Raw genomic sequence first — 144,179 nt, 5'->3', positions numbered from 1 at the left:
TGCTTTGAAGATATCCTTTCAAACCCTGCGTCCTTCTTTATTGGCCACATAGCTTGTGCAGTCCAGTTCCCCAACCAGGGATTGAACTTGTGGCCCCTACAATAGAAGTCTGGAGTCCTAACAACTGGACCACTAGGGAATTCCTTAACCACATGTACTTTTTAACACCTTCCCTTGACTGTAATTTATTTAATTTGGTCACCTGGGTTTGCACATTCAGACTCAGGGCAGGTTCAGCATTTTTGGCTGTGGTTTTCAATCACTCCTTGCCCTGTCAACACCTCTCCTCTTCTCTCTTCCATGCAGTTTCTCTGCATTTGCCTTTCTTCACAGCAAAGCCTGGCAATGAAGTGGGGATGGGAGTGAGCAAAAGAGGACAGATGCTAGGATTTAAGGATTAAAGGGCAAATGCTAGAATTGAAGAAATATAATGATTTAAATATATGAAATTTTCTTTTGAATTCTTCATGACCTACTAGCTAAAGGAATTTTCATTTGAATGTTTAATAGAGAGGATACTTACTGTTATGCAATGAACACCTATCTCTCTTCAAAATACATATATTGTAATCCTACCCACAAGGTGATGGTACTGGGAGATGGAGAGTTTGGGAGTTGATTAGGTCACGAGGGAGAAGTCCTCATGAATGGGATTAGTGCCCTTATAAAAAAGACTCCAGACTGGGGGAAGACCAAGTGTTATGGAGGCACAGAAAATAACCATTGTATAAGTTCCTTTTTTTGTTTCAAATGATAATAAGCTAGTTTAAAGCAAAACAAAACAAATGACAGCCTCCAGAGAGCTCCCTTTCCTTTCTCCATGGGAGGATATAAGGACAAGTGGGCAGTCTGCAACCCAGATGATGGCCTTATCAGAAACAAAAGATGCTGGCACTCTGATTTCAGATTTCCAGCCTCCAGGAGTGTGAGAAAATTTCTGTTGTTTATAAGCCACCCAGTCTGTTATAATTGCTTATAGCAGCCTGATCTAAGACACCTAGTTTCTTGCAAATGGCATTTGAAGCTAAAAGTTAAAGTTCCAAGGTCTCTGTTTATATATATCACATTCTACAATTTTTCAGTCATATTAGTTTTATTGTTATCCATAGTGACCAACAAGAGTTATGGACTCATCCTTTTTTTTCACTGACAGTTCAAACAGTGTGTCAGGAAAACTGTCTCCTGAGTGGATTGTGTACATCCCTCAACTGCGGACGATTCTGATTATCACCTCGAGTGGTGGTATGGTTGACTTGTCCTTTGACACCATTAATTTTCAGATCATCTCTAGTGCACCATGAAGATGATGAAAGCCTAAAAGCTTGAAGCCACACTGTACATGACTTCAGGGCCGTAAGCAAGTCATGTTAATGACTGTACAGTCTGTCAAGCATTCCAATACTAGCAAAGATCTTCATATTTTTATTGCCAACTATTTAATAGGAAATAGGATGAAAAGGGTCACAAGATCGTTCACAAAGTCCATTATGAAAATCTTAATCTTAACCACTTTGGAGATATTTTTTGTTCCTAGTGTTACTTTGTTGTTGTTGTTGTTGTTGTTTCAAATAAATGCTTCTCCCATTTCTGTCCTCTGTACGACTTTTGTTCCAACTCTCTCCTTTTAAAAGTGGTTCTCAATACATCCCTACTCCTCTTTCAACTTACATCAATAATTTAAGAAGTGGATTTCTTTTAGCTCTATAAACTGAAAGTGAAATTATATCAATTGTTGGCCCATGAAACATTCCCTTGTGTGCTTAGAGAGTTTTAATGTAAGAAGGAATTGAAGTTTCAGAATTTCAAAAGTTATCTTTGTGCATTAGCATCTGCCTTCCAGATCCTTTATTTTCAATGTTTCATACACTAACTTTCTTGATGGTTTATTTAAGATTACTCATCACTGTGGCCCTCTGGTCTCAAACTTAGATCTTCTGTCTTATTTTTCTAATCTTCTGCTCCATTGGCTCTTTAAGTTGTTTCTTGTCATTGGTTACTCCAGAATCTATATTCTTGTTTTGAGATTAAGTGTTAGCTAAGAGTTCTGTATGGTTTAGAAAATTATCCCAACTCTGCCATTTGTCAATTCATTAATGCAACTTTTATTAATCAAAGTGATGTAGCATTAACGGATAGAAACAGAGGATGCAGTCATAATAGCTACTCTAAGGAAAACCAATCCAGGAGACTAGAGAAAAAATATTAGAATACTACAGAGAGAGCTATCATTGAGGTGTGGACAAGGTAGTGTGCAATGGCAGAGAAGGTGCAGCAAAAAGATAACCTAAGTTAGCCAGAGGGGGTCAGGTGAGCAATCAGACAGCTCACAATGGACGTGGCTTTTGAACTGAGTCATGAAAAATCAGTATGATTTCAATAATAAAGTCCTTTATCCATCTACTAACATTTTACCTTTGGCAAAGATCTCTCATCTTAAAACATCATTTTTTTTTTTAATCCCATATGTCTTTCTCCTGTGACCATCCTATTTCACTTTGTCTCATCAGGACTCACCTTCTTGGGAAAACGGTTTATATCTGCACTTTCAATTTTCTTAACAACCAGTCACTCATCCATCACAGCTATCCAGTCTGTGCTCTGGCCACTGCACAAAAAACTACCTGTCAGCTCTCATAGATGACATCCTAATTGCCAAATTCAATGGCAACATTTCTCTCCTCTTTCATTTGACCTTTCTGTATCATCTGGCATAGGTTATCATTTCCTTTCGTGAAACTGTCATCTGTTAACTTTCTTGCTATCACTTTCTCTAATTTTCCCCATTTCTGGAGGGTCATGTGAAAAGTTTTCTTTAGGCAATTTCTCTTCCTCCTCATACTACTGCTGCTGCTGCTGCTGCTAAGTTGCTTCAGTCGTGTCTGACTCTGTGCAACCCCATAGACAGTAGCCCACCAGGCTCCTCTGTCCCTGGGGTTCTCCAGGCAAAAACACTGGAATGGGTTGCCATTTCCTTCTCTGATGTATGAAAGTGAAAAGTCAAAGTGAAGTCACTCAGTAGTGTCCAACTCTTAGCGACCCCATGGACTGCAACCAACCAGGCTCCTCTGTCCATGGGATTTTCCAGGCAAGAGTACTGGAGTGGGGTGCCATTGCCTTCTCTGTCTCATACTACTAAAGCTAGATAAACCTTAGCTTTTAGAAGACAGAGCTAGGGTTCCCTTGATTCACTAATTTGATACTTTAGTAACAGCTAAGTATATGATACAAATCTGTAGAAATGAGGACTGAACTTGTATTTCTCTGGTCTGGAAAGTCAGTCTGTAGAGATATCATAATTCTGATACCAGTTGATCCATATGTAGTGTCTATAAGGGATCTACCCTAAGTAAGATTCTAAGAATAAAGAGAATGTGTACATTACTAGTTAACAGATTATATGCCAATATCAATTAGGGGTTATATTTCTTTTTTCCTTCCTCTATTAATATTCATGGCTGCCTTCTCGGTTGGGCAGAGATAATCTTATTTTGGCTTATCTATCTATATTTGCTTTTGTTAAATCCATTGGCTCTTTGGGTTTTTTCTGTTTGCAATATTTCCAGCAGTAACTGTAAACTCAATTCCTGTACAGTCTTCAATCATGTAATATTTCCTTCTTCTGTGTCACTAAGAATGGTGTTGAATTAGAACAGGATGATGATCCATCCTAATAGAGCCTCATTAGACATTTCTCCCAAATTTGGGTGAGCCTGTTATTAAGTCCCCAGAGACCCAGCATCCTCTTACCCACATTTCATCAATAACTACTTTAACCAGATGGTCATTATTTTCAAATTTCCCACATTTCTTTCCTTCATTTTTCTCTTTAAAAAACAGCCATCTATAACCCATTATCAAAGGCTCATTGATTTTTATGTCCCTCCCTATTTGTTAGCAGGCCTTTATTTTCTCTGCCTTCCTTTTTCTTTCAATATTTAGAAACTCAGTAACTCAGTCGGTGTGTTCTCCTCTGCCAGTCCTCCTCTCTGGAAGTTTCTTTTCTCTGATGCTATTTTTCATTTTTTAACAGCCTTTTGTTTATTCATGTATTTAGTAACTTCCATGGCAGACACTAAACTGTTGGAAGGTAAGAAAAGTATGTTTTCTATGCTTTTAAAGTGAGTGCTTTATAAATTATGCCTTTTTTGAGGTGATAATGGCTGATAATCAAAAACATCTTCCATGAAATTATTCCCCTATGTTCTTCAGCCTTTGGTATCTCTTATTTTCAGCAGTATTAGCAAACTAGTGTGATAGGGAAGGGGTTGGAAGAGCTGAGAATATTTAGCTGTAAGAGTCCATTTTAGAACTTTGCTTTTTCTTTTCATCTTGCTATTGCAACAAAGATTACAGCCACTGGTAATCATGTACCTAGTGAAAGTGAAAGTGCAACTCACTCAGTCGTATCCAACTCTTTGCTATCCCATGGACTATACAGCCCATGGAATTCTCCAGGCCAGAATACTGGAGAGGGGAGCCTTTCCCTTATTCAGGGAATCTTCCCAACCCAGGGATTGAAACAAGGTCTCCCTCATTGCAGGCAGACTCTTTACCAGCTGAACCACAAGGAAATCTTAAGAAGACTGGAGTGCATAGCCTATCCCTTCTCCAGGGGATCTTCCCAACCCAGGAATCAAACCAGGGTCTCCTACATTGCAGGATGATGCTTTACCAACTGAAATACCAGGGAAGCCCAATCATGTACCTAAGTGCTGCAGAAAATCTTCTCCACATAACCAGCTCCATCTGCTCTATTTCAAACTTATACAATTTTCATTTTGCCTCTTGAAATATTTTAAATGCTATTATCTTTTATTTAGGAATTTTTTTAAGTGAAGGGCACTACTGCATACATTAAATAAACCAATACTTATAGGAATACACCAAAAGGATGTTGTAGGAAAATATGGATTCTTCAATGAATTATTGCATGCCTCTAACCTGCTCGGAGATACCAAGAGAACATTTCATGCAAAGAGGGGCTCGATAAAGGACAGAAATGGTATGGACCTAACAGAAGCAGGAGATATTAAGAAGAGATGGGATGAATACACAGAAGAACTGTACAAAAAAGATCTTCACAACCCGGATAATCACGATGGTGTGATCACTCATCTAGAGCCAGACATCCTGGAATGTGAAGTCAAGTGGGCCTTAAAAAGCATCACTATGGACAAAGCTAGTGGAGGTGATGGAATTCCAGTAGAGCTATTTCAAATCCTGAAAGATGATGCTGTGAAAGTGCTGCACTCAATATGCCAACAAATTTGGAAAACTCAGCAGTGGCCACAGGACTGGAAAAGGTCAGTTTTCATTCCAATCCCAAAGAAAGGCAATACCAAAGAATGCTCAGACTACCACACAGTTGCACTCATCTCATATGCTAATAAAGTAATGCTCAAATTCTCCAAGCCAGGCTTCAGCAATACGTGAACCGTGAAATTCCAGATGTTCAAGCTGGTTTTAGAAAAGGCAGAGGAACCAGAGATCAAATTGCCAACATCTACTGCATCATGGAAAAAGCAAGAGAGTTCCAGAAACACATCTATTTCTGGTTTATTGACTATGCCAAAGCCTTTGACTGTGTGGATCACAATAAACTGTGGAAAATTCTGAAAGAGATGGGAATACCAGACCACCTGACCTGCCTCTTGAACAATCTGTATGCAGGCCAGGAAGCAACAGTTAGAAGTGGACATGGAACAACAGACTGGTTTCCAATAGAAAAAGGAGTGCGTCAAGGCTGTATATTGTCACCCTGCTTATTTAACTTCTATGCAGAGTACATCATGAGAAACGCTGGACTGGAAGAAAAACAAGCTGGAATCAAGATTGCCGGGAGAAATATCAATAACCTCAGATATGCAGATGACACCACCCTTATGGCAGAAAGTGAAGAGGAACCCAAAAGCCTCTTGATGAAAGTAAAAGAAGAGAGTGAAAAACTTGGCTTAAAGCTCACCAATCAGAAAACGAAGATCACGGGATCCGGTTCCATCACTTCATGGGAAATAGATGGGGAAACAGTGGAAACAGTGTCAGACTTTATTTTGGGGGGCTCCAAAATCACTGCAGATGGTGATTGCAGCCATGAAATTAAAATACGCTTACTCCTTGGAAGAAAAGTTATGACCAACCTAGATAGCATATTCAAAAGCAAAGACATTACTTTGCTGACTAAGGTCCATCTAGTCAAGGCTATGGTTTTTCCAGTGGTCATGTATGGATGTGAGAGTCGGACTGTGAAGAAGGCTGAGTGCTGAAGAATTGACACTTTTGAACTGTGGTGTTGGAGAAGACTCGAGAGTCCCTTGGACTGCAAGGAGATCCAACCAGTCCATTCTGAAGGAGATCAACCCTGAGATTTCTTTGGAAGGAATGATGCTAAAGCTGCAACTCCAGTACTTTGGCCACCTCATGTGAAGAGTTGACTCATTGGAAAAGACTTTGATGCTCGGAGGGATTGGGGGCAGGAGAAGAAGGGGATGACAGAGGATAGATGGCTGGATGGCATCACTGACTTAATGGATGCAAGTCTGAGTGAACTCCAGGAGTAGGTGATGGACAGGGAGGCCTGGTGTGCTGCGATTCATGGGGTCACAAAGAGTCGGACATGACTGAGTGACTGACCTGAACTGTACTGAACTGAACCTGCTCAGATGGTAAATAATCTACCTGCACTGTGGGAGACCTGGGTTTGATCCCTGGATTAGGAAGATCCCCTGGAGAAGGGAAAGGCTACCTACTCCAGTATTCTGACCTGGAGAATTCCATGGGCTGTATAGTCCAGGGGGTCACAAAGAGTTGGTTACAACTGAGTGACTTTCACTTTCATTGACTTTTATTTGAACTTAATATGAGAAAAGGGGCTTCCTTGGTGGCTGAGAGGTTAAAGCATCTGCCCACAATGCGGGAGACCTGGGTTCGATCCCTGGATCAGGGAAGATCCCCTGGAGAAGGAAATGGCAACCCACTTCAGTATTCTTGCCTGGAGAATCCCATGGACGGAGGAGCCTGGTAGGCTACAGTCCATGGGGTCGCAAAGAGTCAGACACAACTGAGCGACTTCACAAATAGAAGTCTTTCCTACAATATTGGGCTTCCTAGGTGACTCAGTGGTAAAGAATCCTCCTGCCAATGCAGGAGACCCAGGTTAGATCTCTGAATCAGGAAGATACCCTGGAGAAAGGAATGGCTACACACTCCAGTATTCTTGCTTGGAGAATTCCATGGGTCGAGGAGTCCCCGGGGTCTCAAACAGTTGGATATGATCAAATGTTTAACTTTTTCACTCTCACTTTTTTTTCTTACAATATTAAAATGTGAAGGGAAGAATCAAATCATACAGCTCTATAAAGATTATACTCAGAATTCTGATTTAAAATTAAATGACAGTATAAATATATTTTATTTGTATCTACTAAATAAGGGACACTTCAGTTTATTTTTCCCCGTACTCTGAAACATTATATAGGCCTTATTATAAATACTTCCTGTTTCTGTATGAAAAATGTGAAATTAACTGTGAGCTAGTAGTATTATATTGACTGCCCTCTTTTGTTCCCCTCTTTGAGCATTCTCTTTATGGTTCTCAGTATTTGCTGATTACATCTATTCTGTTACTCTTCAGGGGTATTAGAGAACTTCTCATCTCACAGTCCCATTAAGGAAAATTTTCCTAAGAAGGGAATGTGAATGTATACATGGAAGTTTGAAAAATTAAGTCAAGCCCAGCCTTAAAAAACTACTCCCACACACATTATCTCTATTACCTCTATTTTTGAATTTTCACATACTTTTTTTTTTTTCTCATTTTGGGAATAGATGTTTTTCTGGAATTATCTATCCATTCTTTTGGTTCTTGTCACCTTCAGAATCTAAAGATGGAGAAACTGATACCAGAATTTCTATCTCACAGTAAGACTTGAAAATTCATGGGAATATATTAAATAATTGCTTTCATATACTGAACAATAACAGGTAGAACAGGACTGTGGCTCTGAAAGAAAGGTCCAGACAGAGTGCATCCTCTGATGACCATGGCTTTCAGTCTGAATCGACTCCTTGGACTCTGGCACAGGGAGTGGTACTCAAGGATATCGCAGGAAGAAGGCTTCTTTGAATACACAGAGATCAGACACTGGGGAAGCTGGAAACAGTGGTGCACAAGGACAGAGGGAATGGATATATATACCAATATATACTGTGGTTGTCTCTAGTCTCTGAATACCAATCTGTGAAAACATTGGTTCCGGGAGGACCTACGCAACTTGGCTTTATTAGAAACATGCTAGTTCCAGGAAAACTGACATGGAACAATCATCAGGAAACTAAATTTAAATCATTTCCAGATCTCAAAAGGGCTTAAAGATATCTGAGTGCCGATAAATCTATAATGGAGAGACCTTGTTAAACACTGGCATTAAGCAGGGAGACAAGAAGGGCCACACTTCAGTGGCAGGGATCAACCAGCCCTGGAGTAAAAACTACTGAAGACAAGCTCTGGTAAAGTCTAAAATAAATAAGCCTATCAATAAGCAAACTGAACTGGCTGATAAAAGACAATTCTATTCCAGATGGAATTAGCAGACTAAACTTTAGAACAGTATCAAAGATCAATGAACAGGAAGCCACTGAGATAGAAATCATCACACTGAGCTATTCACTTGAGAGGGGGGAAAAAGCCTGAAATATATAAACAGAAGCTTTGAGACCTGTGGGATCTTATCAAGGTGGATAGAATTGGAGTTCCAGAAAGTAGAGGGTGCAGAAACAAAGTTGAGTAAATAAGGGTCATTTTTTTTTCAAGATTAGATGAAAAACTTTAACTTAGATATCTAAGATATTTAGTCACATGCATTCTGTCAATGTGATGGAATTTACACTCCTTTAGCATTCTAGGAAAATATCTGTAAACATAAGATCAATGTATAAAAATCCACCATATTTTTATATACTGGCAATGAAACTTTGTTAACTGAATGATTTAAACATACCACTTATAGTAGCTTACAATAACATGAAAAGGTGAGATACAAGTTAAAATTACAGGTGCCAGACCTGTACAATAAAACAACACAATGTTGTTGAGATATATCAAAGAAGACCCAAAGATACACCATGGTTGTTAGTTAAGATGTTTACTTCCTCCAAAAAGATGAGCTCATAGAAATTATATTTAAAATGCCAACAGGTTTTTAAAATTGTAATTAACTAACTATAATTATTTAATTATATTTTAAATATTTAAATGTTTTAATTGAATATATTTACTTATATTAATTAATAATTAATTCATTATATTTTGTAGAGTAAGGGAGTAGGGCTTCCCAGGTCACTCAGTGATAAAGGATCCACCTGCCAACACAGGAGACATGCGTTTGATCCCTGGGTGGGAAAATCCCCTGGAGAAGGGAATGGCTACTCACTCCAGTATTTTTGCCTGGAAAGCCCAATGGACAAAGGAGCCTGGTGGGCTATACTTCACCGCATTACAAAAGCAGGACACAACTCAGGGACTAAACAACAATGGAGGAAACGAGTAGAAAATGAGCAGCTGATTCTAAAAGTTGTATATTCAAAACTAGGTCACAGGAACAAAAGCTGTCCACTGTAAGAACTGATGAGGGAAAGGTCAGGTCAGCATAGGCATCTTAATATATTTAATTTACATTTCTAGAAGCTGTGGAAAGAATGGTAATAAAACTTTCTAGATATCTGCAGATAATTTTTAAATATTCATTTACTATCGGAGACCATTTTCCACATTCATAATTATCTTTGCATATTTTTAAGCATAAGCCTCTGTAACAAGCACTGTACATGGAGAAATATGATACACAAATGGGAATATAAACTCTGAATATTTCCAATTTGTCCATTTTAAAGGGTCTATATAGTGCTATATGTAAAGCTATTTACTTTATTCCCAATGAATGTGACATTAATATTTCTATTTTAATAAAAATCATTTGTATGTGGGCAAATCATTCTTTCAGTTCCTATAAAGACTACAATCTCAAGACCAAATATTACTTATAAGTAACAGTAAGCTAATATGCGCTTCCCAGGTGGTGCTACTGGTGCAGAGCCTGTCTAACAATGCAGGAGACACAAGAGATGTGGGTTTAATCCCTGGGTGGGGAAGACCAATCCCTGGAGGAGGGCATGGCAACCCACTCCAGTATTCTTGCCTGGAGAATCCCATGGACAGAGGAGCCTGGTGTGCTGTCGGCTAGGGTTGCAAAGAATCAGATGTGCCTGAAGGAATTGAGTACATATGCATTAAGCTAACACACCACCAATTTACACTTGGATATTGTTCTAGAAATGTCTTTTGTTGGCTTACTTTTGATTCACAAGGAGAAACTTGGATTTGCAGTGTTAGATGTTTGAAGGAGACAGAAACTTAAATATTCATCTACTGAAGTAACAAGATAACAATCAGAAAATTTTCTAAAATATTTCCAGTAAATTATGTCTACATAACGAAAACAATACATAGATATTACTTTACAGCTTTAAAACCAGTAGACTAGAAATATGAGTCCCTATATACTACCTGCCCACCTAACCTTGACCAAGTAAAATTGTTTTATTTATACTTGAATTTACAAAAGCATTCTGCGATTCACTCCTTTGTTTGACCTGTATGATTTAATATTTTTCCCAGTAGCAATTATTTCCTTTGACTGGAAACAAAATGAATTAATTATTTTGGATGCCCTGCTATAAAAATCTATATTTATTTCTGACTATTGGGAATAGAGAAAAAATCATAGCGTCGTCTGTTTTTTTTGAATCAGTAATGAATAATTAGGCAGAATCTCTGAATTAGCTCAGAAATATTTTTCACTGTTATAATGTAATTAGACATATCTTAGGAGTATATCAACCTTTAAATTATTTATATTATTTTATTGCATGTACAAAACTGGCCTTGTTTCTCAGATATTAGCTTTTGAATTATCAGATTTGTGGATCTAATTGTAAAGTCCAATTATTCATAATTATACAAATTCCCACTGAATTCATTATATTTTATTAAATGTTTATAACTGAAGAAACAAAACTGAAAATTGTCTTCTTTTAAGGTAGTGCTTTCAAAAACCATTAATCAGTATATTATATTATAAATGACACTAGCAAATAGAGACTGTAAGTAAGAACAATAATTTGTTTTCCATTGGATATTTCATATTTTGATGAAATAGAATGAGAGCTCTGTCAAATTACATTATAGGAATCAAACAGTGTCTATTAGATGTTAGTCTACATTTTGTGAAATTATTTGGCTAACATTGTTAAGTTTACTACTATCATGTTTTAAGAACTAAGAAAAAGCATAACAGTTCAGAAAGAAATGTTATAGGTTGATTTTTAGAAAAGATGATGTGTGGATATGTGTGTCCTTCTGGGTATTCATTCATTCGTTGCTGTTCAGTCCCTCAGTTGTGTCTTTAATAGCTTTACGACTCTTTACGACCCCAAGGCCTGTAGCCCTGACAGGCTCCTCTTTCCATGGGATTTCCCAGGCGACAATACTGGAGTGGTTGCCATTTCCTTCTCCAGGGGATCTTCCTGACCCAGAGATTGAACGTGTATCTCTTGTGTTTCCTGCATTGGCAGGTGGATTCTCTACCACTGAGGCACATGGGAAGCCTCATTCATTCATTGATGGCTATTAAATATGTCCAAAGTATCACTGGTTCATTAAAGAGGTTATGCAGATAAGCATCCTTCCCACAAAAACCTTATAGAAAGTATATTAGTTTTTTTTTTAACAGAAGAAATATCATCAAATAAAAATTATTTACACAGAATTGCATAAAGAGTAAATGTCAGGAACAGGATTTGACACTGGGCATGTTTGCAATGTCAAACTGAGCTTAAAATCTTAAATTACACTCTTTGGATAATTCTTTTATCCCAAGTTTTCCTCCCCTAATCAGGTCAGTTCAGTTCAGTCGCTCACTCGTGTCCAGTTCTTTGTGACCCCATGAATGGCGGCACGCCAGGCCTCCCTGTCCATCACCAACTCCAGGAGTTCACTCAAACTCATGTCCATCAAGTCGGTGATGCCATCCAGCCATCTCAGTTTCCTCCTGCCCTCAATCCCTCCCAGGATCAGGGTCTTCCAATGAGTCAGCCTTCACCTGAGGTGGCCAAATATTGGAGTTTCAGCTTCAGCACCAGTCCTTCCAATGAACATCCAGGACTGATCTCCTTTAGGATGGACTGGTTGGAACTCCTTGCAGTCCAAGGGACTCTCAAGATTCTTCTCCAGCACCACAGTTCAAAAGCATCAATTCTTTGGCACTCAGCTTTCTTCACAGTCCAACTCTCACATGCATATATGACCACTGGAAAAACCATAGCCTTGACTAGATGGACTTTCGTTGGCAAAGTAATGTCTCTGCTTTTCAATATGCTATCTAGGTTGCTCATAACTTTCCTTCCAAGGAGTAAGCATCTTTTAATTTCATGGCTGCAGTCACCATCTTTAGTGATTTTGGAGCCCCCAAAAATAAAGTCTGACACTGTTTCCACTGTTTCCCCATCTATTTCCCATGAAGTGATGGGACCAGATGCCATGATCTTCATTTTCTGAATGTTGGGCTTTAAGCCAACTTTTTTACTCTCCTCTTTCACTTTCATCAAGAGGCTCTTTAGTTCCTCTTCACTTTCTGCCATAAGAGTGGTGTCATCTGCATATCTGAGGTTATTGATATTTCTCCTGGCAACCTTGATTCCAGCTTATGCTTCTTCCAGCCCAGCATTTCTCATGATGTACTCTGCATATAAGTTAAATAAGTGGGGTGACAATTTACAGCCTTGAAAAAACAATAAAATTTTGCCAGATTCAATCTGAGCTAATAACTCGAAGAGGAGGCAGGTCAGACCATCACCAAATATTAGTAACATGTATAGACAGTATAAATATTATGTACACTTGGATTTTAAAATTCATTTAGTAAATATTTGCTGAATACCTGCTATGTACAAGGCATTTATGAAATATAGTAAATATTTTAAAGTATTTATAGTTAATATATGGATCATATTTTAGTTAGCTAAAACTTTCAAGAACATTAAAATGATGTAAAATAGTTAAGAAACCTTTCTCTTTCCTTGTCTCTTACAGCCATTTCCACACTGGAGGAAACCAGACATAAAATTTTGGTGTATATTATTCCAACTGCTTTCTGTAGTTTTACCACCACAGAAACAATATTTGCATTCATTTAACATTTACACTGAATTTATATGCATATATATATGCATACACAAATGAAATCATTAAATAAAATCATGTTTTATTTTGTTTGGTTTTCTGAGGCTTGCTTTTTCTACTTAAAATACACCCTTGCTGTCTTTCCATGTCAGTACATAGAGTCTATCATTATTTTAAACTTACTGTTTTTAACAGCTTCATTGTAACCTTCTATGAGAGTATGTCAGAATGTTTCCAATTTTTCACTATTCAGTATGGGGCTGAAATGTACATGCTCATTACCTGGTGACTACAATTCTTACTTCATAGATTCCTGGGGTTTGACCAATGTCACTGGCAGGACACACAACCCACACCTGGAAGAAGGCTCTCAGAAAACATGAGAAATTTCCCACAAACGAACTCTGAGTACTGCAAGTCCACACAAGAACGAAGCTAGTTCTAAAATCATCATGCACAAAAATGCAGCTAGCCATGAGTACTGTTATCTCTTTTTCTAATTTACCCAGGAAACCTGACCAGAACCATTATCTAAAGTAAGTCAGTTTCTGCATCATGGCTCCTCTGTATTTTGTATGTGGTTGTAAAGTACTGGCCACATAACTTGCTCCTTTTTTTTTTATCTTTTAGACAATTCTTCTCTATTCCTTCTCCTAACCTATTGCATTATTCAGGGTGAGAGTTGCCTTCTTTATCTGAGTTTCCCAAACACTAGGAATAGTGCCTGTGCATAGTGGTTCTCACAAAACGACTGAATGGTTGTTGAATGAATGTGTGTTACAGTCACCAATTCTTTAAATTATTTTTATGAAAAGGAATATAGTACTTTAATATTATGCAAAACTATAATAATTTGGTTAATCATCAACATTTGATCTATCTATACACATTTAGAAAGTTGGTAACAACCTGAATCAAATTCATTGTTTTCCTTTTCCCAGGAATAAACACATCGCTTATGCTTGTGAAACAAACTATGTGTTATGGACAGAAAGAAGACACTTTGTAGTTTGCCAATGCTAGTGCATTGATATTTAGATACCATTGATCTATTGAATTCTGGCATACTACATTTCAGTTTCAACTCCTTTTTCTAAGTTTCCACCTCAGTTTCCTCAAGGCTCGGTTTTCTCTTCTTGAAAATGAATATAACTATACCTATCTAGTATGAGTAATGCATGTTTTATTTGAAATATAGCTGAATTGTATGTCATGTATCACAGTTTCTGACACTTAAAGGTTATAATATTTATATAAACACTGCTATTAATTAAAAATAGTATAGCATTATGGATAATAGTAGTAGGTTAGTAAAATTAAGAATAATACTTGTTAAGCATTATTGTTATTGTTAAGTATACATTAGTAGTTGTTCTAAGTTCTTTGCACATGTTAACTCATTCTGTCTTTATTATAACACTTTAAGGGTAGGCACTGCTGCTGCTGCTGCTGCTGCTGCTGCTGCTGCTGCTGCTGCTAGGTTGCTTCAGTTGTGTCCGACTCTGTGCGACCCCATAGATGGCAGCCCACCAGGCTCCCCCGTCCCTGGGATTCTCCAGGCAAGAACACTGGAGTGGGGTGCCATTTCATTCTCCAATGCGTGAAAGTGAAAAGTGAAAGTGCAGTAACTCAGTCGTGTCCAACTCTTTGCAACCCCATGGACTGCAGCCCACCAGGCTCCTCCGTCCATGGGATTTTCCAGGCCAGAGTACGGGAGTGGGGTGCCATTGCCTTCTCCGAGGTAGGCACTATCATACCCTTATTGTATAGATGAAATAACTAGGTCTCAAAGAAGTAAGTAAGTTGACCAAGATTATATAGTTAAGTGCAGAAACATTAAACAATAAGTGCAGGCTTCAAATTTAGGAATCAGGTACTGAAGAGGATATGGAAATAATGACTGTCATTGCTATGTGAACATTTCCAACTATTGCCCTTCAAGCTTAAAGGTAATTCAGTTAGGACCAACAAGGACCTATTATATAGCACAGGGAACTCTGCTGAATGGTATGTGGCAGCCTGGATGGGAGGGGAGTTTGGGGGAGAATAGATACATGTATATGTATGGCTGAGTCCCTTCACTGATCACCAGAAACTATCACAACATTGTTAATTGGTTATAACCTGCTACACAATAAAAAGTTCAAAAGAAAGAAAAACAAAAGTTATTCAGTTAGAAGGATTCTGTTACCTACTGTTTTTCAGGAAAAAAAAAAAAAGGTATAAAAAGCCTTAAAGAGATCCTCTAAACTTTATCTCAACATACATACAAACTTTAGTACATGTGCGATGATTTCCATATTCTCATTCTATGAAGGGCTTGATTGTAACGTGTAGTGTGTGCTGGTGCCAGACAATTTTCAGCTGAAAATCCCTCCAGAGGCAGCCTCAGCTGCAGAGAGCATACTCACCCAGGCTCCTCTTCCCCTTTGCCCGAGTAGCACAAATATAGGGGCTGATCCTTGTAGAATCGTTGTTCGCCTCCAGAGCTCCCTATGGAATCAGCCAAGGCTGTCATTAAGCCTGCATTGATAGCATCACTGGCTCAATGGATATAAGCTGGAGTAAACTCTGGGAATTGGTGATGGACAGGGAAGCCTGGTGTGCTGAAGTACACGAGGTTGCAAAGAGTCGGACACTGTTGAGCAACTGAACAGAACAGATAGCTCTCCTTCTCTTTCCGCCCAAGTGTTCCTTTTCTCACTTTTCCAAAGTTGGAAGACCCTACAAGCACCCGTTAATAAACATTCTGCACAGTGAGCTTTAAACATTGTGAGTCGTGCGTCTTGAAATAGGCTGACCCCTTGTCTTCAAAGTCAATATATTCTCCTAATTTTCTTCCCAGTCTCATCTTCCGTCACTGAAGTCTTAAATGTTGTTCTATATTAGGATTTATCCAAGACCCTCTCTACGCATGATCCTCCTAGGCCTGAATGAGTGAATCTTGTTCAAGTTCATGGTTTCAATTACCATGCACACACTGCTGAGCTGCAAAACTACATCTTCAAGCCACCATTTTCCTCCTGTTATCAATATCCACAAGTGGAACTCTACTGGCTCTACTGGCAAACTTTTTCTGTAGAGGGCCAAACAGTAAATATGTTAGGTTTTGTGTCATACAGTCATTGTTGCAACTACTCAAGTCTGCCATCAGAGCAGCCACAGACAGAAGGAAAAGGAACAGTTATGAATATATCTCAAAAAAAAAAAAACCACCTTATAAAACAAAAAACAGAGTGTAGGCTAGATTCTGTTTGTCAACACCTGAGCTAAATTATTAGTCTTCCCAAATTTTCCCTAACTTGTACTTCCTTCATATCTCAGCTTAGATATTAATTCTCTCTGGAGATCTCTATCTCTGCTTCCCCTCTGTATGTTTCCCTAGACTTCTTCTATCATACTTTAGTTATGTATTTACCTGTCGGCCACCCCATCAGCTTGTAAACGCCAACAGAATAACAAGCCAGCCTATCTTAATCATGTTTGTATCCCTAGGATTTGCAATGTTTGGGCCAAGGCAGCCGCTAACAAGTATATCCAAATGAATGAAAGCATATTAAAAATATGGATTTGGGAATAAGCTATATGTATTTAGGAGGAGGAATTGATGGGTATGGGTAGCTATTTGGTGTGAGATATGATTATATTTTCCTAGAATATACATAGAATCAGTAAATTATTTTGAAAACATTTGAGTCTCCCAAAACTTAAGGCTTCTAAGGTTTTAAACAACCTTAGGAATTATATACTGCAATGATGAACTGGAATCACATTTTATTTTAGCTCTGCATGATTGAAATGAGTAATGCACTTCCATCAGTACAGCATGTCTAATGAGTTTCCATTGTAGGTTGTAGGTTGGTGAACATAAAGGAAATTGGTCCCAAGACCTGCCTACCTGCCCAATTTGGACTCAGTCTAATTATCCCTCCTCATGCAACCCTTCTCACAGCCAAATGCCTCACTGCAATTACTCTCACAGGCATTTTTTTTTTTTCCTGCCTCTGAATCTTTTCATCTGTTATTATCACTCCCTGAAGTGACCCCTCCCTCTGTTCTTCATTTGGCTTCTTCCTTCTCAGACTTCAGGTTTCAGAGGTGCTTCCTCTGGTTAACTAATTACATGGATACTGAAGTTCTCACCTCTCTAACACCCTTTCACTGCACCAGATTCCTGTTTAGAATTAATTTTAAGCTGCTAACTGTTGTATTATGTGTTTACTCACTAAAAGGTAGTCTGTGATATGCTGGGTTTAAATTCCAGTTCACCAGCTACTGGAAATTGGCAATGCTACTGAAAACTCACGGGCCCCAGATTTTTCTGTAATGTGAAGACAATGATGTGCTTAACCACTCGGGTTTAGGTGAGAATTGCAAGAATTAAAGTCTTTTGAAATTTTTCTGGAAAATAACTCAATATAGATTAGCTATGTAAAGCACTAATGATGATTATTACTATTAATCACAGTATTGTTAAAAGTTATTATTGATATATTATTTATTAATGATCAACAAATATTAACAAAATATTATTATTAATACTATAACAAAATAGCTAGTATTTATGATTTATCTCCCTCATTGGACTAAACGGATCTGTTAGACAAGGACCATATGTGATTTTGTTCAAAGCTATATACCTAGTGACTGGCGCTGCAGTGACTGTTACGAGTGAGGCAGTCCTAGGAGGCGTCTCCCTTCTACCAGTGGTGAAAATCCTTGGGCTAGCCAGTGTCCAAGGCTCGACCAAAAAGGAAAAGCCTACAGATGATTATGTCTTGCTCAAGTCAGCAAGGGTGGAGTAGGAAATTGAACTTGAGATATGTATTCTGCCCAGGCTGGCCCTCTGCTAGTTCTATTTTACCAATGACTAAATATTTAGGAGATTTAGGAGATTTTTGACTGCCATGTAAAACTTACCATTTCTTTACCATTATTCATTGGCAGAGCAACTGTGCATAGACAGTCTTCATGTCATACATTGGTTCCACTAAAAAATTTGTTCCCATGTCTGTGTTTATGACCGCAGCTTTCAGGATCTGCCCCCACAGATGCCAAAATACTCTGATGCTCAAGGGCCTTATATGAAATGTATGCAATACAGTCATCCCTCTGTACCTGTGGGTTTCATATCCAGTGATTCAACAACCCACTGATCCACAGGAGGACATGGAGCTGGCAGATACAGAGCGCCAACTGTATGAAGCGGCTTTGATGAGCCACTGCTAGTGGCCACTATCAGAGGTAGGCCTCCACTAGCTTCTTCTGGTGTGAACATCTGTAGATCTATAAAATTTCACAAATAGTACTTAAAATTAAAAGTGAGGAAGAGAGCACTCATGGAGAGCGGGAACTGTGTAGTTCATATAAAACCAATAAAAACATTTCTAGTACTATGGGATGGATAGTTCAAACTACATATGAAATGATAAATATAAATGTGAAATATTCTACTGATGATAAAACAGGCACTTAATTCCTAAAAAAATTATTGTGAACATACTGCATAGATACCAGAGGAAAAACAGCTTATCTGTTTTGGAAAACAAGGCTGTTACATTTACTTTCAAGTATCCTGGTAAACAAACACTCAAGGTTACAACTTACAATGTATTTTTATGGTAACAGTATTTCCCATTAAGCCCAACACAATAAATCTTTTTAAGGCTTTTTTGGATGTATTTTCCTCTGAGCTGTATTTAGCCTTGAACAAGGCATCCTGATGAAAAAAAAAGAAATTGATGTTGAAAAACAAGAGCTTATGAAATCCCATTTTATCTACAAAGAGACAGCAGTGAAAAGGGAGAAAAAACTTATTACAACCAATGAAAAATTGTAAGTCCTTTGCTAATAAAAATTCCTTTTATTGTATTAACACACTGTCAGAACACATAAACCCATTTCATATAGCAATCAATTCTAAAACAATTACAAAGCTTGCAACACAGCTCTGGAAAAGATCTTAAGAGTTCTCCTGGATGAAAAATTCCCTAAAAATAACAGAACAACATTTTGAAGGGAAGAACCTAAGAATTACTTTTCCTATGGAAAATTATTAAAATATATATATATATATATTTAGGGCTTTTAAATAGCAAGTTAGAAAACTCTGATACACATAAAAATAGAGTTCATCTTTAACATTTAATATCCAGAGGTAATTTCTGAGTGCATGTGGGCGCACCATTATTTGTTCTTTCTTTATGCATGTGGCCACTGGGAGTTGCTTTAACTGACTTCTATTTCCTTTTCACATGCTCCTAACTTTTCTTTCCCTTCCCCTTCCTTTTCCATTTCCTTTCTGGCACTATGAGAGAGAGAGCTCCCTCACCTTGTATTTTTCCAGCCTCAGGCTAGAGTCGGTCATTTTTTCCTAAATGACCTTGCCTACACTTACTGGAGAATTGTGTCTGGAAGCTAAGAGCTGAGTGTTGGTTGTGCTTCTTGTTACTGAGATGCCATTATCTTTATTAGCCTCTCTCAGTGGACAGAATTAAAAAAGAAAAAATGAGTGTACACACAACCATACATATGCACACATCTAAAGTACCCAATGCTAATCCAGTACCTCAGGGTTCATTGTAGACCTCCTCTCTCACTTAGTTTTAATGGTTATTTTTCCTTTTTTTCTTTTAATCTGACAGTAAGAAACCTGGCTACTATAATCTGTAATCTACTGGTTTATTTGATCATCCCTAGAATACATGCGAGGCTTCCCAGGTGGTTCAATGGTAAAGAACCCACTTGCACTGCAGGAGATATGGGTTCAATCCCTGGGTTAGGAAAATCCCTTGGAGAAGGGAAGGGCAATCCACTCCAGTATTCTTGCCTGGGAAAATTACATGGACAGAGGAACATGGCAGGCTACAGTCTATACGGTAGTAAAGAGTTGGACATGACTGAGCTTGTATGCAGGAGAATACATGTCGTTTCAGAACTGCTAACCCATACTCTTGTGGGAATCAATTTAATAATTAATTTACACTATTTATATATAGTTCTCTTGTCAGTAGCCTTATTTAGTGAAAACATTGCTTCCAAAGTTACTTAAGTTAGTTTCTTCCCCTCCCCATTTCCTCCATTGAAGTCATACCATACAGTTATAAGGTGTTTAGATTTATATGTCACCACTATATTCAGCTTCCCTGGTGGCTCAAACAGTAAAGCGTCTGCCTGCAATGCGGGAGACCCGGGTTTGATTCCTGGGTCTGGAAGATCCCCTGGAGAAGGAAATGGCAATCCACTCCAGCACTTTTGCCTGGAAAATCCCATGGACGGAGGAGCCTGATAGGCTACAGTCCATGGGGTCACAAAGAGTCGGACACCACTGAGTGACTTCACTTTCACTATATGTATTCCATGCTAGGATCCCTTGACATACAGGTTGATGTTTTTAATTCTGCATACATTAAAGTCCTTTCTGCAAAGTTTTGACAAATGCAAGGAGTAATATACCCAGTAATCCAATTTCATACAGTATGGTTCCATAACCCTAAAAATTCCCCTTTGTAATCAATCTATTCTTCTCCACCAACTCCTCTGATGGTTTAGAAACTTATTAATTTTAGTTTTTTCCTGTTAAGAGTGGGGACAAAACTCTGTATTCTGACCCTCTTCAAACTGATTGCAGAAGTCTGGCCAACTGATTGCTGATAAAGGTTTCAAGGCAGTTCAATGGAAAATTATATTATCTTCAACAAATTATACTGGAAAAACTGGAAATCATATACGCTTTAAAACTAACCATTATTTCATACTATTTTCAAATGTTAACTCAAAATGGAATATAGATCTAAATGTTTATTCAGAAACTATAAAATTCTTAGAATACAATCATTAAAAGTTTGTCATAGACACTGTTTTCTCAGAACACAAATAAAAAAACCATAATATGTATCTATAGATATGTACAGATGGATAATTACATATCTATATCTGTAAACTTGATTTCATGAATCTGAAGTCTGTTGCTTTCTTAAATACATTATCATAAAAATGAAAAAACAAGACACAGATTAGGCGAAACCATTGATAAGACAGATCAGATCAAGAATGTGCATGCAGGCATAATATGTTAAGTACACACACAATGGCCAGTAAACACATGAAAAAAAATGCACAGTATTATTACATATGAGAGAAATCACAGAAAAAATCTCAATAAAATACCACTACGGACAGATTCAGTTCAGTTCAGGAGCTCAGTCGTGTCCAACTCTTTGAGACCCCATGAATTGCAGCACGCCAGGCCTCCCTGTCCATCACCAACTCCTGGAGTTCACCCAAACTCTTGCGCATCGAGTCAGTGATGCCATCCAGCCATCTCATCCTCTGTCATCTCCTTCTCCTCCTGTCCCAATCCCTCCCAGCATCAGAGTCTTTTCCAATGAGTCAACTCTTCACATGAGGTGGCCAAAGTACTGTAGTTTCAGCTTTAGCATCATTCCTTCCAAAGGACACCCAGGACTGATCTCCTTTAGAATGGACTGGTTGGGTCTCCTTGCAGTCCAAGGGACTCTCAAGAGTCTTCTCCAACACCACAGTTCAAAAGCATCAATTCTTTGGCACTCAGCTTTCTTCACAGCCCAACTTTCACATCCATACGTGACCACTGGAAAAACCATAGTCTTGACTAGACAGACCTTTGTTGGCAAAGTAATGTCTCTGCTTTTGAATATGCCATCTAGGTTGGTCATAACTTTCCTTCCAAGTAAGAGTCTTTTAATTTCATGGCTGCAGTCACCATTTGCAGTGAATTTGGAGCCTCCAAAAATAAAGTCTGATACTGTTTCCACTGTTTCCTTATCTATTTCCCATGAAGTGATGGGACTAGATGCCATGATCTTAGTTTTCTGAATGCTGAGCTTTAAGCCAACTTTTTCACTCTCCTCTTTCACTTTCATCAAGAGGCTTTTTAGTTCCTCTTCACTTTCTGCCATAAGGGTGGTGTTATCTACATATCTGCAGCTATTGATATTTCTCAATCTTGATTCCAGCTTGTGCTTCTTTCAGTCCAGCATTTCTCATAATGTACTCTGCATATAAGTTAAATAAGCATGGTGACAATATACAGCCTTGACGTACCCCTTTTCCTTTTTGGAACCAGTCTGTTGTTCCATGTTCAGTTCTAACTGTTGCTTCCTGACCTGCATACAGATTTCTCAAGAGGCAGGTCAGGTGGTCTGGTATTCCCATCTCTTTCAGAATTTTCCACAGTTTATTGTAATCCACAAAGTCAAAGGCTTTGGCATAGTCAATAAAGCAGAAATAGATATTTTTTCTGGAATTATCTTCCTTTTTCCATGATCCAGTGGATGTTGGCAATTTGATCTCTAAACAGATTAGAGTTATTAAAATTAACTTTAAAAACTCCTACATGCTTTCTGTTGTCAAGGATGTGGACCAACTTGAACTCTCATATACTGCTAGTAGAAATATAAGTGGTACAACCACGTTGGAAAATAACTTGGTAGCTATTAATACTTAAAAATTTAGACATGCACATACTATCATTCTTTGGTATTTACCTCAAACAAATGGAATTTATGTGTAGAAAGATGTATATATCAAAGCTCATAAAGCTTTCACTTCAAAAGTTCAAAGCTAGAAACAAAGTACCTATCGTAAGACCAATAGGTTAACTAATTGTGGTATATCCATACTTTTTTTTTTTTTTTTAAGAGCCAGGGGGTGGGGTGCACTATAAACCATTGATAACAATGGAAGCATCTCAAAATGTTTATTCTGATTGAAAGAAGTCAGAAAACAATGTATGTATTTTATATATATATTGGAGAAGGCGATGGCAATCCACTCCAGTATTCTTGCCTGGAAAGTCCCATGGACGGGGGAGCCTGATAGGCTGCAGTCCATGGGGTCGCGAGGATTCGGACACGACTGAGCGACTTCACTTTCACTTTTCACTTTCACGCGCTGGAGAAGGAAATAGCAACCCACTCCAGAGTTCTTGCCTGGAGAATCTCAGGGACGGGGGAGCCTAATGGCCTGCCGTCTATGGGGTCGCACAGAGTCGGACACAACTGAAGCAACTTAGCAGCAGCAGCACCTCATATACATGAGGTGAAGTCGCTCAGTCGTGTCCGACTCTTTGCGACCCGTGGACTGTAACCTACTAGGCTCCTCTGTCCATGGGATTCTCCAGGCAAGAATACTGGAGTGTGGATTGCCATTTCCTTCTCCAGGGGATCTTCCCAACCCAGGGATCGAACCCAGGTTTCCCGCATTGCAGGCAGACGCTTTAACCTCTGAGCCAACAGGGAAGCCCATACATATACATATACATATACATATACATATATATATATATATACACACACACACACACACATATATATACATGCCACACAATTGCATTTACAAACAATTCCTCAAAATGCAAACTAACCTGTAGCGACAGAAATGTATCAGTGTTTGCCTGAGGAAATTAGTGCTGAGTACAAAGAAGCTTTTGAGGGTGATAGAAATGTTTGCTATCTAGATTGTGGTGGCTTTACATATTATACACCTACATATCAATAAACTGTACAATTTTCTGTACTTCTAATATGCTTTATTAAAACTGTTCACATTAAACACTTTATTATAAACTTACCAAGTAAGCAATAGGTACTGGAGGGCAGAAGCTGGACCTCCAAAATCCCAGCGGCCCTTGGGGCCATCACCAAGATGGTGGCTCCCAGGTTCCGGTTCTTTACCCGTAGCAAGTGGTTTGGTGCCCAGAGCCCTACAGGAGTCTTGCCCCTGGGGTTGCGAGAGGCCCACTCTGGTGCTCAGGGGCTGCCAGCTGAGCAGGAGGCTCCTGTTCTACGATTTCTCCCCGAAAGGGGGACAAAGATGGAGCTCCCGGGGCTCCTTCCATGGTGGCAAGGACAACCGCGTTCTCCAGAGTCCCTCTCGGTCTAGCCCCCCGGCCTGCTGACTTGGTGCATCTTGCAGGTCCCCTGCTGGCACTGCTGGACCGGCTGCACTTCCAGCGAAGAGGCTGCTCAGTGACTGCTGGGGGCCGGAGCAGCCCGAACTTGGGGCGCTGGCTGCAGAGCGCATGGGAAGCTGAGTGCTGCGCCCAGCACTCCAGGACCCTGCGTCTCCTCAGCAGAAGCTCTGCCCTGATGGGCGGACCTAAGCAGCTTCGCAGAGCATGTCAGCTCGGCCTGATATCCAGTCCACCTGGTACCACTGCTGTCCTGAGCCGGGAGGGACAGACGTGTGTGCAGAAGCGTCAAGATGGGCTCCAGAGCCGGGAGTTTGCAGGAGTTCTTACACCTGATGCTCAGGTCAATGACTTCTGATGTGGGTTCGAGTGTTCTGGGTGCATCTGGTCAGCTGGGCCATATCGTATGCGGCGCAAATTCATCCACAGGTTGACTGGAAAAGCTGTGTTTGGAATCACTGTTACCCTATTTACAAGTACACGTGGATGCAAACTGGGAGAGTTCACTGGCAGTGCTGTTTGGCTAAACAGTTAAGACACTGCCCTTGGAATTGTATCAATTCTTTGTCGGGCAGTGAGTTGATTGGGTAAAACGTATCCGAAGCTCCTCACTTTAAAAATAAATATACTGGAGGTCACGTCTGATCAAAAGTTACAAGAGTTGTTTAAAGAAGTTTTCTCCAAAGAAGACATACAGATGGCTAACAAACACATGAGAAGATGCTCAACATCACTCATTATTAGAGAAATGCAAATCAAAACCACAATGAGGTACCACTTCACACCAGTCAGAATGGCTGCGATCCAAAAATCTGCAAGCAATAAATGCTGGAGAGGGTGTGGAGAAAAGGGAACCCTCCTACACTGTTGGTGGGAATGCAAACTAATACAGCCACTATGGAGAACAGTGTGGAGATTCCTTAAAAATTGCAAATAGAACTGCCTTATGACCCAGCAATCCCACTGCTGGGCATACACACCGAGGAAACCAGAATAGAAAGAGACACATGTACCCCAATGTTCATCGCAGCACTGTTTATAATAGCCAGGACATGGAAACAACCTAGATGTCCATCAGCAGAGGAATGGATAAGAAAGCTGTGGTACATATACACAATGGAGTATTACTCAGCCATTAAAAATAATACATTTGAATCAGTTCTGATGAGATAGATGAAACTGGAGCCGATTATACAGAGTGAAGTAAGCCAGAAAGAAAAACACCAGTACAGTATACTAACACATATATATGGAATTTAGAAAGATGGCAATGATGACCCTGTATGCAAGACAACAAAAAAGACACAGATGTGTATGGCGGACTTTTGGACTCAAAGGGAGAGGGAGAGGGTGGGATGATTTGGGAGAATGGCATTGAAACATGTATACTATCATGTGAGAATCGAATCGCCAGTCTATGTCCGATGCAGGATATAGGATGCTTGGGGCTGGTGCACGGAGATGACCCAGAGAGATGTTATGGGGAGGGAGGTGGGAGGGGGGTTCATGTTTGGGAACGCATGTACCCCCATGGTGGATTCATGTCAATGTATGGCAAAACCAATACAGTCAGTATTGTAAACTAAAATAAAGTAAAAATAAAAATTTAATAAAAGAAAAAAATTAATTAATTAATTAAAAAAAAAAGTTTGCATTTTCCGAATTAGTTCTTAAACTTGTGGCAAGATTCCTAGATACATGCTGCAGAACAAATACCGTTCTAGATGGTCTGGAGGGTAGGTGAAGTAGGTATTAATCGCAGACAAGTTACAAATCCGGAGAGTGTTTGAGTTGTTGGAACACATATGGACTTTCATTCCTAATGCTGGAAAAGGTATCATTACACCATACTATGGCTTCAGCTCTGATGAAAAATCCTGGTGGTTCAAACAAACATCCATCCTTCATTCTCCAGATGTAGGAAGGAACTTATACCTCTCCTTTTGCACATTAGAACAACAGAGAAGAGCGTAGACTCTAGGCTCCACACTGTAATTCATTAGTTTTGTAGGTTAATAAATAAGGTGTTTATGTGCTGATGGAGTATTTTATTTCCTGAAATGTAAACATCAGCTGCCATCAGTTCAGTTCAGTTCAGTTGCTCAGTTGTGTCCTGCTGTTTACGACCCCATGAATCACAGCACACCAGGCCTCCCTGTCCATCACCAACTCCCGGAGTTCACTCAAACTCATGTCCATCAAGTCAGTGATGCCATTCGGCCATCTCATCCTCTGTCGTCCCCTTCTTCTCCTGCCCTCAATCCCTTCCTGCATCAGGGTCTTTTCCAATGAGTCAACTCTAAAAATGAGTTGGTGAAAGTATTGGAATTTCAGCTTTAGCGTCAGTCCTTCCAATGAACACCCAGGTCTGGTCTCCTTTAGAATGGACTGGTTGGATCTCCTTGCAGTTGAAGGGACTCTCAAGAGTCTTCTCCAACACCACAGTTCAAAAGCATCAATTCTTCAGTGCTCAGCCTTCTTCACAGTCCAACTCTCACATCCATACATGACCAATGGAAAAACCATAGCCTTGACTAGACGGACCTTTGTTGGCAAAGTAATGTCTCTGCTTTTCAATATGCTATCTAGGTTGGTCATAACTTTCCTTCCAAGGAGTAAGCGTCTTTTAATTTCATGGCTGCACTCACCATCTGCAGTGATTTTGGAGCCCCTCAAAATAAAGTCTGGCACTGTTTCTGCTGTTTCCCCATCTATTTCCCATGAAGTGATGGGACCGGATCCCGTGATCTTCGTTTTCTGATTGGTGAGCTTTAAGCCAACTCTTTCACTCTCTTCTTTTACTTTCATCAAGAGGATTTTGGGTTCCTCTTCACTTTCTGCCATAAGGGTGGTGTCATCTGCATATCTGAGGTTATTGATATTTCTCCCGGCAATCTTGATTCCAGCTTGTGCTTCTTCCAGCCCAGCATTTCTTATGATGTACTCTGCATATAAGTTAAATAAGCAGGGTAAAAACATACAGCCTTGACCTACTCCTTTTCCTATTTGGAACCAGGCTGTTGTACCATGTCCATTTCTAACTGTTGCTTCCTGACCTGCATATAGGCTTCTCAAGAGGCAGGTCAGGTGGTCTGGTATTCCCATCTTTTTAAGAATTCTCCAAAATTTATTGTGATTCACACAGTCAAAAGCTTTGGCATAGTCAATGAATCAAAATAGATGTTTTTCTGGAACTCTCTTTCTTTTTTGATGATCCAGTCAATGTTGGCAATTTGATTTCTGCTTCCTCTGCCTTTTCTAAAACCAGCTTGAACATCTGGAAGTTCAACTACCATAAAAGACTATAATTTCCTGGGTTAATCTTTTTTTTTTTTTTTTTTGCACTTCACAAAAATTAAATGTATTTCCTCTCCCACCCTTCTTGCTCTAATTTTTGGAGTTGGAGGAACAATAGAAAAGAAGTAGTATGGGGACTGTGATTACTTTATATCAGGTATGTATCTCCCTGATCTCACCAGTGTTTTATTGCTGTTCTATAATAAAATTAATAGCTTCTCTAGGAGATCAGCCCTGGGATTTCTTTGGAAGGAATGATGCTAAAACTAAAACTCCAGTACTTTGGCCACCTCATGCGAAGAGCTGACTCATTGGAAAAGACTCTGATGCTGGGAGGGGTTGGGGGCAGGAGGAGAAGGGGACAACAGAGGATGATATGGCTGGATGGCATCACTGTCTCAGTGGACATGAGTCTGAGTGAACTCCAGGAACTGGTGATGGACAGGGAGGCCTGGTGTGCTATGATTCACGGGGTCGCAAAGAGTTGGACACGACTGAGCGACTGAATGGAACGGAATGTCCACATTAGGAATGCAAAATTTAGAATTTGGAACATGAATTTCTGATTTTTTTCATTATTTAGGAATTAAATATAGTTTTCCTTAAGAAGAAATCATAGTTGTCATTGAAAATTACAGTAGAAATAATTTGTCAAAGAAAAGAACAAAAATCATTACTTGACTTTTCATAAGTTTCTAATTCTGTTTTCCAGTCTCTCGCCTGTTTCAGTATAGTTAAATTTATTCATCACCATAAAAAAGAGGAAAGTATCCAGTGACAATGACTGAAGTATAAAATTCATGTCATTAAATCAATACCAACTTGGATACAATAGGTCAACTTTCCAAAAACTAATGTTACTCAAACTGAATAGTATAAATAAAATTAACAGATAGTAGTCTAGCTGTGGGACAGTATCGAGCTAGCTAATGCACAAGCTAGCTAATGTAGGCCTTCCCTGATGGCTCAGTGGTAAAGAAGCCCCCTACCAATGTAGGAGACAGGGGTTTGATCCCTGGGTTAGGAAGACCTCCTGGAGAAAGAAATGACCACCCATTCCAGTATTCTTGCTTGGGAAACCCTATGGACAGAGGAACCTGGCAAGTCTGTGTGGTCACAAAGAATTGGACGGGACTTAGTGACTAAACAAGAACAAATGCAGTTGTAATTAGAGTTTCAAAAGGAGAGTGGGAAAAAGGAAAAAAAGTGGGGGGCGGGATCAGAGGAAAAACAAAAATTACTTGTTTCAGTTGTTAAGTATTACAAAGAGAGAACTTGAGTGTTAAAGATGCTATGCTATACTCAGTCACGCAGACATGTCCAATACTTTGTAACCCAGGACTCCAGCCCTCTAGGCTCTTCTGCCCATGGGTTCTCCAGGCATAAACACCAGAGTGGGCTGCCATTTCCTCTTCAAGGGAATCTTCTGGATCCAGGGACTGAACCCTGGTCTTTGTGCCTCCTGCATTGGCAGGCAGATTCCTTACCACGATGCCTCCTGGGAAGTTCAGTATTAAAGTTAGTAAGTCTAACTAGTAAGTGTGATAAGTATTAGAACTAACGTATTACCTGCCTAAGCTGCTTTACTACCACACCTAATTCATCTTCAGAGGCATCTCCAATATTATTGCCTCCAGTCTCGCAATAGACATCAATGTCTGGTCATTGTTTTCATTCACTAATTTTACAATATGACACTGGTATCATTGCCCACTTAACAATTTACTGCAAGTTTTATATACATATCTGTTTCTGCCACTATAAAGCTAACTGGGATAGGGAGACTGTCTTGTTTAAGTTTATTTATCTAATATCTAGTACTGCGAACACTCATGGTTACTCTTAAATGCTTATTTGTCAAGTAGAAGAAAGAATATAAGATTCAAACTGATAAAACACAAAGAAGGAAAAATGCTGAGGACTTAATAGTATAAACCCCCAATGGATATGAGAAGCTACTGTATAAAGGAGAAACAGGGCAAATTATTATGTACCCTTTATACATTATTCCTGTGATCCCTTAAAATTGATTTAGGGTATCATGGAAAACAGTCCACATTTTGAGCTGTTGGAGAGCATGGCTTGTGAATCAGAACATATGGGTTGTTTAGTGTTTCTGTCTAAACATATGTTTCATTGGAGTTCATCTCTTTTTTCCTATCTGATAAGAAGTTAAATTGGTTAGCACGGGTCTCTCATCTATTATGTGGACTTTAATCTACTTTGGGGTTAAACTGTTTTGTCTTCTCATTTTAAAATAATTTAAAAGCAATTGTCTCTACTGTGCAATAGGACAGCTCACACATGGGAGCCTTGGTGACCCACAGAGAATGTAGTCGGTATCCTTGGAGGCTTCTCCACTTGGATAGGGATACCTCATGAATGTGGAGTCATTGTCTGAGATTTTCCTTTTGGGGGAGAGGAGCATGGTTTAAATGCCCCTGTTTGTCTTTTAGGGAATTCCCATGTCACGTACTTAGTTTCACTACAAAATGTGAGACTGGGATTTTTGGGGTGCATTACCATCTCTTGCTTCCTGTTTTGGGTAAACCACTACACCACACTTGGGCCATACATGCGTACCTTGCATGACGTGTACAGTTAAAAAAAGAAGGAGCATAAAATGGCCTGTTGGTGAGAATGCTAAGTATCAGGTGGAGTGGACTGCTTACCATTAGATGTTCTTCCAGCTCTAGAACTGTATGATGCTCAGGGATCAGGAATCTCAGTGAAATAATGGACATGCATGTGTGCTTACTTGCTCACTCATGTCCAACTTTTTGCAACCCCATGAACTGTAGCCCACCAGGCTCCTCTATCTGTGGGATCTCCTAGGCAAGAACACTGGAGTGCATTGCCATTCTCTTCTCCAGGGGATTGTCCCGACCCAGGGATCAAGCCCACATCTTCTGCATTGACAGGTGGATTCTTTACCTCTGTGCCACAGTGTCCCCAAATAATAATACTGACTGAACAATAATTTTTAGAGTACTAGTATCTAACACTAGTGGGCATTAGGAAGGATCACTATGAAGAAAGCTAGTGGAGGTGATGGAATTCCAGTTGAGCTGTTTCAAATCCTAAAAATTGATTCTGTGAAAGTGCTGAAGTCAATATACCAGCAAATTTGGAAAACTCAGCAGTGGCCACAGGACTGGAAAAGGTCAGTTTTCATTCCAATCCCAAGGAAAGGCAATGCCAAAGAATGCTCCAACTACTGCACAATTGCATTCATCTCACACGCTAGCAAAGTAATGTTCAAAATTTTCCAAGCCAGGCTTCAGCAGGATGTAAACCATGAACATTCAGATGTTCAAGCTGGGTTTATAAGAGGCACAGGAACCAGAGATCAAATTTCTAACATCTGCTGGATCATCGAAAAAGCAAGAGAGTTCCAGGAAAACATCTGCTTTTGCTTTATTCACTACACCAAAGCCTTTGACTGTGTGGATCAAAACAAACTGTGGAAAATTCTCCAAGAGATGGGAATACCAGACCACCTGACCTGCCTCCTGAGAAATCTGTATGCAGGTCAAGAAGCAACACTTAGAACTAGGCATAAAACAACAGACTGGTTCCCAACTGGGAAAGGAATACGTCAAGGCTGTATATTGTCACCCTGCTTATTTAACTTATATGCAGAGTACATCATGAGAAACGCTGGGCTGGAAGAAGCACAAGCTGGAATCAAGATCGCTGGGAGAAATATCAATAAACTCAGATATGCAAATGACACCACCCTTATGGCAGAAAGCGAAGAAGAACTAAAGAGCCTCTTGATGAAAGTGAAAGAGGAAAGTATAAATGTTGGCTTAAAGCTCAGCATTCAGAAAACTAAGATCATGGCATCTGGTCCCATCACCTCCATGGCAAATAGATGGGGAAACATTGCAAACAGTGACAGACTTTATTTTTTTGGGCTCCAAAATCACTGCAAATGGTAACTGCAGCCACGAAATTATAAGACACTTGCTCCTTGGAAGAAAAGTTATGACCAACATAGACAGCTTATTTAAAAGCAGAGACATTACTTTGCCAACAAAAGTCCATCTAGTCAAAGCTATGTTTTTTTCCAGTAGTCATGAATGGATGTGAGAGTTGGACTATTATTAAAAAAAAAAAAAAAAAAAAAAAAGAAAGCTGAGTGTCGAAGCATTGATGCTTTTTTTGAACTGTGGTGTTAAACAAGACTGTTGAGAACCCTTTGGACAGCAAGGATATTCAACCAGTCCATCCTAAAGGAAATCAGTTCTGAGCATCCATTGGAAGGACTGATGCTGAAATTGAAGCTCCAATGTTTTGGCCACCTGATGCAAAGAGCTGACTCATTTGAAAAGACCCTGATGCTGAAAACATTAAAGGGGGGAGGAGAAGGGGATGACAGAGGATGAGATGGTTGGATGGCATCACTGACTCAGTGACACGAGTTTGAGTAAACTCTGGGAGTTGGTGATGGGCAGGGAGTCCTGGTGTGCTGCAGTCCGTGAGGTTGCAAAGAGTCAGACACGACTGAGTGACCGAACTGAATTGAACTGAGTATCTAACACTTAGCGGCTAGAATTTTTTAAATGCTTTTAAATTCTAACAAAACATGTGCTTATGATACACTTTCTTTTTTCCCTCAACATAATGCTTGTGGCATGTATGTTTACTCTTCAGAGATTCCATGGAGACTTGGCATTATGGTTTATTTTCGCTTTGTTTGTTCCAATATTATATTTTTTCTTTTAGTAATTTTAGTTCTCCCAGGCAACACATTTATCACTTTATTCAAAAGTATAACTCTTGTGTTTAAAGCGATTGGTTGATTTTTTGCCATTATCTATGTGTCCAAGTACACCGGATACATCAGTCACCTTTCTAATGCGAACATTGCATGGGAGGATATAATTTACTAAATATTAAAGATCTTCATATATTTCTTCACATTGTATTGCTTAGAAACATAAATTCTAAAAGCCAGAGTGATTTATCTACTGGTCTCATTTTTTGTTAGTTGCTCAGTCGTGTCGGACTCATTGTGATCCCATGGACTACTAGGCTCCTCTGTCCATGGAATTTTCCAGGCAAGAATACTGAGTGGGTAGCTATTCCCTTTCTCCAGGGGATCTTTCTGCCCTGGGGATTGAACCAGGATCTTCCGTATGTCAGGTAGATTCTTTACCATCTGAGCCACCAGGGTATTAGGGAAGCGAGAGGAAAATGGCTTGTGCTGGATCTCACGCCATTTTGCAGCAGTCCTGGGGGTAGCTCGTTCCTTCTTCATGTCTCTTTTGCCATCACATATAAGTTTGGGTTTCCCTTTAGCCTTGTGGACCAAAGAAGACACTGTCTCTGTTCCCCCATTCACAGAATTGTTTGGATGAATAGGAAGCTTTCTTGGCAATGGGTGAACTCAGGCTTCTGTCTTTATCACAGAGAAATCTGCTTTTGCAAACTGCGAATCACTGTGAAGCAGCTGCTTGCACATGGAACACCTGGCTCGGTGTCTGTGCTTTGGCACCTTCTCCCCACCTCCAGTTGCAGTTCTAGTTAGGGCAACAGTTTTTGACTTTTAAAAAGGCAGCATGGTTCTATCCAGTAGCATCCTCCTCTTGGAGAGAAGTCCTTTTTTTGTACTCCCTGTGTTGTAACGTGTAAGAGCCTGTCTTTATGTTCTCTTTTGTCAAGTTGTAGCTAGCATCTAAAACAGCACTTACTCTTTCCTATAGTAAGCCCATCACTGTGGGAAAGACACACACAATTCACTTTTATCTCCCATTGGAAGAATATACCCTAGCAAACTGGCAATTGTTACAGTCTCACAACTTAGAGTTTTCAAGTAGCCTCACTATGACATGCCCTGTTTTGTTTTGGACACGGTGGATTGTCATCATAGTAATTCATACTGCAAAAGAAATCAACATTAAGTATAATATGGCCTAAATAGAATACGGAGTTTCTGCCGTCTGGAAACTTGTGTTTTTATGAATGCTACTGTCTAGCAGAAAACATATTATGCCACAAGGTATTCCAATTTTGCTATGAAAAGTTGATGAAATCAACTAGGTTGATGAAAATGTTATTTTTCATCACCAATTGAGGAAAATAGAACACACAGAGGGACTAAGCAAGTTTCATTGAAAAATCTCATTCAGAGTACAGAGTGTTGGTAGCTTTCATGTTTCCTTAAGGCAGAGGTTAATAAAATGTTATCATTTCTCTAAATGAGATTGACAAATGCAACAATTTCCCTTTTCATCATTTATTGTGTCTGGCTCTTTGCAACCCTATGGACTGTAGCTTGCCACGCTCCTCTATCCATGGACTTCTCCAGACAAGAATACTGCAGTGCGTAGCCATTCCCTTCTCTAGGGGATCTTCCCAACCCAAGGATCGAACCTGGGTCTCCCGCATTGCAGGCAGCTTCTTTACCATCTGAGCCATGAGGGGAGCCCAAAATCTATCCATACACATTTTCACTAGCATGATGGTGGTTAGTCAGTAAAGCAATTCAGATGTGCATTTTGAGGTTTTAGAAGCAAGGTTGGGATTTGAATATATGACTATATGTTTGATGATACTGTGTTGCTTAAAGATTGGATGAGTTCTCAAGTCCTATCCCGACAATTGCCTTTCTTCCAGTGACATCTTCAAGGGATTATATAAAAGGATAAGAGTGAGTGAGAACCAACGTGTGTTTTATTGTCAACTAGGTGGGTGCCAAATTCTAGGGAGCAGCCTGAGACACATGCTTTTAGGTTGGAGGCCAACATGGGCTACTAGTTCTGTTAAGGTTTAAGTCTCAATTTTGAAAAAGTATAGCCCTCTGGTTCCCTGCACCATCTTGGAACTTGAAGGAATCACCAGGGTGCTTAAGTGTTCAAATGGAGAAAAACAGTCAGAAATATCTTTCTTAGGATGGTAGACTTGTGTCAGCTTATCTCCATTTTTTTTTTAATGGGAATGGAGAGGAAAGAAACCATTGTTTTCTTTTTTTTCCATCGTTTTCTGTATGAAGGTCTTCTTGGGTCTTCACATCACATAAAGGGAGGCAATAGGTGGGTCAATAGGCAGTAAGAGGCTAGTAAATTCAGATGGTTTCTATACTTGGATATATATGACCTCAAATAATATTCCATATTCTGAAAAAATAGGTTAATGTTTTATCTATTTTAAGAAAATGCAGTAAAGGAATGCTATGTGGCAGAAGCTGATGGAGAGATGTTTTTCTGGAGTAGAGAGCCTCCGCATTCCTCCTATAGAACCACTTTGACTACCATACTAAAACTGATATTCAGAAGGAACATTTTGTTATTCCTTCCTTAGAATCATAGTAGTATAGTCATCTTACATTCTGTGTAGTGTACTTTGCTCATGAATAGGAGGTAGCTTCTGAGGATTTCTAAAATTGCATAAATACTTTAATGTTTCCAATAGTTTCCTTCCAACTCTTTGCTCTGCAGTTTACATTCATTGCCCTCAATTCTCTGTTACTTCTCTACATCACTAATAACTGGAAAAAGTAAAAAAAAAGAAGTTTGGAAGTCAATAGTACTAAATAACTCTCATGCAAAGCACAACTCTCTTCTATTTTACTAATAGAAGAACTTCTCAGATCTTTACACATATATTGTTTTATCTCAGTTTACACAGCAGTCTAACAATCAAGATTATCCAAGATCTCAGCCTGTGGGCAATTAGGATGAACAAATAAGAAAGGGGAGATATACAGAGTATTCAATAGGAATAGCAATGAGTAGCTTAATAGCTGGAAGATAAACCCATAAAAAGCACATGTAAGAATCCTAGAAATCATGGAGTTCAAGTCAGTTCCTATAGGAATAAACCGACCTGAGGAGCAATTGATTCCAGATTATCAGAGAGTTTGATATACCCAATATTGTCTTTAAAAACTCTGTAAAATCTGAAATACAAATACGTAATCATTTAATTTCACCTCTGTCTTAGAAACCACCTGCATGTAGAATCATATACTAATATTAAAAATAAAAATTATTAGTATATTGCAAGTGTTTCTTGCAATTTAAATATCAATTTTGAAAAAATATAGTCTTCTGGTTCCTCACACCATCTTGGAACTTGAAGGAATAGCCGGTATTATAAGTGTTCAAATGAAGAAAAACACAAGTCTACCAATATTTCATGGTATAAGGTTTAGTTATTTGCAACAAGTGTGGCTAACTCTTTAATTCATCATTCTAGATAGATGAGAAATTGTGTTTAAGAGTGAAAAAGGGTGCTTCAGAAGAATAATAATGAACATAGGGGCCTAACAAATAAGCCTTTGTTCTAATCCTGGCTTTGATACTAAAATCTTATGCATTTCAGCCTCTTTACCTAATATCATCTTTGCAAGCATTTAATGCTTATTCCCATCATTTAGAGTTATTTTGATCATTAAGTGATAATTACTAGAGGCTCTTTGGGCTGCCCACTGAGTAATCTAGAGTAGAGGAATAATAGCTCATGGATATAGCTTTTCCAATTTATCTCTAACTCAGTAATATAGGCCTTCAGAAGTAAGCCCTTAGAACCAATCTCATAAAAATCAACTTTCTTATTAGAGTGTCATGAACAAACACAAGGCCCTGAGAAACTGACTCTTCCTCTGGCACCCTCTGCTCTTGAGCCTCCAGCAGGCAGCAGCACCTCATGGCCCAGCACTGTCCAAGATGGAGGTTGCAGAGGACAGACACATGCAAGTTGGGAGACTCCTCTTTGGTAAGTGACTTGGAAAATGCTTATTTCCCAAATTCAGTCACTTATCCCAGGAAGGAGTCAGACTGAACCACAAGCCATCATCCAGGCAGATGGTGTCCCTGGTTGTGTGCACCAGCACAGCCTTGCATCGCGACTAAGACCCAGCTCTCTTAGCTCTTTTCCACTAGGTGTTTAGGCTACACTTCAGAACAAGCCAAGGTTTTTCCATCACAAACAATGTCTCTGAGAATGGGACATTACTTTCAATGTCCAAAACCAAAACATTTTCTCCATTCAGCTCCATTACTTTGCCTAATGCAACAATATTAGAAACAGCAGGAATTAAAACATTATTGCTATCAGTGATTCTTAGCAGTGCAAGGTTGTCAGTATTCATCTTGTTTGTTCTTGTCTTCCATAAAACACTTTGCACTTGTGCTTGCTTCTTTTGACATGTATTAAGGTGATAAAATAACAGGTAGTTTTTCAAATTTACCCAAGTTCCACGATACGTGTTAGATCATTTCTGTTTGACTATTAATTGTTTAAAATTGTCCTGTTTTCTTGCTGGATCGTCAAAGCAGGGTAGAGATTTACAGTGGGTACAGTTGGACCTGTTATGTAATTTTGCTTTTCGTCTTATTAAAGCCTCAGTTTTTAAAATAGAATCCAACAATTTCAGTCACATATTAATGTATTGCTTTATATCCTGGACATGCTTACAGAGCAGTTAACACACCCAAATGACTGTGTGTCTAACTTTCGGTCAAACACTGCTGTCAAAGTGACAGTTTTTCATTTGCAAAGTTAAGATGCCCCATTCTTAGACAAAGACCTTTATCTCAATTACAGGACAATGAGAGCTATTAGATTCAATCATACAGTATCCTGGTTGCTGAATATCAAAGTTAAAAAGCTAATTGAGTCACCTAAGGACACAGGCGTGAAAGCAAGGGGAAAACAGACTCAAGGATAAGCACATTGCAAATTCCAGAAAACTTCCAGCTTCTCAGAAGTGCTAAAATGCACATTAAGATAAGTGCTGTTAAAATATTGGGCTTTCCTGATAGCTCAGTAGGTAAAGAATCCACCTGCGTTGCAGGAGACCGTTCGATTCCTGGGTTGGGAAGATCCGCTGGAGAAGGGTTAAAATATTAAGCATAAATTTCTACCAACCTTCTTAAATCTACAGAGACATCATAGTAAAGGAAGGGCATGTATAAACCTCAGGAACAAAGGGTTCTCCATATTATTCTTTTCACTATCAATTTCTGTAATGCATATCATTGTAGATAAATTGGAATTAAAGAAAGAAAACACTATCTCAGTACTTCTACAATCCAGGAGTAGATATTCTTTGTTAATGTTTTGGCAAACAATGCTATTTGAGAGCTTATTTCTCATTTCTCATTTATACTTAAAAATTTGACATCTTTAGAAATATGTACATACATCATAATATTTTGCTATATATTACTTTGTCTTTTGTAAACATCATTAAATTTTTAAAAATTTCTTGAAACTATAATTTTATGTATTTGGAGAGTTATTTGTTCCACTGCTTTGCTAATATAAACCTAAGAATCCCTGTGCACGCATTGATATGCACAATATTTCTAGAACTATAATAATAGGTCAAAGAATATTAATATTTCAGGTTTTGGGGGCACATATTGGACTTTTTCTCTGGAGAGCTTATGTGCATTTATGTTTCCATTGGACAAAAAAAACTTTAAAACTTATTTACCTTCATTAGATCCTATTAACATTTCCTTAGACATTATTTTTTTTTAATCTTGGAGTTGCACTTTATGATTCATATTTTTTAAAACTTATTAAGATATGTTTTACAACCCAGTACTTGGTCCATGTTAGTGAATGTTCCAAAATATGTATCAGTTCAGTTAAGATCTATCTTTCAGTTGGGTCCGACTCTTTGCAACCCCATGGACTGAAACACAACAGGCTTCCCTGTCCATCACCAACTTCTGGAGCTTACTAGAACTCATGTCTATCGTGTAGACATGCCATCTATGGATGCCATCCATCTGTCTCAGCCTCTGTCATCCACTTCTCCTCCTGCCTTCAATATTTCACAGAATGAGGGTCTTTGCAAATGAGTCATTTCTTCGCATCAGGTGGCCAAAGTATTGGAGTTTCATCTTCAGCATCAGTCCTTCCAATGAACACTCAGGACTGATTTCCTTTAGGATGGACTTGTCGGATCTCCTTGCATTCCAAGTGACACTCAAGAGTCTTTTCCAACACCACTGTTCAAAAGTATCAATTCTTCTGCGCTCAGTTTGCTTTATAGTCCAACTCTCACATCTATACATGACCACTGGAAAAACCATAGCTTTGACTAGAGGGAATTTTGTTGGCAAAGTAATGTCTCTGCTTTTTAATATGCTGTCTAAGTTGGTCATAGCTTTTCTTCCAAGCAGTAAGCGTCTTTTAATTTCATGGCTGCAGTCACCATCTGCAGTGATTTTTGAGCCCCTCAAAAAATAAAGTCTGTCGCTGTTTCCCCATCTATTTGCCATGAAGTGATGGGACCAGATGACATGATATTAGTTTTCTGGATGTTGAGTTTTAAGCCAACATTTTCACTTTCTTCTTCTACTTTCATCAAGACACTCTTTAGTTCTTCTTTGCTTTCTGCCATAATGGTAGTGGTCATCTGCGTATCTGAGATTATTGATATTTCTCCAGGCAATCTTGATTCCAGCTTGTGATTCATCCAGCCCAGCATTTCACATGATGTATTATGCATATAAGTTAAATAATCAGGATGACAATATACAGCCTTGACCTACTCCTTTCCCAATTTGGAACCAGTCTGTTGTTCCATGTCCTGTTCTAACTATCGCTTCTTGTACTGCATACAGATTTCTCAGGAGGCAGGTCAGGTGGTCTGGTATTCCCATCTGTTGAAGAATTTTCCACAGTTTGTTTTGATCCACACAGTCAAAGGCTTTGGCATATTCAATAAAGCAGAAATAGATGTTTTTCTGGAACTCTCTTGCTTTTTCGATGATCCAACAGATGTTGCCTATTTGAACTCTGGTTCTTTTGCCTTGTTTAAATCCCATTTGAATATCTGGATGGTTCATATACTGTTGAAGCCTGACTTGGAGAATTTTGAGCATTACTTTGCTAGTGTGTGAGATGAGTGCAATTGTGCAATAGTTTGAACACTCTTTGGCATTGCCCTTCTTCGGGATTGGGATGAAAATATGTATACTAATTGCATTCCTTGATGGGAATTGTACAAGACTGTTGTTTCATATCCTCACCAGGGTTTAGTTTAACTGATTCTGGTGTATGCATAAAGGAATATCACTGTGGCCTTAATTTGTTTGCCTATCTTAGGTTACAGTTGTTTTTGAAAGCAGAGCCTAAGAAAATAACTTATATGCATGGTGCCATCCAAGAAATTAAGGATGAAGGACATTTGGGAGTGATTGAAAAATGAAAACTCAATGTCAGTGTGTGTTACAAAATCACCTCTGTGGGGAACTGGGGCTTGTTCAGGACCTTCTGAAGAGTGTAGAGAATGCCACTCAGTATTGTCTGCTCAAGGATCCATGAGAAGAACATTTATTCATTGACCTCTAGTCTTCCTTTGGCAGAGGGTTACTCCAGCCTCCTTGTACTTCCACACTTGCTCAGCAGGGTTTTACTAGCATTCATGACTTTGGAGTAACCCTCTGGTAGATGAAAACACATGACACCATCTTAAGGCATGATGCTGTCTAAGCAGGGTTGAAACACATGGATGAATTTAGTGATAAAGTAGGTAGGGAGGAACACAATGCAATTTCAATGATAAGTAATGAGTAAATCAAGTTCTGTGTTTATAGACTATCTTCTATAAAATGAAGCTTCTTGCATGTTGTTTATGATATCATTTCTGTGTCATTTACTTTTAATTTGTAGAAACATTTTATAAATTGCAGTTGTAAGCACTTTATCATTTACTCGTATTGCAAATATAATCTCTTCCTTTCACCTTGCCTTTCTATTTCTTATGAGTTTTCAGAACAGAAGATCCTGTTTTGATCTAGTCTAATTTATCAAGCTTTGTATTTGTAGTTACTTATTTTCATGTCCCACTTAAAGATTATTTTCCTATCAAATATTTATGGAAATATATTATTAATAGAAGGCTTTTGCTTGTCTTTTATGATTAGCTATACAATCCCCTTTTATTGATTTTTTAGGTATATCATAGACTACATGCAATATGTATATTACATATTAATATATAATGTTAGTTAATATTGCATGCTACATATCAATATGTAATATTAATTAATTTAATATTAACATTAATATTGCATGTGTTAATAATTAGTACATGCAATATATATATTACATATATACACATATATCTTCTGTTCAGATTCCTCCTTCTCCTTCTTTAGAGATCCCTTCTATATTTTCACCCCTGAATAAATGGTAGCCTTGAAATTAGTTATTTTCTGACAAGACCCAGATTTCCTTGCCACAATTATTTTGACTAAATTATTGCAGGCTTGTTCTAAATTATTGTTTGTTTGTTTGTTTTCTGGTAGTGGATGCTATAAAGCAAAAAGATTGGGTTCTACCAGTGGCTGTATTTTCCTTTGTGTTTAAGAGATAATGAGGAGAGAATTGAGGGTGCAGGGGAGGAAGGGAGAGGGAGAGAGAACTGGAAACATTCTAGTCCTAGATTTTCACATTACGAAGGTAACTGTCCTGCCTTTCCTCATATTTCATTCCTAAATTTTGTTAACCAGTGAATCCCCTTTCCACCTAATCTAGAGTTAGATTTCTATCAATTACAAGAGCAAGATTTCTGTGTGTTATTTTTTATTAAACAGAGTAGATTACTAGAAGTAAACACATTGCTTATAACACATTCACATTTTAAATTTATATTTTATAGCTAATGTCCTTCTAGAAGGTCTTTCATAATTTAATTTTAATCAATTGCATATGAGCAATTTTTTTCCTCTTACAGTTTCAACCACATACATTATTAGCTTTTTTCCTCTTTTATTTTTTCTAAAACTATTAGTCCTTTTAATCTGTGATTATTGCAACATTACCCATTGGTTCAATAAAGGTAGGAAGAAGCAGATGAGTCTTGGAGAAGAAGACAAACCAATGGCTAGAACTAAAGAACTGTCAGATTAGGGAAGGTCTTTTTGTTCCACAATCATTTTAATTTTCTTCCCTGACTTAAACAGTGAACTTTGAAAGTCTTTGGTCTAAAAATGAATGGAGGAGTGTGGTTACGACAGGTTGGGATTGAACAGTATGACTGTGCTGGTTCTCAGTGCTCCTCGTAGCATATCTGGAGAAGTATAGGGGCTGTTATACTCCCTTACGGTTACCAAAGCACAGTCAGTTTTTTAACATTTATGTAATACTTAAGAGATTTTGAAATTTTACAATGCTTATTTCATATAGAGATTTAAAAATAACTCCTGTCTCTCGTCTGATATATTTCCTCTCTGCTCAAGACTGTGGCTTCCCTGGTGGCTCAGTCAGTAAAGAATCTGCCTGCAATGCAGGAGACCACCTGCAGCACAGGAGACCTGGGTTCGATCCCTGGATTGGGAAGATCCCCTGGAGAAGGCAACCCACTCTAGGATTCTTGCCTCCAGGAATACCCCATGGACAAACGAGCCTGATGGGCTATAGCCCATGGGGTTGCAAGAGTCGGACACAAATTAGTGACTAAACTACCACCAAGATATGTTTTACATGCATAATTTTAATAAATGAATAGAATGCAGAGGGTTCGGTTGGTCTCATGGTTCAGTTCAGTTCAGTTCAGTCGCTCAGCCGTGTCCGACTGTTTGCAACCCCATGAATTACAGCACGCCAGGCCTCCGTGTCCATCATCATCTCCTGGAGTTCACTCAGACTCAACGTCCATCGAGTCGGTGATGCCATCCAGCCATCTCATCCTCTGTTGTCCCCTTTTCCCCCTGCCCCCAATTCCTCCCAGCATCAGAGTCTTTTCCAATGAGTCAACTTTTCGCATGAGGTGGCCAGAGTACTGGAGCTTCAGCTTTAGCATCATTCCTTCCAAAGAACACCCAGGGCTGATCTCCTTTAGAAGATCTCATAGGTCTCACAGTAGGCTCTGCTAATAAAGCATCTAAACAATTGCAAACATTAATTGAATGCCTGCATATTTAAATGGGCCACAGAATTGAAAATTGATAATTATAATGCTTTCACAATAGCACTAAGAAGTAAGCACTATTAATTTATTCCCCTTTTACAATATTCTTTTTTTTCAGCATTCTAGACTAACTTCATAGAAATAGATATTCACTTTACAACAATAGATAGAGAATCAGAAGTATCTGTGCTCTTGTCTGAGAAGGGAAGAATGAGGATATTAATTTCTATTAGAGATAGAAGAATGTCAAGTCTCTTATGACCCTGAAAATGTCAGGTAGGGACACTAAGAATGAAATATAGCACAGAACAGATCTGGGCAAGTGTCTTGGTGCAGAAGAAAGACATCTGATAAATGAGGTAGAAAAAGAAAATTATTTCTCAGGAATATGATATTCAACAGGTAGAGAATCCTGAGTTGAGAACCATAGGTCTTCTAGTTCGTTGAGAATTTTTGCACATGTTGGTTGGTTTTCTTTGCCGGCTCTTAAATTCATGTGTCAATGAACATGAATTTGAGCTAACTCAGGAAGGTAGTGAAGGACAGAGAAGCCTGGAATGCTGTAGTTCATGCGGTCAAAAAGAGTCTGACACAACTTATCGACTAAACAGCAACAAATTGATACATCTTTAAAATGAAGAGGGTAATGCATATTGTTTTAACTTAATGGGGGGAAACAAAAGTATATACATATAATTTAATCATTTATAAATGCAAAGCAGTGTGAACTAACAAGATGATGTTCAGTACTTAATTAGAAGATATTTCCTGACTTGGTAGTCTGGAGCTACGGATAATTAACAATTTCTGACAAGATAAACAGTATGATTCCGTGACTGTTAATTGAATTATGTCCATGTGTTTGTTACTTCCTTTTGTTTGTCTACATCAATTTAAGTTCACAATAATAGATACATTAAAACTCTTTACCACTCTGTGTCTGCTGGTTAAAGGTTTAATTAAGTCAGATTGAATGCAGTTCAATTAATGCTTTTTATCTGGCTGCTTGTTTGCTTGCAGGCATTTTTGCTAATGTTTGTAGTGAAACTGGATACTGCCTGTAGGTTTTAGGTATGGTGATAGCAGTCAGAACACTTGGACCCCTAGGTTCATTTCTGTCAATTAGTGGTATCTCACTGAGGCATACACTTGGGGCTATGGTAAAAAAAAAATAGAGTGAAAGAAAAACAAAAAACTAAAAAAATAGGAAAAGAATGAAGCTTCCAGCTTTCAATAAACAGTATTTCATACATAACCTGCCTTTATTATGGAAATCTGAGAGGGAGCAAAGAGGTTTGACTTTGAGATCTGAAGACTTAGGATGGTTTAATGGAATGGGAGGTACTCAATATAGGTCCTAAGATTCTCAAAATTCTGGAATCAGGTGGGGAAGCAGTGTATCAGTTTTTTATCATTTATCAAGTATGAATTCAAACGTAGCATTTTATATTCCACTTGAAATATTGAGTCAGTGTCAGCAGAGGAAAGAAAACCCAGTAATAACTTGGTCTTTTTTAAATTTCTTTAGAATGAATCTTTGGGTAGGTGCAGTAAATCGTTTCATGGCATATTTCATTGAGGGCACTTGAGTTTCAGTTTGTTTTATATAGTCATAACTTTTTGTAGCAGCCATAGGCCATGAGTCTTAGTCTTGACATGATGAGTCTACAGGGAGAAGGATGTAGTTTGTGTTACAGATGTCCTTAAGAGAGTTCCCAGCTGTGTACTCTGCCTTTAAAATGGATGCAAAATTAAACTTACCATAATGACTTCTGATGGAGTCAGGAAGAATCAGTCTTAAGCTATACAGGTACTACAGAAAAAATGACATTTAAACACTCATAGGAGATTTCTGCAAAGATGGAGAATTGCAAAAATGAACATGAAAAGTCTGTCTACTCCATCTTTTTTCATCCTTAAAGCAAACATTACGGATGTTACAAGCTTCTGAAAAAGGAAAAGAAATCCTCATCCAAAGCCAGAATGAACGAGGGGAGTGAATGCTTTTCCAAAATTTTTAAAATCAAACAGAAAGTTGCAGAATCATCCAAAGATATTAGATGCTATGAAGAGAAATCTAACTTAGGAGACTCTTTATAACCAAAAATCATTTTTATTTTTAGGGTTCTGTTCAGTTCAGTCACTCAGTCTTGTCTGACTCTTTGCAACTCCATGAACTGCAGCATGCCAGGCCTCCCTGTCCATCACCAACTCCTGGAGTTCACTCAAACTCATGTCCATTGAGTCGATGATGCCATCCAGCCATCTCATCCTCTGTCGTCCCCTTCTCCTCCTGCCCCCAATCCCTCCCAGCATCAGAGTCTTTTCCAATGAGTCAGCTCTTCGCATGAGCTGGCCAAAGTACTGGAGTTTCACCTTTAGCATCATTCCTTCCAAAGAAATCCCAGGGCTGATCTCCTTCAGAATGGACTGGTTGGATCTCCTTGCAGTCCAAGGGACTCTTAAGAGTCTTCTCCAACACCACAGTTCAAAAGCGGCAATTCTTTGGCGCTCAGCTTTCTTCACAATCCAACTCTCACATCCATACATGACTACTGGGAAAACCATAGCCTTGACTAGACAGACCTATACTGCCAAAGTAATGTCTCTGCTTTTCAATATGCTATCTAGGTTGGTCATAATTTTTCTTCCAAGGAGTAAGCGTCTTTTAATTTCATGGCTGCAGTCACCATCTGCAGTGATTTTGGAGCCCCCCAAAATAAAGTCTGACACTGTTTCCAGTCACCGTTTCCCCATCTATTTCCCATGAAGTGATGGGACCAGATGCCATGATCTTCGTTTTCTGAATGTTGAGCTTTAAGCCAACTTTTTCACTCTCCTCTTTCACTATCATCAAGAGGCTTTTTAGTTCCTCTTCACTTTCTGCCATAAGGGGGGTGTCATCTGCATATCTGAGGTTATTGATATTTCTCCCGGCAATCTTAATTCCAGCTCGTGCTTCTTCCAGCCCAGCGTTTCTCATGATGTACTCTTCATAGAAGTTAAATAAGCAGGGTGACAATATACAGCCTTGACGTACTCCTTTTCCTATTTGGAACCAGTCTGTTGTTCCATGTCCAGTTCTAACTGTGGCTTCCTGACCTGCATACAGGTTTCTGAAGAGGCAGGCCAGGTGGTTTGGTATTCCCATCTCTTTCAGAATTTTCCACCGTTTATTGTGATCCATACAGTCAAAGTCTTTGGCATCCTCAAGGATGCAGCATGCTTGGGGCTGGTGCATGGGGATGACCCAGAAAGATGTTCTGGGGAGGGAGGTGGGAGGGGGGTTCATGTTTGGGAATGCATGTAAGAATTAAAGATTTTAAAATTTAAAAAATAAAAAACTAAAAATTAAATAAAAAAAAAAGCAGAAATAGATGTTTTTCTGGAACTCTCTTGCTTTTTCGATTTTTAGGTTTAAAGAGAGATAACTCCATTGTTCCACCCAAGAGTGGGATTGGTAGATGTTGCAACATGGATGAATCAACAGATACTGCTCACAAGTCTCCTGTGTTGGAGGGCATTCAGCTGCATCAGGGTCAAAAATGGAATTGCTCCTTTAAAAATCATTGTCTTATCATAGTAGGGACTCTTTCATCACAGGCACTCTATCAGTGATAGAAACAACCCTCGGGAGAGCTTCTGAAGACTTTCAGTGGAATAAGGAATAGTGAAGCAAAAGCACTGTTCAGGATTGTCTTGACCTTTGCTTCAGAGTTCTGGAAATTACCCCAGTAATGGTGGAAACATTGGCTTGTGGAGGGTGAAGAGTGCAATAGTGAAGAATTATGCTCATTTCAGTTCAGTTCAATCACTCAGTCGTGTCTGACTCTTTGTGACCCCATGGACTGTAGCACGCCAGGCCTCCCTGTCTATCACCAGCTCCCGGAGTTTACTTAAATTCGTGTGCATTGAGTCGGTGATGCCATCCATCCATCTCATCCTCTGATGTCCCCTTCTCCTCCTGCCTTCAATCTTTCCAAGCATCAGGATGTTTTCCAAGACCATACTCAATGCAAATGTTTTTACAAGTTTAAACCTAGGGTGGCACATTATTATCAATGCATGTGAGATTATGAAAACCTTCTAGCACCCTACCTTCTAATGAGGTTAATTAATGGTTCCTTTGTAAGCCCATACTGCTTTCCTCTGAGCTGCAAAGGTTGTTTGGCTCCATTACACATACCAAATCCAGCAGCAACCTGTGTGTCTGGAGGTAGGACTTGGACCAGCCTTCCTAAAAGCTGATTCTCCAAGGTTCCGCAAAACACAAGCAGAAATCAGAGCAATATGCTATCTGCTTATATATAAACAAACGGGTTCCTGATCTCGTCTTAAAAAGGATTCTGGCCAGAATTTCTAACTTGACTATAAGCTGTGTCATGGTCTTGTGTGCTCACGTCTGGCTTTTTGCAACCCCATGGACTGTACCCCATCAGGCTCCTCTGTCCATGGGAATTTTTTCAGGCAAGAGCATTGGAGAAAGTTGTACTCTTGCCTGGAGACTCCCATAAATGGAGAAGCCTGGTAGGCTGCAGCCCATGGGGTCGCTAAGAGTCAGACACGACTGAGTGACTTGACTTTCACTTTTCACTTTCATGCATTGGAGAGGGAAATGGCAACCCACTCCAGTGTTCTTGCCTGAAGAGTCCTAGTGATGGCGGAGCCTGGTTGGCTGCCATCTATGGGGTCGCACAGAGTCAGACACGACTGAAGTGACTTAGCAGCAGCAACAGCAGCTATTTCATACTTCAGGGGATCTTCCCAACTCAAGGATCAAGTCCACATATCTTACATCTCCTGCATTGGTAGGTGGATTCTTTAACACTGCACTGCCTGGGAGGCCTGTTTTTGTACTTAAGCAGATGCTTTAAAATGCTTTGTTTGATGACTGTTTTGGTAGAACATTTTTTCATAGTTTAAAAAACCTAGTATCTCATATTTGTATGCTCACTAATTTTTTTCAATTAAATTAACCTAGTGAATTAGGACCTGTTTATTATTTGATTTTTTTCATATATGTTACTATCAAATCTCAGAGAATTTAATGACTAAAACTAGTGTGAGGCATTGGAGAGTAAAAGCTCCCACATAATATCCATCTTTGTGCCATCTTGCCTTTTGTGATGTTAATTCTAGGTCTTTTAAGGCTTAAATGAATTTAAGTAAAGGAGGATAGGTTACTAGGGAAGTAAATTACAGAAGATACACTGTATCTGCAAAATTAAAAGTGGACAAAGTGACTGAAGTACATAAAACAGATGTTAAACTAAAAAATAAATGAATATGGGAAAATCACTATATTTAATGGCTTCCTTAACCTGAATCGTTCTTTAAATACCTACTGCCCCAAATGGGCCTTCATCAGTTGTATTCTTCAGTTCAGTTCAATTCAGTCGCTCAGTCATGTCCGACTCTGTGCGACCCCATGAGCTGCAGCACGCCAGGCCTCCCTGTCCATCACCAACTCCTGGAGTTCACTGAGACTCATGTCCAGCCATCTCATCTTCTGTCATCCCCTTCTCCTCCTGCCCCCAATCCCTCCCAGCATCAGTCTTTTCCAATGAGTCAACTCTTCGCATGAAGTGGCCAAAGTACTGGTGTTTCAGCTTTAACATCATTCCTTCCAAAGAAATCCCAGGGCTGATCTCCTTCAGAATGGACTCTCAAGATCTCCTTGCAGTCCAAGGGACTCTCAAGAGTCTTCTCCAACACCACAGTTCAAAAGCATCAGTTCTTTGGCGCTCAGCCTTCTTCACAGTCCAACTCTCACATCCATACATGACTACTGGAAAAACCATAGCCTTGACTAGATGGACCTTTGTTGGCAAAGTAATGTCTCTGCTCTTCAATATGCTATCTAGGTTGGCCATAGCTTTTCTTCCAAGGAGTAAGTGTCTTTTAATTTCATGGCTGCAGTCACCATTTGCAGTGATTTTAGAGCCCAAATTGATAGCCTATTTTAAATCTCTGAAAAAAGCTTTGGAAACTAATTTATTTATAAAAATATTTATGTACAGTTAAAACATCATCCTTAAACATACATACATTCACACCAACTCCAATTATAACAGTAAAATACTGCAACAAGTAGCACATAATTGAAATCTGAAATAATTCAATTGCTTAAATACAGCACGGTATTATTGTGACTTAGATTCAGACATGGCTACACAGCTAGCTTGCAAATAGTTCTCTGGATTTGGGAGCCAAATGTCAATTATTTTAAATTCGAAGTCATAGGATTTATTATAATAGTGTTATTACAGAGTTTTACTGCATTTGTATACAATTTCATCTTTAACATGATTTTTAATAGTGAATATAGTATAATACTCATCTTTTTAAAATTAAATAATGTATATTTAGATAAAGAGCTGAGTTGAGTATCTATCTTCCCAATATATATGAAATATTTTTAATTTTGTTCAGCCGTGTAGAAATGGTACAAACATATTTATAAAAGATGTAGTTACATATTCAGATTGAAAACATTCATATACAACTTATTAAAGAACATACATAGTTGACAATAGTTGTAATTGATGTCTTGTTGAATATTAAGGACTTAATATAGGATGAGATACTTGGGAATAGAGTAAATAAATTGTCAAACATAAAACTTTAATTGTAACAAAATGCTATTTCTTTCTTATAATTGAACATTTATAAGAACACACTGACTTCAAGTATTTTTCTTTATTATGTAAAATATTTTAAAATTCCATGCTTTCTGAAAAATAATACCTATTATGAATAAATTATATGAATAAACCTATAAATTTCGATTTTCTACCCTTATGCCAATATATATAAAACGGAATTTTGTACATTGGGATGAAGACAATAATATCAATTTTATTTTTTAATATAAATTTATTTATTTTAATTGGAGGTTAATTACTTTACAATATTGTATTGGTTTTGCCATACATCAGCATGAATCCACCACAGGTATACACGTGTTCCTCATCCTGAACCCCCCTCCCTTCTCCCTCCCCATACCATCCTTCTGGGTCGTCTCAGTGCACCAGCCCCAAAGGACTCTTCAGAAAAAATAAAATCTGCTTTTGATTTTAACCTCATTTATTCTGTTTTTACTCTTCCATTTAAAATATTTAGGTTTATATCTAAGGAGCATTAATATCAGTTCACACCTATGTTATTTGTTATTGATTTTATGCCAATATTTGTACTTGGAAGGATAAATCATGAAAATAAGTCCCAATATATAAACTAAAAGTAAAAAGTATTTGGTACTGAAAATTGTCAAAACTGTAGCTTTCCTGTTTTCTTAAATCAATTTAATTGCAAAACAATTAGTTGAATTGTTTGAAACTGTATACTCTAATTAGAAAATATGTATAATAAAAATTAAAACAAATAATTTCATAAAGATTGCTGTCTTTGATACTAAAGGTAGGGAGTTTCAAACTGATAAAACTAAAACATTTACACTAGAATCAGAATTCATAAGTTTTAAAAATTCTGACATACATGATAGTTTTCTAACTTATTAATTTTCAAACTTCTCTCAGGTAGTGATTTTGAAATTTATGGCAATAACTTTCAAAATTTAGGTTTCTTTATAAGGAGCTATCTAATTTATAAGAAGAAATCTGAATTCTATGATATATATAATGTACTCAGCCTGGTGATAACACATTTTGAATGAACTATTTTTATAGTATTGTAGTGAAAGAGAGGAGAAGAAAACAGCAGTTGATTAAAAAAGCACAGACTCTGAGCATTTCTAAATGTGTTTTGTGGCCTGGAAAATGGAGAAAAAAATGGTCAAATGTCTAAAGGAGGAAAATTCAGGTTTTGAGAATTAAAAAAAACATGTTACTTGATCAAAATAATAATATTTCCAGTGACTAATTCTTAAATTAACACTCAGAAGAATTTTTCATTTCCAGGTTTATTCTTATTCCTGTAGTCCGGAATATATTGAACATTGTGATGAAAAATATTTATATGCACGTGTCAGAAGTATGAGGAGATCCTAAATTTAACTTATCTGCTTATAATTTGTTTTAATGTCAATATATCGACACCATAAATATAGCATCATTTAACTCCTGCAAGTTAATAATACAGAAATTATTGAGAACTCCAGAATCACTGAAGAATGAAATTACATGAAGAAATCACATGAAGAAATGTGAAGCTAAATCATTTTGTTTTTATGGTCTTGTTGTTGTTCAAATAGACAATAATATATTATAACATATAAAATTTAATTTTGTGATGATTGATTTTCATCATTAATAAACTTAATAATAGATGATTCTGTTCAAATACAACCAAAACAGATTATTTATATTTAGAAGCATAGAACATAATATCATACTAAATTTTGGACACAGCTAATAGCTGTGTGTTAGTTGCTCAGTTGTGTCCAACTCTTTGTGACCCCATGAACTGTAGCCCACCAGGCTCCTCTGTCCATGGAATTTTCTAGGCAATACAACTGGAATGGGTTGCCAGTGCCTTCTCCAGGGGATCTTCCTGAATCAAGGATCAAACCTAGGTCTCCTGCATTACAGGCAGCTTCTTTACCGTCTGAGTCACAGAACATAATATAATACTAAATTTGGAAACAGCTAATAGCCATAATAACTTTAAAACAATCAATAAAACATTAAAAATCCATGTTCTTTTTATCATTGTTTGAGTTGTAAACATTTGCTTCTAAATGAAAAATACATCTAACTCAAAAATTAACATCAATGTCCATGACTTTCAGTTCAGTTCAGTTCAGTTCAGTCGCTCAGTCGTGTCCGACTCTTTGCGACCCCATGAATCGCAGAACGCCAGGCCTCCTTGTCCATCACCAACTCCTGGAGTTCACTCAGATTCACGTCCATCGAGTCCGTGGTGCCATCCAGCCATCTCATCTTCTGTCGACCCCTTCACCTCCTGCCCCCAATCCCTCCCAGCATCAGAATCTTTTCCAGTGAGTCAACTCTTCGCATGAGGTGGCCAAAGTACTGGAGTTTCAGCTTTAACATCATTCCTTCCAAAGAAATCCCAGGGCTGATCTCCTTCAGAATGGACTGGTTGGATCTCCTTGCAGTCCAAGGGACTCTCAAGAGTCTTCTCCAACACCACCGTTCAAAAGCATCAATTCTTTGGTGCTCAGCCTTCTTCACAGTCCAACTCTCACATCCATACATGACTACTGGGAAAACCATAGCCTTGACTAGACAGACCTTAGTCGGCAAAGTAATGTCTCTGCTTTTGAATATGCTATCTAGGTTGGTCATAGCTTTTCTTCCAAGGAGTAAGCGTCTTTTAATTTCATGACTGCAATCACCATCTGCAGTGATTTTGGAACCCCCCAAAATAAAGTCTGACACTGTTTCCACTGTTTCCCCATCTATTTCCCATGAAGTGATGGGACCAGATGCCATGATCTTAGTTTTCTGAATGTTGAGCTTTAAGCCAACTTTTTCACTCTCCTGTTTCACTTTCATCAGGAGGCTTTTTAGTTGCTCTTCACTTTCTGCCATAAGGGTGGGGTCATCTGCATATCTGAGGTTATTGATATCTCTCCTGGCAATCTTGATTCCAGCTTGTGCTTTTTCCAGCCCAGCGTTTCTCATGATGTACTCTGCATAGAAGTTAAATAAGCAGGGTGACAATATACAGCCTTGATGTACTGCTTTTCCCATTTGGAACCAGTCTGTTGTTCTGTGTCCAGTTCTAACTGTTGCTTCCTGGCCTGCATACAGATTTCTCAAGAGACAGGTCAGGTGGTCTGGTATTCCCATCTCTCTCAGAATTTTCCACAGTTTATTGTGAAAAATACATCTAACTCAAAAATTAACATTAATGTCTGTGACTTTACACATATCTAAGATAATGGATATTTCATCCAAATTTGGATGATAAACGCAAAATTGGATGGTTTAGGTATTCTCTTCATTTTTAACTAAAATTTTAATGAATTAATTAAAGAGTATTGTTGTTTAGTTGCTTAGTTTTATCAAACTCTTTTGCAACCCCATGGATTGTAGCCTCCCAATTTTCTCTGTTCATGGGATTCTCCAGGCAAGAATACTGGTATGGGTTTCCACATCCTCCTCCAGGAGATCTTCCCAACCCAGGGTACAAATTCCCATGTCTTATGTCTCCTGCATTGGCAGATGAGTTCTTTACCAGTGGCGCCACCACTATCAGTATCCATGATCTCAATAAATTAAAATAATAACCCTGGGCTTATTGAGGGTAGAGTGTTGATAAACAATTGAATTATAGTAGCTAAAGGTCCAGTACTCTTTTGCCTGGAAAATCCCATGGACAGAGGAGCCTGGTGGGCTGCAGTTCATGGGGTCACTAAGAGTCCGGCACGACTGAGCGACTTCACTCTCACTTTTCACTTTCATGCACTGGAGAAAGAAATGGCAACCCACTCCAGTGCTCTTGCCTGGAGAATCCCAGGGACGGGGGAGCCTGGTGGGTTGTCGTCTATGGGGTCGCACAGAGTCACACACGACTGAAGCTTCTTAGCAGTAGCAGCTAAAGATCACACTAGAGAGAAGTGTGAACTAAAATTTGTATTGAGTATTTGAAATGAAATAGTGATACTAGATCTGTAAAGCTGCAGATAGCAGCATCTGGCCAAATTCAGATACCCACTCGGCATTTTGTGTTCTCAGACCAGTGGATGTATGAGAAAATGTAAAGAACTGGGCAACTTAGTAAATTTTGATGTGAGAAGTATTTAGCTGAACATCTGATGACTGATTGGTTCTACTCTCTCTCTCTCTCTCTCTAATCATTTGAGTTTTGAATTATTAAACTGTTTCCCAAGTATAGCTTATTGAATTGCTGCTTCTGATGTTTTTGAATGTGTTTTTTTTTTTTTTGAGGGACAGGACAGGGGCCCTAATAATCAGATTTGTACTGTCATGTTCCTTCAGTGATTTGAGCAAAGAGGAGGAACACATCTAATGTGTTGTTTTATTTTCCAAGTGAGATCCAGGCACTGTTGCCTCCCCGTCAGGACTAGACTTTTTCTACTATGTGACCATCCCTTTCTCCCCTCCCCACTTTTTTATTCTCATCATTTGAAGCCTGGAGCTGTCAAAAATATTTTGCTGAATGTCTGTTCTCAAAGTACCATGAGACTACTTGATTCTAAGCTGTGCCTAAATTTTTTAAGTTTAGAAAGATCCTACTTTAAATAGGAAATAACTTAAAGAAAACAAGCTTTTTAACAGGAAAGCTTTTAAATGAAATCATTTTGTTATTTCTTCCCTAGGAAGCTTAGTACTTTTCCAGAGTCCCTCGTCACCCTGGAGAGCTCCATATTATTCAATATTGGGGATTAAGGTAGTTTAGCTGCTTGTGGAAATGCAAAGATTAATTGGAGGAGGTGTCTATAAACCCCGTAAAAGCTTAACTCAAATTTTGTCAATTAATTCATGGCCTTATGAAATGAAACGTGATGTGTGAATCAGCAAAATAGAGAAAGAGCCCGTTAATAGAGTCCTCACGGTCTGCAGAGTTCATTTCTCAAGTGGCTTGAAGCAAGGTCAGCATGACTGGGCTGGGCAAATGATGGGTTCAAGGAGGAACATGCAACAAAGAAAGGTACAGGAGTAATTAACAGGGCACAGAGAGAGGCTGAAGTCTAAACTTTCAAAGAAGTGACATTCTCACCCATCAAAGATTCGGGGGACTTGCGGCTGTGTGGGTAGCTCAGTTCCTCTGACTGCCAGTTAGGGAGTCTGGGGCCACTGGGGGCGCAGAGATACGAGGTTGTCAGTTTGGTAAACAGAACATTTCACTTTCTACTTAACTAACATGTGGCAGAACCCAGGGCCAAGTCTGCTGTGTACCCTTGTAGAGGACAACCCAGATTATTCAGGATTTTTCTCTCTCTCTTCTGCCTAAAAGAAAATAGAATGAAAAAGTAAATAAATGCATAGGTGTTAAACTGTACTGCTGGTTTCAGTCTTAATGAGTTCTTTCTGTGTGTCATATCTCATGCCCCCTCTCCCAAAACAACGCTGTGTTTCAGTTAGATTTTCCTTGACAAGCTGTCTCCTTTCTCAAATCTGAGTAGCAATGCAGAGCATGTGTTCCTGGGTGCATAGCAGTCAGCCTTCGTCCATTTACAGGGGCTTGTTTGTCAAAGTTCACAGCTTAGCAACATTTACTGCTACTCTAACTTTCTCTGCAATGTTATGGTTGTAATTATTTGGTGTTATTCTGGGAGTTAATTGCCAGGAAACAAAATTAAGGGAGCATGTCTGATCCTTTCCCTCCTCTGAGACTCCTGAAAAAAGAATTGAAAAGAGGTGAGCCTTAATATCAATCCAGCATGGACCATTTCTCTTGTCATTGGTCTCGTTGAAGGAGCTCACTTCAGGAAAGTCACAAAGAGGTCAGAGATTTTAAACTGCTAACTTAGAGTTACATTAGAACTTCCAAGGACTTTCAGTAATTTGCTGTGGATATACTGGGCATCTCACTCATTTCTCTGTCATGAGATTGCAGAATAAAGCCCTGGTTTGCATTGTGCTAATAAGACAGCAACTCTTAGAGAAGGATCTAATTGAGGCATTTTAGTAGTGATTTTATTTTAAAACCATTATATGCTACATTACTAGAAAAAGATTATAATCATTGGAGATCATTAAATGACATCATTGATAAAATTTAACCGAACTGTGATTCAGACTGTAGAGTGTGTGAAATACATTTTTGGATTGTTAAGCCTGAAAGAGGATCACCTCAAACAGGACATTAAATTCAGAAGGGTGTATGTCATCACTCGTGTATCGATCATCCTGGGGTTACTCAGGGTTTACTGAAAAATGGGAAAAGTGTTACATCAGCTCATCCTCCCCTGTGAAGAGAGAATTTTTTCTTATGGCCTAGAACAGCTATGCCCTGGTACCACCTCAGTCTCTTTGGCCTCAACCCTTCGTGTCAATGACAGAGGGGCCCTCTGAGCAGCTCAAAGCTGCAGTGGGTTCTTGATCACACTCAGCTGCTTCTTCCTCCTTCAGCTTCGTATCTGTCATGGCCTGAGCTCCTCTTAATAACCCAATGTTCACTTCACATCTCAACAATTAGAGAGGAAACTATTTGTCTTAATTGCCGAACCTCCAGCAGATGTTTCTGTTAATAGTGTTAAGACATCCTCATCTAAACTATTGCTTTAAGATGGGAAAACACTGCCTGGTGCTAACATTTGAATTGTTATAACTTTAAAAGTGTTCCTTTTCTACTCTGAAGGGCAAATACACTTAAAATTAAGGCGTCATTACTTAATATAGCAATATCCTAAGAACTCACAATTGATTTTTTTAAGTGTTTTGCACAATGATAGAATTTGTCACATGTCAAACTAGCATTAATACTACTGGGAAAATTCTCCTAAGACATGATTTTAAAATATTGACACCTCAGAGAGGAATAGAATCATTTCTCATAAATAAAACTTTAGGGCAGTCTTAAACTTCTTTGGCTAGTAAAGGCTTTTATTCAGGCTATAATGTAAATTTTACAGTACAGTATTTTCATGGAACTCACTAACTCAATGACTATGAGTTTGAGCACACTCAGGGAGACAGTGAAGGATAGGGAAGCTTGGCGTGCTGCAGTCCATGGGGTCGCAAAGGGTTGGACACAACTTAGTGACTAAACAACCACAGCAGTAACTTTTACCAACTGCATATCCAATAACACACTGAGTTTTGTCTTGTTTTAAAGCTAAACTTCCATGTACAGTTCTCCTCTCAAAAAACATTTTACTTTGTAAACCATGTAATAGTTAAGAGTATCAAAAGAAAGTCACAGGTTCATCACATTCCTGATTAAGAGGGAAGTTTTTCATTACCAGATACTTGAAATTGTCCCTCCTCTGCCTGGCCAAGGACGTCAACCTAGCAACATAAGACTTTATGATCAGGCTGAAACATTTTAAACCATTTTTTTCTTAATTTTTAAAAATCTATCACCTTTGAATTGAAGCTAAGCTATATAAAATTGGTTGCCTCTAAGAATTTATTAACCGCATTGCCTTTTATCTTGACCTTTGCTTATGTAATAATAATAATAATGCTGTGCCAAATTATATGTGCTCACCCAGTTTCAGGGAGGACATCTATGAATCTGATGGAACTCTTGGTCACCCTCATGAAGCAGTAAACTCTGCAAAGAAGAAGAAAGAGGCCGGAGAGAGGAACTTCTCTCTTCTCTCTCACTATCAGTATAGATTTGCATTCAGTGGATCGCAAGTTCAGGTGGAGCTTGGGTTATGATCTGATGTGACTTAACAGACCATTCAGCTTCTCTGAAGTTGATTTCCCTGATCTTTAAAGTATCATTAATTAAAAAAAATATTGGAAAAGCTTAAAAAAGTTAATTTATGAAAAAGATATCCAAGCTCTAAATGATATAAATATTAATTTACATAATATTAACACATCAGTATTGTATCTAAATACTTATATAAATATTAGTTATTATTATTTCTCTTCTATCACATATTACCAATCACTGGTATTTAGAATGAGTCCTAACTATAGCCTATGTGTCTTCTGTGTTAATAGTTCCATTATTAAGAGTAGACTGATCTTTTTTTGGTGTGCTCCTGTGCTTTCAAATAAGACATCTAATATCCTAGTATGATAACCTTTCTTTCATAACATACACTTGCCTAGAAGAAGATATTTTCTAAGACTAAGACAGATTAACCAAATCATGTGGTAGCATCTGGTAACAAGGCAGTGATACAGTTAACAAAATAGATTATTTTTGAATCACTTGAGATTTATATTAATATATACACACACTTATGCCTGTAAGTTTCTTTGAAATCTTACCAGGCAATTGGTGAACATTATTATATAAAATATAAACATTATTATATAAAAAGATTGTATAGGAAAATACAAATCATGTATTGATATACATATGACCAGGATATAATTTACTTTGCATAAAGGTATATTGATATGCAATTGAAGGGTATCCAGGAGAGAGAGCAGCAGCTGTAAGGTAAATTTAAAGGGAATGACAATGAAATTACGCTGCTGCTTAGTCACTCATTCATGTCCAACTCTTTGTGACCTCATGGACTGTAGCCTGCCAGGCTCCTCTGTCCATGGGATTTTTCAGGCAAGCATATTGGAGTGAGCTGGGCTACCATTTCCTCCTCCAAGGGATCTCCCCGACCCGGGGATCGAGCTCACATCTCTTTACTTCTCCTGCACAGTAGGCAGATTCTTTACCTGCTGAGTCAATGGGGAAGATTAATCAAATTATGGTCAATGGCTAAAATATTAGAATAGCTAAAGTAAATAGTAACAACACTAAATGCACAAAACCCAGAGGTTATCTGTGGATGGTTGAGAGCCAGGAAAGTTCATTACCCCGTGGATTTTGTGATAAAATTCTCACTATCATCACATTACAAGTGTTTTGTTATGCCAGACACATGGGGCATGTTAGTTTCATGGACTACAGTGGTGTGGTCCTGGTTGGTTTTTGGACCAGCAGCACCATAACCTGCAAAGGTGTCAACTATGTTGAGACACTGCTAATAATCCTGAGAGGGGGTCTAAAGTGTAGTGTAGTCAATCAACTATGGTCAGGCAGGCACAGTACCTCACTGGTTGTGGCCTCCGTGACTGTAAGATGAAGAGGTCAACCCTTTCCAGAAGTCAAGAATCTGGTACAGAGCAGTATCTCTGCATCAGAAACAGTCTGTGATAGAGAATGTGTTGCTGTGCTCAGGCAGAAAGGTCGTTTTTTTGTGTGTGTGATGCAGGCTCAAACAGCAACTTAATTTCAGTTGGTCTCATCAGAAAAAGGGCACTTAGCTTGGGCATGTGCATGAAGAATCCAGATGGTTCGATCAGTAGCTGTGATTAGTTTCTGCAGTTCATGGCCCCAAAAAGGAGAGTGTTATCTGCCAGTCTGTAGCTTTCCAAGTGGCCACAGCCCAGGCTTCAGTGAAACTGTAACACATTTTATCAAGGTGAGTATTGGCCAGATATATAAAAAATGGCCATGAGTTCTGTTCACTGTGAAGAGTGAATGCACCATTTTCTGGTTTTCACTGCTAGCATTGAGGTTGAGCAGATGCACAGCAGCCAAGTCGGTGCCATCAGTTTTCAGCTCAGCCAAACCATCAGTGAACCAGGCCCAGACATTTAGGGGAACCTCTGTGAATCAATGGACTCAACACTTTCCAATAAGGCATTGGTGTGGGGAATGAAATTATTCCCAAGGTGGTTGTTGCCACTTTTTCAGTAAAGTAGAGAGACAGGGGCCCAGGCCAGAACAGCTGCATTGTTGAGTGTAACATTTCCAATTATCCAGTGAGGCTTGTTGGATTCTTCCCACTGTTAGTTATTTAGCCAAGTTAACCCATACCAAGCAGGAGGTTGAGGCAGCTCAGCAGTAAAACAATCGGTGCAGGTTTGATTCCTGGGTCGAAGATTCCCCTGGAAAAGAAAATAGCAACCCACTCCAGTATTTTTCCCTGGGAAATCCCATGGACAGAGAAGCCTGACAGGCTATAGTCCAAGTGGTTACAAAGAGCTGGTCATCACTGAATACATATTCATGCAACTTATATCCAAGGCAGGCATTCGGCTTCAGCATGAACCCAATGGAGAGCTAATAGCCACTTTTCAAAAGGAGTAGTCCTGGCAGTTGACTCGTGGATCCAGTGAGGCCAAATCCAGGGGTTGCCTCTGCATTGAGGATGCATCCTTTTGACTAAGGCCTAGTTGGCAGTCATCAGTCATAGAGACTCAAAGCTCAAAGGAGGCATTATCACTATGGAGGCACAGAGATGGAGACTGTGCCAGAGTTTGATGGATCACTTCTGATGCAGACACCTGGTTTGGGTCCACACAAAGGATGCTGATGTATACATCATTCAATATGAAAGATCAAGGAGAGTGTCAGTGTTAAGCATATTTTATTTCTAGTACCCAGAGACTGAGAAGATGCTGGGTACCAGTGTGGTGGTAAGGTGCTGATGAGCAGCAATTTGTCCTTAAAAGATTGTTGCTGTTTATTCTCTAAGTTGTGTCCGACTCTTTGCAACCCCATGGACTGCAGCACATCAGGCTTTTTCCCCTGTCCTTCACTATCTCCTGGAATTGCTCAAATTCATGGCCTTTGAGTTGGTGATGCTGTCTAACCAGCTTATCCTCTGCCACTCTCTTCTTTTGCTTTCAATCTTTCCTAGCATCAGGGTCTTTTTCAATGAGTTGTCACTTCACATTAGGTGGCCAAGGTATTGGAGTCTCAAGTTTCAGCATCAGCCCTCCCAATGAATATTCAGGACTGATTGACTGGTTTGATCTCCTTGCAGTCCAAGGGACTCTCAAGAGTCTTCTCTAGCACCACAGTTCAAAAGCATCAGGGCTTTTAATTCATTCACATCGTCCCAAGACATTTAAGTTGTCAGCCAAGTACCTGCAATATGTCAGGGTCTATTAGTTGCTTTTGCAGGTGGTGGTGTAATAGCACAGTCAAAGCTTTTGAGACCAAATTCTGCCTTGCCAACGAACAAGATGCCATGTGCATGATGAGAGCTTCAAACATCGAGGGAAATGGCCCTTGTGCTAAATCCCGAACAACCGCTGATTGCAAATGAAAGGGAGGTTTCCGGAAATGATTTACACGTTGCATTTTTCCTGTACTTTTCCTGATCTGGAAAATCTCCCCTGCCATTTATATTCTGGGGAGGTACACACACATAACACCAGTTCCTACTCTGGTTCTAGGTGAGAAACAGCAGACCACCACATCCCACCACGAGGTCACGGAGGCTTTTCTTCACTGCTGTGCTCAAACCTTTTAGTCGAGTCTGGATGCCTTTTCCGTCTGTGGTCTGGACAGCCCTGTGGTTGGGGCGAACATATCCATTAAAGCCATGACAGATGGTCTCCTCCTTCAAAGCCCCCAGATACACAGAAGGGTTCATATGGTCTTTGATCTCTCTAGGGATAATGGAGATGCCAGCCTCTCTTCTAGTCACCTTTGTTCACCTTAGAACCAGCTGAGGTCAGGGGAGGGATGGGAGGGGTTGGTGACACATAGGAAGAAAGTACTACCTTGCCATTGCAATTTGTATTTACTTTTTGTTTTGAGTCTCATGCTGATAGCTTGTGAGTCAACCAGTCTTCCAGTATTTGAGCCTGCTCAATGTTCTGCTTTGTACAGTAAGATCTCCCTGGCTGTTTCAGCCTTCAAAGTCTCTGGCTCAACAGTTACATCCACATTCTACTTTTGAATGAGGTTATGGAGTTTCTCGGAGAAGGCAATGGCACCCCACTCCAGTTCTCTTGCCTGGAAAATCCTATGGATGGAGGAGCCTAGAAGGCTGCAGTCCATGGAGTTGCTGAGGGTCGGACACAACTAAGTGACTTCACTTTCACTTTTCACTTTCATGCATTGGAGAAGGAAATGGCAACCCACTCCAGTGTTCTTGCCTGGAGAATTCCAGGGACGGGGGAGCCTGGTGGGCTGCCATCTATGGGGTCGCACAGAGTCGGACACGACTGAAGTGACTTAGCAGCAGCAGCAGCATGGAGTTTCTGCTGACAAGCTTGGTTCACAAGAGGTGACTTTCTCTGAGGAGTTCACCTACATTTGAAGCATCTCCTGCCCCATTGTGAAGGTAACAGTGTTTGAGTTCTCTCCCCAGGCTAGAGAGGTTTTTCAGGATGCTGAGGCTGACTTCAGGAATTTCTCTAGATTTCTTTGGGTCAGTTTCTCATTCCATAGGCAACACCTTCATCAGTATTGAACACTCAATCCCAGGCAGTCAGGGCACCAGAATATTAGTCACTGCCTCATCCGTGGTTTCCTGCAGGAGTTTGTTTCAGGTAAATCTCCCAAATAGAAGCAAAGCTCCCTTATAACAAGACCTGCTGCACAGAACTCTGAGACTGTTTACCACCTTCTCTGAGTGGATATGAGATTGCCATAACAGATAGGATAGATGCAGGAGCTGCAAGACAACTCAGCTGTTTCCAGTCTTCTTTAACAGGATTATGTGCCCAGCCCCCTCATCTCACCAGTGACAGACAAAATTCTGATGATTCTCTTGGTTTCCTTTCATAGTTGTCATGCATTCCCCCCACTTTATGCTCACTGAGGAAGCACATTTCTGTAACTCTGGTCCTAAAGCAAGAAGGAGCCTGCTGTTCATCTAGGACACCTTTTAGGGAAAGTTGTTGCAACTGATGATAAGAAGGCAGTTTTTCCTTAACTGCCAGGGGGATTAAGTACTATGCACCCATTCTCATAATCTCAGGAAATTTCAGTTGGAGAGCAGGTCCCTGAATTTTATCTGGCTTTATTAGTTGACAGGACAGATTGGCAAAGAAGCCCCACCCAAAGAGTAGTTAGGGCAGTCATCACTGGGGCACGGTTCAGGTACCTCTCAGTTTCTCTGCCTGTAACCACCTCCCCAACCTCCCCCTTCTTTAACTGGCAGTAAAGTACAGAACCCTTTAATTCCCACTGGACCACACAATTTTGTCAAAATGTTTTCTACTGTTTCCCGAGGACTTACCTCAGATCTTTCTCTTTTTTTAAAATTTAAATTTATTTATTTTAATTGGAGTCTAATTACTTTACAATATTGTATCGGTTCTGCCACACATCAACATGAATCCACCACGGGCATACACAATCTCATTAACTGATCCACCAGATCCTAACACTTTCTTTTTCAAAAAGCCATATCACTCTCATAATTCCATCTTCATCATTAAATCCATCAAGAAAGTGGAAAAGTTTATGATTTTATTCTACTTTCAAACACACAGTTCGTATACTCTGCTTTAAATAATGGCAGTAGTAGTCACAAACCCCAGGTCGGGGAAGAAAGATGGGTTATTACTCAGCCAAGATAGTAGCGAGAGCATGGGCCTGTCTGTGCCAGTTCTTCAGCCTTGGTTACTTCAGGTGCTGAGATAAGGACCAGAGGCCGCCTGCACTAAAGTGCATTACAGGAGAGGAACCTTGAGGTTGGGATTTCAGATCTTTTCTAAATATTAATAGCATCAGCATGACTGGCCTTTGCTCTGGAGGAAGAGGTTATCTCTATTATACTAGAGAGTAAGAATATGTATCCTTTGCCGCCAAAGAGTATACGTCTCTATTTCTGAAGGCTGATGCTGGACCAGCAACCTTGTGAAGACAGTCTGGAACAAAGAACAGTTGGCACTTGGCTTCTTAGACTTGCAGAATGTGACAGACCCTCGGAGAACCACCTTCCAACATTGAATAATTCAATTAGAAACCAACTCGAGTGAATTTGGTAAGATTAAATAAAGCTTCTGTTAGAGGTAATCACCAGAATTTTCAGCTCTCACTGTAACAAAATATATTAGTTCAATTGCCTCATATTGTCTCTTTTCAGCATCTAGGCTTCAGTAGTAGCTCAAAACCCATGGGTTGCACAGATCATTTTATCTCAGGTTGAGGGTCCTCAAGCTCTCCCAAGAGGGCATTTGGGAGCCTGGAGTGTTTATAATTTTAGTTTGGCCCCAATATTAGGGGAGCTTTTTAAAAGTAAAATGCCAGTTTTAGAAATATACATCACAAGGACATGTTAATAACAAACAACTCAAAAGTCAAGGAAACAGAATACTTGGTTCATATGCAAACAGTACTATAAGAACCTTTTAAAAGACTCAGTCTAGCTCATGTTGTGGCATGTACATAAACTTTGTCCTTCCAGGCTAGTCAGATTGTATTTCCTATGAAAATCTGTTCCACAGAAATGACAAAAGGTGACAGGCAATGTCTCTTTAAGATGCTTATGCTTAACATGACTCAGAGCCTTAAATGCTCAGTTTGAGGGATAGCAGTGTAGTGAGGCCTCATGCCCCATTTCCTCCTTCATTAATTTTTGCTAAGGGGGGTTTCTGACATGAACGGGAGAAGTCCTAGGGCTGCACACAATGCTTTGCCCATATTGTAATACAAAGCTGCCAGATGCTTCCTCCAAAGGAGCGATGAAGGTCAGTGGGTAAGTGTGCTTGTTGGGAAGCATTTTACTGACTGCATCATACCTGCCGCGTCAGCAGTACCCAGGCTCACCTATGAGGTTCTGCAGAGGGAGGATAAAGGAAAGGTGAATTTCACGTGGTAATTTAGTGTGAGAGAATAGCACTCAGGGAATAATAGTGCTGCTGAGAACTCTTTATGCCCTTATACAAAGGTCACTGCGTAAGGGGTATCCGGCTCTCTTTTTCTGATATACCTTCAGAAGGAACAAAAGGTGTGTTTTAGATGCAAGATGCATTTTTCTCTGGTTTATTATTCTCCTTGACACCTTCTGAATATCCTATTTTTCTCCCCAGCTAATCCAGGAAACTTGTTTCCTTGATGTTAAAGAAATATTCTATAAAATGATCGTCTATAAGTGTGCTTGTCTGCATATGTGTGTGCACTTGTGTTTGTGTGGATGCATTTGTGCCTGAGGTTGTGATCAGAAAGCTTGGGAGCACTTGGGAAGCTTGGTTTTCCAGGTCTGTCTGTCTGCAGTGATTGGGATTATGAGGCTTGTCCTGCATTCCTTCCTTTGTCTCCTCGGCTCTGGGATCTCTTGCCTTCACTGCCCTGCTCTCTGGTTTATGGCCTGAGTTTCACTGAGATCAAGAGACTGGATATTAGTTATGAAGCAGAGGATGTGCCTGGAGCTACAGAACCAATTAAAGTGAGTTGAGTAAGATTAAATAATGTTCAAGGTGCAGGAACATTTACTTAATGCAAATGCAGATACTATGGTAATTGACTAAGTTCTTTCAAATCTGTCTTTCTGCATATCAGTGTGACTGACTGCAAATGGCATAATGAGACTATAATTTTTATTAGTATATATGCTCATTGTCATTTCCTGGGCATGATTTAAGTGCCAAATTATGAAAGTCCACTGGGTGAGGCACACTTCAGGGATCTGAACCAGGATTGATCCCAGGAACCAAGCCAAAGAATTAAAGGGAAAAGGGTGAAGCAAAATCCTGAGATGCAAGTTAGGCAAGAGAAGTTTCAAAAATGGAGATGGCATTGTCAAACAGAGAAAATGGAGTGTGAGCCTCAGCCTTGGGTAGGATTCAAGTTTGACCTTTGTCAACAAGTAAAGCAAAGAATAATACAGGTTTGTTTTGTTTTAGCTTTTGTTATAGCTAGGGCCTAAATTTATTTTCTTGCCTGAGTAGGGAACCCATGACAGTGAAAGATTTTTCTGAGTAGCACTGGAAAAAAAAATCAGGGTTTTCAAAATGTTACAAAGAAGCTATGCTAATGTTTTTGCCATTTAAGTTTTAAAAACTAGAACTTTTAATAAAGCAGAGTTCATAGCTGGTTAAACTTTCTATTATTTATGGGTAAAGAGCATGTTTTCAGTTGAGGTTGGAAAAACCAAGGTTACACAGTGTTCTTGGTGGTTTATGATTTTTGACTGTTGGAACCAATTGTGAAGAAACACGACACTTAGTTTTATTTGTCACTCATGCTAAGTTTGTCACTTACTTTTATCATGTCACTTTTGTCATTTAGTGTTATCATGTCACTCACAGATGAAATTCTTTAAAGAATTGCAAGAAGAATGAAATGAAACAGGAGGAGCATTTAGGCCATGTTATAGGTTGAGTTTTCTAGAAGCTGATGCTGAAATGGGTGTTGGAATGCTAATCAGGGATCAGTTCCTTTGAAAGGAAGAAAGGAAAATAATATTTGCAAGGGAGAAGTCAAATTGCAGTAGAGATCTAACCAAACTTTAGCCAACCGGGGTGGGTTCTCAAATTTATATTGCTGTTGAAGTGTTCCACATCAGACTAGCTTACCCGTTACCCTTGCCTTGTTTGTACATTGCATCACAGAAACAGGGTGCCTCCAGAGAGCTGGCTCTCTGAAGCTAGGGCAGACCCTAAAGTCGCTGGTATTTGGACTCTGTCTGCTAAGCAAATAACCCATAACTAGGTAGCAAGTCCTAACCTACTAAATGTAAGATACAACCCAATAAAACATATTAAAAGATATTTTACAGATGAAAATACAGAATATCCAGAAATTATAATCACACACATTATTATAGGGAGTATATCTGCATATGTCATCATTCGCTGGGAACTGTAAATTAAAAGCACACACATGCACTCACACATCAAATCACTACACAGCTATCTGACAACTACTAACAATCATGACTGCTCCCAAGAGCTGGAGAGGATATGGATCAAAGAAATGCTGGTAATGTCTGATGAGATTTGTAAGGCTACAACTATGGAAAATCGTTTGACAGTTTCATCAAAAGCTAAAACAACAACGACAACAAAGCAAGCTACCATGTAGCCATCAATTTCACTTTTCGCATTTACCCAAGAGTAATAAAAATAGCCACACATATGTGTGTATAGATGCTTATGGTAGCTTTGTTCATAGTAGGCAAATACTGGAAATCTGAAAACATCCACAAAATTCATCAGGAGATGAATGGGATATGAATCATCAGTGCAAAAAAGCAAAAACTTGATAAATGCAATCTCAAAAAATATGATATGCTGAGCCAAAAAAAAAAAAAGAGTGCATACTGTATGGTTCTATTTATATGGAAACCCTAGAAAATAATCTAATCTATAAAAAGACCCTGATGTTGAGAAAGACTGAAGGCAGGAGAAGAAGGGGATGACTGAGGATGAGATGGTTTGATGGTATTACTGACTCAATGGACATGAGTTTGGCTGAACTCCAGGACTTGGTGATGGACAGGGAGGCCTGTAGTGCTGCGGTCCATGGGGTCGCAAAGAGTTGGACAGGACTGAGTCACTGAACTGAACTGAACTGATAATGGCAAATCTGGTCAATATTTTCCCCAGGCTGAGAGTTAAGAAGGGATTAACTAGAAAGGAATACATATTAAATGAAGACAATATTTTGAGCTAAGGGAAATCTATATCCTGATTTCATTAGTATAAACATTTGTTAAAATTTGTCAAACTTTATACCTAAATTAGGTATTTTAGTCAAATTATACTGTAGTAACATGGAAATGGCAACCCACTCCAATATTCTTGCCTGGAGAATCCCAGAGACAGAGGAGTCTGGTAGGCTGCAGTCCATGGGGTCGCTAAGAGTTGGGCACGACTAAGCGGCTTCACTTTCGCTTTTCACTTTCATGCAATGGAGAAACAAATGGCAAGCCACTCCAGTATTCTTGCCTGGAGAATCCCAGAGACAGAGGAGCCTGGTGGGCTGCTGTAAATGGGGTCGCATAGAATCGGACACGACTGAAGCGACTTAGCAGCAGCAGCAGCAGCATTATCTAAAATGATATTATCTAATATTTTAATCATATTTATTATGATACTATTGCATGCTATAATGTCCAGTTGTTTAAAGCGTACAATTCAACGTTTTTTAAGTATATTACAGAGTTGCACAATTGTCACAATCTAAGTATAGAATATTTTCATCATCCTAAACTAAACTCCATACCCATTAGTAGTATTTTCTCTCTTGCCTCATTTTTATTTTCTTTTTCTCAATATATAGAATAAAAGTATGCATGAGTACAGTGTAGTTCATATTTACATTGTTTTTTTAAGAATTTACTTATGCTATTAAAATTATTGGTAAATCTAAAAGCTATATAATATTGAACTTTTTGAATGTATCATAATTTATTTAAACATTTCCCCACGATGGGATATATACATTATTTTTTGAAGGCTTTTGAGAAAAGCAAACAATGAGATATATAACATAAATAGCTTTTTGTTTGTTTAAATGAAGGTTATTATATTAATTTTTTTCACCTCTTATTAATCTAGAATATGACCCCAAAGAATGATAATAAATAATAAAGAATAATAGACATGAGCACAGACTGTTGAGAACTATTTACTTTTCTTCTATAAATATTTCTTTTAGTACTAAATTTATGATCATGGATTGGGTCTTGGACAGGGCTTTCAAAATGAAGAAGTAAGAGAAAACCATGAATTTTTTAATCATTTTGTCATAGATAAATTTTGAAGTGGAAAAAAAATAGCAAAACAGTAGAAAGTTATCTCTTTGCCTTCTATGGAATCACTGCATACCCCCAACATATTTTATGATTTGAAGAGGTGAGAGTAACAAAAAATCAAAATGCAAAATGAGATCTCTTCTTTCCTTTACTTGTCTGGTGCGTAGTGTCTTAGGAGGGATCCTAGATGGACTTGGCGGGGAGGCGTGTATCATCTATACGACCTCACCCCAGTCACAAAGAAGGGAGGTTCTAAGATGCTGTGCTTTTGTGTCTACCTGCTTGCCTTTAGTAACATGGTGGTTTTCTGCTTGAGTGATCTCAGTTTACTAGACTTTTTCACATGAATCTTTTTTTTTTGATTGTTAAGGAACTCTATGCCTGCTGCTACTGGCACAATACTATTTTGACAGCATGAACCATAATGAGCATTTGATATTTTTTCCAGGATATGTGGCTAAAGAATGACTTCTGTAATCAAGTGGATGAAGGCCTGGGAAAATCTTGTCACTTGGAGAGGTAGTGAGTCATTCTTGAAAAATAAAATCAATTATTTTTAAATAAATGCAAGATAAACTTACATTGCTATCTTATTTGCAAAGACAAATAAGATGTCAGCCATCTCTTTTAGAATTGTCCCACTGGGGGAATAAACATTCTCTGATTTATAATATTATTTGAGATGTCAGTTAGATCAGTCTTTTAATTCATGTGTTACATTTGGTTGCAATTTTAATATGCTTTTCTTATTGTTGATAGAGGTAGGGCAGTAGGTAATTTAATCTATGTAAAGAACTCCTGTTTGTTGATTAGTATTCATCTCCTTGAAAAATTAACACTTTCATCTAAAGGACCAATCCAAATCTGTTCAGTTCTGTGTGACTAACTATGAATATTAAAAACAAACATATGTCTAAGCATGCATTTGTAATCTTAGCCCTCAGAGAATACTGTTTGTAGATTTGTTGATTCAAAACACCTTTCACTGTACAAGTTTTCTCCTGGTCTAGGTTCCAGGGACATTTGTAAATATTGAAAATATATAAGGATTCCTTGGATTCCTTAAAATATTTCCCTATGCCACAAATACATTCCAAAACTAAATTGTAAAATTTAACAGTCTGTTCTTTTTCCGAAATACAAGGGCCCTGTGGGAAAAAATGATGGTATTCTGGGAATAAGAATGCCTTTCTGGGGAAAAAAATAAATAAAATAAAACCCATGGTATGGGTTAACAAAAGATAAGACCAGTCTGGCAATTTGATAGATCTTCATACTCCTTGAAGGAAGATCTCTGGAACCCCCAGATGTCATATACTGTAGGATTATTTTCTGGGGCTTCCCAAGTGGTGCAGTGGTAAAGAATCCACTGCCAATGAAGGAGATGCAAGATACCCAATTTTTATACCTGGGTTGGGAAGATCCTTGGAATAGGAAATGGCAACTGATCCCAATATTCTTGCCTGGAGAATCCCATGGACACAGGAGCTTGGGAGGCTGCAGTCCATGGAGTCACCAAGGCTAGGGCACAACAGAGCATCCACACGTAGGAAGATTTTCATTAATGAGAATTAACAAGCTTTTGTTTTCTTTAGGAAAACTGAGTGTTGAGTGGATGAAATCAATATCCTTTTAGTATCTTAAATTCAGGTACCTCTAGTGATAATATCTTGCCTCAGAATTTGCCTTAATGAAAAATGGTGTCATTGAAGCTAATTGTCACAGTGCTGTCAGGGGACACCTTGATATAGCTCCTGCATATTTAGGGACAACAGTCATTCTCCTTTGCTGGGGTCATTTGTCCTGTTTGATCTTAGAGGCATTTTCCTCAGATTACTTTCTGTGTCATTTCTGAGGACTTCTCAGATTTTCAAGTACATCAACTGTGACAACTGGGGAAATAGGTAAGGTGCATATTTGCAAAGGGGCTTGGAGAGGAGTTCAGATTAGATGTCAGTAGATATGGGGTAGGCACTCGGGACATGATCTGCATTTTACATAAGCAACCCCCTTGATTCTGATGTAGGTGGTTCACAGACCACTCTGGAGAAGCAGTGTTTTACCGTATGTCCGGGTCTGTATTTTATCTTTCCAATTAGGACTACAGAGTTCTTAAGAGTGCTATGTGAAGAACTCAAGGCACTGTCCATGGTTGGCATTGAGAATACATTTCTAAATGAATTCCTGCTTGATCCATCTTCACCAAGAGCCTCACTTGCTGCCTATTTCTGCCCTGTGGGTCCTTCTTATTTAAACGTCTTCCTTCCTTCCTTTCTTCTACCCTTCCTGCAGCCCTCCCTCCTTCCCATCTGCCTGCGTGCTTTGGTGGAGATAACAGGAGTAGTTTTTGTAAGCCATGAAACTGTATATAATTCCTTCCGTACTCACTTTGTAGATGGTTATTGGGAAATTTACCATTCAGAGGTCACCTATCTTCTCCGTCGTATTCCATTCAGAGAGTTTATCATAGGAAGATGATTTCTGTCTCTATAAAGAAGACGCAAATACCATGACATCTATTAAAAATTAGGTGGGAGGACAGAGGTAAATTGAATAATCTAAAGGTATGATTAGTTTGTTCGATTAGAAGTTCATAGCTTAACTATATGTAGTCTTGTGTGTTGAATGCAGGTTTTAAGGAATAAGAATGAGTTACAATACACTTGATGCAAGTTAAATACAAATAATGGCATGTCATGAGAAGCTTAAAAAGCACTGTGTATGAACCATATTCTAAAAATAAATCAGTACAATTAACTTAACCGATTGAATTTCTCACATGTCCTAAAAAAGGCAACATCCAATAGGATATGATGTTTAACCTACAAAGAAAAAGAGCAGTGAAATTTAATTCAAGTTTAACTCAGCTCATGTGAAATGTATAGTTATTAAAAAAAAAACCAAAAACTTGAGCCCTTCTCCAAATCCTTTTTAAAAATAAATATTGATGCTTATTTGCAGTATAAATTGTAGCTGTTACTATTGAATTTACATAAAACTTTATATAAAATATTCCTTTTGAGTTCTGTAAATACTAATGTTATTTGTAGCTAAAATTAGATAAATTGAACTGAATGTTCAATAATTTAGAACTCTGAAAGCTACAAAATTTTGTGAGGAATATTCTAAACTATCCATATGATGTAAGTAAGTCAATAAGATTTAAACCAGTCCTTATACAGGTCTGGGTGAACATGTAACATGAGAAAAAGTTAACCCCTTTTGGCTGAAAACTTTTTGATGACTTCTCATTGTTTTTAAGATAATGTACCACACTTTTAACAAGGCTTTTAAGAAATCGTGTCTGTTGGACGTAGCCTCACTGCCTGCATCTCACTCCTTTCCCTCTTGACATCTCTCTTGCACCCCCAAGCACTCTCACTTTCCCTCATTTCATCAGAAGAGCCATTCTCTTTTCTGCTTGGAATAACAGTTCATAACTCCTGCCCACGCCTCCCTGGCACAAAATTCCCTTTCCTCCACCCTTCCATGCTCAGCTCTGGTGCCTGCCCTCCTTCCTGCCTGCCCTCCTTCCCGCCTGCCCCCCTTCCCGACCCCTCTGTGGTGACCTTCTATCTACTTTGACGAAAGAGCTTTATTGCAACCCTTCTAATTATCTGCTCAATTGCCTGTTTCCTTGGCCATGAAAGAGCTTATTCCTACCACTCGTCTTCATTGCTGTAGATGTAACAGAGGGTTTCACATGGAGAAAGTGCTCAAAATGTTGAATGAAAAAAATTAGATGCCTGAGTCCCCGAAACTGTATATCTGAAAAGGTATATACAGCCTGCCTTAACTCGGTAGTCCCCTATCCCTGGCAGATGGCCAGGCTGCCTTTATTCAGATCATTCCTGCAATAGTTAATTATTTTCAACTAGTGGATTCCTTTTGCCCTCACAGAAATTTCCTTTTTTTATACCCTCTGAGCTCTGAGATACAATCCTTTGCATTATTGAAATCAATGAAAATAAATGTTATAGAAAAGATATATAATTATTTATGAATTAGCTTTGCCTTTATTACTCATCCAAACACAGCCAGCTCATCAACAGAACCAAGATACTTGCAAAGTAAATGTATTCAACTTGGATATTTTTCCAAATTTTAGTCAAATAGAAAACATAGCTTTATACATTTTGTCCAAATGAATGCATGTTTGACAAGACAGGAAGATATAACATATTTTATTCAACAGTATATAGCTTGCTTTATAATTTTTAAAGCTAACATACTGTTGAATAAAATATGTTCTGAATGTTTTCTCTCCTAAAGTGCTATTTACTCTGTTCCCTGTCTGTCCTGATCTAGTGATCTCTTTCCGGAATTTCCTTCTTGGTTAACCCTGGCTTTTGTGTCGGCCTGTAGAATTCTTTGTACTTCTGTCGCTTCTCTGACAAATTTCTCAGGAATGTGTTCCAGAGGCAAAACTCTTTATTTCCTTGGTAACAGTCTGTTGTGAAGGGCAGAGAATGAGTGATGGGAAGAGGCAGGGTTCGTCCTCCAGAATTTCCAGGTAATGAAAGGAGCATACATGTTCACTTCCGTATATATACATGAAAGTGAAAGTGAAAGTCGCTCAGTCGTGTCTGATGCTTTGCAACCCAATGGACTATACAATCCATGGAGTTCTCCAGGCCAGAATACTGGAGTGACCAGCCTATCCCTTCTCCAGGGGATTTTCCCAACCCAGGGATCAAATCCTGGTCTCCCATATTGCAGGCGGATTCTTTACCAGCTGAGCCAAAAGGGAAGCCCAAGAAGACTGGGGGTGTGTAGCCTATCCCTTCTCCAGTGGATCTTCCTGAGCTAGGAATCTAACAGGGGTCTCCTGCATTGCAGATGGATTGTTTATCAACTGAGCTATGAGGGAAGCCCATATATATATACATATCCAGTGCATATATATATATATATATACATACATATCCAGTGCATATATATATATATATATATATATATATATACACACACACACATATCCAGTCCAGTCTGTGCTCAGTTGTATCTAACTCTTTGTGACCCCATGGACTGCAGACTACCAGGCTCCCCTGTCAATGAGATTCTCCAGGCAAGAATACTGGAGTCAGTTGCCATTTCCTTCTCTCGGGGATCTTCCTGACCTAGGGCTCAAACTCACATCTCTTTTGTTTCCTGCATTGCAGGCAGATTCTTTACCTGCTGAGCCATCAGGGAAGCTGCCGCCCCCCACCTCCCATGTATATATATGAAAAGATCTCCAGTCACTCAGAGGGTAAATAATCTGTCTGCCTATATAGGGAATCCAAGACCAATCCCTGGGTCAAGAAGATCTCCTGGAGAAGGGAATGGCAACCCACTCCAGTATTCTTATCCAGAGAATCCCATGGACAGAGAAGCCTGACAGTTTACAGCCCATAGATCGCAAAGGGTTGGACATGACTGGGCGACTATCACTTTCACTTTCACACACATATATATATATATATATATATGACATATATAAGTGTGTATATATATATATATATATACACACACACACAAATATCTGCTTTAAACAATAAAATCTTTTCCTTCACTCACACAAGGCTCACTGCTGGTCAGCAAGGCTGGATCTACTCCATGAAGATTCGCATGGATCCAGGCTCAAAGAGGAGTGATCATGACAGTCACAGTTCCAAAGAGAAGTATCTCCAGGTTCTTTCTTAGGCAGTTAAGCGTGTTGGCCTTAAAAAGCACTTTACGTGGCTAACACCCATTGGACAGAAGGAACCACATGGCTCACCTATCTTCGAGATAGAGATGGAGAGACAGGAATACTTGCAAAACCACAGTAGTCACTATTGCAGATATAAACGAATCTTTGTGTCTTATTATTTTTTTTTTCTTTTTAGGATGCCTTAGTCCCCAGGGAACTTTGTGGCTTGACTCGGTATAAACACAACCTGTCTTTATTGTTTTCGTTCCCCAAAGCCCTACGTTGTTCCCCTATATCCTTTGTTGCCTCCATGGTTAGGGTACCTCAGAGGATAATTGGGATGTGAATTAACCAGGACTGTGAAATTTGAAAAGTGTAAGCTATCTGATGCATGTTGTTTTGTTCATTTCATCTCCTTTTTTGGGAGAAGGGGATGAAAGGAATTGCCCATTAACATGGTTTTTAAAATTATGCTTGTCTTTAGTTTGCTTATTTCTTATAAATATTTCAATTTTTATGTTACATAATTGAAAATTGTAGCAAAATGTATTTCTAGCTCTACTGAGGGCAGTGAAATTCCATCTGAGTATTTGCAGTATATCTTCTGATGTCTTAATTTAAACATTATGATTTAAAAAGATTTCCAGTTTACATCTCACTCCAGCTAATATGGTACAGTTTTAAAGGATGCAGTTTGGGACTGATAATGCTTAACATAATTCACTTTCTACTTATTTATGTTTAAGTATTAATTTATGTCTGCTAGTGAGACCTACATATGAACAAAATAGAGCTATTTTTTTTTTCAGATGGGTGTTGAGTTCTTTGAGAACATTTGATAGCATTTCTATACAGCTAAGGTGTTTTTAATAAAATAAAAAGTAAACAAACAAATATGCTGATCACTTTAATTTTTGGTAGGAAGATGAAGAATATAAAGGTCATAGTAAAGTGATAGGGGATGCTGATGATAAAAGATGTTAACATCTATTACCAACATTAATCAGCGTCCTTTATAGGTGAGGCACCCTAGGTTCATTCCTTAGGTCATTTAGCAGTCATAGCTGTCAATGGAGTAGGCATCTATTATCTCTGCTTCACAAGTGAGGAAATGGAAGCCAATGAAGTAAGCCGTCATCACAGTAGCGGATTACAAGAGCAGACTCAAATCAAGATGGACTGGACCCTTGAGCTTTGTGTTTTTCATTTCACATTATTCCCAATTTCAGTATTTCCAGTGACGTTTAACTGGGAAATCTATTCTCTCCTTACCTGAAACCACAGGGTGAAATAACAACCTGTACGAAATACTATAGGAGTAGATGCTAGCGGGATAGTTATGAGACCAACCTCATCAAGGACTGCGGGGCCTCGAGTCTAAATGACTCAAGCAGGAGACTAGCCAGACAGCAAGAGCAGTCACAGTGGTAGCACCCTCAGCAGGAAGGATGCAGCCGCTGGGATACTGATGAGTTCACAAAACAGGGCCTGCAGAGAACCAAGGATGCTGTCTCCTCTCAGCGATTCCCATTACCGCTGAATGCAATTGAGGAATCGTAGAGACCTTCGTCGTTGTTGTCGTTCAGTCACTAAGTCATATCCGCTTCTTTGTGACACCATGATCTGTAGCCTGCCAGTCCAGTACTCCTTTGTGGTAAAGAATCCCACGTGTGATTGAATCCAGGTCTCCTGAATTGCAGGCAGACTCTTGACCGCTGAACCACTGGACAGAAAGAAGTCAGTGAACCACCAATAGCAGCAGAAAGGGTCTCAGAGCTCTTCCGCAGCTGAGAAGAGTCACACATTCCAGGCAGCCCCGAAGGAATCCTGCCACCTGCCTGGCAGGGCTGACTCAGGTGTCAGAGGACCACCAACGGTGCTGAGATCTTGACGTTGGTGACAGTGGCTACCAACTCCAGAGAGATAAGAGGTGTGATGAGACAAAGCCACACCGCTAAACGATGATGAGTGTGTGGTTTTACAGAAACCTGGGTCTCCTGCTTCATGAACAAGTGCTTATTAAAAAAAAAAATAAAGATTTGCTGCTAAGCCATGTTGAAGCCACGGTGAACAGCAGGTGTTGGTGCATATTTGTAGCATCACCAGCTCATACTCTGTGGTATCTCAGAGCATTAGCGCACACAGTGGCGGTGGTGGAGGCAGGGCTTCCCTTCTTAGCAAATGCAGGAAACGTGCATTTAACTTGAGATGTTTGGTTGAAACAGTGATTGGAAAAAATGAAAACTCTTCTTAGTTCCTGATGAGAATCTGTTTCTTCTGAAGATGGAATGGGAGGAGGGGTAGACCGGAAATGAAGGACAGAGAGAGATTCACCATAAAACAGTGCTTATTTTACTGAGGACAACAGTTTTGTGGTTTTTTTTTTTTCTTTTCTTACAAAACAGGTTAAGAACTTAACTTTTCCTAGCGATCACCTTATATAATGCCTAAGCCACATTTTCCCCTTATTCAAAGCATATTTATTTTCTGTGCAGAAATAGCCACGGAAAATTACTGAGGTGCTCAAAGGGGGAAGGTGGAGAAAATCAAGTTGGGTTATTCAAGGATGAAGATTCAGTCTGTTCCCTTTTCTTAAACCTTTTCTTGCCTTTTGTCCAGTTCAATATTCATTAACACCTACATTAAAGGATAAGAAGGCAAAAGGAGATAAAAGGAAATTCTTCCCTTTCAGATACTATTAATCTTTTAGGTTATTAATCTTTCATTAATGATACCTCTGATCAAAACCATGTTTAACCTTCCCCTTTGCTGGCAAGCTGATGGTTTTTCTCAGCTTGTCAGGTATATTTCTGTTCTACAATATCTTGCAGTTGGTTACTGTATCACAAAATTAAAGTTACTTTACAGGCTCCTATATCTAATGTTGGTTATTTCTGAATATGCATGTCACTCTGATTATTTGTGATCTGCTATTATTTAGGGGGGCTTCCCTAGTAGCTCAGTCGGTAAAGCATCTGCCTGCAATGTAGGAGACCTGGGTTCGATCCCTGGGTTGGGAAGATCCCCTGGAGAAGGAAATGGCAACCCACTCCAGGATTCTTGCCTGGAGAATCCCATGGACAGAGGAGCCTGGTGAGCTACAGTCCATGGGGTTGCAAAGAGTCAGACATGACTGAGCCACTAACTGGCATCATTTATGCTAATGACTTGTTATCATCATATTGTTTTGTTTCAGCTGGTGGCTGTATGAGATATCTCTATTTTTCAAACAGTGTTCTTTGGATGTCATACTTTGAAATCCTTTTAATACCTGCTAGAAAGATAACACTGTCAGTTGCTGATGTGCTCAAGTTGTGCCCAGCTCTTTGCGACCCCATGGACTGTAGCCCTCCAGTTTCCTCTGTCCATGGAATTTTCCAGACAAGAATACTGGAATGGGTTGCCATTTCCTTCTCCAAACACTGTCAGTTATTTGGCACTAAAACAAAAGACAAGCTATAACATTTAATATAAAGATACAGCGAACCACAAAATAGGTGTGTTTAATCAAGGTATGTTAGTCAAGAAATTTCCAGACCTGTAAGGAAATTCTTTTGCCTGGATTTCCTGTTCCTATGGTTTAAGGGCTGCCTCTCATGGACTCTGTGCCCCTCATCCACGGTCCTTCCTACAGTGTGCAAGTCTCACCCTTCTAATTAAGTAACATGTGGTAGGAGAGGAATAAAATATGTTGCTGCTGATGATTTGGCAAAATAATTAATTGTTATAATGAATATTTTGCTGCCAGTGCCAAACACTGTGTTATTTGCAATGAATGCATTATTTAGTCCTCACAAGTGATATATGAGATTCGTATCATTATTGTTTGCATCTTATAGATGAGACAACCGGAGGTTAAGAGAATTTAATTAATCAAGCTGGTGAGGGGTAGGATCAGAATTTAAACCTAGGCAATCAGATTTCTGAGCGCATGCTCTCAGCCACCATGCCAAAGAGGCTGAAATGCATGTTAAGATCGTCAAGGCATTCTGTGGAAGTGATGAGCATGTAAAACAGAGTGAGGCTAAAGGACCTAACCTTAATGAGATCTTCTGACCACTTTTGCTACAAACACTGCAGCAGTCAGCACAGAGTCTAGGAAGAGAAAAGGCCAAGAGCAAGGATTTATCAGTATCCAAGCAGCACTTTAAAGACGATTATCTGATTCTACCCATGACTGGTGTAGGCAAAGCCTTCTTGGTACTAAATGTCTCTAGAGAAGACAGTGACCTTTCTTCAGGTTACAGATGGTCCTGGCCCTCCTCCAGAGAGCATCTTTCCCACTGCCTGCTTGTCAAGCCACGTCTCATATGCAAGTCGGTCTCCAAATTGGCTATGACTCAAGATCCAGTAACCTATGCAGATGAGTACTTTTGGATGAAAATAAATGCACACGCTGGCTTGCAGATGATGCTATTGCATTTTTGATTGTGCTGCTCACCCCAGTGGAAAGTGTGAACTCAAGTTTCTGGGTCTGAGCACAGGAGTTTGGGTGCTGTTGCCTGCTAACTCAGTTGCAATCCTTCCTATTTGTAAAAGCTTTATCACATGGAGGGGCCCATGTTTTCTGGCCTTTGATGTTTCTGTAGGCTATGGGTACAATCAAATGTGTTTCTAATCTTACAAAAACAAATAAACAAACAAACCCAGAACTTAGGACATGCAAAATTGGTTTAGGTACTTGTTCCACTCTTGAGTGGGGCTTCATGCATCATCCGGTTTATGCCCAAGTCTGCTTGTCTTACCCACACATTTCAATTTAAACCTCTTATTGAAATGCCCTTGGTCAGTCCTTTTGAACAAGCTTAATCATTTTCATAAAAGAAGATGTCTATCAAGATGATATTTTGGCCTGGAACATTGGTTCTTCAATGTGGCTAAAATTAAAATTACTCCAAGGAGTTTTACACAATACTGATGGCCAGACCACATCTCATAGCAATTCTTTCAATATCTCTAGGAGATAAGCTAAGCTTTCTAAAACTCCCAGGTAATGCCAGTATACAGGCAACTGTGAGAAATACAGATCATATTAAACAGATAGGAATATTGTTGTTTAGTCACTAAGCCATGTTAGACTCTTTTGAGACCCCTTGGACTATAGCCTGCCAGGCTCCTCTGTCCATGCGATTTCCTAAGCAAGAATACTGGAGTGGGTTGCCATTTCCTTTTCCAGGGGATCTTCCCAACCCAGGGATCAAACTTACATCTCCTGCACTGGAAGGCAGATTCTTTACCACTCAGCCACCAGGAAAGCAGAAACGAATGTATCTTCAATTGTTATTAGTAATAGATTTCTCCTTTTATAAACTAAAAACTGAAACCGACTAATCTTCATTATTTTTTATTTACTCTTTTAAGGAAGTTAAATGTGAAATAAACATAATCAAACTAGAGCTTTAATTAGATTTTCCAATTTTAATATTTTTATTTGTTTAGTTGTTCATTTATTGTATGCATTTGCAAAGTCAGTTTTGGGAAACAATTTTGAATGAATTTATAGTAAACTAACGGACATATATTACTGTTGTAGCTGGCACAGCCTTTCTTTATAATTCTGATAGAACCCTAATAGTAACACCTACATCTCTAATGCTAGATTATGAGTACATTTTCATAAAAATTTAATGAAATTATAAATGATTTACACATGCATGTTTATATATATGCATTGCTGTTTTTAATTAATTATTGTGATACATTTTCTACATTGTGTAATATTTTTATGGAAATAAAAGGCAGCTGCTTTTCAGAATTCCAGGTGATGTTTACATCCTTGGCTATTCAAATAGTGCCTTTTAGAATTATGTGAAGGGAAGTGACAATGAGGAATTATTTTGGTTTTGTTTGTGTTTTGTTAGTGTTCAAGATCTTTCTTGAAAAGACATTTTCATATGCCCTTTTGTAGATTTCCTTCTTTTGAAGAATTCCATGGACAGAGGAGCCTGATGGGGTTACAAAGAGTTGGGCATCATTGAGAGACTAACATTTTCACTTCCACATTTCAAAAAAATGTCCCTGGAATTAGGTATTTCTAATGTTTTCTCTTAGTTAGATTTCACAAAATAATTGCAAAAGTGATATTCTATCCAGTTACTGCATCTTCTTGGATAGTTATGTGTGCATGCATGCTTAGTTTAAACAGTTAATTTAAAAATTAATATTCATATGGACTAAAGCTTTTCTGTTTTATTCAGTATGTTATAATCTTTTAATTTCATTATTGATTTGGGTGCTAAATTGTCTTAAATTTAAGCAGTGGAGCCCTTTAACCTGGCTTCTCTGATTTATGTCACATGCAGTCATTTTTTTTAACACTTTGTTCTTTCCTGAGCAAGTTATTCCAGCTTCATGTGAGAAAAACTTTGCAGCACCAGCCTTGGAATCAGCCATTTCTCCAAGAAATATCAGTTTGTTGTTGTTGTTGCTTTTGTGGAAAATGGATTTAGAAATTGAGATATAGTGATAGATTAATTGTTGTTATTGCGGTGGCATCTCTTCCAGGGCTTTTCAGTGGAAAAACCTAGAGAATATTTGTTACAGAATTGTAGTAAAGATTAACTAATGTGATAAAATATGCTAAGTGGAGTCTGGATTCTGTCGTGTATTCCTATCATTGTTATTTTTTTTTCTGCCTTACTGTTTTGGCATGTGGCCTTTGCTTGATTCATTCTTTTTCTATTTCTTCATTTCCTTCACTGTTTTCAGTTTCTTTCTGCTCTTCTCAGCTGGCTGGCATAGCTGGTGGACTTCCAAATTTAAGTCCTAAAAGCTTACTGCTTACCAGTAAAGAGATCAAGAATACAGAAGAAAAGTCATGATTAAATGTTTACACAGGCCGGACCCCACCCCTGCACAAATAAATAACCTGTTAAACTAGGTAAATATTTACATAACTTGCCATTTGAAAATCTAGCAAGTTGAAACACAGAAGTCTCAGTTAAATAGGTAAATTGCCAGTCACCATCAGCAAATTTTGGCTATATAAAAATACTTAGTGCCAGATTTGCCACTCAGTTTTCAAAAGATTATGTAAATTAAGTGAAACCTACCAATTTTAAATTTGTTAACTAATTATTTATTTGACTTAACATTTTGCATGTTAAAAAATATACATGTCAGCATGGCATGAACTGAAAAGTTTTTTATTTAAATAAAGTCAGGAAATATTTATAGCTCAGTAGATTGAAGTTATAAATGGCTGCTGATTTGCTCCTTTTCCTTACAAGCGGATATGTGTGTCAAATATAAGGCAAACATTCCCATTTTTATACTTGAGTGATGTTGTTCAGACCTTACTATTTGTAAGGAAAAATGCTAGACTTTGCAGTGGATAGACAAATAAAAATACTGGATATTCTCTCCTTAAAACATTATAACATTGTAAGGGGAAGGACAAGTATAAGAAAATAAGCAAAAAGGAAAAACAGCCCTTGAACTAAACTAAAATATATATGATGATAAAGTAGAGAACTATGGTATTTCAGATTAGAGAGAGGGGATCAAATTGAACAGATAAAGCTAAAAAGAAAAAAATAATGTTCCATGAATTTAGTAATTAAGCTGATTTATTAACATTTAGTAAAATGGAGATTAAGAGGCAGAGATCAGCATTTGGAAACATGTTGAGTAAGGAGGTATAGAACTTGAGGAGGTTTTGTAAGGCAAAGCTGTTTGTGATAGGTCTAAAAGTATATAAAATAGCATGAAGATCATGACAGTCAAATTTATTTTAACGTGATGTGATGGGTACCATGTGGTACAGCTCTAAAGAAGTGGAAATAAATTTTAAAAAAAAAGAAAAAAAAATCACACATACACACACACACATATAAATGCACACACACACACACACACACACACACACACACACACACACACACACCCTTCCAGGTCTCAGTTATGAAATCTAAGAATAATTGATAGTCCATGATTCCTTCCAGTTGGGTAAACCACAAGGTATATTTCCTGGGTTTCTGAGACCTCAGCTTTATAAGCTACCTCCTCTTAAGGTCCACGTGAACTCATCATCAGCTAAGACAGTGACTTTCACATTCTCATGTTTCATAACTTCCTTGTAAGACTTGCCAGTGTCGGCCATCTCTTTCCTCAGTGTCCATAGCACTGTCCTTTCCTCATTCTCCTCTGAAAATACTGTCTTTTCAACTTACTCCTCTTTCTTCTTCTTTTCTTGCTGTATAAGCATAATGATCCTTAGTTTACCCTTCTTTCATGCAGGTTTTGTTCATCTAATTTGGTGTAGAAAATTGTCATGTAGAAGACCTAAAATCTCTTTTTCTATTTGTAACTCCCGTATTCCTCTAGAAATTCATACCTATGTTTACAACTGCTTTTGGAAAGCCGACATCCACAGAGCTCTTCTGCTCTCTCTGCACATAAATTTTTCTGAGAATCATTTACTAAGTTGAGCATAAAGTACATAATATGCATTGACTAATGCTCTCGGTTCTGATGCATGGATGTTGCATTTACCAATGTTCACCTACACTAAGATACAGTGGAAGAGTAATCCAAGACTGGGAGTACCCAGTCCCATCTTAGTCACCTGCACTGTATAACTTTATACATATCTAACTCTCAGTTTTCCTTTTACTGATATGAAAACTGTGGTTGTTTGGCAAAAGGAACTCTGAATGGATAAGTCTCACCTTGAACCTACTAGTATTATCTTAGAGAGTTAATGTTTATTTCCTCCCTTTGAATTTATCTTGTATTATCTTTTCTGTCATTTCTGTCAAAAAATATTGGGTTCTTGACAATCCCCAAGATGGTTTAGCTTCTCCTCAAACTTCCTTTCCCAGGTAGAACGGATTGGACCTTGTACAATAAGACATACACTCCAAAAGTTCTTGCAAGTATTTTGTTCATTTCCTTACTTGGAAAGTGCTCACAGAATTGCCTTCTTTACTGGCTTCTGCAGGAAATGCCCCTCATTTCAGCTGGGCTGAGTGGGACATGTGAGGTTTTACTTAGAATGGGCATTTCCAAGACCATTACTTTTCTGCCAGACGGTCTGCTGCCCTCTCACGCCTCTTTAATTTGCTAAAGTGTTAGCAATTAGCATTGATTTGCTTAACGAGGTACCAAGCCAGCACATCAGCCTTTATAAAAAGAGAAACTCAGACACTGGGAGATCTTTATTTTCAACTTTTTTGTCTTCTTTTGCCAAAATATGCCGCAAGGATTTCTGGCTTGCACCTTCAGTTGCATGTGAAATTATGCAAGAAATCAGATAGCCAGATAACCAAATAACAGATAGGAAATACATGTGCATTGGCAAGGAATAATTAGTGTGAAAAAATTTAAAAGTTATACAATATCAGTGTTCCCTAAAAGAATGAAAGGAATTATATTACTCTGAAAGGAATACATTGCAACATGCTTTTTATCCTCAAATAGTTAAATGATCTCTGTCAATCCCCTTAAGCAGATTGTCACTGACTTCCTAATTGTAAATATATTTCTCCCTGGCCAACAGCCAACCTAGCACCACATGATATTCTCCTTTATTTAATATCTATTTAGTGAGCTGCACTTATGTACAAAGCATTATGTTTCCAGGAAATTCTCTGGGGTTGTCCATTTCCTTAGCCAATTCCTTTTGCTTCCTTGGTCAGCTCAGTTCAGTCGTTCAGTTGTGTCCGACTCTGCAACCCCATGGACTGCAGCACGCCAGGCCTCCCTGTCCATCACCGGAGTCCAACTCCCAGAGTTTACTCAAATTCATTGAGTCATCCATTGAGTTGGTGATGCCATCCAACAATCTCATCCTCTGTCATCCCCTTCTCCTCCTGGCCTCAATCTTTCCCACATCAGGGTCTTTTCAACGGAGTCAGCTCTTCGCATCAGGTAGCCAAAGTTTTGGAATTTCAGCTTTAACATCAGTCCTTCCAATGAACATTTAGGACTGATTTCCTTTAGAATGGACTGGTTGGAACTCCTTGAAGTCCAAGGGACTCTCAAGAGTCTTCTCCAACACCACAGTTCAAAAGCATCAATTCATCAGTGCTCAGCTTTCTTTATAGTCCAACTCTCACACCCATACATGACTACTGGAAAAACCATAGCCTTGATGAGACAGACCTTTGTTGGCAAAGTAATGTCTCTGCTTTTGAATATGCTATCTAGGTTGGTCATAACTTTTCTTCCAAGGAGCAAGTGTCTTTTTATTTCATGGCTGCAGTCACCATCTGCAGTGATTTTGGAGCCCCAAAAATAAAGTCTGCCACTGTTTCCACTGTTTCTCCATGTATTTGCAATAAAGTGATGGGACTGGATGCTGTGATCTTTGTTTTCTGAATGTTGAGCTTTATGCCAACTTTTTCCCTCTCTTCTTTCACTTTCAAGAGGCTCTTTAGCTTTTCTTCACTTTCTACCATAAGGTTGGTATCATCTGCATATCTGAGGACATTGATATTTCTCCCAGCAATGTTGGTTCCAGCTTGTGCTTGCTTCCTCCAGCCCAGTGTTTCTCATGATGTACTCTGCATAGAAGGTAAATAAGCAAGGTGACAATATACAGCTTAATGTACTCCTTTTCCTATTTGGAACCTGTCTGTTGTTCCATGTTCAGTTCTAACTGTTGCTTCTTGACCTGCATACAGGTTTCTCAAGAGGCAGGTCAGGTGGTTTGGTATTCCCATCTCTTGAAGAATTTTCCACAGTTTATTGTGATTCACACAGTCAAAGCCTTTAGCATAGTCAATAAAGCAGAAATAGATGCTTTCTGGAACTCTCTTGCTTTTTTGATGCTCCAGCAGATGTTGGCAATTTGATCTCTGGTTGCTCTGCCTTTTCTAGAACCAGCCAAACATATGGAAATTCACAGTTCACATATTATTAAAGCCTGACTTGGAGAATTTTGAGCATTACTTTACTAGTGTATGAGATAAGTTAAATTATGAGATAGTTTGAGCATTCTTTGGCATTTCCTTTCTTTGGGATTGGAATGAAAACTGGCATTTTCCAGTCCTGTGGCCACTGCTGAGTTTTCCAAATTTGCTGGCATATTGAGTGCAGCACTTTCACAGCATCAACTTTTAGGATTTGAAATAGTTCAACTGGAATTCCATCACCTCCACTAGCTTTCTTTCTGGTGATGCTTCCTAAGGCCCACTTGACTTCACATTCTAAGATGTCTGGCGCTAGGTGAGTGATCACACCATCATGATTATCTGGGTCATGAAGATCTTTTTTTGTACAGTTTTTCTGTGTATTCTTGCCACTTCTTCTTAATATCTTCTGCTTCTGTTAGGTCCATACCATTTCTGTCCTTTATTGACCCCATCTTTGCATGAAATATTCCCTTGATATCTCTAATTTTCTTGAAGAGATCTCTAGTGTTTCTCATTCTATATTTTTCCTCTATTTCTTTGCATTGATTGATAAGGAAGGCTTTCTTATCTCTCCTTGCTATTCTTTGGAACTCTGCATTCAAATGGGTATATTTTTCCTTTTCTCCTTTGCTTTTTGTGTCTCTTCTTTTCAAAACTATTTGTAAGTCTTCCTCAGACAGCCATTTTACTTTTTTACATTTCTTTTTCTTGTGGATAGTCTCACTCCCTGTCTCCTCTACAATGTCACTAACCTTCACCCATAGTTCATCAGGCACTCTGTCTATCAGACATAGTCCCTTAAATCTATTTCTCACTTCCACTGTATAATCATTAGGGATTTGATTTAGGTCATACCTGAATGGTTTAGTGGCTTCCCCCACTTTCTTCAATTTCAGTCTGAATTCGGCAATAAGGAGTTAATGATCTGAGCCACAGTCAGCTCCTGGTCTTGTTTTTGCTGACTGTATAGAGCTTCTCCATCTTTGGCTGCAAATAATATAATCAATCTGATTTTGGTGTTGACCATCTGGTGATATCCATGTGTAGAGTCTTCTCTTGTGTTGTTGGAAGAGGGTGTTTGCTATGACCAGTGCATTCTCTTGGCCAAACTCTATTAGCCTTTGCCCTGCTTCATTCTGTACGCCATGGCCAAATTTGCCTGTTACTCCAGGTGTTTCTTGACTTCCTACTTTTGCATTTCAGTTCCTTATAATGAAAAGGACATCTTTTTGGGGTGTTAATTCTAGAAGTTCTTGTAGGTCTTCATAGAACCATGCAACTTCAGCTTCTTCAGCATTACTGGTTGAGGCATAGACTTGGATTACCGTGATATTGAATGGTTTGCCTTGGAAATGAACAGAGATCATTCTGTTATTTTTGAGATTGCATCCAAGTACTACATTTCGGACTCTTTTGTTGACCATGATGGCTACTCCATTTCTTCTGAGGGATTCCTGCCCACAATAGTAGATATAATGGTCATCTGAATTAAATTCACCCATTCCAGTCCATTTTAGTTCACTGATTCCTAAAATGTCGATGTTCACTCTTGCTGTCTCCTGTTTGATCACTTCCAATTTGCCTTGATTCATGAACAAAACCTTGTCTTTAAATTAGCTGCCATGGGGCCTTTGGATGCTCTGTATCAAAGAAAGACTATTTTCCATTTACTTTCAATGGTATGGAGACAAAGATGAGGCTACCTTTCATCAGCTGTAGGAAGCTCAGCCGGTAAGTGGTTGTGCCTCAGTTGTTCATCAGACAGTATTCATGGCCCCACAGAGTATATTATTTTAATGATTTCATACACAGCATTAATGAGAAATTACTAAACAAACAAATGAAAAAGACAAAAGAAATATTCCTTTACCTTTCAGTGGACTAACCCTGCAGTGTTTTCCTATGGAGAGGAGGTCATTGAACAATAGGCTCATTGTTTGCAAATTCAATACCCAGAGATCTCTCTTTTGGTTTGTTGTTTGTTTTTTGGATGTGAAAAGATTACCTCAGAAGATGGAGTACTGGCAAAATACAGTAGTTACCTAAAAAATATTATGCTGTCAATAAAACTATTACTTGATACATTAAAAAATAATAATATTATGATCATACTAAGAGAAAATGCTGCAGACAGAAAATCAGGAAAACTCATAAACAGTGTACAACAGTAATGTGGAGGTAAAGAAACTCAAGGCACTAGTCTGGGTCACTGGACTATACTTCCGTCTCCTACTCACAACCTTTCCTACCTACTATGGATCTATCTCCCATTGCTCTGCCCAGGCAGGTAGATACCTGGCACCAACTACTGGGAGAAAAAAAGGGGAGAGAGTTATTTTAATTGCCCAATTATCCAATCTATCTATGTAACAATCCTTCATCTACAAATTCAGTCTCAAAATAATTGATAACATGCTAAGTTGCTTCAGTGATGTCTGACTCTTTGTGACCCTGTGGACTGTAGGCCCCCAGGCTCCTCTGTCTTTGGGATCTTCCAGGCAAGAATACTGGAGTGGATTGCCATTTCCTTCTCCAGGGGATCTTCCCCACCCAGGGATCGAACCTGCGTCTCTTAAGTCTCTTGCACTGAGAGGCAGATTCTTTACCACTACCACCACCTGGGAATTGATAGTGCCACCTATAATTGATAACAAAGCTTATAAAAATTCAGAGTGAAAACAGTAAGACTGAAAATCTTGAGGGCTTTACAGCCAGATCACTGGTTTTGATACTTTAAATCATGATACTTAAGTCAAGCTGAGATTTACTATCTCAGTTGATCATAGAGTTGCCTTCACTAGATTATATTTTAATGTTAACCCCCAAAGTTTATTGAAGAACACTGTACCTCAAAAACTTTATCAAAATCAGGAGTATACTTGCCACAAAAGTGTTAAGGACCTGTCCTCTGTGTCCTTCCTGTCTTCTTTGTAAGGCAAGGAATGTTAACAGGAAAGTGCTGAGAGCATCCATGCTTCCTAGAGTAACTGGCATTCAGTCCCTTGTATGATTATGCAAGTAATCATCTTTCTTTTCACTTTGGCTGCCAGAAAGATCAGAGTGAAATTTGAAACCTCAATAGAACAATTAGGTTTGACCTTTTTTGTCTGCCTTTTAAAGTCTTCTATTCCCTGGTTTCTATTTTTCTTTTTCTACTCTGTCATTATTTTCTTGAAAGCATTTGAATGATATAATCTATGAAATAGGCAGTGTAGGCACCTCCATTTTCCTGAGGAAAATTTTTTCTATGTGTCGATTAAATGATATTTCCAAGATTTGATTGATAAGCTAAGAGTTAAATATAGATTTGTTCATACAAAATCATGTTCTTTTCACATGAAGCCAGGGGTTCTCAGTGGGACGAGGTAAGTGGGGCTGGTGGTGATGTTACTCTCCTTGAGACATTCCATGGTGTTTGGAAATAAGTTCAGTTGTCACAAACGTGGGGAGGATTGATACTGGCATCTAATGAGTAATTATACAATGTACAGGTCAAATCTCCCTTTCCCCTAAAGCAGTTATCCAACTCAAAATGCCAGTAGTGCTAAGATTGAGAGATCCTGCATTACAATTAACCCTCTTCGATACTATTTTTAAGAGTTTTTGTGTAAGTTGTCATGCCTTCCTTCTCTTTTGTCATTTTACTTTCAGCACCTTTGTCAGTTGTCTTAGTATGTGTTAGTTGCTCAGTTGTGTCTGACTCTAGACTCCATGAACTGTAGCCCACCAGGCTCCTCTGTCCATGGGACAAGAATATTAGAGTGGGTAGCCATTCCCATCTCCAAACTATCTTCCCAAACCAGGGTTTGAATCTGGGTCTTCTGTGTTGCAGGCAGATTCTTTACTGTCTGAACCACCAGGGAAGCCAGTTATCTACATTAAAAAAAAATTTTTTTTAATTGTACTCTTTTATTACTTAATTTGATAGCGTTTTTCTCTTTTCATTTTATTTAATTCCACTTCATGGTTTACTTTGTACATGGTTTAATAAGAAAACGAATTTATGAAAGAGGAATATAAAGTATTTTGGCCCATGAAATTGAGAATAATACCTATGGTGATGGGAAGTGCACAAGATCCTTCTTTATCTGTAATTCACTAGATTAGGATATTATTTCTCTAGCAGGAATCCCAGCTCCTTGATTGTGATCTTCCAATTAAGCTCATCTCCTTCAATGTTTAATCTCCAAAAGAATTGCTTTTACCTTACTACCTTATAAAGAACACAGATTATTGAAAATGACTTCCAGTCTAATTTCCTCACAAGAATTTATCTTCATGAAAGAGGCAATATAAATCATTCGGGAAAAATGCCTTCCTTTCTGTGCTCTACAAAAAAAAAAAAAAAAAGAAGAAGAAGATGAGAGTGATATTCTGTGTTGAAACTGGGGTATGTTTTGTTATGTTTGTTTGGCGATTTTATTTCTCTTTTCTGTGTTGTATTTTCTTTCTCTTTTCTTCTCCTTTTAGATACCAACAGGGATATTTTCAAATAGGAAATTAGTTATACGGGTTTGACGTTCTTTGAGGCAATTAGTCTACAGTTTAATTTTATAGCCCTTGACATACAGTTTCTATTATAGCCATGGAAATGGATAACGCACATTATCGAGAAAAAAGTTTCCAAAAGCATACTGACAACTCAGAATGGAGTCTTGAGAAATTCTAATGTTTAGAGCTCAAAAGTAGGATGAGAAGAGAAAGAAAATTAAGAGGTAACTGGAAAAGCACATTATCTGGTGGTCTTACCACTGAAGCCAGTAGCAAGTAGTGAGTGATTAAATATCATGTATTTAAATAACAAAAAACTTTATAGTGTAAATCTAGTCCCACAAACGAAGAATCAACCTGTCTTGGTTGACAAGTTATTTTCCAGTTAAAAATAATAATATTTTTCATTTTACTGGTAATAAATCTGTAGGAGGTCTAAAGATGGAAATATAAAGCTGGACTGAGAGAAAAAGGAAAAGCAGATTACTGCTTAAATAGTAATCTGCTAAAATATATTAGTGAAATTTTATAAGCCAAAAGGAAATTATAGGAAGATATTAATCATAGGTTATCTTACTATTCACATTTTTTTCGGTGAATGGAAGTTTATACATTGAAAAATGCATAACTAAGTTATTTATGTATGTATGTGTCACTAAAATATCATAGAGTTAAACCCATACTTTCTGTTATCTGGGATTTTTAATCCATAATAGCTCTTTGATATCATACTAGCCATCCTATATCAATCTTGACTGATGCTTTGATGTGTTTTCTTTCTTTTTCTTTTTTTTTGAAATATACATGGTTTGACTGGGGCTGTACTTCAAAGAGAAATCAGTCTTTTAATGGAAAAAAGCTTTTTCCTTGTTTAGAGGTAAGTATGTGAAAGTCCTAGATAAGTATAGATAAAAAACAACTCTCAAAGTGTCAGAAGATCAGACAGAGGAGCAAACCACATAAAACTAAGATGTTTAAATCCCAGTCAGCTTCCAAGTGAATATTTCTTTGCCCACATCATTTGAAAACTTTCAATCTTGGGTTGAGAAGAAGGGAGTAAGGCAGGGTTTCCCGAGTTTGCTGTTACATAACAATTTCCGATTCTCCTGAAGAGATTTTAGAACAGAAGCTCACGCATTTGAAAATCTTTGCAACTTCACACTCAACAAAGTTCATGACCCAGGTGAAATAAGGGTGGATAAGGGGTAGAAATTGAGAGGTTAGGGAATGTTTATCATTTTCCAAAATTTGTATATTGGTCAGTTCTGAGCTTGGGATGCTTTTTTTTCTGATTCTTACTTACTAGGATCATTATTCTGGTCCCTCAACAGGAACCAAAAAAGCCTTAATATTATCTCCTAAACATTAGAGCAAATCAAAGCATCTTACTATTTACAAAAGAACGCTTATGCATCAAAGAGTGTAAAGTATCAATTTTATTTTTGAAGCAAGAAGTATAGGTAAAATTTTTTAACTAACATTTTAGGAGTCAATCAAATAGTGTTGTTTTTTTTTTTTTTTTCTGTCAGGCAGGTAGAATGCTTAGACAAATTACTTATTCAATCATCTTAACATATCCTCATATCAGTTATTTACATTATAAAAAATTCTTGCCATGTGAATAGTTGAAATAGTTTAAAATATGGCCATAAAATCATCCCAATTAAATATCAGGAAGGTTCAATATGTATATTTTGACTTTTACTTAACAGGTGGCTGTTCATCCAAAGACTCGACTCTAGAAACTAAAATTGTTCTTAAAGAAGTTTGTTTGGACATCTATGTATTATTGCAGGTGTATTCCAGCAGCAATATCTGAAGTATAGTTTTAGGATAAAACTACCTAAAGAGGTGTAATTTGTCCTTACCTATTTCATTATTTATGTCCAAAAAACACTGGCAAAAAGGTGAAAATTATGTGGAAAACAGGGGGATGTTTATACAAATATCATTCTAATAATAAAAATATGGGTAGTGTATGTTGGTAGTCTAATCTGTGTTCCCAGAGGCTGTTTATTCTCTATCAAAACACCCAAATTAGGATGACTACCTTCCTTTCATAGAGCTTGCTAGGGAAATTAGCAAAATTCACCTTATTGGTTATACTGAGGCTATCATATCATTGAGGAATTGTGGTAATGTTAGTTAAGGCTCCAAAGTCATTACCTAAATCACACATGCTTCAGATTTTCCATTTAATGCAAATGTCGACCTTGACTGTGAATCATTGAGACCATTCTGCTGCTGCTAAGTCGCTTCAGTCATGTCCAACTCTGTGCGACCCCACAGATGGCAGCCTACCAGGCTCCACCATCCCTGGGATTCTTCAAGCAAGAAAACTGAAGTGGGTTGCCATTTCCTTCTCCAATGCATGAAAGTGAAAAGCGAAAGTGAAGTCTCTCAGTAAGTGTCCGACTCTTCGTGACCCCATGGACTACAGCCTACCAGGCTCCTCCATCCATGGGATTTTCCAGGCAAGAGTACTGGAGTGGGTTGCCATTGCCTTCTCCGGAGACCATCCTATAGAAGCAAAATACTCCTACATCTATACACGAAGATATTCTCTTTCAAATGCAGACATTATAGTAAAGCAGCCACACCCAACATCAACAACATGTTTTCTTCTAGGAGAGCCATGGCTCTAAAGAAGTTTAATATTTAAAAAAAAATCTTAATATTCACAGGATTTTAATTCTTTTACTTTTTAAAAGATTTCTAAAATTATCATTTTTTTTTTCCATTGGAGTACCCTGAAATACAAAACAGGATTTTATTGAAAGTCTTAGCCAAAACTAAAACACTGAGAGACAGTAAGAAGTTAAGTGAAAACAAGCTTCTGTCGTTCTGTGATCAAAACTTGTGTTTTCCTAAGAGAACAATTAGGAACTGATCGTACGGAAGGAAAAGCCTTGAATGAAAGGCCAAAGCAGTCCATTGCTTTTGAAGAATAGAGTGCAAATATATCTGGGGCCCTGCCAACCTCCCAGTTGAAGATAAAATTAGCTATGCCAAACAAATGTCTAACTTTCTCCTGTGATAATTTTATTTACAGGGAAATGACCTGGCGACATGGATGTTTAAAATGGATTCTCCCACTTGACTGTTTTATTTTTAGTGCAATAGAGTACACATCTTTAAATTTAATGCTTGTTGAATTGAAACAACAAAAACAGATCTATAAGAGTGCACAAGCCAAAGACACCGAGTCAGTAAGGTATTATTTTACCACTCCTTAGGAAATGTGAACTATATTGACACCATGGAGAAGAGTGAAAGGTAAGAGAACACTGAAATAACAATGAACCAAAGTGGATTTACCTCTTTCCCAGCCCCAGAGATAATAACTGCAAAATCACATTACTACCTTCTAACATCTGGCCCTGAAATACTTCCTGGGCACCTGGAGTAGTAAAGATCTGGTGTTGGGTTTTTGTCTTCAGTTAATTCATTAAGCTGCAAGGGGCTGAGAATATTAAATCTCATCAGTCTCATAAAATTGTCATCAGTGTTAAACAATAAGTATGTTTGGACAGGGAAGCACCTTTTTTTTTTTTTTCCTTCTAGAAAACAAAACATTTTCGTTTGAGGAGTTGGTCTTCAGTTTTTAGCAGAGCCAAGAAATGGGTTCTATCTATCAAGTTATATTTTACATAGGATATAAAAATATACTTATAATAATTATAATAAATTAAACAGTTTACTGTCTACTAGTAAATTTGTTTTTGTAAGTTAGAAGTAAGAAGTAGACTAATATTTAGTCCAGACAGAGACAATATGTTGGTGAGAATGTAGGTTAAGGATTCTGTTCATGGAAATGAATTCATAACCTATTTGCGGCTATAGAGATAAGGCCTCATTTATGTAGCAAGTATATATAAAAGTAAGAGAGATACTTTTTTTCCCCCTATCTTGTAGTACTAGATCTTGTTTATGTATGCAATACCTTTAGCATCCTTTTGATGTAAGTGAAAAGCCTGATATCAATATAGCACTTGGTTTGATGTTAACAATTTGAATATGAGCATGTATTCTCCAACTCTGTGAGTATGATAATGTTATTTGACTGTTAGGAAGTAAATGATCAGGCAGCAGGCCTGTAATGTGAAGCCTTCTCTATTATCTGGCCAGTTCTTAAAGCAGAGGGTTCCTGGAGGTTAACAGTCTATACTCGAGGATTAAACTAAGTGTTTTCACTGATTGCTTCAGCAGTACCTGATATGATAAAGACCTCAGGGAGTGCAGTAGGTCCAAGAGGCTTTTACAGAACTACAAGCAAACTGATTTTTAATCCCAATTTCTAAATCAAACCAAGACAATTCACATCCTCATGTAATGGGATACAGTATGCATTTACTATTCTGCCACAAAGGTATTTTTAGTTCATGAGCCTCATCCCATAATCTAGTGAAATGGGACTGGAATTTAACAACCAACATGAGACAGTTAGTGAAATAGATGATGAATGGTATCATGAGAATTGCCTTCTGAGAGAAAAGAGGGCAAAAGAGGTAAAAACCTAGCTACTTATAAGACCAAGGGGATTTCACTGACAAATCCATCTAAACTCCCAAGCTAAGAACAGTCTTTGAAATTTCTGAGAATGATGGGGGCTGAAATCAGGAGTCTTCGTCAGAAAGTGAATGATAAATTGCTATACGTCACAGACCCTGCCCCTCAAAAGATGGGGTCATTTCCTCAGCTGTTTAGAAACCCTTTTATTTCCTCTGGTCTCCTTGCTATATTGTGAGGCAAAGGAGCCCTAAAATAACTAGATAATAAAGAACACCCTTAAATGGAACCCTTAGTTACAGGAATTCTTGTGCGAACTTAAGGTGGGTCAGGTAGAGGCCCACAAAACATGTGTAGCCGACGGCTCAAGGGAACAGATGTCTCAGTCAGATCCCAGAGCCGGCTACCTGACTTGATGAAATGAGCAGGCTTTTGGGTACTCAGCCATGGACTGGTGAGCAGAGTCACAGCGCACTGATTGCCCTACCTGATGAGGTGGCTCACGTGATAAGAAACCACTTCAGTGACAACAGGAGAGAAATCACTTAGAAACCGCTGTAAGTAAAATGCCCCAAGGACAAGAGTCCACACATGACTTGCAAGTGGATTGTATTGGACCTCTATTAGGGACGCTGGGGAGCTGCAAATGGGTGTTAACTAGGATTGACACCTATTTTGCTCTCAGATTCACTTAACCTCTAACAATAGCAGCTTTGAAGAACACAGAGAGAAGTTGGAACAGATTCCCTGTTATTCAGCTGATGCAGACATAATGTTACTATTTCTGGTCAGGCTGGGCCTTTTACTACCCTTGACATGCAGAATGGACAAAATACTGCGTGGTCAGGTCTCATTCCTTAATTCCCTTTAAGCAGAGTGGGCCATCAAAATAAAGGTGAGCCAAAACATCTGGTAAATTTTTTCTTTTTTTCTTTTTTTTTTTTTTTGAGGATTGGCTTATTTGTTCAAATAACATGTGTCTCATCGATTATGGGAGGACTCGGAAGTTTTCTCGAATTAGGGGATGTCAGAATATAGGAGAGAATGCAAATAAATAGCTGTGTGTGTTACTGACTTACCAGATTTTACTTTCATTTTACCAGATACAGTATTCTCAGAACATAGGGTAAATGATTTTCCTGTGTCAAATGCATGCACGCTCAATCTCTCAGTCATGTCTGACTCTTTGCAGTTCCATGGACTATAGCCAGTCTATGGGATTATCCTGGCAAGCATACTAAAGTGAGTTCCCATTTCCTCTTTCAAGGGATCTTTCCGACCCAGGGATTGAACCCAGGTCACCTGCAGCTCCTACATTGGAACTCTTTACCTACATTTAACTCTTTACTGAGTCACCTGCGAAGCCCAATCCCATCATGTACACTACTATTATATTTGACACTGAGCTTTGCATAAGGTATTTGGGATTGCTTCACTGCACCCTGAACAATCAAATTAGTGTTAAATGTGGCTGTGGTCTCTCTCATGAGTATTGTTATTCTTTATCTGTCAAATCTTAGTATATCTTTTTGGAATTTGAGCTAAGAAGAACCAGTAATTATCTTGGAATTTTTTGAAAGATACAAATGCCCAAGTATTGGTTTTATTTCTCCAGATCTCCAGATATGTTTCTAATGAGCAGCCATGTTTAAAAACAGCTGGACTATATGATGATCTTTTATCTAGCTTGTTTCACTTTTTCTATTTCATATTGGGTACTCTCATTTAATTTAGTTTATGTTTTCCAATTTCTCCATCTCTTCTTTTTTAGATGTTCTTAAGTTTTTATCAAGTGTAGTAGAAAAGCTTTTTTATACATATATATAAATAATATGCAACACATATTTTAGAAAGTTTATGAATTTTTGCCTAAAAAACTTTGACATTCTGATTCTACTTGTTTGACTTTAGTATTGAATAGAATGCTAGATATCCAATTTTAAAAAATGGATGTGCAACAAGCAACAAAGTTTTTCTGTGTAGTACATGAACTATAGTCAATATCTTTTAATAACCTATAATGGAAAATAATTTTAAAAATAATATATATGTATAATTGAATCACCTTGCTGTGCACCTGAAACACTGTAAGTCAACTATGCTTCAATTAAAAAAAAATGTATATATATATAAAGAAAAAAGGAAAGACAAAGTAAACAAGAAAAGACTGCTGTTATTATTGGATATTAGATTAAGCAATATATATGAGTGGGTGACCCTGGCTATTGGAGCGAAAGGGTGCAGGTAAAAACTAAAAATGGGGGTGGGGCATACCGGATGGCAAGACCCCTCATCAGTGGAGTGCATCACAGTGTTTCCATGCTGTCACCGAGGGCAAGAAAATGATGCTGTTGCCCAGATCAGGTGCTGAGGAATGCGTGATGCTGGGAGAAGCATCCAGAGCTGCCTTTTCTGGACAATGGAAGTTGAATCCCTGCTGCTTTATAGGCTCCCAAGAAATACTTCATCTGGGTAATCTGGGAAAAAAAAAAAAAAAGAAGTGGCACAGCACCAGCTAGTTAGCTCCTTACCAGGAGTTGACCAGCTAAATGAAAGCAGTACCTAATACTGGGTGGCAATTGGGTTTCCAGGTGTTTTCTAAAGAACATCAGAAGCTGGATGTCAGTGCAATAATACCCGAAATATCCTGGGAAAAATTTGTTTTTAATTGTAAATGCAGAAAATATGTTTTAAAAGAACAAAGGTGATATATAGACATTTTCAGATAAAAATAGAGATTCCACTAACAACTGTTCTTGACTCAGTGATATATAAAAACATGTATGTCCTTTAAGGAGAAGGAAGACTATCCCAGGTCTAAAGTGGAATCATGGGCAATGAAATTAGCAAATGTGTGGATAAACCTGAACAAATGTTGACTGTATAACATAAAAAAATAATAAAGATGTCTACTTTGCAGGGCAAAAAAGTTATAAAACTATAAACATGCAGAATCGTAATATTTAAGTTGGAAGGGATTGATCAAAGTTTTTTATTCCAAGAATATGAACACCCTAGGTAGACTTTGCAACCTAGAATTTAAAGATAACCTTTAAGGAACTGAAAATAGATATCACAAGTTGCAAAAGAGTAAAATGTAAAACAAAAAGAGTGAAAGTAGATAAAATGAAATCAAAATCATTAGAGTAGTTATATCTGAATGTTGTGATTAGAAGTAAATATTTTCATACATTTTATCATTTTGATGTGTGATTCAAATTTTTAAAATAGAACATATTCCTTCTATAGTGAAAAAAATAAATTTATTAAAAGTTATTGAGGACTTGGATGTTCTAGGTAGTGAGTGAACTTTTACTTCGGGGATTAAAGATTTTAAATCAATATGTCAGTCGTATTTCCACATCACAAGGAAACTGCCTAATTCGAACATAATTAAAACATATCAAACGTCAATCAGCATACTTAAGAGAGTCTTTGTTCTAAAATGAGAAAGAATTTTTCCATTTAAATATTGGATCCTCTAGACAAAAAGGCTTTCTAAATAGTGTTAGGAATAGAATGGATATCCATTCAAAACTTTCTAATGTATTTAGTTCATATAATATCAATTTTTGTTTCTCTTTCATGGACTAAAGGACAAACTTTATTTCAAGTTTCTGTTTTTGTTTGCTTGTACTCTAATCAAGCTGTTACTTAGAGAATAAATATTTATGTGTGTATGAGTATATTACATTACATTGTTTATAGAATAGAATTTAGTGAGCTTCTGTGTTTTCTAACTATATTTCTTTTTCTGTTTCTAACTATATTTCAACCTGTTATATACTCAAATCATGGATGTGCTTAGATACTGCCACTGCTACTGCTAAGTTATTTCAGTCGTGTCTGACTCTGTGCAACCCCACAGACGGCAGCCTACCAGGCTCCCCCGTCCCTGGGATTCTCCAGGCAAGAACACTGGAGTGGGTTGCCATTTCCTTCTCCAATGTATGAAAGTGAAAAGTGAAAGTGAAGTCGCTCAGTCGTGTCCGACTTTTGGCGACCGCATGGACTACAGCCTACCAGGCTTCTCCGTCCATGGGATTTTCCAGGCAAGGGTACTGGAGTGGGGTGCCATTGCCTTCTCCAGTGCTTAGATAAGATGAGTCTATTCATGACTGCTGATGATTAACTAGTTTACTTGTTACAATGTGGTTTTTCCCTAACAGAAAAAAAAAAGTTTTTATGACCGTATTTATCATTAGAGCATTTGTTCTTCCTGTGTGTTGATTTCTCTTGTTGCCCCGTGCTTAGTCACTCAGTCGTGTCTGACTAGGACTGCGACCCGATGGCTTGTAGCCTGTCAAGGCTCCTCTGTCCATGGGGATTCTCCAGGCAAGAATACTGGAGTGGGTTGCTATCCCCTCCTCCAGGGGATCGTTCCAACCTAGGGATTGAACCCAGGTCTCCCACATTGCAGATAGATTCTTTACCATCTCAGCCACCAGGGAGGCCCAAGTACACCGGGGTGGGTAGACTATCCCTTCTCCAGGGGTCTTCTCCTCACAGGAATTGAACTGGGGTCTCCTGCATGGCAGGCAGAGCTAGCACTAGAGAGCAACATTGTTTGTACAGCACTACTGTAAGGGGGTTCTCTGGCTTTATTATTTTGTATTCATGAAAAGCAAATCATGTACTGAAATGGTACATACAGATATTGATATGATATTCTGTTATAGTCTATAACCTTGCATTTCAAAATGAAGATTTTAAAGTTTGACATTGCTTGTCACTGTGTTGTTAGAATGAGTGTTCATGGATCTCTATCATATACGTTCATTCATTTTACTGTGAATTCTATGTGATCATGCCTATAACAATCACTGGGATTTAAAAAAAAATAATTATCTTGAAAGGACATGACTGTCTAGTAAGGTAACAGAAATATAAGTCAATAGTTGAATTATGTGTAATGATTTCTTTAAAAAATTATGTCCTTTGCCTACTATAGTAAGATATTTCGTTCATTTATGATGCATTACTGAGGTAGCATTTATAGGAAAATGAAGTAGAATATTCCAGAAGAGAATTTTTCCATGACCTCCATCAAATTGGTAAGGAATATAGCCTAAACATTTTTTCTAGATTATTTCTAATATGTTTTGTATATTGAGCTTTTATAAAGTTTTTCATATTATGTAATGTAAAATGTAATTTTTGTATTCATATGATTGCCTTTATTGGAAAGATAATGTCCCAGTTCAGATTATTCTATTTTGAGAAAGTTACATGTCCTGAAATTTATGTTATAAATTAATAAAATAAGATACAAAATATTTTATATTTCCTTTATGACAGACATCAAACTGACAGCTGTTAATGATTTATTTTAAATTAATCTTCAATTTTCAGAAAGCAAACTAAAGTTCAGAGATTGAATCAAAGACAGAAAGGGTACAAATTCAGATGTTTATAATTTAAAGCTTTCTTTATCATGATAGTGTACTGCTATGAATCTTGAGAATTTACCATCTCCATGTTTTCCAATGTGAAAGGTGTCATGTATTAATTTTTTCCTCACTTGACTCCCTCTATTCCTTTGATCACTAAATGTGCTTTTTGTTTTATCTTTGGAAGTAGAATAATATTTACAATATAGCATGAATTTGTAAAGTGACTTTATAATTTTAGGACATCATTTCATATCAAATATGATAAGTATGTTTGCTTACCATGAAATAACTGCTCTAAGAATTAAAGTTCTACTGGTTTAAAATTTTTCTTGGTCAGTTTTTGTGCTAGTCATTCTAGTACATTAAGAACATGTCTGGTGGAAATGGTCTAGAAATATGTTAATATACTGATGGGATAAAATATTCTAGATGGTTTTTTCTCAGTAATAGTGGCAGTAGTACTACTAGTAATAGTAAATATGGGTTGTGCATGAATTCAGCCCTTATTTCTTAAAATTAAATATATTATTGTTTAGTTTTGAGTAGCAGAAATAATAACTTCTTAAAGAATGTTTATAATGCTTTTTCCTGAGTGACAAATTCAAACTAATTAGGTAGGATTAACCTTGATACTTGCATAAGAAGTAAAGAAATAAGAACTCATGGCTAATTTTTGTTGGCAAGATTTACCAAATGTGGAAATAAAATCGATTTGGCATGAGAGAATGAACATCTGTAAGAGTCTGTCTGGAATAGCTCACTATGATGAAAATGTATAAAGTGACTTACTCAGAATGAAATGCCCTCCAGTTTTTGACATAGTTGGCCAGGCTGAGATGAATTAGGTTATATTGGAAATAGAACTGAGAAATAAACAGAGTGAGACATGCTGCGGAAGGTAGTTATAAAGGTGTAGACATAAAGATACATTGGAAAAGATGACTTTGAATTACTTGGGTATAATTCTACCTAGAGAAACAAACATTTCTTCTCACCATATTATTAGCAAGATATGTTATTTCAGGTTTTATATATGAACATACATATGTACACACACACACATATATATATGACCAAAAATACATGTATGTAAAATAAATATACACACACACAAACAAAAAGAGAGAAGAGGGAAAAAAGAGAGCTATATAGATATAAAATCACTATACCTTCCTGGAAATAGTATATATAGTATGTAGATTTTGTAAATGAATCTGGTAAACCCTAGAACATCGCAAAATGGAATGAGAAAAACATCAAAAAGTTAAAATGTTACACTAAAAAAAATTCAGTTCTTACAAAAAAAATAGGCAGATGAGTAATAGAGGCACAAAAGTCATGAAACAAATACAGAGCAAAATGTGAGATCAGACAAACTTGCTTCTAACTATGTCAATAATAACCTTAAAAATGAATAGGTTCAACACTCAAAAGAGACAGGAATTGTCAGACTGGGTAAAAACTAAAATCTAACTTCATGGTCTCTACAGGAAACACACTTTAGACTCAAAGATACAAATAATATGAAAATAGAAGGATGAAAAATATATCATGTATCATAAAATTATAACATTTGTAAATATATGTATACTTTAAGACAGGTCCCAAAATACATGAAACAAAAATAAGGCATGATTAAAGGGAGAAATGCAAAATTCAACAATAATTTTTGGAGACTTAAATACATTACTTTCAATGATGGGTAGAACAAGTAGGAAGATCAACAAGTAATTAGAAAAGTTGAACAAAATCATACAAAAAATACTCTTAACAGGACACTCCGCCCAACAATAGTGAGTACATATTTTAATGTGTTGCTGCTGCTGTTAAGTCGCTTCAGTCATGTTCGACTCTGTGTGACACCATAGACGGCAGCCCACCAGGCTCCCCCGTCCGTGGGATCCTCCAGGCAAGAACACTGGAGTGGGTTGCCATTTCCTTCTCCAATGCATGAAAGTTAAAAGTGAAAGTGAAGTTGCCCAGTTGTGTCCGACTCTTTGTGACCCCATGGACTGCAGCCTACCAGGCTCCTCCGTTCATGGGATTTTCCAGGCAAGAGTACTGGAGTGGGGTGCCATTGCCGTCTCCTAGGCTTTCACTTTTCATTTTCATGCTTTGGAGGATGGTAGGAATGGGGGAGCCTGGTGGGCTGCCGTCTATGGGGTAGCACAGAGTTGGACACAACTGAAGTGACTTAGCAGCAGCAGCAGCAGGCCACTTTAAAAAGCCTCAATACATTTTAAATGTTTTAAATCATACAAAAGTGTGTTCTCTGATTATGTTAAAGTGAACTTAGATAGAAATCAGAGAAGTTCACAAATATGAGGAAATGAAACAAGACTACTAATTAACCAGTTAGAAAATAAATCGCAAAAGAGACAAATCATAAAAGAAATTTTTTAAAGTACTTGAAAATGATTAAAAATGAAGGCATACAATACCAAATTTATGAAATATAATAGAAGCAGCTCATACAGGGAAATTTAGAGTTTGTAAAGCTGTAAAGCTCTACATTTAAAGAAAAAAAAAATCAAATCAGTAACATAACCTCCTAACTCGTTACTGGAAGAAAAGAGGAACAATGAAACTAAAGGAAGTAGAATGAAAGAAATAATAAATATGAGGATATAAATTATTGAAATGAAGATAAAATAATAGAGAAAGTCAATAGAGCAAAAAGATGGTTCTTGGAAAGAACTGACTGACAGAATTGATAAACCATTAGCTAGATTGACCAAGAGAAGGGAGAGAGAGCAAGAGAGAAAATTCACATCACTAGAATAAAATGAAAGAGAAGTCATTACTGCTAATTTTACGGAAACAAAAATAACTGTAAAAGAATGCTTTGAACAGTTATGTGTAAACAAATTAGATAAATTGGACAAAATGAAAAAATTCTCAGAGAGACACAAACGACTCAAACACACACATATAGCTCTACGCATATTGTATTAAAATGTTTGAAAATAAGAAACAAGGAGAAAGGGCAGAAAGTTGGAGGAGAACCAGCACACATTAGATACAGAATGGCAAATGTAAGTATACAGCATATCCAACTTCTAATTAGAAATCTTGCAAGTTAGAAGACATCATTAAAGTACTGAAAAAGAAAAAGAATCCATCTAGAAGTCTTCAACCCATAAAGTTGTTTTTTTTTTAATTAATACATGTATATTCACAAATAAACCTGAGAAACTTTCTGAAAGCAATCATACATTACCCGAAATGCTAAGAAAATGAATGAAAGTAAGGATGGAACATGACTGACAGAGTGCTAGTTTAACAGCATCTTTGAGAAGCTGACATATCAGAAAAGCCTTGCAGTGATTAAGGTTAAGGTTAAGGAAATGAAAATGTCCAAGTAAAGAAAATTAACCCCATTGAATGTCCTGACCATGCAAAGTCTTCATTTTTTACTTTTTAAAGAAGAGCAATAAGGTCATTATAAAATTTTAAAATAATAATAACAGATTGAATGTACCTTTTAAACTTTCTTCTGTCCTAAAATGTCAATAAACTTCAAAAAGATAGTCTTAAAAATTATGAAAGGGATAAACCAAAATAGAAAGAGAATGTACGAGGATATGTTGCTAACCAAATGTTGGAAGTTGAAAAGTGTGGGAGTCAAGTAGTAACCGAATTAACAGACTGTTGGAACCTGAAATTTGTCAGCCATGAGAAGCCCGAGAGTAGACCAATATATGCCAGAAAATAGAAATAAAAATATCTTTTAAAGTGGGATGCATATGCTGCATATGAGATAGGGCTTGAAAGTGTTAGTTAAACATTTATATGTGAAAGAGAGATAACCGTATTCCTTTACTTACTAAGTCTAGTACTAGCTACTACTCCTTTCACCAAAATATAAAACCGAGGTTAGTTCACCGAAAGGGTGAATCTGTGTCATGGTGAAATGTGTAGATAGGAAAGAGGAAAGATCAGACATCAAACATTTAAGGAAGATATTGGACATGAAGGATATAAAGGAAATGAATAACAAAAGATAGTTCAGTCATTAAAAAACAAAATGAGAGGAAATCATAAATACATACATAAGTAATATCTTCAAAAAGAGAAGTGAGTATATTGTATATTTAAAACAATAAATAAATTTATGTACAAATATTCATAAAAGTGATTTTGATTAACAATGTGACAACATCAATTGAAAAAGATTAAAATGTGAGAAGATAAATTTGAGTAAATCTCTCAGAAAATGACAAAGTGACCAAAAAATTATAAACCCAGTATCTGAAATTTTCAGAAATAAAGATGGAAAAAGGATTGAAATTATGATAAATATAATGCAGAGAGAATTTCTATAAGTGACTCTTTTTTATCCTTTTTATATAGACTCATACACTGAAATTCCCATTGCTGCCTAGTCACTTCAGTGCCTAGTCACTTCAGTAGTGTCCGACTCTGTGCGACCCCATAGACGGCAGCCCACCAGGTTTCCCCCGTCCCTGGGATTCTCCAGGCAAGAACACTGGAGTGGGTTGCCATTTCCTTCTCCAGTGCATGATAGTGAAAAGTGAAAGTGAAGTCGCTCAGTCGTGTCCGACTCTTCACCACCCCACGGACTGCAGCCCACCAGGCTCCTCCGTCCATGGGATTTTCCAGGCAAGAGTACTGGAGTGGGATACCATTGCCTTCTCCAGAAATTCCCATTAACCACCACGAAATAACCCAAACCAACCAAACCAGAAACAGACAGGTAGCTGGCTATCACCCCTCTTAAAGAGGTTCTGTCTTACATAAGGTTTGCTGGAGGCACATATGGGACAAGGATCGATGTACAAGTGAGTTATTAAGAGAGTATTGATAGTACAAATGAATTCATAAAGAGTTGAAGGGAATAGATTAGGGGAGGAACAGAGGCCAAGCATGCTATGAGTTTAGGGAGTGTCCCCATCAATCACTGCGGATGATGACTGCAACCATGAAATTAAAAAAATGAAAAGATATTTGCTCCTTGGAAGGAAAGCTATGACAAACAGAGAGAGACTATTAAAAAGCAGAGACATCCTTTTGCAGACAGAGGTTTGTATAATCAAAGCTGTGATTTTTCCAGTAGTCATGTACAGATGGGAGAACTGGACAATAAAGAAGGCTAAACATTGAAGAACTGATGCTTTTGAACTGGTGCTGGAGAAGACTCTTGAGGGTCCCTTGGAGTGCAAGATCAAACCAGTCAGTCCTAAAGGAAATCAACCCTGAATGTTCACAGGAAGCTCTGATACTTTGGCCACTTGAGGTGAAGAGCCAACTCACTGGAAAAGATGTTGATGTTGGGAAAGATTGAAGGCAAATGGAGAAAAGGACAGCAGAGGATAAGATGGTTAGATAGCAATACTGACAATGGACACGAATCTGAGCAAACTCTGGAAAACAGTAGAGGACAGAGGAACCTGGTGAGGTGCAGTCCATGGGGTGCAAAGAGTTGGCCATGATTTAGTGACTGAACAACAACAAAGGGTCTTAGGGAAGGTTTCTTGGAAGAAACCTTCAGAGATCCAGAGATCAGAGATCAAACCTCTTGATCTGGATCTCGAAGTGTCAACAGGATTATTTCTAGTAGTTACATTATTTTTCTCATTCTTTTACTCTCAAAAATTTTCCACACCATAAACATTTAAAGTTCTGCAATCTGACTTCCTGGAGCACAGCTCTCCTAAAGCCCACCACTCATAGTTTAACTGGTAAATGACCCAGTGATTCTTTGCTCAGCTATTTTTGTAAATATCAGTTTCTCTGCAGGATTTTATATATATATATATATATATATAGACATAGGTATATATATATATATTAATATTCTGGTCATATGCAACTCTTTAGTTTTACTAGTCCTGCCCTGCCCTGGCCCTCTTTGTGCCCACCAAATCTATCTTTTACTCAGATTGTTTTTTCTCTATTATTTACTTTGTGTGTGTCATTTACTAAGGTTTCATCTCCTGCCCTCTCCTCTGCTTCCTTGTGTTTGATTTTCCTCCCTGAGCAGTCTTTAATTGTGCTTCAGGAGTCTTCATAATGATCAGTTCTAATATTTTTAAGCTTAACCCTGTTCTTTCTCTGAAATTTTGCCTTAGTTCTACACACTACACTTTAAAGAAAGACTCAGTCAAAGGACTAAAAGCACATCAAGTAGTGTTTAACATTGGGAAGAGAAAGAAAGTCCAATGTGACATGAAAAGTGCCCATAATTATTGAGGGGTCTTTTGGGGAAAGAAGGATTGGATTTATTTTTTATTTCCACAGGGAATGGCTAGCACCAAAGCCTAGCATTTTTAAGGAGACACATTTTTAAATCAGTGTGAGAAGGGTGTTTGAAAAAATTGGATTTTTCTAAAGTACATTGAATTGATAGGAAAATAAGGAATGTTCCTGTCTTTAAAGATGTCAAACACGAGCTGAATGACAATTTGTCAGGGTGGTGTTGACAGGGATTGAAGTGTCAGGTAAGGATAGACCCTTATAGGATTTAAAGCCATTTGTAACTTGGAGAACATCTGCTACGATCCCGTTGGATTTTCCATTGTTCTTCAAGTCAAGCATATCTCAAACATAATTCATCACTTTCCTGTTTAAGCTGGCTTTCCGCATGACTCCCCACCCGCCAGTAGAACTGTCTTCCCACAGATCGTCATGCACATTTGACACTTCAGCACCATCGCTGGTTCATTTTTCTCTTTTGTTTCTCATTTCTAACCAGTCTTCCAGTCCAGTCAGTTTTCCTTAAGCAAAACTTCTTTGATTTATCCTTTATTCTTCCCATAGTAACTGTTGTGATTGAGAAACTTACCTAGAACTCTGGCATAAGTTAATTTTATCTCATATCTCCATGCTCTCATGGAGCATTTTTGGCTCCAGTGTCTCTGTTCCCATACTCTATTGTGTAGAACATCCCTCATGAACTTTAAAAACTTCATTTTCTGTAATAAATAAAGGGGGAATATAAATATTAACAACTCTACAAGTAAAATTAAACTCCTTTAAACTTAGACCATACTAAGTAAGTATCATTTCATCAGCTTCCCTTTTAAGCAGTGTTCCATTATATTAAAAGTATAAACCTTCCATTAAGCAGTTTGATTATTCCCTAAGATGAAGTTCCCTTTCTATTAAGAATTGCAAGAACACTTTTTCTTAAATACGTCTTTCTAATTATTTTATCTATGCTTTAGTTTTAATACTTTTGTTTTTTTATCTCTTTGTAAAAACAAACAAATTTCTATTTTTTCCCCAGAAAGCAGCTCTCACTTTTTAATACCCTATATATATACTTCTTTTGACACTTAACAGTATATCACTCTATTTTATATATCTTGATTGATATGCTTAATATATGCTGAAAAAAATAACATTTTGAGAGCAATACTCCTGTACTAAGCACAGTGTCCATATTTCAAAACCATTTGTTTGAACATATATATAAGCTTCCCAGGTGGTGCTAGTGGTAAAGAACCTGCCTACAAAAAAGGAGATGAAAAAGATGCCGGTTCAATCCCTGGGTGGGGAAGGTCCCCTGGTGGAGGGCATGGCAATCCACTCAAATATTCTTGCCTACAGTGTATGCATGGTCAGTCGCTTCAGGCATGCTCAGTCACTTCAGTTGTGTCTGACTCTTTGCAACCCCATGGACTGTAGCCCACCAGGCTCCTCTGTCCATGGGATTCTCCAGGCCAGAACCTGCATCTCCTGCCTTGGAGGCAGATTCTTTACCCACTGTGCCACCTGGGAAGCTCTCTATATATGCATATGTATATATACTATATATATATATGTATGTATTATAGTTACAGGTTTAGCACACTGTTTACATAGTTTTTGATTGATACTAAGTGAATCAGGAACCAGCTGCCCCTTTATCATATCTGGTACAGCTGAGGCAATCAGTGAAACCACTTGTTCAATATCGTTCACTGAAATATTTTGACTTGCAATCATTAGGACTTCGTGGCTCCACATTATATTAAAAACCCACGTATAAATGAAAAAGTCAGGATATATGATTCTATCTCCTACTTTCCTAATTTGGTTATCCTTTGATGCTATGAATAGGAACACAAAAATCTTACTGATACAGGGGGAGAAGACATTTAGTTTCTGGATTGCCTTGTTTTATTTTGGTGGTAGAAGACCCCCTCCACCCCATCGTGATGGATCTTAAACACGTCCTCTAGCTGGAGGTCTTTGGGATGATCCCTACATCAGTGATGTGGGAAGCACACAAGTTGGCACCCTCGCAGAGGCCCACCAGCTAGGGCTCACTTGGCTCCTGTGGAGCACCACTAGCAGTGCTTGGAAGCACAGATCTCTTGAAGTCCTGGGCAATCCCCACATCACATACTGGAAGGATGCTTCCATCTGATGCTAAGAGGTATCACAGGACTAGGATATAAGAGACTTCCTCACTGCTTAGAGGAGGGTCACCATGGCAAGCAGCTTTTGTATATAGTTCCTCCCTAGTTACATTACCCTATTGTCCATCTTGTCCAAATGGAGGCTGGAAAAGAATATCCAGACACAGAGTATTGCAGCAAAGAGTGAGTTTATTAAAAAACAAAGAGCAGAGATAATGTGATAACCTCCTGATAGATCAGAGAGAGTTGACACTTTTCAGGGGTTAGTAGTAAATTTTCATAGCCTCAAGACAAAGAAAATTCCTGCTGGAAGTTTGGCATTAGGTGATTAGTTAGGGTGCTATAGGGTGAGCACTAGGATGGGCATTTTTGCCTAATATGGAGTTAGGAAGCCTGCTGGTGATGGTTAGTGGGGGGAAGCTTTTGGCAACAGTTACAGAGGGCCTCAGTCAATTTCAGAGGTGACCTTGGTTCTGGGTTCTGTGTCTGTGGCCTTGGGGCAGGATTCCACATCATCAATGATGTATTTTTCAGTTTCTGGCTTATTCTTTTCTCTTTTGGTTTCACATCAGCTGGTGAGGTACCCCAGACTCTGGGATGCAAGAGCAAGGCAAAGAGTGATGTTAGTGGGGGAAGTGTTGAGCTGGAGGTGGTACTGCATGCTACCAAGCACTGTTCTCTCATCTGGCATCCTGGGCCTCAGCCTGCCCCAAGTCAATCTGACCAAAAATAATTACTTTAACAACAACAGGATCAATACTCCCAGTACATATGTAAATGTTCTTCATTCTCAATTTTTGAATTTTTAATTAGGCAAATATTCTTTAAAAGGTGAACACATGGAAATGAAAAATTCCAAGAAATACTGTTTTTATATAGACATGCTAAACTGTTCAGAGTTTCAGATTCTCCACCTTTAAATAGGCCATGTTTGTTACATTCTGTGGCCAACGATATGCATTAAATTGAACAGGAATTTTAATACATGCTTCAAGAAGACTGGTAATTTTCTTTCTTTTTTTTTTTTTGCTTTTTTTTCTGATGTTGGTAGAAGTAATCAACTCAATCCTTGATTTTTGAAATAACCTTAAATCCAAGAAAATTATTTTCTTAAAAATAAGTTATTGGTCACACAGATCTATAGAAAAGGGATCTTTTTTACTACAGTTGGATTGTAATATTAAAGTTGAATTAATGTGTTCTTCAGCTTCTAGACTGTACTGTTAATAATTCATAGTATCCAGTATACCTCCTTTTAATTCAGTATCACCAGGACATTTACTTTATGGACTGAATCTGAAAGTAGTTTCTTCCTGTCTGAGGAATGAATTAACTATGAATGGGAAATGATCTTTTAAGTTAACTTTAGGCTTATTTTTTTCCTCTTTGTCATCCAGAAGGTAAGGAAATGACAAAGGTCTACTTTCTCCTGTTGGTCATTACTTTCATCTTTCAAAACAATAGAAATACATATTCTATGGGTGATTAATATATTGTTTAATGTAAAAAATCTTTATGCTAACTAATCTTTACTTGTCTTTGTTTTTATCATCTTTTAGTAACTTTACCCTCAAGAAAATTATTTTAATTTCTTCATTTTCACTGTAGTTCTTAAATGCCCATGGTGTCCAAAGAGTTCCCCAAGGATGTGTTGCTTAAAAGCTCCTTTTCCTTTTCTTTCCACAAATGTGAAGATATGGAGCCTTAGGGGTTTTTCTTCTCCCTCTAAAAAAACTACTCAAAGTTCTTCATTTGATTGTATAATTGTGAAGATGATTAACTTCACAGTAGCAGCAGAACTTTAATCCCAGCACATGAATAGTACACTTTGATGTTATTTATGACTATAATACAACACCATTCATTTAAATATCATAGGAAAATCAATCGACGCAAGGGAACATATGAGAGTCCCTCTTGGCCTGATTATAATAAGTATGGTATGAATTTAATGAGTTTAAAAGATTAAACATATTTTCTTTAAGTAAAGATTTATTCTTTTGTTCTCACGATATAAGTAGCTTTTATAGTATTTTTATTCTAAATTATTTTTATCCATTAACATTTTTGTTAGGACAACTTTATCTTAGTACCTTTATAAATTATGAAAATCCTAAGAAAATATGTTCATCATCAAACATAAATAATATTAAAATCAGTGTTCTCTGAAAAACCACTTTTTGTCCAACTGTTTAAATTCTAATACTTTCTATGTGTAAACTAAAATGATCATTATGAGGTCAGTATCTTATTTTTTAAAGACAAAATAAAAAGAAAAGTTCACATTGGACAGTAGTTCTTGGGATTTGGGGACCAGTAAATGTTAGAAGAGGCCAACTTGAAAAAAATTTTCTTAAAATAGAAATTTTAAACAATGGATTTTTTTTAATGGAAAGTTTGGTATCATCTTGTCAATAATTTTTGAAAAAGATATAGCAAAAGATTTTTCCAGAATGCTGCTCTTTTGATAGTTGAAGTAAAAGGCAGTGTTGATATCTTATTGTTTTAATCTAGGAAGAGTTAACAGGATTAAGTATGATTCCCAGGTGGTACACCCGGGGATCCACCTGCAATGCAGGAGATGGAAGAGATGCGGGTTCAATCTCTGGGTTAGGAAATGCAATCCACTCCAATATTCTGGCCTGGAAAATTCCATGTACATAGGAGCCTGGTGGACTACAGTCCATGGGGTCACAGAGTCAAACGTGGCTGAGCGACTGAACATACACACACACTCACACACACACACACACACACACACACACAAGAATAAATTATATTGATGCAAATATCCCGAGAATAACTGGTGCAGGGAAAGGAGTAAGCGTTTAGGAAATCAGTTGAAATTTGGAACCTGACTCCAGTTTGTTCTATAAGAATTTAGTGTCCTTGCTGAGACTCAGTTTCACCACATGAAAACAAGATAATCATTAGAGATATCTGTGTGTGCGTGTGAGAGAGAGAGAGACAGTGTATGTGTGTCTGTGTGTATGTACATAACAGTGATCTTTTCTAGCATGCTCTAAGGTGTTTCTCCCAAACCATAACTCATTTGCAAGATTTTTAATGGACTGTTTTTAGAGCTGCTTTAGAGTCACAGCAAAACTGAGTGAAAAGTAAGAGTTCCTGTGGCCCCGTACTTGCAGAGTGTCCCCTATTGTCAACATCTGTGTCGTTGGAGCATGTGACTGTGTCTAGTGTCCATTTAAGAAATTGTGACGTTTTGTGGATCCTGAATTACTAGTCTCTTTGGTTGAAACAAAGATGACATAATCTTCTGCAGCATGACACTTCTGGCTTGAATTATTTATTGGTGACTTCTGTTTAAAAAGCCTGTTTGGGTAGTAGTCCAATAGTAAAGCGCGAGTTGCAGGCCTAGAATTGCACGCAGGGGTCCTGCCAAACATTAATATTTTATATATCGACGGACTGTTTGAGTGAGAGGTAATCCAACTCCGAGGCAGAATGCAGGGCGGCCGCGTGTGGGCGAAGTGCAAGGCCGGGCCTAAGCCGTCGGCCCCTGCGCTACTCGTGGGTCAGCTACACAAAGGTGGTCGCGCCAAGCAGTGAACCTCTCTGAGTGTTCCTCAATGTGGAGAAACTATTCATCTTTAACCTAGATGTTTTATCATCGGTGCTGTATAGATGGAGAAGTCTACAGGCTACTGTAAAAATAAAACTGAAAACCGGAAGCAGGAGGCTTAAATCCAAAGCCTGAAAACATTAGAGAACTCTTGAATTCAGGGAACATTAAACAATAGGAGCCCATCAAATGCCTTCATACCTACACCGAAACCAAGCTCCACCCAAGGGCCAACAAGTTCCAAAACAAGACATACCACTCAAATTCTCCAGCAACACAGGAACACTCCCCTGAACTTCAATATACAGGCAGCTCAAAATTATCCCAAAACCTTTGATGTCTCATAACCCATTATGGGTTACCCCACTGCACTCCAGAGAGAAGAAACCCAGCTCCACCCACCAAAACTCCAACACAAGCCTCCCTAACCAGGAAACCTTGACAAGCCACTGATAGAACCCCACCCAAAGTGAGGAAGCTCCATAATAAAGAGAACTCCACAAATTACCAGAATATAAAAAGGCCACCCCAAATGCAGGAATATAACCAAGATGAAGAGACAGAGGAATACTCAGCAGGTAAAGGAACAGGAGAGTTGCCCACCAAACCAAACAAAAGAGGAAGAAGTAGGGAATCTACCAGAGAAGGAATTCCGAATATTGATAGTGAAAATGATCCAAAATCTTGAAATCAAAATGGAAACACAGATAAATAGCCTAGAGACAAGGATTGAGAAGATGCAAGAAAGGTTTAACAAGGACCTAGAAGAAATAAAAAAGAGTCAAAATATAATGAATAACGCAATAAATGAGATCAGAAACACTCTGGAGGCAACAAATAGTAGAATAACGGAGGCAGAAGATAGGATTAGTGAAATAGAAGATAGAATGGTAGAAATGAATCAGAGAGGAAACAAGAAAAATGAATTAAAAGAAATGAGGACAATCTCAGAGACCTCCAGGACAATATGAAATGCTCCAACATTCGAATTATAGGAGTCCCAGAAGAAGAAGACAGAAAGAAAGATCATGAGAAAATCCTTAAGGAGATAATAGTTGAAAACTTCCCTAAAATGGGGAAGGAAATAATCACCCAAGTCCAAGAAACACAGAGAGTTCCAAATAGGATAAACCCAAGGCGAAACACCCTAAGACACATATTAATCAAATTAACAAAGATCAAACACAAAGAACAAATATAAAAAGCAGCAAGGGAAAAACAACAAATAACACACAAGGGGATTCCCATAAGGATAATAGCTGATCTTTCAATAGAAACTCTTCAGGCCAGGAGGGAATGGCAAGACATACTTAAAGTGATGAAAGACAATAACCTACAGCCCAGATTACTGTACCCAGCAAGGATCTCATTCAAATACAAAGGAGAAATCAAAAGCTTTACAGACAAGCAAAAGCTGAGAGAATTCAGCACCACCAAACCAGCTCTCCAACAAATGCTAAAGGATCTTCTCTAGACAGGAAACACAAAAAGGGTGTATAAACCCGAACCCAAAACAATAAAGTAAATGGTAACGGGATCATACTTATCAATAATTACCTTAAACGTAAATGGGTTGAACGCCCCAACCAAAAGACAAAGACTGGCCGAATGGATACAAAAACAAGACCCCTCTATATGCTGCTTACAAGAGACCCACCTCAAAACAAGGGGCACATACAGACTGAAAGTGAAGGGCTGGAAAAAGATATACCACGCAAATAGAGACCAAAAGAAAGCAGGAGTGGCAATACTCATATCCGATAAAATAGACTTTAAAACAAAAGCTGTGAAAAGAGACAAAGAAGGCCACTACATAATGATCAAAGGATCAATCCAAGAAGAAGATATAACAATTATAAATATATATGCACCCAATATAGGAGAACCGCAATATGTAAGACAAATGCTAACAAGTATGAAAGGGGAAATCAACAATAACACAATAATAGTGGGAGACTTTAATACCCCACTCACACCTATGGACAGATCAACTAAACAGAAAATAAACAAAGAAACTCAAACTTTAAATGATACATTAGATCAGTTAGACCTAATTGATATTTATAGAACATGTCACCCCAAAACAATGAATTTCACCTTTTTTTCAAGTGTTCATGGAACCTTCTCCAGGATAGATCACATCCTGGGCCATAAATCTAAACTTGATAAATTCAAAAAAATCTAAATCATTCCAAGCATCTTTTCTGACCATAATGCATTAAGATTAGATCTCAATTACAGGAAAAAAACTATTAAAAATTCCAACATATGGAGGTTGAACAACACACTTCTGAATATCCAACAAATCACAGAAGAAATCAAAAAAGAAATCAAAATATGCATAGAAACGAATGAAAATGAAAACACAACAACCCGAAACCTGTGGGACACTATAAAAGCAGTGCTAAGAGGAAAGTTCATAGCAATACAGGCATACCTCAAGAAACAAGAAAAAAGTCAAATAAACAACCTAACTCTACAACTAAAGCAACTAGAAAAGGAAGAGTTGGAGAACCCCAGAGTTAGTAGAAGGAAAGAAATCTTAAAAATTAGGGCAGAAATAAATGCAAAAGAAACAAAAGAGACCATAGCAAAAATCAACAAAGCCAAAAGCTGGTTCTTTGAAAGGATAAATAAAATTGACAAACAATTAGCCAGACTCATCAAGAAGCAAAGAGAGAAAAATCAAATCAATAAAATTAGAAATGAAAATGGAGAGATCACAACAGACAACACAGAAATACCAAGGATCATAAGAGACTACTGTCAGCAGTTGTATGCCAGTAAAATGGACAACGTGGAAGAAATGGACAAATTCTTAGAAAAGTACAATTTTCCAAAACTGAACCAGGAAGAAATAGAAAATCTTAACAGACCCATCGCAAGCACAGAAATTGAAACGGTAATCAGAAATCTTCCAGCAAACAAAAGGCCAGGTCCAGATGGCTTCACAGCTGAATTCTACCAAAAATTTCGAGAAGAGCTAATACCTATCCTCCTCAAACTCTTCCAGAAAATTGCAGAGGAAGGTAAACTTCCAAACTCATTCTATGAGGCCACCATCACCCTAATACCAAAACCTGACAAAGATGTCACAAAAAAAGAAAACTACAGGCCAATATCACTGATGAACATAGATGCAAAAATCCTCAACAAAATTCTAGCAATCAGAATCCAACAACACATTAAAAAGATCATACACCATGACCAAGTGGGCTTTATCCCAGGGATGCAAGGATTCTTCAATATCCTCAAATCAATCAATGTAATTCACCACATTAACAAATTGAAAAATAAAAACCATATGATTATCTCAATAGATGCAGAGAAGGCCTTTGACAAAATTCAACATCCATTTATGATAAAAACTCTACAGAAAGCAGGAATAGAAGGAACATACCTCAACATAATAAAAGCTATATATGACAAACCCACAGCAAACATTATCCTCAATGGTGAAAAATTGAAAGCATTTCCCCTAAAGTCAGGAACAAGACAAGGGTGTCCACTTTCACCGCTACTATTCAACATAGTTCTGGAAGTTTTGGCCACAGCAATCAGAGCAGAAAAAGAAATAAAAGGAATCCAAATTGGAAAAGAAGAAGTAAAACTCTCACTGTTTGCAGATGACATGATCCTCTACATGGAAAACCCTAAAGACTCCGCCAGAAAATTGCTAGAGCTAATCAATGAATATAGTAAAGTTGCAGGATATAAAATCAACACACAGAAATCCCTTGCATTCCTATACACTAATAATGAGAAAGTAGAAAAAGAAATTAAGGAAACAATACCATTCACCATTGCAATGAAAAGAATAAAATACTTAGGAATATATCTACCTAAAGAAACTAAAGACCTATATATAGAAAACTATAAAACACTGATGAAAGAAATCAAAGAGGACACTAATAGATGGAGAAATATACCATGTTCATGGATCGGAAGAATCAATATAGTGAAAATGAGTATACTACCCGAAGCAATTTACAAATTCAATGCAATCCCTATCAAGCTACCAGCCATATTTTTCACAGAACTAGAACAAATAATTTCAAGATTTGTATGGAAATACAAAAAACCTCGAATAGCCAAAGCAATCTTGAGAAAGAAGAATGGAACTGGAGGAATCAACTTGCCTGACTTTAGGCTCTACTACAAAGCCACAGTCATCAAGACAGTATGGTACTGGCACAAAGACAGACATATAGATCAATGGAACAAAATAGAAAGCCCAGAGATAAATCCACACACATATGGACACCTTATCTTTGACAAAGGAGGCAAGAATATACAATGGAGTAAAGACAATCTCTTTAACAAGTGGTGCTGGGAAAACTGGTCAACCACTTGTAAAAGAATGAAACTAGATCACTTTCTAACACCCCACACAAAAATAAACTCAAAATGGATTAAAGATCTAAATGTAAGAACAGAAACTATAAAACTCCTAGAGGAGAACATAGGCAAAACACTCTCCGATATAAATCACAGCAGGATCCTCTATGATCCACCTCCCAGAATACTGGAAATAAAAGCAAAAATAAACAAATGGGATCTAATTAAAATTAAAAACTTATGCACAACAAAGGAAAATATAAGCAAGGTGAAAAGACAGCCTTCTGAATGGGAGAAAATAATAGCAAATGAAGCAACTGACAAACAACTAATCTCAAAAATATACAAGCAACTTATGCAGCTCAATTCCAGAAAAATAAACGACCCAATCAAAAAATGGGCCAAAGAACTAAATAGACATTTCTCCAAAGAAGACATACGGATGGCTAACAAACACATGAAAAGATGCTCAACATCACTCATTATTAGAGAAATGCAAATCAAAACCACAATGAGGTACCACTTCACACCAGTCAGAATGTCTGCGATCCAAAAATCTGCAAGCAATAAATGCTGGAGAGGGTGTGGAGAAAAGGGAACCCTCCTACACTGTTGGTGGGAATGCAAACTAGTACAGCCACTATGGAGAACAGTGTGGAGATTCCTTAAAAAATTGCAAATAGAACTACCATATGACCCAGCAATCCCACTTCTGGGCATACACACTGAGGAAACCAGAATTGAAAGAGACACATGTACCCCAATGTTCATCGCAGCACTGTTTATAATAGCCAGGACATGGAAACAACCTAGATGTCCATCAGCAGATGAATGGATAAGCAAGCTGTGGTACATATACACAATGGAGTATTACTCAGCCGTTAAAAAGAATTCATTTGAATCAGTTCTGATGAGATGGATGAAACTGGAGCCGATTATACAGAGTGAAGTAAGCCAGAAAGAAAAACACCAATACAGTATACTAATACATATATATGGAATTTAGGAAGATGGCAATGACGACCCTGTATGCAAGACAGGAAAAAAGACACAGATGTGTATAACGGACTTTTGGACTCAGAGGGAGAGGGAGAGGGAGAGGGTGGGATGATTTGGGAGAATGGGAATTCTAACATGTATACTATCACGTAAGAATTGAATCGCCAGTCTATGTCTGACGTAGGGTGCAGCATGCTTGGGGCTGGTGCATGGGGATGACCCAGAGAGATGTTGTGGGGAGGGAGGTGGGAGGGGGGTTCATGTTTAGGAACGCATGTAAGAATTAAAGATTTTAAAATTTAAAAAAATAAAAAAGTAAAAAAAAATAAAAAATAAAAAAATAAAGAGCCTGTTTGCTGCTGCTGCTGCTGCTAAGTCACTTCAGTCGTGTTTGACTCTGTGCGACCCCATAGACGGCAGCCCACCAGGCTCCCCCATCCCTGGGATTCTCCAGGCAAGAACACTGGAATGGGTTGCCATTTCCTTCTCCAATGCATGTACTGGAGTGGGGTGCCATTGCCTTCTCCAAAAAAGCCTGTTTAGTAATATTCTAAAAACCACAATTCTGTTTATTGCAAACTATTTTCGATACAAGGTTTGTTTTCAGGCAATAAAATGCTTTGGTATCTTTAGCGTGGTGAAAATAGAAAACTCTGTTAGTGTAGCTGTTTTGTTTCTCTTTTACATCTGACTTATTGAGGCCATATTTAGATGTCTAGTCACCTGGCTGCCGACAAGCTTATCACCTCTCATTACCAGTGGGGGCTTTCTGCATGTTTCCAGGCATAAACAACGCATGCAGGGCAACAAAGATGTTCCACAAAATAAAAATATCAACAGTAACAAAATACAGGCATGAAACCAAGTAGATATTAAATCAAGTACCTGAAATTCCTGTTTTTAAATAGAGCTTAGTATGTACTATTAGATTCGTTTTATAAAAACCATTTAAGCATTATAACACTTGATTATTTAAATTTTCTTTTTTAAAAAATAGGGTATTTTGAAAAACTCAAAGATTTGTGTTTTTGAGCAGGAGACAGTATTTAATAAAATGTTCATTTTATTGAAGCTAATTGAAAATTAAGTCATAAGTCACTATGAATTTACTTACATAAGATTTGTGAATTCTGAAATTAATTAAGAGCCCTTATGTGTAGCACTGTTCTTGGTACTAAAGGTAAAGTATCTTAGTCTTTCATGATTTAACATATATATTTTTAATATTTAATTTATGCCCCAGGCACTGTACTATGCACAAGATATTAATAGTGGAGTTTAAAAATAAATTCTGTTCAAAGGGAGCTTACATTCCAGGGGCTAAAGGGAAACAGCAAATAAGCACATAAAGATATCAATATTTTCAGAGAAAGAGATGAATGCATTGAGGAGAATATAATAGAATGTTGTGACTGAGGGAGCCAGGAATGAGTTGAGGCTTCTTTATGCAGAATGAATTGCATAGAGTGGCCATCAGGGAAGATATTATCAAGGTCCATATTAAGGACTATGGACTTTATTCCAAATACAGTGAGAAGACACGGTGATATTGTGCTTAGGGGAGAGGAATGATCTTTTTAAATGGCTGATATTTAAATGGTTGATATTTTTAAATGGCCACCCTGGCTTCTGCAGTTTAATGGAATGTAAGGGGGAGTTTTAAAGAATAGAAGAGACACTAATTAGGTGATAACTGCAGCCATCTTTGGAAGGATAATGGTGCCTTGAGTCCTGGGTTGCAGTAGCAGAAATGGAGAGACGTAGGCACCATGCATTTGAAAATAGAATTGACATAAATCGATGCTGATTCGGATTTGAGAAAGAGTAAAGAAAAAAGAAAAATCAAGAAGAGCTCCCAGGATTTGAAAACCGAGACAATACTATTTCCATTTGGTGAGTTGGCAATGGCCTTTAAGAGGATACATTTCAGTTTGGCAATAAAAATTCTGATGTGGACATAATAAATCACATCTCTGTGGAGATTTCTAGTCGGAAGTTAGAGAGATGAGTCCAGATTTCAATGAACAGAATATAATATTGCAGTTTAAATCTGGAGAAAGAAGACATTTTGTGAATTTATTTTGATAAATCTTTCTTTAAAGTTCTAATACTTTTCCCTACTTTGGTATCAAAATATCACGGTCTTTGAAATAAAATGACTTAAGCCAAAATCTTCAACAATAGATAAGTCATTAAGAACTTTTCCATGTGTCATAAATTCATTGTTAATGTATTGTAGAGAAAGGCAGGCGAGAACATATTTACTGCTGAAACATAAGACATTTTCCTAAGGAAAATGAATTGTTGAAAGGAAGTGAAATATATGCAAGGGCAAGAAATTCTTTTGATCTTGATTTGGATGGATCTTTTCTGAGCTGCCAAAGGGATTATTAAATAGCACCTCAAGTTTACAAGAAAGATAAAATGTAGGTCCTACACATTGTCCAAAAAGCTTTTACATTTGGATGTTATCGATTCATTGCTACTATCTTGGTTAAACCTGCATTAAGAAAGATATTTTCTCCCAACTGCATTTACTTTCTTAGAATCTAGACAATCTTTAAGCTTTGAAGAACTCAGTTTAGAACTCAGTTTATAATGTATGGACATAGATTAGAAAGCCTGGGAAGGAAGTAAAATTAAATTTATCACAGATTCAATTTCACTGAAAGAAAGCCTCCTCCCCCACAAAAATAAACAAACAAACAAAGAAACAAACAAAAGAAAATCAAACAAACATAGATTTGCAGCTTCTTTGAATATATATTGTCTCCAGTTTAGAAAGCACAATCCTTCAGGGCAGTGACCCAGTTCCATCAAATCCTACCCGAGTGTTACTATCAAACGAGTGAATATGCGCAAATGTTATTTTGATTTTCATTTTCAGGTCATAGAGAATTACCAATCCTCTGGAAAGAGTAAATCTTATCTTTATGACTTGGTTAATGTGCATTTGGATTTCTTCCCACCCTGTGGAAATGTGCCTTGCGAGGCTTCTAAAAGAAGCCAGGTGCAGAAAAGCCAACCAAGGTTTGCTGCCCTCGACTTGAGCCCTCAGGGAGGTGTCATAGATTTTCGGGTTATTGGAAATCAATGCTAATCAGAATTCTTTACAAAGTGGCAGAAATATAACCTGGAGCTGCCTCGCAGAAATATCTAGATTTAAGTTTAACAGTTCCCTCCATTGAACTAAATATTGTCTGGAGAGAGATTTTTGATTGCAATTATATTTCAAAGGAAGATTCCTACCCCTTGAATCTGTATCATATTTCTAAGAGTCTGTGAATCTAAAGAACTAATCATTACTAGTTGATAGGACACAGAAAGTAGTAAGATTTGCTTTTGAAGTAACATTCAATTGATGTTTTCTGAATCTGTGATGCTCTAGCAACAATGCCTGTTCAAAAGATAACATATGGGTATTTGAAAGCATAATTGACCTGGATCTCTACTATCACAAGTAATAGAAATCCTCAATGGTAGGCTTTCCTGGAAATGAATATACTCCCACACACAGGTAGGCATGCACAGGCCCTTTAGGAACTGAAGCTTTCCCAGTGATATTGTTAAGTTCCAAAGCCAGTGGCCCCCAAAGAAGCTGGATTAATTTTCAAGTCCTAGAATGTTGTCATTGTTCAGTCTGTCAGTTATGTCCAACTATTTGCAACCCCATGGGCTGCAAGCACACCAGGCTTCCCTGTCTTTCAAAAAGCAAAACCAAAACTGATTACCCAACTTTAAAATGGGGTTTTGAAAATTAAAGATATTTTACATCGGTCAGTGCTCATATTACAGAGCTGAATACATTTAACTTTCTAATTCAGGAATAACTCTGGTGCAGGGCCTCACTGTACTGGTTTCGAGCACAGGGTATTATTTCTAAGCATGTCAATTTCTTGGCTTTCAACAAAGTAGTTCTGAAGGAAATGAATTCTTATTAAATCTAAAGGCATTCTAGAGTGGTATAATTGCTGTGAATTATAAAAATGTAGATATTTACATTTCATTCTTCATGAATAAGAGAGGAAAATGCACATTAAATCAGTCTTGTTCAAGTACTCTTGTGGTGATATATTTATGTTGCAGAATTACACTAAAAGCCATAAATAGGCGGGAAAATCACCAGAATGACATCAAATATAACTTAATTGTGAACATGCTTGTAGGAGAAACAATTTCTAACAGCAAATACAGTATCTATTTAATACCACACCATTTTTGCTTGCTCTTTATGTCCTAAGATGTGTCACAAAAATTTTCTTAAAAATCTCATATTATATACCATGCCGACTTTTAAAAATTGAAGTCCAATATGAGCCTAGGAAATTTTAGAATGTTAATATGAAGCATAGTCTGTATAGACACAGGGTTTCCTAATAGTGGTTCCTTAAATGTTTTGGAGGTGATGAGCACTGCATTGATGTTACTGCTTCTGGCTTACAGCCTCTAGCTCTGAGATAACAATGTGGGTTATTTCTGTCTTTTGGTCAATATTATATTTGAAAGATTCAAACATACTGTTTTATATATAGTTGTAGTTCATTCTCACTGCTGTATAATGTTTTGATATGTGAATGTATCAATAGTGTATGTGTTGTCTGTAATGCTGAAGGCCATTTGAATGACTTCAGGTCTATGGATACTATGAACAATGCCGCTACAGACATTCCTGGGTAATGTGTCCTGGTGCCTGTATGTACTTCTGTAAGGTGTATATCCACCATTGAGATGTGTAGATTACAAAAGGCTACATTGCTAAAATGTGCCAGATTATTACCCATTTTTTTTTGGTCCAGTTTATATCTCTGCTAGCAGTATATGAGCTATAATTGTGCCATGGTCTTGCATTTTCTCAAAATTCTAAGACTTAAAATGTTGCCAGTTGTTTTGTGTGTGAAATGAAACTAAAAGTTGTTTTAATTAGCAATTATCTGATTAGTGTTCAAAAAGATCATGTATTTTCTTTTTAAATTGATCATTTCTTTTCCAATATTTGTGAAGTACTTTATTTTTAATGGAGATTGTCATATTTTTAATTCCTATTAATTTGTTAGATTTATTTATGTTTTCTGACATCTTTTCACTAGTGTTACAAATATCTCCCATTTTGAACTTGTCTTTACATATTTGTTACTCTATTTATCATGACTTTTAATAAACAAAGTTTCTTCTGTTTATCAGATATCCCTTTTACAATTTATACTTTGCTTAATCCTTTAAAAAGAGATCATCCCAACCACATGATCCTAAAAATGTTAACTTTCCCACAAAAGTGTATTTTACTTTTATCTCTTTGTTTCATGCAGAATTGATTTCTGTTAATGATATGAAATAAGGTTTTGTTTAAAAACTTGTTTTCTGTATAGATATATTGACCCAGCATTATTAAATGATCCATAATTTATTCTCTATTCTTCAATGCAAATTCTTTATATATTATATGTTGTTTATTTATGTCTATTTCTAGGCTTTCTATTACTGTACTCTGCTTATTTATCTCTGCCATGAATCAGACAGATTTTCACCAATTTGGCCTTATAAACATTCTGCAAATCAAGAAGAGGTTGCCTTCTACAATAAGAGTGTTTTACTATTCTCAAACCTTAGCCTCCTCATATTCACTTTATTGTCAACTTTATATGTTCACAAAAATATCCTTCTTGGGACTTCCCTAGTGGTACAGTCATAAAGACTCTACTCTCTCAGTGCAGGGTGCCTGGGTTGCATCCCCGGTCAGGAACCTAGATCCCATGTGCCACAACTAAAGATCGTGCATGCTACAGCTAAGACATGGTGCAGCCAAATGAAAATTAAAAAAAAAAAATTCTTCTTCTTAATTGGAATTGCATTGACTTTTAAATCCATCTGAGTAGAGAGAATAACAAATTGTAACTTGCTATTTATTAAATAGATATACATGGGTATTTAATATAAATGATATAAAAAGCAGAAATAATATATAATCACATATATTTACAGAGATTCTCTTTAATATAGCTAAAGTAATTTTATAGTACTTACTTAAAGGTCCTGATAACTTTTGAGAAGAGTTACTAAGATGATGCTCTGAAAGTGCTACACTCAATATGCCAGCAAATTTGGAAAACTCAGCAGTGGCAACAGGAGTGGAAAAGGTCAGTTTTCATTCCAATCCCAAAGAAAGGCAATGCCAAAGAATGTTCAAACTACTGCACAATTGCACTCATCTCACACACTAGCAAAGTAATGCTCAAAATCCTCCAAGAGAGGCTTCAGCAATACATGAACCGCAAACTTCCAGATGTTCAAGCAGGTTTTAGAAAAGGCAGAGGAACCAGAGATCAAATTGCCAACAATTTCTGGAAGGACTGATGCTGAAGCTGAAACTCCAATACTTTGGCCACCGGATGGGAAGAACTGATTTATTTGAAAAGACCTGATGCTGGGAAAGATTGAAGGCAGGAGGAGAAGGAGATGACAGAGGATGAGATGGTTGGATGGCATCATTGACTCTATGGACATGAGTTTGAGTAGACTCCGGGAGTTGGTGATGGACAGAGAGGCCTGGCGTGCTGTAGTCCATGGGATCGCAAAGAGTCGGACATGACTGAGCAACTGAACTGAACTGAACTCATGACTTCTGACTTTGTCTCAAATCTTTTGAGAAAAACAATTGGATAAAAGGGGAAATCGTTTTGCTTGATTCAAGTAAGTAATGTAAAAGATCATTTTGATTCTCACACATTTTCTGATGCTATGAGAGCATGACACGGGCTTCCCTGGTGGCTCAGACTGTAAAGAATCTCCTTAAAGTGGGAGACCTGGGTTCAATTTGTGGATCAGGACATTCCCCTGGAGAAAAGAATAGCTACCCATTCCAGTATTCTTACCTAGAGACTTCTACGGACGGAGGAGCCTAAAAGGCTACACTCTATGGGGTCACAAAAAGTCAGACAGGACTGCATGACTAACACTAATAAAATAAGATAATAGATGTAAAAGATAATATATGTAAAACGTGTTGCCTTATACTAATGAAATATTTGTTTGAAGATGTTATTTTTGTCAGTTTTAAGTGGAGCTATCCTTCTTTTAGAGTCAGTACTCTAAATTGTTCCATTAAAATTAGAGATAATGCATTGGAACACACATCAGCTTCCAACCCATCTTTATAATAGCATCTCTAACGCTTGCCCTTTGACCTGCTAGAAAGGGTTTTCTGATATACTGTATATTAGTGATACATAAAACATTACCAATATATTAATTATACTTTCCTTCTTATAAAAAGAGTTTGGTTTTTAAGTTGATTTTAAATTTCAAGTTGACCAATAAATTTAAATTTATTTAGAATGTCATCTGAGCATAGAGTCCTACAGTCATGATAACTAAAAGTATCTTACATTTGGGTAGGTACCAATCAAGATCTGTTGCTTTATTTTCAGTAACTTTGGCTTGACCTCTCCTAGAATTCATAATTTCAGTTGGTAGTTTCTAAGAAATATTTGTATTTTGCATTAGTTTCAACTGATGATAGAATATTACATAAATGGACTGCATCACCTGAGCTATAAACAAATATCAAAAATATTATTTAGATATAAGAGAAATTATGGGTAAACTCATGCTGTCAAAGCATATCACATAAATTCAAAGTAACAGCCAACATACCTGTGTGAGGGCATCCTTACAGCACCAATTCCATATGTTTATGAGTGAAATCACTGCCCATAAATGTTCATATCAAAGGTAGTATTTTACTTTTGTAGCTGAGATATGTTAGTGCCCTTTGGTTTGGTTTGATTTTCTATTTTACCTACCTGCATTATGATTTTGGGGAGGGAGGAGGAGAGAGGATATATAAGTTTATACTTACTATGTTAGGTAACTTCATCTCATTCTAAATGTGCTTCCCTCCCTCTCTCTCTAACCCTTATATTTGAAATGTTGAATATAGCATTTTTCCTTCTCTTGCCAAGAGACTTGGGAACTAAAAACATGCAATTCCAAGCAAAAGATAAGGAGAGAAATGAAGTATTTTTGAGCAGAAGGGTATCATTAACTGAGACACCACGGAGATTGCAACAGTTCAACACCACCATGTCAACCAAACAAACAAACAAAAAGAGTTCAGATACTGTGAAGGAATCCATCTTTAAAGGAAATTAGAAAAAATCCTGAAAAATGATATAGCTTTTCTGGTTGATAGTACAAATCATGAATAAATCATATACTGCTAGGGAAACATGAAAATTGGTTAGTATCTAGGACGTTGGATGCTGAATTCTTAAAGGAAAAAAAAAAGTGATAAACATGTCCCTTGCATTTCCTACAGCAATAGAAAGAACTAATCATTGAAATTGTTGACTTCTATTGTACTCTAATAGGAATATGTTGTTTTCTGAAGGCTAGATTACTCATTTATGTTTTAGAAATTGTTTCACTGTGGCTTTGGTCAACGTTTTTTTATAATCCCCAGATGATTGTGTAACAGTGTCAAGCATGTCCACAGATCTATTGCATATCTTAAACCAAAATTTGCTCTCAGTTAATTATTGAAATTATTTATTGATAATTAACTATTAATTTCTCTTATTGACATTTTTTACTTTGTAAATTATTACACAACCAAAGGTATTCGTTTTTCACTTACAAAGAGTAGAGAATCTTGATATTTTTCCCATCCAGGAAGGGGTAGGAGATAAGCAAAAATCTCACAGGAAAGTGAGATGAAAATGCTGAAATAATTTCAATATCCAACAACTAGTAAACATAGAATTCCCTAATTTTATTTGTAATTAGATTAATTCCTATTATTTCATAAATAAAAGTACTTGTATATACACATGTATGTAAACTCAAATCCAAATTATGAACTTCCCACAGTATCTGCATAGCCATTTTTTGTTGCTTTCACTCTCTTTTCTCCACTCTTAGATTTGAAGCTCTTTGATGCTTTCTCTTGACCCTATTCTTAAGCATTTGACATAGTCACCAATCATCAATAGACTATATATTTGGAATAAAATGAAAACAAGAGCTGAAATTGTTCCCATGACTGACACAGCTCATTATGACAGAGTTGAAGATGTACCTTTTTGACATAAATAGATGGAAGTTGAATAAATGCCAAGGCTTGGTTTGAAGCCATACCTTCTTTCATTATTTCGTATTCTGGCATAGAAAACTCCAAAAATTAAGCTTCTACAACTTCTCCTAAAAACTATTATCCTCCTCAAACTATTTCAAAAATATGCAGAGGAAGGAAGACTTCAGAGCTCATTTTATGAGGCTAGCATCCCCCAGATACCAAAACCAGACAAAGATATCATGAGAGAGAAAATTACAGGCCAATATCACCAATGGACATAGAATCAAATGCAAAAATCCTCAACAAGATATTAGCAAACCAAGTGTAATAATACATCAAAAGAATCATACAACATGATCAAGTGTATTTAACTCAGGAATACAAGCATGGTTCAATGCTTGGAAATCAATGTGGTATATCACATTAACAAATTAAGGAATAAAAAATATATGATCATCTCAGTAGATGCAGGAAAAAGCTTGCAAAAAATTCAACTTCCTTTACGAAAGAAAGTCTCTAGGAAATGGATATAGAGGAAACATACCACAACAAAATAAAGACTTATTATAATGGCATACACAAATGAAGGTATCAGTCACTCAACCATATCTGACTCTTTGCGATCCCATGGACTATAATCCGCCAGGTTCCTCTGTCCATGGGATTCTTCAGGCAAGAAAACTGGATTGGGTAGCCATTCCCTTCTTCAGGGGATCTTCCTGATCCAGGAATCAAACCCAACTCTCCTGCACTGCAGGCAGATTCATTAACATGTGAGTCACTATACATATATATTACATAACATATGTATATAAATATACAAACCCACAGATAACCTCATACTCAATGGTAAAAACTCATTCTTAACAATTATATGCTATTCCTAGTGACAGAAATAGATGCCCAAACATAGAAACAGAGGATCTGAGTCTCATTGTTAACAGAGAAATCCAATAAACAACCCCAGACAGACACAGTACCGTATTACTATTGAGGACCCAAATGATACCTTAACCTAACCTTAACCCTAACCTTAAAAAAAGACTCCTTTACATGGGATAACTTTAGTAAGTTTCCCTTCTTTGGTGAAAAAATAAGTAAATAAAATAATTAAAATCAGCATGCAAGTGGGAAAAACACTTTTTCCAACAATATTGTTGCTGTTCAGTTCCTAAGTTGTGTTCGACTCGTGACCCCATGGACTGCAGCACACCAGACTTCCCTGTCCTTCACTATCTCCAAGAGTTTGCTAATACTCATGTCCATTGAGTCAGTGATGTCATCCAACCATTTCATCCTCTGTTGCTCCCTTCTCCTTCTGCCCTCAGTCTTTCCTAACACAAGGGTCTTTTCCAAAGAGTTGGCTGTTTGCATCAGGTGGCCAAAGGATTGGAGATTCAGCTTTCAGCATCAGTCCTTCCAATGAATATTCAGGGTTGATGTCCTTTAGGATTGACTGGTCTGATTTCCTTTAGGATTGACTGGTCTGATCTCCTTGCTGTCCTTGATTTTCCATCAAAGACTTATGTATGCAAGTAATTTTGATGCCATACTTTATAGAACAGAAATAAGTATTTGGGGATATGGAGAAGAGGAAAAATCTAAAGATTGATTTGACTGTCAAGGAATATTTTAAAAAGAGGTACCGTTTCAGGTGGGTAGACAAGTTAAGAATTTGTTATTTGTAGGAAGGGAGGAGTCATTTTCCTGCTAATGCAGGAAAAATTATGTGCTCTTGATATAAAGTTTGTGCGTAACTTGAGTACTCATTCACCTTTACAAATCATTTAAGTGACCCTACTTTTCTAGGGGTTTCCTTAACTTTTGAACCATGAAATCTGAGTGATTAACAGTTTGAAAGAATTAATTTACATTTCCAAACTGAGACAGAGACATAGATTCTTATTTTCATTTAGCAACTTACTCCATTAAAATGGACCCCAGCCTTTCAGAGATCACTTCATGGCTTTGTCCTTTTTCCTGCTGATGCAAGTTGCCTCACACTGAATTTAAGGAGACTCAAGGTAGGTTAATTAAATTTGCTGAAGCTCTTTGCAAAGCCACATTGGGGGCAATTTAATTTTTCTTTTTGGTTTAGCTGGTTCAGAAAAGAAATTCAGGCACAACTGTATAAAATACTGTTTTAATTAGATCCAAAGAGAAATGTAGCCTTGGACTCTTACTAAAGTTCCTTAAGTATGAAAAATAATTGTAAAAGACACTAACTTTGTTTTCTAAAAGTGAACATATTTGTAAAATTATTTTGCACTCTTCGTGAGAAAAAAGGTAATGAGTAAAATTTTGTTTCTTTTACTAATTTTGATCAGTAAACAGAGTCTCAAAGCAAGGCAGGATAATTTTCAGAAATTCCTGCAATAAAAAAAAGGAATCAGAAATAAATTCACATCTCAAAGTGTTAAAAATTTCAAAACAACACAGGAGAGCCACCCACTATGTATCAAAATGAATTTCTGAAGAAATATTTGAGTGTATCTTTAGGCATTAACATAGTTTGTTCTCTTCTTTCTAAAGTATGTCTACCTGTCTATTAGTTGTTCAGTTGTGTCCCACTCTTTGCAACTCCATGGACTTTAGCCTGCAGTCTCCTCTGTCCATGGAATTCTCCAGGCAAGAATACCAGAGCGGGTAGCCATTCTCTTCTCTTAACCCAGGGATCAAACCCCTGTCTCTTGCATTGCAGGCAGATTCTTTACCATCTGAGCCACTAGGGAAGCCCTTTCTAAAGTATATTATTTCTTTTTAATAAACTAAAAACTTCAGTAATAAAAGTCTACAGTAAAGAAATTCAGTGCTAAATATTATAATCATCTCTCACATCCCTTCAGATGTCTATTATCATTGAAGTTGTCTTTTTTCATTGAGATTGGTGAATGATATCTGTGCCTTGACAACTTGTACTTTCTTATCCATACACCCAAGACAGAAACACAGATCTGTATGTCTGATGAATTACAAAACTCTAATTTTATGGTTTTAGTGTATAAAATTGACTTGTTCAGTTCAGTTCAGTTGCTCATTAAAATCATCATGATTTTAGAACACCTTCACCATATTAGGCACTGTGACGGGACCGAAATATTGGCTGTGATTGTATGCACCATAGCCAGCCTAATTGTTTGAACAAAGTCAGTAGCTTTGCCCCTGGCTTAAACACCCAATGTAATACGTACTCAATGAGTGTATTCAGTTTAGTTCAGTTCAGTTGCTCAGTCGTGTCCAACTCTTTGCGACCCCATGAATCAGAGCATGCCAGGCCTCCCTGTCCATCACCAACTCAGGGAGTTCACTCAGACTCACGTCCATCGAGTCAGTGATGCCATACAGCCATCTCATCCTCTGTCATTCCCTTCTCCTCCTGCCCCCAATCCCTCTCAGCATCAGAGTCTTTTCCAATGAGTCAACCCTTTGCATGAGGTGGCCAAAGTACTGGAGTTTCAGCTTTACCATCATTCCCTCCAAAGAAATCCCAGGGCTGATCTTCAGAATGGACTGGTTGGATCTCCTTGTAGTCCAAGGGACTCTCAAGAGTCTTCTCAAACACCACAGTTCAAAAGCATCAGTTCTTTGGCACTCAGCCTTCTTCACAGTCTAACTCTCACATCCATACATGATCACAGGAAAAACCATAGCCTCGAGTAGACACACCTTAGTCGGCAAAGTGATGTCTCTGCTTTTGAATATGCTATCTAGGTTGGTCATAACTTTTCTTCCAAGGAGTAAGCATCTTTTAAGTTCATGGCTGCAGTCACCATAGGCAGCATTAGAAATGACACATTCAAATAGAGATAGATTAGCAAGAGAGAGAGAGGATAAATTTCAGAAAAAGTTTACACATTTACATGTACTAATAGATTCTCTCTTTTGTCTTTCATAGTCATACATACATACCCATAAATACATACATAATACAGTCATACTTACATACATACCCATACTCTGCTTTCACCTTACCTTGTGTGAATAGGACTACAGTTTGACTGTTAGTAACACTTATTAAATTCACTGGATAGATGGATATGTAGATAGAAGTATATATATATATAGATGCAGATATATATATGTATATATAGATGTAGATATATATGTGAATATTTTTTTGATTAGCTACTTGAATATATCAGTATAGACATGTTTTAAGACAATAGATTTCTATTATTTCTCAGATATTAATTCTCATAGTTCCCATTAATTTCATTCAGTATTTCATGCTTAGGACTGTAGTTAAAACTTGTCAAAACAAAGCATAAGTAAAGTAAATTTCATCTGAAATTCCTGTTAATTTTTGAAAACCAAGACTCAGACTCAGCATTCCATGTTCTTCCATGGGATTTGAAGCCATGTGTACACTGAATAGGAGAAGGCAATGGCATCCCACTCCGGTACTCTTGCCTGGAAAATCCGATGGGAGGAGCCTGGTAGGCCGCAGTCCATGGGGTCGCTTAGAGCGACACGACTGAGCGGCTTCACTTCCACTTTTCACTTTCATGCATTTAAGGAAATGGCAACCCACTCCAGCGTTCTTGCCTGGAGAACCCCAGGGACGGGGGAGCCTGGTGGGGCTGCCGTCTATGGGGTCGCACAGAGTCAGACACGACTGAAGCGACTTAGCAGCAGCAGCAGTTCACTGAATACATGCTTCATCACCTAGAGCCCATGCAATGCAGAAACAGTTGCTCAACCACTCTGGGATGCAACATCCAAATCGGTAAAAAAGAAGATAACTCATACTTGCCCCAAACTCTATATTATTAGCACTCGTTTCACTCACAATCACTTATTCTCATATTCTTATGTTTAATTCTTACACAGAATATACACATTTGTAATTAAAGATGCATATTTATACCTTTCAGTCTATCTCTCATATTAATTTTCAATTCATTCAATACTAAACCACTAGTGAATGAAGGAACAGAAAGTATCCTATTAAAACAGAGAGAAAATTAAAAAATTGAGCTGACTTGTATGAGTTTTAAGTTTATTTTTATGTTTATACTTTTTTTTACTCCTGGGGAATGGGGAATTATCTAATGAATATAATCGAAAGAGATATTGGTAGCACATCCAGGTAACAACTGTTTAAGTTTCCACCTCATCTTGGTTTTAACATTACAAAGGAGCAATGGCCAAACACAACTACTAAAATCTGTTTTCTTAATTGTTCACTGTTCACTGATCAATGCAAAGAAATAGAGGAAAACAACAGAATGAGAAAGACTAGAGAGCTCTTCAAGAAAATTAGAGATACCAAGAAAACTTTACATGCAAAGATGGGCATAATACAGGACAGAAATGGTATGTACCTAAGAGAAGCAGAAGATATTAAGAAGAGGTGGCAACAATACACAGAAGAAATATATAAAAAAGATCTTCATGACTCAGATAATCACAGTGGTGTGTGTGATCACTCACCTAGAGCCAGGCATCCTGGAATGTGAAGTCAAGTAGGCCTTAGGAAGCATCACTATGAACAAAGCTAGTGGAGGTGATGGAGTTCCAGTTGAGCTATTTCAAATCCTAAAAGAAGATGCTGTAAAAGTGCTTCACTGAATATGCCAGGAAATTTGGAAAACTCAACAGTGGACACAGGACTGGAAAAGGTCAGTTTTCATTCCAGTCCAAAGAAAGGCAATGCCAGAGAATGTTCAAACTACTGCACAATTGCACTCATCTCACACACTAGTAAATGCTCAAAATTCTCAAAGTCAGGTTTCAACAATATGTGAACTGTGAACTTCCAGATGTTCAAGTTAGATTTAGAAAATGTAGAAGAACCCGAGATCAAATTGCCAACATCTGCTGGATCATCAAAAAAGCAAGAAAGTTCCAGAACATCTATTTCTGATTTATTGACTATGCCATAGCCTTTGACTGTGTGGATAACAACAAACTGTGGAAAATTATTAAAGAGATGGGAATACCACACCACATGACCTGCCTTCTGAAAAATCTGTGTGCAATTCAAGAAGCAGCAGTTAGAACTGGACATGGAACAACAGAGTGGTTCCAAATTTGGGAAAGGAGTGCGTCAAGGCTGTATACTGTCTCCCTGTTTATTTAAAGTATATACAGAGTACATCATAAGGAATGCTGGGCTGGATGAAGCACAAGCAGGAATCAAGATTGTCAGGAGAAATATCAATAACCTCAGATATGGAGATGACACTGCCCTTATGGCAGAAACTGAAGAACTAAAGAACCTCTTGATGAAAGTGAGAGAGAGTGAAAAAGTTGGCTTAAAACTCAACATTCAGAAAACTAAAATCATGGCATCTGATCAGATCACTTCATGGCAAATAGATGGGGAAACAGTGGGAAAAGTAAGAGACTTTATTTTTTTCGGCTCCAAAATCACTGCAGATGGTGACCGCAGCCATGAAATTAAAAGAGGCTTGCTTCTTGGAAGAAAAGTTATGAGCACCTAGATAGCGTATTCAAGAGCAGAGACATTACTTTGCTGACTAAGGTCCGTCTAGTCAAGGCTATGGTTTTTCCTGTGGTCATGTATGGATGTGAGAGTTGGACAATAAAGAAAACTGAGCACCGAAGAATTGATGCTTTTGAACTGTGGTGTTTGAGAAGACTCTTGAGGGTACCTTGGACAGCAAGGAGATCCAACCAGTCCACCCTAAAGGAAGACAGTCCTAAATATTCATTGGAAGGACTGATGCTGAAGCTGAACTCCAATACTTTGGCCACTTGATGCAAAGAACTGACTCATTTGAAAATACCCTTATGCTGGGAAAGATTGAAGGCAGCAGGAGAAGGGGACGACAGAGGATGAGATGGTTGGAATGCATCACCAACTCAATGACATGAGTTTGAGTAAATTCTGGGAGTTGGTGAATTCCATGGATAGAGGAGCCTGGCATGCTGCAGTCCATGGGGTTGCATAGAATCAGACGCAACTGAGTGATTGAACTGAACTTAGCATCATATCTATAAAATCTCTAGGACTGACTTTATTACTTTGCCTTTGTGAATTAAATTTGCTTTGCTATGTTTCCAGTTTTTCATATTGTCTTTTAAACAGTATACTATTTAGTTATGGCCTAATCACCACCTGTCACTCATAGGGTATTGTCTTTATAGGGAGAGTTCATCTCTGTAACCCTGGAAAGTTGTGGAACTGAATTCAGGCTAGATGAGAAAGAGACTTCAGGTTTATGTATTAAATTCTAATATATTTTGCACAAAATAATTTGTCAGGTGTTCACAATTAAGATATCCTTATCATGGTTGACAATGAAATGTTAGTCATTCATTCATGTCTAACGCTTTGGGCAACCCCATGGACTGTAGCCCGCCAGGCTCCTCTATCCATGGAATTCTCCAGGCAAGAATACTGGAGTGGCTAGTCATTCCCCTCTCCAGAGGATCTTCTCAATCCAGGGATTGAACTAGGGTCTCGTGCATTGCAGGCAAATTCTTTACCATCTGAGCCACCAGGGAAGTCTGGCTACATTATAAGGGGCTATCTGATTTCAAGCTCAGTGAAAACAATTGCCACAATTTTTTTTTTAATGAATTGCTACAAATGACTTACTTTTCTTATGACCTTGTATAAATCACTTAATCCAAGAGTTACTGTCAAATGTTTTATATAATTTTATTATACTCAGACTTTTCCACTTATGTCGTTTCAAGTTGAATACACACACACACACACACACACACACACACACACACACACTGTTGACACAATATTTCTCCAGCAAAGATGGGTTTATTAGGGATTAGTAGAGGGTTGCAGTTCGGGGTTTACAGCCAGGGTGAGCCACAATGCCTGTCCCTGCAGGGGAAATCAAGAAGATCCTTTCCGTATAGAAATGAAAAGGAAGTTGGGAGGGCTATGATGAACTAAGCATGCATGGCTTTCTTTGGCTGAGCCCTTACCAGGAGCAAAGGGGAGTCTTTATTCTCATTTAGCTCCACTGCTACCACAGGGGATGAGAGTTCCCCTTTATGGTGTCCCAACACTGTTTAATTGAGGTTTCGCTTTATTAATTTTTACAATAATTTCCATAAGTTAAAAGAGACTGTTTATCTAAGTAATGGCTTTCTGAGAAATCAGAATAACTATGTTAAGTCAACCTGGACAAGTAATTAAAATTGAAACCAACACAGCTTTTTTTCGCATTCTAAGAAATTTCTGCTTAAAACCAGGCATGCCATTTTAAGGCAAACTATGTTGATATTTTTATATCTATACAGAGAATATTTTGAACAATAGTTTTCAGTCACTTTGCCAGAAAAATGGCAGAAATGCCATTGATCTAGTGAAATAATTTTGTCTCATTTTCAGAAATTCTTACCATTTATTTGCTTAAAGTAGTAATAATCTGATGATGTGAAAATAGTCGATTAAAAATCATCCATATTTTCTTTAGGCTTACCTTCATAAAACATGAAGAATAGGGTGTGACATTTGCAAAAATTTCACCATTATTTTGTGAGTGAAGTTAGCAAGAGACACATTATTTTTTGCTGTTATAATTGCATATAAAATATACAAATATGAAATGTAGATTTGTTATAGATAAATTTTGTAATATTCTTGGGTGTGACTTTGTACCAACAATGCTGCAATTCCATTACTATGTTGGAAGGGATAAAGGCTGCTCTAAAACCACTTCTATTAAATTCCAGAAAGATAATATCTAGGGAAGAATATATGTTTTCACTTATTTTCCTTATGCCAAGTGTGTTATAGAAGATATAGTAAACGTGGGCTGTTACGTGCTCAACACTCATAATGAATTAGTTTAAAATGCATTTTGAACTTTGAGAAATAAAAAACATAGCTACAACTGTATTTATAACCATTTAAGTGAGTGACATGCATTTTCAGTGCTAAACAAAAGGCAGTAAAAATCAACACTAGTATATTATTTATGCTTAAGTATTAATTGCTTGGGAATATAAAACATCATTATTTATTTTTATGCTGGATAACTGAAGTGGAACATTGAGATGATTCCCACAAGCAGAATTCACATTTACTTCAATTATGTGGGCACTTCAGATGAAAATAACTTTTATCTTATAATCACTACATCCTTCAAGTTTACTTTATGTCTTGGTGCAACTTTAATATGCCTGTTCCAATTCTATGAATGTTAGAGATTTTTTTTTCCCTTAGCACAACATGTTGTACTTTGCTGAATATGTTCTAAAATTAAGTAGGGAAATCTTAGGTATCAAAAGGCATTGAAAGAAATAGGTTAATGGTTTCAAAGTTATCACAAGAAGGTGTAAATCTGTGGTGACATGCACAAATAAGCATCTTAAAAATAATCTTTTTCAAATGGACTCTTTTAAGGTCTTTGCCTAAAGTATCTCATGCAGTTAGATCGAAATTTAGAAGTAAGCATCAGCAGTTACTTGGCAGAACATGTGCTTTTAAGATTTCTTCCACAAGGCACACTGTTGTACAGCTTTACAAAGACACAAATAGAATCTAAACTTTAACTTGATTTGTGACTACTGACAACATCTAAGCACAAGAAATAAAGACAACACACTTCCCTCAGTTGTTGGTATGCTTAATGTTAATTTTGTGTGCATGTAATTTTTTCTTATCTTGTAACATTAAGAAGGTGTTCCTCCATTATTTTCAATTTTCCCTGTATCAAATTTCAATGGTATGAATAATTGAGGCACATTTTTTTGCTAATCCACTTTTTCCTGCTTGGCCCTATCTGGGATAAAGGATACATTTTCTCCCAAATCTTGGGAGACTAGTTTACGTTGATGTCCAAGTGTTCTTATGCAAAATAAGATAAATGAGTGAGCATTAACTGCAATATTTTTACTTAGAACTTCAAAAATTGAGAGACTGGTTAAAAACAAAATTGTTATAAATGACTGCGTTTTGGAGGGGAAAAATATACATTAGAATATTCAGTGTTTATTCAATCAGTATGCCTCAATTAATGACTACAGTACACATTAAATGTTAGTATATCAATCAGGTCACCAAAGAGAATTGCATTATTAACATTCATTAACTTTGTAATAGATAACTTAATTGTACAAATAACCCAAAGCTATGTAATTAGGATGTGATTATATTCCCATTTCTTTATGACAAAATGAACTTATAGTTCAAGTAACTGATGCAAGTAAAAAGGAAAATGTAAAATGAGGTTATAAATCAACTATTAAATATGTACTCCATTGCTATTTACTAGATATAAAGGGATGTTTTAATTCTCAGTGTTTTATAATGGTTTTCTATTAAATAACTTCACAGAATTGAGCCCAATAATAGTCCCTTTTTTCATCTTAGAGACAAATGTTCCCTCTTTTTTCATTATTTGGGAAAGATGAGACTGTTTTCTTGTTGCTTTAATCATATTCATAGGCTAAAATAAGGAAAACTCAAACTTTAGAGTGTACTGCCTTTTCAGCCTTTATTATAAATCTTAATTTCTTATAGGAGAGAAGTATTCATTTATGGACTAATTTAGTCCTAACTCCTTCCTTGAACAAAGAGATGTTGAGGATGTCAACATCTGATAAAGGCTGATGAAACCTGAATTCTTGGTTTCAGGTGAAGTGCTTGTGTTCACCTAGTGTCTATAAATGTACTTCAGCATTCTGGAATGGGACACCCAGATTAATTTTAAAAAAGTACTTATTGGGAATACAATAATTAGTACACTCTTTCTTATAGTCAAGTGTGGCAAATAGTTATCTTTGCACTCACAGTTATCCACAATTTAGAATTTTCTGTGCTTTAGGTTGAATAAAGAACTAGTTTGACAAATAAATTGAAGCCAGATAAATATCTTAATTCAGATTTATTAACCATGGAACAAAAGGAATTAATGAGTAAAACTTTCTTAGATTACTGAATGAGAACAGCAAAGTTTAGTTGTACAATCATATTCTAACATAATTTCTCTTCGTGCTATCCTCCATTACCTATCTTTTTGTAATACACAACTTTGCTTAACATTGTTGTCGTTCAGCTGCTCAGTCGTGTCCAACTCTTTACGACCCCATGGACTGGAGCATGCCAGTCTTCCCTGTCCATTACCAATACTCCCGGAGCTTGCTCACGTCCATTGAGTCAGTGATGCCATCTAACCACCATATCTTCTGTTGTCCCCTTTTCTTCCTGCCCCTGATCCTTCCCAGAATCAGGGTCTTTTCCAGTGAGTCAGTTCTTCACATCAGGTGGCCAAAGTATTGGAGTTTCAGCTTCAACATCAGTCCTTCCAATGAACACTCAGGACTGATCTCCTTTAGGATGGACTGGTTGGATTTCCTTGTAGTCCAAGGAATTCTTAAGAGTCTTCTCCAACACCACAGTTCAAAAGAATTAATTATTTAGTGCTCAGCTTTCTTTATAGTCCAACTCTCACATCTATAATGACTACTGGAAAAATCATAACTTTGACTATATGGACTTTTGTTGGCAAAGCAATGTCTCTGCTTTTTAATATGCTGTCTAGCTTTGTCATAGCTTTTCTTCCAAGGAGCAAGTGTCTTTTTAATTTCATGGCCTTTTAATTTCTTTTTAATTAAAGTATCTTTTTAATTTCATGTCTTTTTAATTTCAGTCACCATCTGCAGTGAATTTGGAGCCCAAGAAAATAAAGTCTGTCACCATTTCCATTGTTTCCCCATCTATTTGCCATGAAGTGATGTGGCCAGATGCCACGATCCTCGTCCTCTGAATGTTGAGCTTTAAGCCAACTTTTTCACTCTCCCTTTCACTTTCATCAAGAGGCTCTTCAGTTCCTCTTCACTTTCTGCCATAAGGATGGTGTCATCTGCATATCTGAAGTTATTTATATTTCTATAGGTGAAATAATAATCTCTTTCCAATATTTATTTGAGGATGTTTTACATTTCAAATCTTCCTAGAGAGTCAGCCCAACTGTTATACTATCTCCCTTCCATTGGAATCCCCAGGTCCACTTTATTAAGAAGAGATGATGTGTACTCCAAGTCTCCAATATACCTGACGTTAAGCTACCATTTGGGGTTTCCCTGGTGGCTCAGCAGTAAAGAATCTGCCTATAATGCAGGAGAGGCCGGAGATGCAGGTTCAGTCCCTGGGTCGAGAAGACCCCCTGGAGAAAGACATGGCTACCCACTCCAGTATTCTTGCCTGGGAAATGCCATGGACAGAGGGGCCTGGCAGGCTACAGAACATAGAGTCACAAAGAGTTGCACACGACCGCAGCGACTTAGCATACATACAGTCAGGCTACCATTTACCAGTAATGTCTCTTTAAAGACAGTTTTCCATATCTTTGATTTTTCCAAATCATGTTTATTAATTTTCAACACAGACGTGAGTATTTGGAATGGCTATTAAGATATGTTCATTTTAATATTCCCTGGTGGTTCTAGAGACAAAAATTCTAAAGGTTTGAAAATCTAATTTTAGCCCTAGTGTTACATAAGCACTTATTTAGCATACTTTACTATTGTAATATTTTATTTTAGAATTTTAACTTTTTAAATAATAAATGTATACAGTAAAATACACATGCTGTAAGTGTACACGATAATTTTTGCAAACTGAAGACACGAGTGTGACCAGATAGAAATAAGAATTAAATCATTGCCAATATCCAGAGTGAGACAAAGAAACATAGAAGCATCTCTTTCAGAATTGATTTAGTAAAATCTTCTGTTGTTTGCAAGCTTGAATGGAGAAATGGTATGAAGAGTGAATGAATTTCACAATGATAGTATTTGTTTCATTTGGGGGTTTTCTTCTAGTTTCTGTTTGCTGAAGACAACAAATAACTCACCAGCTTCTCATTTAACCCCTGAGACTCTCAGTTAATCCCCTGAGAAAGTAAAACCATAAGTTGCTTCGGTTTTGTTTTTTTTTTCTCTTTTTTTTTCCTATTTTTCAGTTTTAAAATTACTCATTTTTTGGGAAACAGAGTTCAGTTTTATTCTGAGTGAGTTTTGCCATAACATGCAATTTCACTTTGACCCGTGCAAACAGAAACATACCTTGAGAACTAAGTTACTGACTATAGCAGGTCTATTTATAGCAGCTTTTAAAAATACCTCTTCCATCATTCAGAGTTCCTCAACCATTATCTTATCTCAGCTCTTTATTAATTTTCATATTGTTAAATCCACACTTTACTACCTCAAATGCTGTTTGCAATTTCTCCAGCTACTGATCTGTTTACTCTTTTGCTTCCATATGGTCCTGGTGTTTTTGCTGATTTAGTTTGCACTGTTTGAGTCTGTGAGTTGTGTCCTAGGTGTGTATATGAACAGGTTAATCCTTCTGTCTATGCACACTGTGTGGTGGCTTTATTAGGAGGAGCTTTGGGATGCTGGAGTTTGTGGGACTTGCATTTAGAAGATATACAAATCACCAAAATCAATCCCACTGGATGTAAATCTAGACTACTTTCAGTGTAGTTCAGTTCAATCAGTCGTGTCTCTTTGCGACCCCATAAATCGTAGCACGCCACGCCTCTCTGTCCATCACCAACTCCTGGAGTTTACTCAGACTCACGTCCATCGAGTCAGTGATGCCATCCAGCCATCTCATCCTCAGTCGTCCCCTTCTTCTCCTGCCCCCAATCCCTCCCAGCATCAAAGTCTTTTCCAATGAGTCAACTCTTCACATAAGGTGGCCAAAGTACTGGAGTTTCAGCCTTAGCATCATTCCTTCCAAAGAAATCCCAGGGTTGATCTCCTTCAGAATGGACTGGTTGGATCTCCTTGCAGTCCAAGGGAATCTCAAGTGTCTTCTCCAACACCACAGTTCAAAAGCATCAATTCTTTGGCGCTCAACCTTCTTCACAGTCCAACTCTTACATCCATACATGACCACAGGAAAAACCATAGCCTTGAGTAGACAGACCTTAGTCAGCAAAGTAATGTCTCTGCTTTTGAATATACTATCTAGGTTGGTCATAACTTTTCTTCCAAGGAGTAAGAGTCTTTTAATTTCATGGCTGCACTCACCATCTGCAGTGATTTTGGAGCCCAAAAAAATAAAGTCTGACACTGTTTCCACTGTTTCCCCATCTATTTCCCATGAAGTGATGGGACCGGATGCCATGATCTTAGTTTGCTGAATGTTGAGCTTTAAGCCAACTTTTTCACTCTCCTCTTTTACTTTCATCAAGAGGCTTTTTAGTTCCTCTTCACTTTCTGCCATAGGGGTGGTGTCATCTGCATATCTGTGTTTATTGATATTTCTCCGGGCAATCTTCATTCCAGCTTGTGTTTCTTCCAGCCCAGTGTTTCTCATGATGTACTCTACATATAAGTTAAATAAGCAAGGTGACAATATACAGCCTTGATGTACTCCTTTTCCAATTTGGAACCAGTCTGTTGTTTCATGTCCAGTTCTAAGAGTTGCTTCCTGACCTGCATACAGATTTCTCAAGAGGCAGGTTAGATGATCCGGTATTCCCATCGCTTTCAGAATTTTCCACAGTTTATTGTGATCCACACAGTCAAATGCTTTGGCGTAGGCAATAAAGCAGAAATAGATGTTTTTGTCTTGCCTAATTTCCCTTCACACAAGGTTTTACTGCCCAATCTGTGAGTTTTACCAGTTCTGCCACAAGGATGATTTATCTGTCTAGGAGCAGGTCTTTCATGCAAGCCATTTTTCTGTTTTAAGAGTTTTTTTTTTTTTATTAGAAAAGGATTCTGGATTCCTTCTAACTTGCTTTTCTTAATGAGAGACCACCTCAGTAATGTGGATGGAGATGTGTGATGCAGAACAGGGAAAGTGGCACCCTCTCTTTCCCCCACCCCATTTCCCACTTGCTTACAAATCGTTGCTGCTGCTGCTGCTAAGTTGCTTCAGTTGTGTCCGACTCTGTTTGACCCCATAGACGGCAGCCCACCCGGCTTCCCTGTCCCTAGGATTCTCCAGGCAAGAACACTGAAGTGGGTTGCCATTTCCCTCTCCAATGCATGAAAGTGAAAAGTGAAAGTGAAGTCACTCAGTCATGTCCGACTCTTCACAACCCCATGGATTGCAGCCTACCAGGCTCCTCCATCCATGGGATTTTCTAGCCAAGAGTACTGGAGTGGGTTGCCATTGCCTTCTCTGACAAATAGTTGAGACATTCTATAATATGCACTATCCTGACCTTTGTCAAACTATCATATTGACTCAGATGAGTAAGCAGCACAGAAAAATTCTGAAAAACAGACAATTCCCCAAAACAATTCTGAACATGTTAGTGACATCAGAAAACTTCAAGACTTACCTGGTTTTCACAGGCTGCATTCAAGAACACTCCATCTTTAAAGTCCATTTCAGTCTCATCTGTGGTTATTCCTTCTCACATGCTAGGCTTCAGCCAGATCAACCCTCTCATCATCCCTTGAGGATCCTTCCTGTTTCTGCACCTCCAAATGTTTGTTCCAAATCTGATTTGGGCTTTAAGTATCTTTCCCTCACCATCTTCACTTACTCAAATTCTATGTCTCTTTTGTCTTCCTTTTCAAGTGTGTGTTCTCTCCAGCTTCAGGGATTATCTTCTTTGAATTTCTTGAGCACATTTTTTCCCATTTCACCATACTTTCTTTGTTCTCATAGATTTGATTACACAAGTCTTGGTTGACCACAGGCAAATCCCTTCCATAATTTCTAACACCTAGCATAGTTTTTGGCATGTGGTGAAATTCAAGAAGTATCACAGCATATTGTTTATTAAAAGTTTCTTTCTTTCAGATTACGCTGTCTCTGAAATGCAGAGACATTATTTTTTGATCAGTGGCATCTTTCAGTCACAGTGGCTGAGGGATAAATGTGAGCCAATTGTTCTTGCTTGGGCTTCCCTGGTGGCTCAGAGGGTGAAGAATCAGCCTGCAATGTAGGAGACCTGGGTTCAATCCCTGGATCAGGGAATGGCTACTCACTCCAGTATTCATGCCTGGAGAATCCCATGGACAGAGGAGCCTGGAGGGTTACAGATCATGGGATCACAAAGAGTCAGACATGATGAGTGAGTAACACTTTCAATTGTCCTTGCTTGCTATGCATGTGAGAACTCAGTTAAACTTCATCATATTTCATCACTTCAATCAAGTTGTGTTTATTGTTGTCACTTTAACCGTGGATATTAATTACCATTTAAATCTTCTAAAGATTACAAAATGCTTTAGCACTGAAGCAAGAAGTTATTGTGCTCAAAGAAAGGGAAAAAAGAGAGCAATGGGGCATCACCTTGATAATAGCAAAACAAATTGTCTCCACAGGGAAAATGACAGCTATTCAATATTGTCCTGCAAAGCTACCTCCCAGTGCTTTATGGACACCAAGAAAGGAAAATACCCTCAAGCTGATAATATTTAACTGTCACTACACATGGGAAATGCTTGCCAATCCATGCTAGGGAATGAAAACTGAACATAGTTTAAAATTGCAAAATTCCTTTGAATAGATGAGGAATCTTTAATATAATGAAAGGATTATGCAACCAATTAATTATCAGGATTATTGTTAATGTAAGCCAGCTTTGAATTCACAAGGTTTCTTCTTTATTAGTGATTCATAAAATAATAATGGCAAATCTTTCAATTGATGGCTTATTGAAATCAAAGGTGAAGGAATGTATACTACAAGAATGAACCAAAACATGCAAGGATAAGTGGTAAATTCTCATGTTGATAATATGATTATAAAATTATATTTATAGTACTGCAAATCCTTAGTTCAGGTCATACTTTGGGCTATACTTTCTCTCATCAGAAAAAAATATAGGAAAATCAGCAGTTATTTGGACTAAAAAATCAAACTTTTCTTTTTGAGATCTAGTCTGCTCAGTAACACACGCACACACACACTCACACTTGTGTGTATACATGTACATGAAACATGATTGTGGACATACTTTGTCAATAATTGATTGTACTGTACCTTTACAACATGAACTAGAGATGAGTCATATTTTCCCCTTAATGTGAACATTTACAAGACAGGAGATGTTCCTTTATATATAATATACCTATTTTCTTAGTGGCCCAATATATAAAATAGATAAGCACTGTCCAAACCCCCCAGTTCAGTGCCCTAAACCTACAGAACACTGCTGGTAACTATTTCATAGTGGACTTCTCTGGTGGCTCAGCAGTAAGGCCACCCTCCCGTAAATGCAGGAGATTTGGGCTTAATCCCTGGGTCAGGAAGATCCCCTGGAGAAGGAAATGGCAACCCACTCCAGTATTCTTGCCTGAGAAATCCCACAGACAGAAGAGTCAGGTGGGCTACAGTCCATGCGGTCCCAAAGACTCAGTGACCAAACAAAACTGTATCACAGCTAAAATACTCTTCATGGGGAGATGAATGATAGAAAATGAAGTTGACAAATACTTGCTTATTTGATATATTTATAATAAAATACATTTGTCAAGGGTTATCTCTGTTTATAAAGTTGAACTCAACGTGGTTTTTCCCTAAAATTGTGGTCCCACTGAGAATTCCTTGTGTTTCCACGCCCACTTGCATTATAGAGATGAAACATTCTCCATTCCCCCTAAGTTGTGCTAATATTTACGTTTCCTTCTGAAGTTGGGGCTCACTTCAAACTTGTTGAGGGAGGATGGACTGTGTATTACTTTATAGGTGTAACCAAAACCAAATCATTTTAAAATGTCACTCTGCAGGTAATCTCTTTACAATTCAATGTTTTCTTCTATGACTGAGGTAACAGAAATAAACTGCTAAAAGGTGAATATTGTCACCCTGCTTATTAAACTTATATGCAGAATCCATCATGAGAAATGCTGGGCTTGATGAAGCACAAACTGGAATCAAGATTGCTGGGAGAATTATCAATAACCTCAGATATGCAGATGACACCACCCTTATGGCAGAAACTGAAGAAGAACTGAAGAGCCTCTTGCTGAAAGTAAAAGAGGAGAGTGGAAAAAGTTGGCTTAAAATTCAACATTCAGAAAACAGAGATCATGGCATCTGGTCCCATCACTTCATGGGAAATAGATGGGGAAACAGTGGAAACAGTGACAGACTTTATTTTTTTGGGCTCCAAAATCACTGCTGATGGTGACTGCAGCCATGAAATTAAAAGATGTTTGCTCCTTGGAAGAAAGGTTATGACCAAACTAGACAGCAGAGAAATTACTTTGCAACAAAGGTCCATCTAATCAAAGCTATGGTTTTTCCAGTAGTAATGTATGGATGTGAGAGTTGGACTATAAAGAAAGCTGAGTGCCAAAGAATTGATGCTTTTGAATGTGGTGTTGGAGAAGATTCTTGAGAGTCCCTTGTACTTCAAGGAGATTCAACTAGTCCATCCTAAAGGAGATCAGTCCTGAATATTCATTAGAAGGACTGATGCTGAAGCTGAAAATCAATACTTTGGCCACCTGATTGAAGAACTGACTCATTTGAAAAGACCCTAATGATGGCAAAGATTGAAGGCAGGAGGAGGGGATGATCAAGGGTAAGATGGTTGGATGGCATTACCGACTCAATGAACATGAGTTTGAGTGAACTCTGGGAGCTGGTGATGGACATAGAGGCCTGGTGTGCTGCAGTCCATGGGTCGCAAAGAGTCAGATATAACTCAGTGACTGAACTGAACTGAACTGAATAGATAAATAGTTTGTAAAAAGAAGAACAGTTCAATTTCTCTGAAATTTCAGGTAGGAGGAGGAGAAAATAAGGAGAAAAGAGAGATTGCCAGGACCTTAAAGACCTGCTTTGCACCTTAGAGACATTTACGTATGTGCATGTGTGCTGTGCCTGCTAAGTCACTTCAGGCATGTCTGACTCTTTGCTACCCCATAGACTGTAGCCTACCAGGCTCCTGTGTCCATGGGATTATCCAGGTAAGAATATTGGAGTGGGTTGCTGTGCTCTCTTCCAGGGCATCTTCCCAATCCAAGGACTGAACCCATGTCTCTTACATCTCCTGCATTGGAAGGTAGGTTCTTTACTACTAGCATCACCTGGCTCATTTAAGAACGGAGGTGTCCAATAAAATATGCTATGCCTCTGCAGAACATATCCATCTCCCCATCAGTATTCACTCTTCCTTTTTCAGGCTGCATTCTTTGTCCCCTCTTTTAAGCCACAGTCCATCTCGGCTACCTCAACGATCCTCAGTAAATGGCATGTTCTACATAGGAAGGTGTGTGTCTGGAAATGAACGGATATGGCTTCATATGAGAGTCTAAGGTGAAGGGCTTACATACGAGCTGACTATTCATAAACTAAAATGATTCTGTAGCAGTGGAAAAAATATACCAGAAGTCATCATGTGAATGTCAGGCCATCTGTAGAAATCTTAGGGTAGACACTGAACTTCTACATGGTGTAGGACTCCAGTGGTTCGTGAACAGGGAAGCCCAAGAATATTGGAGTGGGTAGCCTATCCCTTTTCCAGGGGGAATAGAACTGGAGTCTCCTGCATTGCAAGTGGATTCTTTAACAGTTGAGCAACCTAGGAAGCCCTGAGATTAATAGATTGGAGCTGAATTTGTGAGTGTCAAAGGC

This window comes from Ovis canadensis, chromosome 23, assembly GCF_042477335.2.
Source record: "Ovis canadensis isolate MfBH-ARS-UI-01 breed Bighorn chromosome 23, ARS-UI_OviCan_v2, whole genome shotgun sequence".
Classification (NCBI taxonomy): Eukaryota; Metazoa; Chordata; class Mammalia; order Artiodactyla; family Bovidae; genus Ovis; species Ovis canadensis.
The sequence above is the reverse complement of the archived record's forward strand: the minus strand, read 5'-3'. Positions refer to the sequence as shown.